Raw genomic sequence first — 125,943 nt, forward strand, 5'->3', positions numbered from 1 at the left:
AGAATGCTGTCTGGCTGCCATTGTCAGTATTGCAAGGCCACTGCTATAAGTGCCACATGTGCCTCTCACTCACAATAGGCTGTGCTTTGAGAGCAGCAACTGGGTAATGTGAGCAGTCCCTTAAGAATTTGAATCTACGATTTTCTGTACCTTGAATTCCTGCCGGAATAGGGTTGATGCAGGCAAACTGGATCCACAGACGTAGATAAAGGTAGCATTTCAAAAAGCAATGAGAGATTGCTGGCTTCAGTTGAATAAAAGCAGCTTTAGGGATTCGTATAGCAAAGAATTGTGATACTCCCTGATGCCTGACCTTCTGAAACTGTGTCTAGAGACATGGACCTAGTTTACAAATTTGGCAAATCACTTACACGACTTTAAGTTGATTTTACGCTTATGACATATATCTAGATGAACTTGCCATTCAATAATGGAATCGACACAAGATAATATCACCAAGGCAACTATCGGTAAACAAACAATAAATGTCCATAAAAATGGCAAAAGTAGTTTCTGTCCCAAATAGGTTTTATCTTAAACAATAGCAAGCACTGTAAATAAAGAGTTCACTTTTAATATATCAGCGGTTCAGTGCTCATTCTGGTAAACTGATGTTTCATTGCTAAAGAGCTTAGTCATCAATAGTAGTACATAATAAACAAGAGAAGACAGTATGTAAATGACTTAAAGCAGGGGTATATCTGACCCCATCTGCCTGTTTTCCATCAGGAGGAACACAGAAAGAGGACAATGTCTCGGTTTTTTGAGCTTTACAAATGACATGATGGGGCACCACCACACACCTGACCTCCAGTCAGTCATGTTGCTGTTGCTTGCCAGGAGGCAGGGGCACTGGGGAGGTTGTTGTGATGCAAATACGCCAGCAGAAGTGTTGGATAGGCTCTGCCAGTGCATTTGCACTGCACTGAAGTTGCCGCCACCTCCCCCTCTACTTCCCAGTATGCATAGGAGCCACCTCCTAGGGTCTGAGGAGTCTTCAGCTCCCAAAAAGAATATTTGAGGAGGCTGAGGGCCCAAAAGTTGATGGGAATTGCCATTCAAGTGGTGTGCTTGCACCACATCATGTGATCGATTATGCAGGGCGGGGCTTACCTGTTCCCCTGCCCCCAATATTTTATTTAAGTTGGCACCCCTGCCAGTAAGCAGTAGGAAAACGCCCAACTGGAGGTCACACGTCTACCACTGGTATGGCACATTACACAGAGGCTGTTTTAAAGTAGCAGCTGATACCACATGGCCAGATTGTTTGCATGATTGTGGCTCATCCTGCTGACTGGATGATAGTCACCCTGCCATCTCAGACCTTTCATGCTGGGCGTTTGCAATCCAGTTTTGTTAGATGACTCTGGGTTTTAGAATTATGAGAGAGGGAAAGAAATATCTCTGCATCTCCTTTCTCCAAGCCAAGCATACTTTTTGCACCACCATACAGCCCCTGGGAATTACAGGTGACTTTTCCGTGTGCGGCTCTGGCTCGCCAGAGCAGCGATGTCACGCTGGCCACGTGACCCGGAAGTGTCTCCGGACAGCGCTGGCCCCTGGCCTCTTAAGTGAGATGGGCGCACAACCCCAGAGTCTGTCAAGACTGGCCCGTACGGGCAGGGGTACCTTTACCTTTACCTTTTGGGCCATTATTCCAAGGAAGTGAGCCCAACATTTTAAGCCCAATTTCAGATCTATGTCACTTTAGAGTCCACTAATTCCAAGCACAAGGATCTTTTTACTATTTAAAGTTTTATCCCTAGCCCTAGTTACTTGTGGGGAAAGCCCCATTGAATTCAGTAGGACTTCAATCTGTATCTGTATCTCTTTCCTGCAGAATGGGACTGTCACAAGTGGTACAAAATAATAAAACCCATTTTCTGTAGAGTGTACAAGAACCTCCAGGGGAAAAGACCACCCCTTTTTATGGCAAAAAAATTTTTAGACAAATACAGTGCTTGTCAGAGACAATGATGTCAATATATATTTTTAGCACAATTAAATTTAATATTATACTCTCTTTCCATCTTCTTCATTTCATTTTTTAAAATCTTTCTCGCTGAAGGGAAAAGCAGGATATTCCTTAAGTAAATCTCAGTATATATGGAATACCTGTTTCCAGCAAAGTATAAGAGTGGTTTTTGATTTGTTTTGTTTTCTATGCTGGCAAAAATGTGCTTTTCAAGATGTCATAGGCTACATAATTTTAATGGAAGTGAAATGTTTGGGCTTACTTCTACATCTAAAAATAAGCTATTGAGCTGATGACTAAGCTTCCTTGCTCATTTAAGAGCTCTCTTTAAATACAATAATGGTTCAATCACCTGGGATACATATTCCTAATTTTGGAGGAAATTATTGATTGAATGAAACTGAAGGCAGTGTCCTTGTCTGTCTTCTTTTCAATACAAACTATGGAGAACAAAAAGTCATTTGGCACCTCAAAGACTAACAAACCTGTTATGGGGCAAGCTTTCATGGACTGCAGTCCACTTCACCAGATGAATGATGTAATCCTAAATTGGCAAGCACCTGTCCATAGGAGGTGGAAATGCAGAGGAGTGAGGTCAGGGGGCATGAAGGGCAAAAACAGAAGAGTACAGCAGTTAGCAGGAAACAGACTAGTGACAGTGGAAAATACAGCATTGGTAATAACACAAACATTTTGGCACTGGTAAGCCAATTAGCACCAGTTGATGAAAAAATACATTCACACTTCCACCGCTAACAGTTTCAAAGTTGACAGGAACAGCATCTTCCAACCATCAACTGCCTGTTCTCAGCATCTGTTACTCCAAGATAAACTGTTCAAGAGACTGTTGATATATCACATCAATGGAAAGAGAAGCTGATGAGACTTTCTTTTGGTCACTTGGATGAAAGGGTAATGAAGCAAAAATGTTAGCCAATAGGAATTGATGCGTCTTCTGTGGCCTTAAAATGTCACAGGGAGCTGAATGGATGATTAGCTATAATATGTGCTCTGTTACCCTTTCAATATCCATGGCCTATCATAGAGAAGAAATATGCTAACTTCATCTACATAAATTCATTTCAATTTGCTGGATTACACTTGTTACAACTGCGTTATAAGCCAGACATTTTATTCTCTGTTGATGACAGTTATAGATTGGGTCTGGAAACACTATGAAACTTCTTTTTTTAAGACCCCCCCCCCCACCAGTCTTTAATTTTCACAAGTCAAATGTTGAAATTCAGCAGAAATTGATGGATTTCAATTACAAGCTGGATATTAATCAACAAAAGAATCTACTGCCAGCCATAAGAGTCAAAGATCTGAGCTGCCCATGTGTTTGACTTTGAGGAATGTACCTCAAGAAAAGAACTGAAATCTATGTGGTAGTGGTAAGGGACCATTTCCCCATGATGTTGGGTTTCTTTAATATTGTGCTGGTCCTTCTGCAATGCAGTACAAGGCAGTACAAAGAAACAGCTGGGCTGAATTATCTTTGCAGCTGGTGTGACAGACAAGAGCCACAGTGTCCTCTAGTGGTTGTGAGTTCCAATTAACACATGAGACTGACTTCTACCAGGCCAGCCCATTGGTCAGCCACATATTAGCTACTCTGACCAGCTGCAAGGCTGCTTGGAAGATGTCATTCTACCTGCAGAACATGTACTCTACCGCTGAGCTCTCTGCTACCTTTCCCAGCATCTCACAGGAGAGTTTACAAAGATGGTTGAACATTCAGGAATAGTTCCTTATCTGTTTTTGGAAAGGGCTAGGGGTAATGACAAGAGTTTTCTTGGGTTTGCTTTAACTGTTCAACACTGAATTTGTGCTGTTTGTGAGCAGCGGTTCACTCTATGTGACATATTAGGGCATGCCATTTTAGGGGGTGAAACATAGTTTTTGCCATTTACTTCAATGAGGAGTCTTTAAAACATGTTTTTGGTGTGAGGAATTCAAATATGCTATAAGTTTTGTGGTCAGACAACACTCAGCTTTGTCAAGGTTTGATGAAGGAGCACATAAACTGCTTTCAGAAACCCAAGAAATTTAATTTCACCTTCTGAAAATGTCAGGGAATGCTAAATAATAGTAATAAGAAATAATATTGACATATAATATAACTGCAAGTGCTAGGCAATCATTTTTAATGATTTCTATGAAATTTTACGTATGCTTTACTTACCAAGCAAAACTAAATTATATTAATTTAACCAGAATAACTTTTGAGTTCCCAAGTCACGTTACAACTTTTTAGCACCGCTCATTTTTAAATTTGAAGGTCGAAAAATTCAGTCAAAATGCCCTAATGTTATGTGCAGGAGATGTGGTAGGGCTGAGTCTCAGCTTCATGCATGCCTCTGACCTGGGTTGTATACCCTAACCACACAACCAGCTCATCTGTTATCATTTATTTTCTTTATACAAGTTACATACCAGTTATTATAAAAAAAAGCTCCCTCTGCTATCCTCATGTGACCCCCTGCACCTCAACCCCATCTGCCTCAAGGGGTTAGAGAAATAGATTTGGATGGTGACATAGGCTCACACCTGATTATCTTGCAATGTTCTACCACGGTTTACTGTTATATTCAAACAGGACTGCTAAACTACTTAACGTCTGCAGCATAGTTATACTCTTAGATTAATGTGCAAACCTGAATGTTCTGTTTAATTGAAAGAAGCAAGGGATAAATCACTAAGAGGAGGCAAAGGGTATCAAAAGGCCACATCCATCTAGGTTCAGAATTAGGTTAGTGCAAAAAAAATCTTATGCAACCTACATGCAGAACTCTGCTGTTCTAGTGATGCCCAGTTGCAATGCCAGCATCGCTATGTGCAGTGCATGGGAACCAACTCCCTGGACCCTGCAAAGTTGATGGGCATTCCCATTCAAAGGATGTGTGTGGACTGTGTCATGTGATCAGTTATGTGGGGCAGGGCTTTCCTGGGCCCTCACAATACTTTATTCAAGTTGGCATCCTTGGTGCAGTACTGGGTTTCCCAATAAGCAGACTAAGCACTTCCTTAGGTCACCTACAAAGTGGGGGCACCAAAAAAGGAGATTTTTAAAAATAGAATTTAACATCTGATATTTCAAAAACAACAACATTGAAGTAGTCATCGAAAACAGAACTTTGTGAGACTTCTTTACACCCCATTCCCTCTTCTTTCCCTGCTGCTCTGTTTTAATTACTTTTAATTACTTATCCTTACCTAAACCAGCAGGCACCCTGAGAGGCGCTGCCATTGAAAGGTGTCTAAGCCTTGCTGCTAACAATGTTAAAGTATACATAATATACAAATACAATATTTTTTAATGTACTATAGGAGTAGGAAGATAATTTGAGCAGCCAAATTTGGAGTCCAGTGCTGCTTGATAATGTTTTGTTTCTTTTGAAATGTTCACAGCAGCGGCAGAAAAGGGCAGATGAAATTACCAATGGAAATTCTTCGATGTAAATTGATGCCACCCCAGGAAAGTCTGCTTTGACGGTGTTGCCAGTTCTTCTTCAAACATAGTTTCTAACAGTCCTTGGCAGTAGATACCTGCAGCTCTCAGTGTGCGAGTTCTGTTTATTTGTTTGCTTGCTTGCTTGCAAAGAATCAGCCTCCTAACAATGGACGAGCAAGGCAGTGACAGACCTGCTAATCCTGAAGATGAATTAAGTGTAAGTAAGTAAACTTTAAATGCACTGCAATGTTGTGCCTGGTTGAAATAACAATGTGTTCTGTTTATCATATACTTGCTGAGCCCATGAATTATGAAAGTGATATCTGGGAACTAACTGGGGCTGTCAATGCTGTAGCTGATTTTAACTGGGTTTTTTGGTGAAATATGAGGTGCATTTATTTACATGCAGTTGATAGGGCACGAGATCAGCCCTTGAGAGCTGATGGCAGGAGATCTGCATCAGGAGGCGGAGTGAAGTTCTGTTAAAACTTATTTCATTCCTGGGTGCAATTTTTGAAAAACAAATCAATTAATTATGCAGCATATCTAAATATAGTTCGCATTCAGCTAGTTGGCATAGTAACTGTTATCCTGGACTGCTGACAGGTGGTTAAAAGGAAGAGGAGGACTTAAATAATTCAGTGTTCTGTGATACTTAAATTGCTTTATTAATGGGAATGAATTCTACAATGCATAATCAGAGCTGGCACAAGCGAGGAGGCGGGGAGACACATTGTTCTTTAACCGATTAAAGGAATAATTTGAGATACTTAAATTGTAGCAGTCAACTATGAAATTTGCTGCTCTGGATGAAGTAACCATGCTGAAAATGCACTGTTCTGCTGTTGGTGTCTGACCAAATAGTATGATGGAAGGAAAAGCAAGAAGTTCAAAAGAGTTTATAGTCCCTGTGAAATATTTAAAGGGAGAAAGTGTTGACCAGGAAAAATGTGAAACCCTGTTAATATGATTTGATTTATATCCTGCCCTTCTTCACAAAGAAGCACAGGACACTTTGGATATGGGAGATGGCCCTTTTTGAACTGAGTGTTTCAATAGCAAAAGGTACTTCTTTGATGGCTACTGATAGCTGGAAAATTGAACAGCAATGACAGTTGACGTCTGGTGGCTGCTATGTACTGACTCCACCTCACCTGCAAGTAAAGGGAGGGGGAAGCAGATGTGGCATTATTTGCACGGATTTATAAAATTATTATTATTAGTAGTAGTAGTATTTACAAATTGTAAGTAGCAACCTTAGTGCCGCATATGTAGCGTGCTTCAAGACTATCACTTCACCAGATTCCAGATTGTCACCTCTGCTGATTGTGTTGACATTCTTTGCTGCTGGTATGTTATTTTATATAGTGCATCAAGGACACAGTAGTAAAATAATAAACAGACCACGAGAAACAGTTTTAGGAGTGTATGGTGGTCCTAACTGAAAAGTAAGACTCATTGAGATTTACATTTGTGTAAGCATACCGGGATTGTGTGGGATATCACAACTGCAGTGGCATTTTGATGTAGCAATAGAGCACTGAAGAGTCACTCATGACCACACCAACAGCAGAAATGGCAGGCAAGGCATGCCGTTCAAGTGTGAAATGAATATGTCTGCCTTTGGGAAATGCTGAATTGAGAGATACTGGACATTTATCTATGTGATTCTTTCCCCCTCTTTGATTAAGGTATCAAATGTATCAGTACAAATGGCAGATTCAGAAGAAAAGTGGGAAAGAATTGCAAGGAAACTCAATAGGTCAGCAAAGTCAAAGAGGAAAGCCAAAAGAAACAAGTCTCTCTGGAATTTTCAAAATAAAATCATCCTGTTTACAGTGGTCCTCTTCATTGTAGGTGTTATAACTTGGACGTTATTGTGGCTCTTTATTGGTGAGTTTCTGTATCTCCATTGTAGGCAATGCTTTATGAGGCCTTTCCCCATATTTACATTTAAAGAACACTCATAGAGGTATAAACAATGCTCTAGAAAATCGTTTTCTATTATGTTGTTTTTTATTGGCTCTAGAAAAAGGTTTTCTATTTACAATTGAGGCTGTTTTTATCCTTCAGAAGATGTGTATGCCGGAATGTCAGTTAAAAGAGAATCCTAGCAGCATCTTGGAAAACCTGTTCCTCAGAGCCCAACATTTAACTAGATATAGGATAGTAGTCTGGATGAGAATTTGGTTCTATAAGGTGTGCACCCACAGCTCAAAAGTGAAAGGAAGGTCTCCATTAGCTATTTTCTTCTTAATGAATTGTCCTCCACCATAACCAACCAAAACCCAAGTTTGTGTGTGTGCTTTATGTGATTTTCTATAAATGCATTTCTTCCTTGTTTTGCTTCATGATTGAGACTGGGCTATTGCATTATTTTTCTGGCTCTATAGTGAAAAACTTTTTAAAGGGCAAAATGCTAATATATTATTATGTAGTGAAGTTCCAACATACTAAGGAAAACCTGGTTATCATGTGGGGGTCTATTGGCTAGTGTCTGTGCCCTTGACAAGATACTTTTCCCAAAGCAGTTTACTCGTTTTTAAAATAAGTCTTCATTATATGTAAGGATGGACAGACACATGAATAGATATATGCTGGTTTAATATTTTTAAAGTAATACTTTGTCCACTGTGTGCTATCTGGTTGGTGTTGACCCATATCAGAACCTTCTTGGGAGCAGTTCTCCATTTGTGAGATGTCTTCCCTGGTGAGGTGTATCTGTCTCCCTCATTATTAACATTAAGGAAAGTTTGAAAAACATTCATCCAAATATTTGATGGCTGAAAGATTCTATTCCTGGCAACCTTGACATTATTATTATTAGCTATTAGGATATGTTACTATTTTAAACATTTAAAATTGCATTGTTTTGATATTTTGTTGTGTTCTTTTTATTGTTTTACAGTTCAGGCAGAAAACAAAGATGCACTGTATTTTGTTGGATTATTTCGTGTTGCCAACATTGAGTTTCTCCCAGAGTATCGGCAGAAGGAATCCAGGGAGTTTCTCTCTGTTGCACAGAATGTGCAGCAAGTGGTAAGGAAAAAACGCCAACCCTTGTGTTCCACATTATCACCAAAGCATATGCAATAATCAGCTGGTTGTGTGGACCCAGCAAGCCTTGCCTTTTGTAGTGTGTCAATAAAGGGAGATAACACATTCTGGAATTTTCTCTCCGTGTCGTATTTGTAGTACCATAGAAAGATTACTGCTGGATCAGGATGAAGGCTCACCTAGTCCAGCATCCTGTTCTCACAGTGGCCTGAAACAGAACTCTCCCGGCTGGCGTTTCCTAGCAACTGGTATTCAGAGTAATACTGTCTCTGGCTGTGGAGGTAGAACATAGTCATCATGGCTTGTAGACACTGTTTGCCTTATCCTCCATAGCCAAGTTGATGGCCATCACTACAATGCCACAATGTCATGTAGTCTTCCCAGGGAAAACAGAGACAGAGAGAGAGAGGGGGGGGGGAGAGGGAGGGAGGGAGGGAGGGAGGGAATAATAGAATCATAGAAGTGAAGAGTGGACCCTGAGGGTCACCAATCCAACCCCTTGCTATGCAGGAATCTCAACTAAAGAATCCAGGACAGATGTCCCTCCAACCTCTGCTTTAAAACCTCTGAGGAAGGAGACTCTAAAAAGTTTCAAGTGAATCCATTCCACTGTCAAACAGATCTTACCATCAGAAAGATCTTCCTCATGTTGAGTCAGAATCTCCTTTCTTGTAACGTGAATCCATTGGTTTGGGTCTTCATCTCCAGAGAAGGAGATAACAAGCTTCTTCCATCCCCCATGTGACAGTCCTTTAGATATTTGAAGATGGCTATCCTCTCTCCTCTCAGTCTCTTAGCCAGGCTAAACGTACCCAGCTCCCTCAACCGTTCTTCATAAGGCTTGGTTTCCAAACCTTTGATTGTCTTAGTCACCCTCCTCTGTGAATGTCAAGGATTGTCAATAGCCTTCTTAAACTGTGGTACTCTGAACTGGACACTACTCCAGGTGTGGTTGACCAACACACACGCAGAGAATGAATCCCCCTTATACTGAGTCAGTCCATTGGTCCATCCAGCTCAGTATTGTCTACACAGATTAGTGGCAGCTGTCCAGGATTTCAGGCAGGAGTCTCTGCTAACCCTCCCTGGAGATGCCAAGGATTGAACTTTGGACCTTCTGCATGCAAAGCAGATGCCCAACCACTGAGCTGCAGCCCTAATGTGGCTTCTTGAAGGAGTACGCAGCTTTCAAAGAACTAATTTCAATAGAAAGAGGGAAGTGGAAGGGCACTGCTTATGGGTGGGGGTTCAATAGTTGTTGGAATTTGGTACATTCTCTCCAATAATGAGTGCTTGAAATGGTGCAAAGGAGAGCAAAAGCATGAGTCTCAGTCTTTAATTAATATGCTTAAAATACAAGATGTGTCTGTGTGCATGAGTTATGCTGCACAGTCACTATCCAGTAGGTCCCATGCAACTTGTACAGCCACATCCCCAAAATAAATGGGTCTTGGTGGACTGGATGGCTCAAAACTAACTGACCAAACTTTCAGCACTGTTTGCTGGTCTTCATTGTATTTCCCCTTTCTCTTAACCCACTGTCTCTGTTATTTACTGATTATTCACTGTGCACTGGAAAACCAGCCAAGAGCTGGAAGAAAAACATGATTCCCAGGGAAGCACCACTTCCCAAGGATTCCTTATGCTTTACATTGAAGATGCACCTTTTTATATAGGCATTCCCTCAATCTCTCAGTCTGAGTCTTCTGATTTACCGTAATCATGGTGCTTTCTTGATAGAATTGTTTTACTGCATATTTTATAGATGTGCATATTTTAATTTTTAATTATATTGATTTATTGCATTGTTTAAATATGGATGCTTATATTTAAATGTTTGCATAACTGGGTGGGATTTTTTGTGTGTAATCTTGCTTAGACGTCTATAGTGGCATTAATATGAATAATGCAGTCAACAACTTAAATAACTTATCATAAAGGTTCCATAAATCTCCAGTACTCCCACCTTCAAAGCTGAGAATGATATCCTTGTTATAAACAAACAGGGCTGCTGAATCTGCTGTACTGCATATCAGGCAACTCTCAGGGTGCTTCCAGACTTTTGCTATTTTGGGGCAGGATTCAATCATCACATACAGACAAATTCAAGTTGCACAATTAAAGTTGATTTGAAGGTCTTGCATGACCTATTTCCTTCACCTAAAGATCAACTCTTTTGTGATAAGAAAAGGAATGGGGGAATGTACCAGAAACTGTGGGGGTAACACCTCCTCAACACAGCATTGTCTAACCTCCCCACAAAGAAATCAGAATAAATGCTCATTAAACAGCCAACATTGTCTAATTGCCCTGCAAAGAAATCAGGATGAATACTCAATAAACCAGTGATCTGGAAGTGCCCTCAGCAAGATTAATTTTAATTTAGTCTGTGTGGGATTGCCCAACCATTCTGTGCATCTTCTCTTTCAGATGAACTTGGTATATACCAAATCTGCTTTCTCCAAATTCTATAAGCAATCCATTGTCTCAGATGTCAGGTGGGACATATTTTCCATTTCATTTGTGGCTGGGGGTCTTAGCGAGAAATAATGTTGTGTTGCAGCATTTACTATCCATGTACTGTCTCTTGTTGCAAACCAAAAGCCTCATCATATGTGACCAAATCCAAACACAGAAAGCACTCCCATGTCCCATAAAGTATCTTACATTTTAAAAATGTTGGTACATTAAAAACAACAACAGCAACAACAACGATGATGAGAAAAGCTATAGATTTTCAAGCACCGGAGTCTCAGAAACACCGTGATGTAATTTGGTTTTTCATTTGATTTCAGTAACAACAACAATGGGGGTCTTCTTGTCCATTTCTGGATTGTGTTTGTGGTGCCACAGGCTAAAGGCCAAGTGTTTTGTGAAGATTGTGTAGCTGCTATTTTAAAGGACTCAATTCAGACAAGCATCATCAATCGAACCTCAGTAGGGAGTCTTCAAGGCCTTGCTGTTGATATGGACTCCATTGTGCTTAGCGGTTGGTATCCCTTGGCAGTTGCTATTTTTCCTCTGAATAAAGTGAACCTTCTGACACAATTAATAGCTTGCTGTACTGAAAAAAACTAGAATCCATAACTTTTGCCTCTGAAATAATCACCTCATGGAACTGGAAAAGCAGAAATGCTATGTGGAGATCTGAACTGGGCCTAATGGTGCTAATCCAATTTTTGCTCAACAGGGTGATGGTGATAATTGGATTTATGTCCCTTTGTGTTTATCATCAGTTGATGCCATGTGTCATTGGAACATCCTCCCTCCTAATGACTTTCCTATAGAATTCAATCCATTCATATAGGAATGTGCTCACGTGTGTGCTTTGATATATATGGTGTCAGAGCTAGCCATACATTAAGTAGAGTGAGGTGTCTACTTCAGACAGCTAGTTTTTGATAGGGTTGTGCACAGCGCCCCTGCCTGGCCTAATTTGGGCCTCCAGGATCAATCCAAACCAGGGAAACCTGCCCTGGATTCAGCCCCAAATAAATTAAAATACCCTCATTAAACATACGGCCAGGAGAAGCACTGGGGAAGGAGATGCTGTATCTCCACCCACTTAAACCAAGAGCATGGGGGTTCCCACCTGCAGGGTGCTGCTTTGCAAGTGGCTCTGCTAAGGGGAAGGAGCTTGTGAAGAAGCACCCTGAACCCCACAGGCTGGAATCCTCAACTCTACAGAGTGGAGAATTAATGTATTATTTTTACCACCAGGGAGAAGTGAGAGGCGCTCCTGGGATTTTCAAGCTCAGGTGGTTGGCCTTGGGACTGTTACCTTACCTTGCTGTGTGGGGGTGGGTGGGTGGGTGCTTGAAGCAATAAGAAATGTTTTTGGCCAACCCTATGTGGAGTTCCACAGTGAAACCAGCTGGCAGGATCCTGTATCCCTCTCCCTGCAAGTTCATTGCAATGCATTTTAAGTCTTTAAGTCTGAATAAAATCCTGGAAAACATCCTTTCGTGGTGGCTTCACAAATTCACATGAATTATTGTCATATCAGTAGGTCCCTATTCTCAAGTTCCAAATTAACACTGCAATGCAGTGTGGTTACATTCCGGAGATGGTGCTTATATGCAAAAATGTGTATACTTCAACTAGCCCTTTGGAGCTACCCAGTGTGAGCATCCTTACCTTTTCAGAGTTGTACACCATATGGGCCTTGCCTGTCCCCCCAAGCAAGGCAGAGAGCTTTTACCAAGCTCTGGGATGCTCTCACAATATCTCGTGGGACTGTTCAAGCTCCAGCAAGATATCACAAGTGCATCCCAGAGCACAGAAAGTCTGAGAGCTTAAATGCTCTGAGGAATAGTTCAGTCAGTAGAGCATGGGACTCTAAACCCATGAGGCTTGTGGACTGAAGCCTCATATTGAGTGAAAGATCCCTGCGTTGCAGGGATTTGGACTTGATGATCCTTCTGATCCCCTCCAACTATGCTTCTATGATTCTTTCTGCACTGAGAAAACCCTGCACAGAAAGAACATTTAAGCTCTCTGCCTTCTCTGCATGTCATTTGTGTGATTACTACTGGCCAGACTTCAGCCACTTCATGTTGAAATTGCACATGTAAAATGCACATAGGTTGTGATAATACTGTATTACATTCATATGTTGCCTGCTGGTCTGTTTGTTTAAATATGTACAGAGTCATTTGTATTTTCTTCTTCCATGCAGTTGGGCTTCGATCAGATTACTCTTCAACAACAGGAACAGGTACATGACTGAGTTTTTTTTAAAACACATTTTCCCATTTAACACATTTCAAAATGGGAAATGTATATTATGTGGCGAAAATTGAATCCTGCCTGTATCTATATCACCTTCTATAATGTAAGCTTTGTGCAGGGCTAAACATGGGATCTGTTGGGTAATTTAGCATTTAGATCATGCTTTTGAGTGTTCAAAGATGTCATTCTTACAACAACCTGAAAGGGAAATCAGAATTGGCAAATGCTCCCTGTTTCCCTGGGAGATAATGAGTTTCAGAAGGAGACACTACCAGGGTTTGGGCTTCTTTAGAGGAGGGGTTGTGATATTTCAAAAATATTTTGTTTGCAACTGTAGAAGTAGAGAATCAGTAGGGACAATCAGTGTGTACACTGATATCAGACAGCAGAAGTGCAGCCCTCACATCAGATCTCCCAAAACCCCAAGATGCTCCTGATTTCACAGCTAGAGATGAGGGGAAAATTCACCTTCAAACCGTTATGCAAGCCTAAGCACAGTAATTATTCAAAATTCACATTGCACATCTTTGATGTGGTTCTTCAAGCAAATAATGTGTACAGAAATGTGTTTATTAACAGGAAGTATAGATAAAATGCATATATTCATGAGAATATATATAATATGCATTATATCAGGACAATTGTTTGCAAAAAGGGAGACATCTGCACTAAAATGTTGCCACATTTTAATGAAAGGTGTTGTTTTTTAAGTAAATTGATGCAGAAATATGGAGAATTAAACTTAAGACTGGAAAAATGAGAAACTGAAATCGATAGATTTGGCCATTCCTGCTAGCAACTGCTTCTTCTAGGTCTGCTTCTTTCAATCTGAACATAGCTTTTATACATACATTCATACCACACATCTCTCTTTCTGTCTTTCCCTCTCCTCCTGTCTCATTGTTTCCAGATGACCTGTTTACTGAATATTCATTCTGATTGTTTGCACAACTTTGTGGGAACGCCAGCTCTTTACTGAGTGCTCGTTCAGTTTGTGGGGAGCACAGCAGGCCCACAAGTGAGGCAAGGTGAAGCAACTGCTTTGGGTGGCAGGATCCTCAGGTGACAAAATTTCTCGTAATTTTAGACTCGTAATCTGGTGAACTGGGTTCGCGTCTCCACTCCTCTACATGCAGCTGCTGGGTGACCTTGGGCTAGTCACACTTCTCTGAAGTCTCTCAGCCCCACTCACCTCACAGAGTGCTTGTTGTGGGGGAAGAAGGGAAAGGAGAATGTTAGCCGCTTTGAGACTCCTTCGGGTAGTGATAAAGTGGGATATCAAATCCAAATTCCTCCTCCTCCTCCTCCTCTTCTTCTTCTTCTTCTTCTTCTTCTTCTTCTTCTTCTTCTTCTCTCTCTCTCTCTCTCTCTCTCTCTCACACACACACACACACGCACACACACACACACACACAGAGCTCCTTTGGTGTCTTCCCCTCCAATGCATCTCCTGACTATTGAAGTAAGAGGCAGTTGCCAACCTGGTTAGCTTTTTGGAATGGGGAGATAGGGAATATATTTGCTGCCTCAGGCAGCAAAATGTCTTGGGTGGTTTCTGTGGGAAGGTTATATGGTGTCACATCAAGCACTTATTATCTCACACTTTTCAGCACATTTTTTCCTGTCACTTTTCAAAAGTCCATTTTTTAGAAAAGTGGCTGCAGCATCATTAGGTGGGGTAAAGCCATTGCCTCAGGTGACTGAATTCCCATAGGGGGCATCCATGTGGACACCTCACCTGCTCTGCAACCTCTGCCACTAATTTCTGGTGATATCTCTCTGAAATCACATGAAACTTGGTTTTAACATCTGGGTTTTTTTGGCATTTTAAATCTATATGATGTATTGATTTTTGCAAACTGCTTAGACTGAGCGGCATTTAAATCCAGTTAATGTTTGTTGTTTTTTTAATACAGTGGTACCTTGGTTCCCGAACTGCCTAGTTAACGAACAAATTGGCTCCTGAATGCCGCAAACCTGGAAGTAAGTGTTCCGGTTTTGCGAACATTTTTTGGAAGCGAATGTCTGTTTTGGTTGTCGGCATTGTTTCTGGGGCCAATCAGCCAATCGGAAGCCGTGTCTTGGTTTTTGAACGTTTTGGAAGTCAAACAGACTTCCAGAATGGATTGAGTTTGAGAACCAAGTACCACTGTACATAAATACTTTGGGGGGGGGGGTGAACAGAAAATTAAATGGGCAAATCTGGTTCTAAATGTCAGTCGGATCAATTGATATTTTATTAGTGACATGTGAAAAATATTATCTTGTCTCTCCGTAAAGCTTAAGCATTGTCTTTTACCAAGCATTGTAATCTCCATGATACTAATCGCCGTTTACTGTAGGTTCAAGTTGCATATATGATCTGCATGCAGACCAGCTACACCAGCACTTTCCACTGGACATTTCAACAGCATCTGGAAGGATGATCTGCTATTTCAAACTGATTGCATTGGTCGGCTACTTAATCCGCCTCTCCGTAGCATCCATTCAGATTGAAGCAGACAACTGCATCACTGATTCGTTGACCATTTATGACTCCCTGATGCCAATCAAAAGTAAGATACTGTATCGGTAGGTATGCCTTTTCAGTACAATTTATTTGGTTTCTGCAAGCAGAAAAGAAGTTCATTTTTTAAAAAACAAAACAAAACAAAAAACGTGTATATTAAACTTGTCCATTAGCAGCCACTGTAGATTCCTTAGCAAGGTATTGCTTGCTAGCAATATGTTGCTCCTAACAGCAGTTTGCAGACCAAACTTTATGGGAAGACCCACAAAAGGGTGTGTTGCTATAATCCCCCCTCAATGTTATCAGTCCACCTGGGAGTCGTTTGGAAGGAAGGGCAGGATAGATTGGGGCAGGGGTCCCAAAGGCATGCGATTGGCAAACATCTTGTCCACGTTATTGAATTGCATTAACTGATTGAAGCAGATGGGGTTTTGAACACCCCTATAGGATCTGCTGAGACAACAGTATCAAAGTCTAACATGAGTTTACCATCACAGTTACTGTGGCGTCCTTAAACTATTGGCTAGCCTAAGGGCCAAATCTAGTAATGAGGCTAATGATGCATTGTAATTCCCATACTTTCTACACATGAAGAAAAATCAATTTATTTTCAGAATTTGTGAACCAACCAATTCATTCCTGTCTTTCGTTTCTACAAATAATTTGATGCTGGTTACTCTGAAGTCCACGCAAGTGAGGAAAGTGAAGGAATTTCATGGGTACTTTGAGGTCATCCCACAAGAAAGTAAGTGTTCTCATTTGTTAAATGTGGAAACTCTATAGCTGTAGACTCATCCTTGGTTAAGTTTTTTCCCCTACCATCAAAAACAGTACACATCCTACATCAGATAAGTGAGAAATACCTGTCTGAATGTGTTTTCTGTCACCTTAATAGCATTTCTCTCTTTCATCTTTCCCATGACCTGCCTAACTTCAGCTCTTTCTACAACCAGTTGTTTGTTTGCTTGCTTCTCAATGTCTTCAGTCTCCAGGGCTGACCCAGCTGTATAAGTAATTCAAGTAATTGCATGGAAGGGCAGTTTATTCAGGTGCCATTGCAACAGCATGTAATCTAAGAACTGCACCTCAGCATCTTCTGTGACCCTGCAAGGGATTCTGGGGTCTCAAATCCTGCAGTGTATCTCTGCAGCATGGAAAATGCCTTGCTGCCCCAACCATTTGCAGATACCACAACGTGAAACATCAGTTGCATTTTCATTGTAGAAATAACCAGTATCCCTTTTACTCCATTATGCCAGCAGATGGAGTAGTTGTCAAATACACATATGACATGAGATTGTTGTTAGTTTCTCTGTAACAAAGGAATATAGGAGGCTGCCTTGAATGAAGTCAAACCTCTGATTCATCTAGTTCAGTATTGTCTTCACTGACTGACAGTGGCTCTCCAGGGTTTCAGACAGGGGACCTTCCTAGCCCTACCACAAACTGAATCTGGGATCTTCTGCATGTGAAGCAGGGGCTCTGAGTGATGGCCCTTCCCAAACAATTAGGGGCGTTTCAAAATAACAAAGGTCATTATGTCACTGGAACCAGGTATATGTTTTTCTTGTTGACATGCTTCCCCATTATGGGTCCTTGTGGTCCATTTCACCCTTTTTTCTTTATCTGTCACATCTTTTCCAATAGGGACAAACAGGGACAGTTGTTGGGTCAGTGGGGCAGACTGGGAGTGCTGTTAGTTAACCACCCACCCAGTTGCCCAATGACCACCTTAACCAAGCTGTTGGAGGTGGTCTCCATGATTATAGTTCTGCATGACTTCAGTATTCATGCCAAGGCTGCTATCTTTAGTTCAGCTTGGGACTTCATAGCCTCCATGACAATCAGGGGGCAGAACAACACAAAAGGCAGGGTGTGCACTAAACTTAGTCTTCACTTTAGGGCAAGTGCTGGAGTAGATGTTGGAGGGATGGAATTGATCTTTTTGTCATGGTTAGATCCCTAGTAAAGTTTGGGCTTGCAGCATCAGTATACCCCCAAAGGGGTGGAGGACCAATTCAGATGGTCTCAGAGACTTACAGAATCTGATCTGGGGGATTTTCCAGTAGCCATATCTGGTTATTCTTTTGAGGACCTAACTTCACTGTGGAATACTGAGATGGGGAAGGACAATTAACACTAAATCCACAGTGCCCCGTCTGACACTGCAAAGTTCCTTGGTTTCCCCCAGAACTACAAGCAATGAAGCAGGAGGATGATGGCCAGAGCAGAAGTGGTGCAACTTCTGGTGTGAAGCCAACCACACAGTGGTTAGGAAGCACAGCCACATGCACCATGAAGCGAAGCGACGATGGTAGCAAAAAAGACCTACGTCTCCATCATGTCCTCAAGTAGTCCTCCATGTGATGGAAAAGTTGATATTGCTTACCCTGGTTAATTATTATGCACCTTGTTTTGTGTCTGCTGTTTACTATGTTTTGCCTTGTTTTCATTGTTCACCACCCTGAAACATATATAAAAAGGCAGGACAGAAATCCTAAAACAAACAAAGTATTACTTAAAAAGAAGAAAGCCGTACTGGAAGGAATGACTTCTTCTTTTGGCTGATTCTTGGTTTCCAGATTGTGCAATAATATGGAAATGCATCTTTCTTTTCTCAGAATGCGGCAAAGCTATACTGGCATTGGGAAGTCCTCGATTTGAAGGGAGAATCATGAGTCCTTATTACCCAAGTTACTACCCTCCAAAATGCATTTGTACATGGAGTTTCCAGGTAATTTTGAAACCCCATTGTGCAGGTGTTTCGCAACTGCCCTTTGGTGTGTTTCATGTCAGTTGGAAACAGGGCTCTCTGTCTGTCAGTCTCACTTTGCAAGATTCTGAGCCCTTTGATCTCAGCACAAAGCTTGGATCTCTCTCTCTCTCTTTGTGGGTCAAGTAGCTGTAGTGGGAGATGAAAGGTTCCCTTGTGAGGGGATGGAAAGCTGCACTTCCTCTTGGCCACTGCCAGTGTGACCTCTTTCCCAAGGCTCTGGGGAGTTGGCATCTGAGCTGCGGCAAGTGCTGTTGCTCCCTGTAGCCTGGCACAGGGAAAACAAAAGTGCTACTGCTGTGATGAGGACCCTGTGGTCAGTTTTGAACCAGCAGAATGTTAGTGCTTAAACTTGGATGTCACTGCTCAGATCTGGAAGCCCTTATTCACAGCTGTATCAGACCTTGATGTAGCTAATCAGTGGGGAGAACGAAGTTACAGGGAACCAGGCAGAGGGCCTTCTCGGTAGTGGCACCCTCCCTGTGGAACACCCTCCCATCAGATGTCAAATAAATAAAAAACTATCTGACATTTAGAAGGCATCTGAAGGCAGCCCTGTTTAGGGAAGTTTTAAATGACTGATGTTTATTCAGTGTATTTATAATCTTTTGTTGGAAGCCGCCCAGAGTGTCTAGGGAAACCCAGCCCGATGATGATGATGATGATGATGATGATGATGATATAAAATCATAAGCAGGCTCCTGCTGGATCAGGATAATGACCCATCCAGTCCAGCATCCTATTCTCACAGTGGCCAACCAAGTGTATACAGGAAACCTACAAGCCAACAGTGGAGGCCACACATGCCAGCATCTGAGCGAGAATGGTGGCACAGTGTGTGATGCCACATGCATGACATCCTGACATTGTATGTGAGATAAAACAACAACAAACCTCTGGTTACGTGAAACATATTCAATAGACACACAAGACGTAACCGGTTGTACGTTTGAAAAAAATATGACATACTATTCATTGTATTGAATTGTAGATTTCAACAGAAGTACCGGTAGCTCATAAAGTCCAACAAAAAATGTAGAAGACCCAGTGGATCAGTTCACTCTCTAATCAATTTATGCATAAGGTCCATATATGTGAAAGTGTCTGTTCCACCTGTCTGTTCATAAAGTCCAACCATCCACACAAAAGGTTGTTACAGTTCCACAGAATCCTTTCACAGAGTCTAAGACAAGGATTTCCAGAATATTAGCCAGGACAGTGGATCTTATAGCACAGTAGTAGTGATATCATATATGAGTTTGTACTACTGATGAAGCCCAGGACGTCAAAACAAGGCTAAACAAGGCATAAATTGATTAGAGAATGAACTGATCCACTGGGTCTTCTACTTTTTTCATTGAACTTTATGAGCTACTTCTGTTGAAATCTACAATTCAATACATTGAATAGTATATCTTATTTTTTCAAACGTACAGCCGGTTACGTCTTGTGTGTTTATTGTACGTGTGATGTCATGACATCAGAGGAAGTGAAGCCTAGCACAGCAGCAGCGCATTAGCAGCACAGCTTCAATGGCCATGGCTTCTCCTGCTCCTGCTGGAGCTGCTTCCAAACTCCTTCCCGTCCGCAGCAGCAGGAGGAGGAGGAGAAGGAGGAGCCAGAGCACTGAGGCTGCCCCATGTGTGGCTCTGTGCTCAGCCTCATTGGGAGGCCTTTTGGAGGGCTCGGTCCCCTCCCCCAAAATATTTCAGGGCCCAAAAGGGCTCAGCCCCCTGGTGGAGGTAGAACATTATTCCCCATGAACTTGTTTAATTTTATTTTAAAGCCATCCAAGTTGGGAGCCGATCATACATATTGAGGGAGAAAATTCCTTAGTAGACATTCGGTGCCTAGTTTGTCAGAGCCTCCACCCAAAGCATACTGCAGGAATAGCCGGGTGATTTTTGTCGACTTAGCAAACGTTAGCACACATTTAACCTACTGCAGAATGTGACTCTCATCAGATGTGTTTCCATTTTATATTGTAACTGGTATATGCATGAATCTTGATGAGCTCTGGGACAAGTGAAACCCTTGCATGTATCTTATAGTAGGAGTAGGAGTAGTAGGAGTAATGTCAAGCTGAATTGTCCACAGTTGTTAAAAATATTTTTAAAATGTATCCCTTATTTCCTTAAAACAGACTCCCCTGAAAAATCTTGGCATAGCGCTGAAATTTCATAATTATACTATCAGTGAAAAAAGCATTAAAGGCTGTGAGCACGGATGGTGGAAAATTAACGAACACATGTAAGTATATGAATATAGGCTATATATTCTCGAGGAGGTAGGCAGCAGATTAAGGAAGTTGTCATAGCAAGTAGTCATGTGATCTTTACATTATCCTGATGGCCTTTATTTTAATGCGCACGGCAAGATACAAACTGTGGCTTGTGTCAATTGTAGAATGGAGAAGGCTTTCGAGCCCAAGGCAGTAGCTGATGGTGTAGTGAGACAACAGTGCTTACCTGACCTCCCAGCAGTGGGGTCGCTGCTGCTTACTGGGAGGGAGAGTGGGAGAATTAAATGGTGGAGAGGTTGGTGCTGAGCGGATACACCGGCAGGAGCTCCGTATTGACTTAGCTGATGTGTTTGCTCAGCTTGGGCCTCCACAACATCTTGCTCCTCCTGCTCTCTCTTGGCTTCCAGTAAGTTGGAGCTACTCTACTGCCATAAGGTAACATAAATGATGACGCCCTGCCACACTGCCTGCTACTGACCGACCCAAGGGCCACAATCCTTTCTGGGTAACGTTCTGAGGGCCACATGCCACTGATGAGTTGGGCAAAGGCAAAAGCTGGAAGGATATCATTCTCCATTCCAGTTGACATTAAGCCCAGCTATTTATAGGAGCAAATACAGAACATGCTGGTGTATGTGTCTGCGTAGAAATGTACAGCAGCACCCTAAATTATTTGACCTCAGAAACTTGTGAACATGGGAAATATACCTAATGATGTTATTTGTCCATTGGCCCAGTACTGTCTACTCTGAGTGATAGCAACTTTCCAGGTCAGGTGTGTGGAGAGAGATGCTTTCCATTATCTACTGCCCAGCTTAACTGTGGAGACAATTAGAAATTTAACCTGCAACCTTTTGAATGCAAAGCACATCCGTCACTGTCACTGAGCAAATTCCCTACTCGAAGCATACAACAAACATACAACCTCATATTAAAATACTGAGATCCCATAAAAAAGCTTTACAGAGAAGGCATCAACCTATGAACCACTTTGCTTTGCCATGTGCTGTTTCCTCTATGTTCTGTTCTGGCAGTTCTCTTGACCCCCCAAAGTGGATTTGGGGGAAGTCATAGGGGTGCACATAGAGGGAGGAGAGGATGGGGAAAGCCCAGTTGTGCTAGCAGGAGTTGAACCCTACTCTTACTCTTTTGTACCAGGTGATGATTTTAGCATGCAGTTGTTAAAAACGTTGAGGAATTCAAATATACTACAACTACGACTGTTTTTGTCTTTTGGTGATGAAAGATGTTCCATGCCCCACAAGTTAACATACATTCATCCCACAGGTACTGCGGTTATTACATTGATCATCAAACAATATTCCGAGTTGCAAGCTTTGCAGTTAACGTTGAGTTTCAATGTAGTTCCAAAATTTCAGAGCAGCCACTGCTTGTAGAATATGGAAGCTACAATATCAGCCAACGTAAGACTGATTTTAACTTTCCTTTATAGCTTTTGGAACACCACCTGAATGCATCTTTACTAAAAAATACTGGAAGCCATCTTTGGCATGCAGGATAATGCTGAGTTTTTGCATGTGAAGGTTTTTTCTTTCTTTCTGTTTTCTACTTTCTATCCAACAGTTATAATCCACATTTCAGCTATATAAGCTTGATGTGACATGGTTTTAAGAACATGTGTATAAGATGGCAGCCGCTCCTATTTTTTTTTTAAAAAAAGCATGACTTGCTAATGCATGCTAAGCAACATGACTTGCTAAATATGCTGAAATATGAAATTATAACAGACTTCCCAAACCTGGTGTCTTCCAGATGTTTTGGACCACAACTCCAATCACCCCCCCCCCCCAATCTACAGAGTTGACCTGGCTGGGGTTGATGGAAGTTGTAGTCCAAAATATATTCAGATCACCAGATTAGGGAAAGCTGAAACAGATTACACCTATAAATGATTTGGCAAATCAGCTATTGAGTTAACCCTTCCTAGTAGAGCACGGCATGAGACTGAGATGTGTCCTTGTATGCTATCTTTCTTAGACTATATGCCTCAGCTTTGACCAGTATCTTCTTTTCCTGATAAATTGGTAGTTTTAAATTTTATCTCAGGTTTATGAGTAACTCACAAAATAATATTTCATTGAGTTTTATTAAAAGGCAGTACCTTCCAAGTAGCATTCCCGCCCCCTTTGTAATAAATAAGAGTGATGCAAAAGCACCTATGAAGCACATTTCATTTTGGGAGAACCAACTGTGTCATTAACTGGTGTTATGCCATTAATTTCTCCAATTTTTCTTCTTCTTCTTTTTTACAATTTCCCATCATTATAAGAAAAGGCATTGCATTTGAAATATATCAGATAGTGAAATATTTAATGAAATATTCATGACTGCAGTGCGGAATTTGTGTTGCTCTTACCTTACTTTGGAGGTGTCCAATCACTCAACAGATCATCTCACCAGAGGTCTGCACTCTGCGGCCTTCCCAGGTCCCCGTGCTTTGGTTAAAGCCCAGGGGAAGACATCATGAAGTAATTCCTTCCAAGAGATTTTAAAGACTGTGAAGTTCAGGCAGCCAGGAATGCAGCAGAGTTACTGGGCAAATGTTTACTGGAAAGAGACATGCACACATACCACACTTGGAGACCTCACAATGCTCAGGTAGGCTCAAAGCCACCACACCTACAAACATTCCACAGAAATTCTCAAGTGCCCTGAGCGTACGGCAGGAAAAGAAAACTTTTGAGATAGTTGAGAACAGGCTTCAGCACAGTATAAGTGTAAGAGCCAAAATTACTTTGAAAGCTAGAGGTCCTAACTGTTTTCCCTCTTGCCTTCAGCTTGTCCACTTGGAACTTTTGAATGCCACACAGGTTTATGTGTTCAACAAACTCGGCGCTGTGATGGGATCAATGACTGCTTTGATGAAAGCGATGAGCTCTTTTGTGGTTAAGTATCCGTAGCAGATGAACCCTGAAATATTATGACCACTCTTTAAAGTTACCTTTCTTAGTGACTTGCTGCCTTTCTTCTCATTTTAGGCGTTCCCAAACAAAACTGTAACACCAGTTTCCTAACACAGCACCATTCCCTTTTCTGTGATGGAATAAATGACTGTGAAGATGGTCAAGATGAACGACACTGCACTGAAAGTGAGTCCCACCCCATAAAAGTTGTTAAGTGCAACAGTTTCACCTTACAAATTGCTCGTTCTAGTTATTGGAGTGATCCACAGTACTTTGGGCTTGATACCAATTCAAGACCGTTATTTTTGGTTCTGGTTTTCCTAATCAGGAGAGGAGAAAGATCTGTTGAACGGGCTGCTTTCCATTCATGCAACCATTGGATGCAACCCTTTGCCTCTGGCTTAAAAAAGACATACCAAGTACTGGTGTCAAAAGTGAGCTGGTAGCACCTCGTCTGGATGTGAGCCTTTTGTGAAACTGAACGTTGGGAGATTCAGGGCAGATGAAAAGAAGTCCTTCTTCACAGAGCACAATAAAAATCCAGAATTCACTACCACAAAATGAAGTAATGGCCATCGGCATGGATGGCTTTAAAAAAAGGACTGGGCAAATTTATGAATGATAAGGCTATCAAAGTCTACTAGCCTTGAGGGCTATGTTCTACCTCCACAGCTGAAGGCAATAGGCCTCAGCATACTAGTTTCTGGGGAACACAAGTGGGGATAAGGCTATTGAGCATCAATAGCCTACTGGTGAGATTCTGATAGGCATCTGTTTGGCATCTGTGACAATTCCCCTCACAGATCTACAATTCTCAGAGTTCCCACTTTGTGCTCCAGGCCCAACCATCCCTGGCACATGTCTCTTGGAAGTTTGCTCAGGCAGGTGTGCTCAGGCAGAATAGGGATTGACCATTAAACATTTTTGAGAATTGTAGCTCAGTGAGGGGAACTGGGGGTCACATAACAGCTCTCAACACACTTAACAAACTACAGTTCCAAATTTTCAGTGTCTGAGCCAGTGCTGAATCATTTTGATGAAAAAAATGAATAAAACAGAAACTGCTGAAGCATGTCTTTTGTCACTGGTTCTTTTTCAGGCATTCCATGTACCAACAATACATTTAAGTGCAGCAATAATATTTGCTTCAGGAAGCAGAATGCAAGATGTGACGGAATTGTAGACTGCCTCGATCGAAGTGACGAAAAAAATTGCAGTAAGTCTGTTCAAGGATGCAATCCTTAAAAATGCTTACTAGGACAGCCCTTCCTAATCTGGCATCCTCCAGATGCTGTTGGACTACAGATCCCATCAGTCTACAGCATGGTCAGTGATGATGGCAGTTACAGTCCAAAATAACTGTAGACGACCAGTTTGTAGAAAGCTGTGCTACAGTATTATGGTGCATCAAATACTTCATTGCATTCAATGGTCTTCTGCTGCACTCTACCTCCAATCTGTTTCAGATTTTGAGGGTGGATGGGACAGGAGAGGGAGAGGAAGTTCCATTGCATGCATGGAAGTCCCTTGCACAGGGGTGTAGTGTGGGTTGCCGGTGCCCAGGGTGGGGCAAGTGTTGTGCCATCCTGTTGGCCTGGGCAGCGTTCAGTCCCTTCACCAGCCAGAGCCTAATCAAGGGAGTCTCTCCTTGCAAACTAGCCCCAGCCTGGGAGCAGAGATAAGGCAGAGAATCTCGAAGCCATTGTTTCATTGATTCAGATTGACTAGCTATCAGTTGTTGGGTAATATTCTGAGAATATTTTAAAAGGATCACAAGTGGCTTCAATAACAATGTGGGCAGAAATTCTAGTCAAAGCTGATGGGAACATGACTCATAAGAAACACTCAGCTGGGATGTCCACATCTGAATGGGGAAGTCACATCTCCATTTAAAAACAGAAACAAAAACAGCTTTCCGGTTCACGTGAGTTATTGGCTTCATTTTTCAAAGCTGCACATGCTTCTCCCAGCCCATGCACACTGCTCTGTACAACACAGTAGGTATTCATTAGCATATTTTAGTCCATAGACACTGAAAGATACTTTATGCCAGGTCAAACTGCTCATTTAGCTCATGATAGTCAACTCTGCCAGTGGTTTTCGAGGGTCTGAGGCAGAGGTCTTTCACATCCTTTGCTTCCAGATGCTTTTATTTAGAGATGTCAGGGACTGAACCTAGGAAGCAAACTGAAGCTATGGGAACTCTTCTTCCAGCTGAATGTAAATAGCTTATGGTGCTTGATCCACGACAGAAAATTACTAGGCCTAACTAACAGCTGCATGAATTAATCTGCAAATCCTCAATCCCTAATAATAGATGAAGATCTTAACTCAGTATAGAATCGGAGATAATGACATCTACCATTTGCATTAATTACCAGTGGTCTCTGTAAGGCAATCAAAATGTCACTGGGTCTCCACCCATCTAAGCCATGCAGCTTCTCCTGCAGGAAACAGGACTTTGCTTATCTCAGTCTTGCCCCACCCCCCACAATGTGTTAAAGGCCAATGAATGATGTGCTACATGGATTCCCATCCCTAACTAGGCTCTCATTGCATCAGCCACAGGTTTGCATAACAAATTCAGAGGATATTGTGTTGGTCTCTATGCAGACAGTGGGACTTCCGACTTTTTTCCTAATGGCAATTGTACACAGTGTTTGAAACTTGGGGAGAGTTTTTTAAAAGTTGTGTGCCCCCATGCAAGGGCCTTGTTTAAAACAAAAACATAAGTCAGAAACCCTCCTGTGCATAAATAAAGCCTTAATTTGGACCTGAATCAAGACCACTGTCATGTATTTCCTGGCACTCCAAATAGGCAGACCTCAGTTTGCACATGAACTAGTTATATTTAGAGTGCTCAAGTTCAAAAAGTTTAGTTAACAGATCATCCAGTTGGAAAATCAGTATTCCGCCATGACTGCTACTGCAAGGGAAATGTTGAACTGTTAACCCTCTTCCAAAGGCTGTGGCAGCACTAAATACCGCAACATGCCCCACCGGATTGTGGGAGGGTTGGATGCCCACGAAGGTGAATGGCCTTGGCAAGTCAGCCTCCATTTTGCTGGAGTTGCTTACTGTGGAGCCTCTGTGATATCAAAAGAGTGGCTTCTCTCTGCTGCCCATTGTTTTCAAGGGAACAGGTGAGTAATTAGAAATCCCTTCATCCATAGCTTCTCCTTTCTCATAACTCCAAAGTAGTGGCATGTATGGGATAGACATGGAGTACAATGCGCTCCTTCTTCTCCTGTTAATTTGTAACAGTCAACCATGCAGCACAATTATGAGATTTCCAATATGCAGCTTGAAAAATAGCCTGGCCTCCCTTTGCATAGGCGAAGGGTCAGTGAACAAGGCTGCCTAGTGCTTGGCTTTTCCAATATTCACCCATTTCCATCTGTCCATGGCAGATCCCTGCTCAGAGCCCACTTTGTGCTTCAGGCCCAACCACCCCTGGCACGTGTCTCTTGGAAGTTTGCTCAGGCAGGTGTGGTCCTTGGCTGAACAAAATTCCCTGCTCCCATCTTAGTCCCACAACCCTTGTTTTAGATTCCTCAGTTGCACACCCTCCAACATCCCCCTGAAGAAAACGGGGGCATAAGGGCGTGGTACCAAAAGACACACAACTTTTGGTGCTGTGTCCTCGCCCGAGTCAGTTGACTCACACAACAGTGTGGCATCACTGCCAGTTCATCCCTGGGACATTCTGGGCAGTGGTGAGTGGTCAGTAGACTAGGGGGACTAGTCTAGTCCCTAATTTTTCCCCTGGCACCTTCTTACCAAAGCCCAGAGCTTCTGTCTGGCTTAGGAAAAGAGATGTGATGCTCTAACAGTTCACAATTGAGGTGTGTGTGTGTGTGTGTGTGTGTGTGTGTGTGCACTCCAGAGTTTTCATACCTTGTTCTAGAAGTCTGGTTACTGATGCTTGCATGATAATCTGCTTTCCTTAAGGTTATCTGATCCTAGAATCTGGACAGCTCATTTGGGAATGCGCACTCAAGGAAAAGCCAAATTTGTCTCTACTGTGAGAAGGATTATTGTGCATGAGTACTACAACAGCAGGAATTATGACTACGACATTGCCCTGCTCCAATTAAGCACACCATGGCTGGACACAATGAGGTGGCTAATTCAGCCAATCTGCCTGCCTCCCATCACACACAGAGTTCACACTGGGGAGAAGTGCTGGGTAACAGGATGGGGGCAAAAGCAAGAAACAGGTGAGCTTCCTGCTCCTTTTTGCCAACATGCCGGGAATTGCAATGAGAGATTTTTTGTTTCACTTTTTTATGTTTAGCACAGAGTTTGTATCTGTAACATCAATGCATAATCATATTTCATCAAAACAGATAATGGATTAGGTGACAAAGCAGAAGCAAAGAGAGTCCATGTGGTGTCGTGGTTACGAGTGCCAGACTCGGACCTTGGAGACCAGGGTTCAAATCCACACTCAGTCATGAAACTCACGGGGCAGCCAGTGCCTAGAGCCACAGCCACAGGGTTTTTGTGGGGATTAAATGAGGAGGGGTGAGAACCATATATGCCACCTTGAGCATCCTGGAGAGAAAAATGGGACATAAATGCAGCAAATAAATAAAAAGTGACTTGTTTTGCTCATTTTAAGCAGCATCTGAACTCTGACAAGCAAGGTAGAACTTTTTGAAGGAAGCATCAGCATTGTGCCATCCATGCCAGGGATGAGGAGGAGCCTATAATACTTGGACTCCAACTCCCATCAGTTCCAGCCAGCATGGGCAAGGGTCAGGGATGATGGGAGTTGTAGTCCAACAATACCTGGAGAGCCACACATTCCCTGTCACTGACATGCTTTCTGTAATGGTTCTACTGGTGATGATGAATCATGAGGGCACCAGTGTAAAAGAAAGCCCTTTTTGTCAGCCTCAGTTGGCCACTTGCAATATGTATTTTTCATCTTTGTTGGAAGCCGCCCAGAGTGGCTGGGGAAACCCAGCCAGATGGGCGGGGTACAAATAATTAATAATAATAATAATAATAATAATAATAATAATAATAATAATATGAGGATGGTAATATTCACTTACCTCACAGGATTATTGTAAAGATCATTGAAACAACAAGCGCTGATTTGATCTCTCTAAACTCATAAATAATAATAGTAACAACAATAAGAGCTAGGACAGAAGCCAACATCTCCTTTCCTTGGAAGAGAACCCCATTTCAGTATAACTTACTTTCTATACATAAGATATATAAATAAAGACGTTGCTGGTTTTCTTAGATTTGATAACAGCCAGGTTTAGTGTAGTTGCTATAAGGGTTGCTATCTGGATCTGGAGTGAGAGATCAGGTTCTCGAGAATTATCATCTTGCCTAAATTATTAAACTTTTCCAGATGATGAAACCTCGGCAGTTTTGCAAAAAGCAGAGGTAGAGATTGTTGATCAAACACTGTGTCATTCAACGTATGGGCTTATTACAGCCCGCATGCTGTGTGCTGGGATGCTGTCTGGGAAAAGGGATAGCTGCAAAGTAAGTACCTTGCTCTCTCACATACTTGCCCCACTTATACTTGCTCACCACCGCTGCTTACTATTCCTCACCCCCACCCCCCAAAATATCACCACTGACTTTTGACTGCATTCCAGTTCAGGTCTGTGCTAGGAAACTTAATGACACTGGTTTCAACTGGATCTTATATACCAGGGGTCAGCAAACTTCTTCAGCAGGGGGCCGGTCCACTGTCCCTCAGACCTTGTAGGGGGGCCAGACTATATATTTTTTGGGGAGGGGAATGAATGAATTCCTATGCCCTACAAATAACCCAGAGATGCATTTTAAATAAAAGAACACATTATACTCATGTAAAAACACTCTGATTCCTGGACCGTCCGCAGGCCAGATTGAGAAGGCGATGAGGCCGGATCTGGCCCCCGGGCCTTGGTTTGCCTACCCATGTTATATACCCTCCCCTGACTGGTTGCGCTCCTGCTGCCTGAGACTTCTTCTGCATTAAAGGTGCCACTGCTCTACCCAATTCATACACCTTCTGGTTCTGGGAGATGGGTGGGGGGGAGAGAAGGTAGTGTGTCTACTGACCCATCTATTGGCTGAACAGCCTTTTCTTCTCCTGCCACATCTGGTGTACCTTTCTCTATCTCAGACTGCCTTGACTCTTCCTCCCCCCCCCCCCGGATCCCAGCTTGTGGGTGGTGCCAAACCCCATAAATCACACGTCTCCTCTCCTGGGTCATTCCCCATGCCTCCACCACATACTCTTCAGAGCCCTGCCTGTCCCTGACACCTGGGGAAAGCTTTTATCCACATTGGTAGATAATTGATGCTATCAACAGAAATTATCTAAAATGGCAAAATGTGTTGACTTTTGAAAACAATGTCTTTTTTTTTAGGGAGATTCTGGAGGACCCCTATCATGTCGAAGCAAAAATGATGGAAAGTGGTTCTTGATGGGAATCGTTAGCTGGGGCTATGGCTGTGGAAGACCCAATTTCCCTGGAGTATACACAAGGGTGTCAAATTTTGCTACATGGATACACAAATATGTGCCTTCAGTTTTTTAATTTAGCAGCAATTACACTTGAAACAGAGTCAGCTCTGAAATGTGCTCATTAAAACCACATTTACTAAATGATTAGCGGTGTTTTCAGTTTGTCATTGTGTCTGCTACACCCATGGCCTCGGAATGAATGGCTCGACCACATGCTCAATAAGCAGAATTGTACAGAGGTCTTGAAAAGACTAGGTTCCTACCTTTCTCACTCTCAAGTGATGCCACAAAAACTTAATTTTTGGTATATTTTTAATGATTATTTGCATCAAATGTAGGGGAAAAGATATTTTATAAGACTGCAACACTAGGCATGTGTCAGGATGTTGTCAGTGGCTCCCGGCTGGCTGCCCAAGAAAGTATAAAAACAAGAAAAAATTTCTTACCATCCTTTTAATTTCAATATTTACAGAGAGAGGATATAGAACCCAGCCTCTTGGATAATGGCATTGTCCTGAATGAATCTCCACCCCAGTCTCTTCCACTTCCTCATTTGCCACTTATACAGGTGCTGCTACATGCCCTCTGTCTCTGAGCTCTTTGCTCTCCTACTTTTAAGGCTCGCTGGGTTCTGGGAGATGGAGGGTCTGGGATGCTTTCTAATGACACCGTGTCAGCCAGCTGATGCTCTGGCTCTGCCTGCTTCTCCTCTCCTATTATTTCTCAACTTTTCCCCTCATCTGCCTCTGAGCTGTGACCTCCCACAAACCTCTGTTGTAAATCTATACCCTTTTCCTCTTCCTCCTCTCTGGAAGGGTCAGGATGGGGAGGCGGTCTCCACCATTCCTTCTCTGCCCAGTCCCTGGCAGCATGACACAGGTTGCCTGTGACTATTATATTTCCAGCATTCAACCACAGGGGCTGTAAAATATGGGGAGGGAGATATCATCTTTGAATATTGCTTGAGGAAGGCAATGCTGATTGGAGGAAAAAATACTCTATGGGGAAAAATTTAAGTATCTCTTTCCCTTAAACCACCTCCTCTTCACACTGCCATCTGGCTTCATTTCAGCTAGGAGATTAATCACTGGGTTCTCAAATTGCATGTAGTTGGGTCATTTCCCCCAGACAAAACTTGAAAGTGGAACCTTATTCAGGGATGCAACATGGAAAAGGACATAACTCATTTCAGAATGCTTAGGACAAACCAGTTGTGTTTCTTATAGTTTATACTTCTTGTTGACATCCATCTGTCTCAGGAGACAATGAAAGAGTGCCTTCAGGGATGAAGTCAAACTGCTGGAGAATTACAGCGCCTGCTGTGGCTGAAGAAACATACAGGAGAGATATGTTTTATTGTAGCTGGAGCAGATGAAGGCGTCCAGTTTTGCTGCTACAGGTGTACCATAGTGTTTCATCTCTAAGCGCTCCTCCCATCAGTCATTTCTCCTCTGGCCACTGCTGCAGATACAAAACCTGACTGCCTATTTCCAGTTTTTACTAGGGGTGGGAAACTTCAAACCCATGGAAATAATTCAGCTCTCCAAGCTTCTCCGTCTGGCTCTCAGGACTTGCTCCAGGCCACACTTCTCCCCAGCGACACACCTCACCTGACCTGCTTCACAACCTCCCCAGGTGTTTTTACCGGGCTGGAATTTGTCCTTGAACTCTGATCATGCTTCTGGTTTGCCTGGACAGAGGATAGAGATGGTTATGTGTAGAAACTAGCTTACTATACAAAGTTTGTTGTTTAGTCGTTTAGTCGTGTCCGACTCTTCGTGACCCCATGGACCAGAGCACGCCAGGCACTCCTGTCTTCCACTGTCTCCTGCAGTTTGGTCAAACTCATGTTTGTAGCTTTGAGAGCACTGTCCAACCATCTCCTCCTCTGTCGTCCCATTCTCCTCATGCCCTCAATCTTTCCCAACATCAGGGTCTTTTCCAGGGAGTCTTCTCTTCTCATGAGGTGGCCAAAGTATTGTAGAATCAGCTTCAAGATCTGTCCTTCCAGTGAGCACTCAGGGCTGATTTCCTTCAGAATGGAGAGGTTTGATCTTCTTACAAAGTTAGAATTTACAATTCTTGCTCCCCTCCCTGGTTTATACCCGCATGAATGCAACTTCAATGGATGACTTGCAGATGTGAAAGATTACTCACAAGTTGAAACACATCATCTGATCTCACCTCAAGTGCAATACTCTTCAGTGGAAAGGTCTGCCAGATTCAGGTGCCAGTGTCATAGTGCTGAGAAAGCAAATAATAGTTCATACATAAGTGCAAGTCTAAAACACCGTAATGAATGCTCTGCAAGGGATAGACGTCAGTGGCAATTTAGAACATGCTCATTTCATGATATGATTGGAGGCCAGAAATGTTCTCTAGGACTTCTTTCCTCCTCATGTCACTATTCTGAGGGTTTATCCACACCTCTGCTTGCCCAGACCACATTCCCCATGGGAAACCTGCTGTTTATCTCTGAATTGGAGTGAACATCAATCAGGTTTTCTATGGACTGATGTTCAGTATGATTTAGCACTGAAGAGTGGATTTTCTGAGGGAAAGTGTTGAGGCAAAGGCAAAACAGCCCAGATCCATGCCTAGAAAGCATGGGGCAAGTGGGAAACAGTATGGACATGTGCTTTCTAGGCATGGGACAAGCAGAAGTGTGGATGAGCTGCAGTTCAGGATAAATGAAGTATCACTTCTGCAGAAAGTGACCTCAGCTCAGAGGGCTGCCAGGATTTGCAAACAACAAAGAGCTGCTGGGAAAGAAGAAAATAGAAGCATGCTTGGGGGAATACCAAGTTCTACAGAAATACACAAAAAAAGGAAAAAACATAAAACATCAGCCAGCAAAAATCAAACAAATGGCCCAGCAATAACGGAGCATATTCAATAGCCACATAATGTAGATTGTTAGTTGGAAAAGAAAGTGGGGAGATGGGAAGTAGAGTACTCTGTTTGAAAAGAATTACTGGCTGGAGAAGGCACCAACATTTTGTTGCAGGTCCCACTTGCTGGCGTTTCATTTATGCCATTTTTTGGACTAGTTACAGTGATTGGTGTTAATAGAATCTGAGCCATCCTAAAATAGGGCAGAGAAGAAGTATGACCACATGGATCCTAATACAGTGGTACCTCGGGTTACATACGCTTCAGGTTACATACGCTTCAGGTTACATACTCCGCTAACCCAGAAATAGTACCTTGGGTTAAGAACTTTGCTTCAGGATGAGAACAGAAATTGTGCTCTGGCGGCGTGGCGGCAGCAGGAGGCCCCATCAGCTAAAATGGTCTTCAGGTTAAGAACAGTTTCAGGTTAAGAATGGACCTCTGGAATGAATTGTTCTTAACCCGAGGTACCACTTTATGTGGTTGTTTTACACATTTATGAACCACATTCCCGCTACAGCAGGACACAAGACAAAGTACACCTATTACTCTGGTGTAAAGTAAAATGAGTTAACTTGGGCTACACACATACATCATATATTTACAGCACATGACTTCCCCCAAAGAATATTGGGAGCTGTAGTTTGCGATGGTTGCTGGGAACTGTAGCTGTGTGAGGGGTAAACTACAAATCCCAAGAGAAGCAATATGCTTTAAACATGTTTCAAATTTATGGTGTGTATTATTACCCTTCACTACCTTCAGGGGGAATTCCCTGCTATTAAACCGTCAAGAGAGGAACCGCTTTACTACCTCTCCTGCTTGAAAGTCCACAACACAGCACAGTGAAGAATACCGACAAATGCCAGTAAAATGTTGCGATTCTGATCTCATCATACCATCAAAGCATGCTAGCATGCCAAAGATGCACAGGGCAACTATGCTATATATTCGATAACCTTGGGTTTTAGTATGTTCATAATAGGCTTTTAATTTAACTAAATTGTTGATAGATTTTCTTTTTCTATTTGGGGTGGGGCGAGGTTAAAAATAACATCATTCCAGAAGCAGATTTTTTTTATTTTTTAAAAAACCCTATATCATTTAAATACCCCTCCCCACTGTCCTGTAAACAAAGAAGCCAAGAAGTTCTACTCAAAAGGGTAAAGTGTGCGCAAGGTTTTCAGACTTTTAAATACGTCCCTCAATCATAACCATGCTGTAACAAAATCCCTCTGTGTTCTTAATTACTGTTCTCGGTTCACTTGGTTTTGTTGCAAGGATGTAAGCATTTTAAAAGGGTCAGTAAGTTCCTTTGATTTCACTCAGGCTATTTCAGTCATTGTCCAAGTTGCTCATTACAGCCGATATTCTTTTCCCTCCCTTTGTTTTAAGAAATGCTGGTGCGCATTCTGTAAAGCGCTGCTATCAAACTTTTTGCATGAATAGCATTGGGGTTTGTCTCATTTGTCCATTTTCAAAGGAGATGCTATCTCACCCGAGATTCCTTTTGTGTAAACCTGATCCCATCTGCCCCATTTGGAAAAGAAAGAGTTACAGTCAGGGTGGCTTATTTTCCTTCCCACCTACTACCTGAACCACAGGTGCTTAGCCGGGAGGCTGTTTAGTCATATAGCAAAGGAGAACCAAGGACAACAATAAGAGGGAAAGGCATTGTTTCCCCTGAGGTTCCAAATACAAAAGCCCTAGTTGCTTCAAGGATTTTGATATGTAGAACGGCAGAACAAACCAGGGAAGCATCATCATGAGGTCTTTCCCATCCAGGCGCCTCTCTGTTATATACAGCATACCTACTCCTTGTGACTCACAGTTTCTCTCTGGACTGGTAAGAAATTGCAATTCGGTTTCCTAACACGCTTGTAAATTGCTCATGAATAATGCAACGATTAATTCGCTTGTCAGCTGAGCAAAGGCAGAATCATTTTCCTCGATTTGCTTGCCGATTTCTTCCTTCCTTCCTTCTTGAACAGGGTCTGCCTTTTCATCACAGCCAGGCTTCACAAGAAGATATTGCGAGTCGAAAGCATTCTTTTGGCCAAAAAGTGCATTTTCATTTCTGGAAAAGATGTCTTTTACAAACGTTACCTGTGATTTCCTTGACTGTCACTGTGATTCTGCTGGTGCTGTACTATACGTTATGTAAGTGTCACTATTGCAAGCTTTTAATTTCTATAAGCATGTAAAGGTTGCCTTCATTGCTTTTCAAGCAGGTTAATGTCAAAACTATTTTTAATGGGCTTTTATTTAGTTCTGGGTTGCCAATGATGTATCATGTTTATGACAAATATTCATAACCAACTAGTTTTGGCACACTATGAGAATCTTGTGTTTTTTGTGTTTTTGCCCTAAACTCATTAGATAGTGGTCCCAATACAACAAAAAGGAATCTATGAGCTGAAATTATTATTATTATTATTATTATTATTATTAATTGTAGCCCCATCCATCTGACTGGATTGCCCCAGCCACTCTGGGTGGCTTTTCTTTAACAAATCTGCTTTCCACCAATGCAAAAAGTTGATGCATTGGGGGAACACTCTGTACTCAGGATCTATGGTTTGCAAATATTGCTAATTCTACACTATCTGCAAAGCCAAATAATTTAAAAGTGTTGCCCCTTGGGTATGAATTTAGCTTGAACCTTTTAAAAAAATGGTTAGAAAACATACAGATAAAAATCAATAACATTTCAAAGTTAAGCATTTGCATAGTGTGTGTAAGAAAGTCCTACATACACCTTCTTAATCACTTGAGAATATTATGAGCAGGCACTGACAAAAGTCAGAGTCATCCAATAGTTGTGTCTTCAATTGAATCCAGTGAAAGTGGATTTCCATTTGAATACGGAAGATCATCTGATAGTATTTTTTGAATAAAATTTTGTAGTTGACTTTGATTTGATGTTGTGTATTAAAAGGAAGGGTCTTCCTATTAATACAGAAGTTATGCCTTTTTAAGCAACCTCCCCCCCCCCCAGCACGAACTAACCTGTTTTTGTTTTGCTAATATTTCCCCTCCCTTCTTTTCAGCTCCTGCATTCTCTTTCATCTACATTGGTGGAAGTCTAGAAATTCCTAACTTGACCTACACAAGTGACCTAATGCACCCCAAATCGCATACGTTTATATTGCAAGCTGAAGCTGTCCAGAATTGTGTGAGTTTGCCTATGGAAAATATAAAGGACTACATTTTGGTTCAAATTTCATTTGATAGGTTTTGTACTTGGGATATGCTGCTGATGAAACTAGACCTGCTGAGGCACGGTTAAGGGACATGCGCCTATCTTTTTTTGAGTTGCCTTAAAGGGAGGGTTGTGGTGGCTTGATCAAAACTGAAGACCATTACCAATGTCAGTCTTCCCACTAAGCATGCCGAGACAACCTGGTATGGGCAGCACTTTTCACATCCACCCAAAAAGTGGTCAATTTGTATTTTTGCTGTTGAACAAGGGTGCCACTTTGACGTTATGCTTCAGGAACTGAACTATCTTAAGCTTTCTAGAATTAGAAAAACACACTCTCTGGTCCATTTCCTGTAAGCAGAGTTGTGTCTTCCTTGGCTTTGCACAGTAGATATTTCATATATATCCTCTGCCTACTCAGAAATAATCCCCACTGAGTTAAATACAACTTAGCCCCTAGTAAGCTTGTATATGATTGCCACCTTAGTGCATTTCTTTGTGGAGATTTTTGGACAATTAGTTTATATTTAAAGCAAACCCCTTTTCAAATTCCCTCTTCCAGCACAATACTTGCTTTCTTGCACTTCTTTCCCAAGTTTACTCTATTTGCGAGATCAATACACTTTTCTAGCTCCGTGCTAACAGAAGGCTTGAAAATACAAAGCATCTCTCTGTTAGCCTGCATTTCCCAACTGAATTCACCAGGTACCTCAAAGCTGCTTTGTGCATGGGTTGCATGAGTGGCCCATGACCTGATTAGAAGCCAGAAATGACAGAGATCTTAAATAGTCTAAATCAATACTGATTTTTGTCATTCAATAACTACTATTTCATGAAGAATCAGTATCATGCTGCCTTGTAAAAATGAATCGACCAGTGCTGGCTACCTACTTATTTGTGCTAGACATAAAACAATGGCAAGAAAATGTTTTTGTTACTTGGAACACTTTTAAAAAACTGTATATTTTACAGACTTTTTCTTGTTCTTTATATGTAGTTTTCTAATCATTTAACTCTCAGTTTCCAGAATTGTATGGATCTTCTGCCTTAGGGAATTATTACTTGACATCTGTTATTACTGCTTTTAGGTAAGTACCAGAATTTCAAAAACCCTTTTTCAGACTGTAGGCATTTGTTGTCTTTTCTATTCATGTTTTCAAGAATCAGAAGATAATAATATTAAGTAGAGGATCTCATTAGGCATTTAGTCTTATTCCAGTTCAGATTAGACTTTGGCTGGAATTCTAAATAAACTTCCCATTCCATCTCAGATGAATCATGAGCCTTTTTGAAATAGTCTAAGCAGGGGAAGTGAATGTGAAGGTCAGTGGATGGTTAGCACTGGTCTAAGACTATTTGCTGCCCAAGTCAAAGAACATATACAAAAGCAATGAAACTTAGTTCATTGCAGCTCATTTCTGCCATTGCTGCATACACAATACACCTTTTAAACACATTCAAAAGACATTTCCCACCTCAATACGAGCATTATGCCTCATGAGATGAATGAGGCTGAGAGACAGTGACTTGGGCTGGGTACACATTACCAGCTTAAAGTGAAGCTAGGTTGCGCTTTTTCTCTGTTTGGATCAAAGCTGATTTTGTTTGTTTGTTTGTTTGAGGGGGAAGATGGATATCAGAGAATAGTATTTCATAAGAAATTGCAGGATACCTAAGGATTGTGGCTAAAATGGTGTTTATACAGCTTCCCAAACCAATGGTGGGAGCACGCTAGATGCAGAATAGACAGGAACTGGTCTACAGTCATGTATAATGTCACATAAATATTGTGCAACTGAGGTTAAATGTGAACCAAGGACTTCCCAGTTCACCAGCTCTTTGCAGATGTACATAGCCACATTGTTAGTGGTTGCATTTCACTCTTAGTTTATGGTGAAGTGCAGGATCTGAATAGTAAACAACCATCTTCACGTGAGCAGGAATCTCCCTAGGGAGGAAAAAAGGAAAAAAAGAAGTCTGTGAGCATGGATTGATTGGTGCTCGTAGTTTGAATGTGTGACCCCATTTAACTCACAAACTTCTCCCTATGTGCTGCAAATCTGCCCTGATACCATTGAGCACAGGCAGAGAGGAACAAGACTCCCTCTCCAAGCCGATGCTCTTCTTCAATCTTATTTTGTCATCTTCCTCCAGTGAAGGAAAGAGTGGCCTTCGAGCTTATTACTGGAGTACATTTTGGGCCCCTCAAGATATGGTTCTTTCTATTCAAAATCTGTCTTCGACGAAGCAAAAGCAAATACTCAGTAAACGGGCACCTGCAACTGAAAACAGCACGGCTGAAGTATATTCTTTGGAGGAGGAGTTTGATGTTATTACCATGGAGCTCTTTGGTAACATTATTTTTTTATATTCTTTAGAAGTTCCAATAATTCATAGGAATGCATATGCCACTAATTTTGAGGATTCTTCATCATTTTTAGTTTCAGATTCTATGGACTATGATGTGACATGGAAAGCAGGTAAGAGCTATGTTTGTCCCCATTGTCCAGTGGCACACCATTTCAAATGTTGCTCTAGCACAACTTTCTTTTGTTTCATCAGTGCTTGCTCTTAAGTTGAACCTAAAGGATTCAGTGAATAAGAGGAACATCTCCAGCTCAAGAGTCATGGAAATGAACAGGGTTGCTCAAGACCACCTTTGCACTCCTATGCAACTCATTTTCATTCCAAGGCTGCTTCTGCAGAAAAAAAGTATTGCACTCTGAGTCAGTTGCAACTATTGTCTGCAAAGATGGATGGACCTATTCGTTTCAGCTCTCCACATTTCTGCAGCAATCTGCCACTTTAAAAAATCTTTGTGAAATCTTCATGAAAATTCACCAGCCCTTTAGCATGACATGAATTTATCCTAATAAACACATTTTTGCATCCAGTGTTGACTAGCATACATATTTATGCAAGCAATTTTCCCTTACAAAACCCTTTTTTGTATGTTACGTTCACTAATAAAGATATTTTGCATAGATGCTCCCCTAACAGATGCCAGAGAGAGAGAGAGTTCAGATGGAGAACTGGACTGCAAAATTTTGAAAAGTGAGAATGTTGAAGGATAGTTGTGTTTTGGTTCACCCTGCGGTTTGAGAAATGCAAATTATGTAGTTCCTTGTTAAAATGCAAACAAAGTCAAATTACTTCCGCCTCCCTATTTTCAGCTTATAAAAATGAATCCAGACTATTTAAGCATTTCCAAAGGGCCTTCTCCTAATCTTCTAAATCTGGGACTGTAATCCATTCAAAGTTTCTCAGTAGATGGTGTTATAACAGTGGCAAACTGAAGTCTGTGTATGGATGCCTATGTTGCCAAAATAGCACTATCCATGCATAAGAGGGAGGGATAATAATCATACAACAGGCAGAGAAGGGACATAAGGAGAACTGAACCCCAAAATGAGCACTGAGCTGATTGACAGTTATGTGTACTTGTGACTGAAAACTGAGGAAAAGGGGGAATGGAATGGACTATCTTAGAAGAGGACATGGCTGGCTGGAGAGCTCCACACTGCGGCATTTTTCTTCCAGGCCCCACTTGTCAGTTGCATAATTGGCCAATTTAAATCAATGTTGCACTCTCTCAAAATGTGAGGTATGTGGAGTTATTTGCTTATTTTATAAAGGCTGTATAAGAACTTGCTAGAGACATGTGGAAGAGAGTGGTGGTGGTGGCGGCAGCAGTAGATTATCAGGAGTGCACCTGCTGGCCAGCTCCTGTATCTTGAAGTAGTAAACAGAGCACACATAGGCTTTGTCCACAGCTTTAGGTGAACAAGCAGATGGGGAAAATGAGGGCAGCAAGACCAGTACTGTTCCCTCCATCCATGTATTGCTACCCCCACAGATGTCATCTGAGTAGGATCTCTGGAAGGGGCCAGAAGCCTTGATCTCTGCTCCAGCCCTTCACCAAAGATAAGAACAAAAATCTCCCTCTCTTTTGGGAATTGCTTCTGTGCCTTGAAGCATGCTGCTCAAAGATTATGGCATGATAACAGCAGATCAGTTCTGAGCTGTTTTGTCCCTACAATATGACTGTAATTAATGAGATGATATGTGAGAAGAACCATAATTGTTTAGTCCTGCTGGCTGGGCCACAATATGGTCTTAACCTCTGGATAAAGTAAAAAGAAGAAGACCAATATGCTGACATGGTTTATGGATCTGAGAAATTTTGAGCTGGCTTGACTTAGTGGACTAGCAATTAAACTGTTCGCCTCAACAGCTGTGGACAAGTCAGTCATGATTCCTCATCCGCACAATGGGTATGGTGAAGCTCATAATGATCTTTTTAATGCCGGAAGAGTTAGATATTATACAAATGATGTTTGCTGCATTTACCTTAAGGATACAGCTGTAGTCGGGAGTAAGCCCCATAGACCTCAGTAAGATTTCTGAACAATTGTGCTTAAGATAGTGCTGTAAGAAAGAGGAATTGTCTCCAACTGTGTGCTCTACTTAAGCTGATGTGTTTCACCTGCTTTTTCCAATAGTTGATGCACTTAGAGCTGCTTTGCATTCATTTATCTGGTGAAAGGTGCTGGCTTGGTACAGAGAAATTCAAGTCTTCTAGCCACTAATCAGGTGCCCAGTGTAGATCCTTTTTCATCTCCTTTGTGCCTCCGCCTTGTCCCAAAGGAGGACAACTTCATGGGGTGAGAGCATAGCACAGAGCTGTCTCATAATGTCTTCAGTCCTTGTCTGATGTGATGGACAAGCCTGCCTTTTGTGGCGTAGACAACTGGTTCCTGGGATCTGGGCCGACAGGGTCTGGATTCATTTCTCTGCTTTTCTGCTTTTCAGCCACTGATCTATTTTGGTTTTGTCTACCAGTGGCCTTTGACCTCTATGCAAAGCCTGGTAATAATAGGACCTTAACACTGATGAATCCTAAGAGACCTTTTTATCAGTGGAGGCTGCGAGTTCCATCGGACCACGTTGTGAGACTAGTGGTTGTTCCCTTGCACAGCGTGACTCCTGGGAGCTGTGCATCTCACAGGCTATCCGCATATGACTTCCTTCTCCCTCTGCAAAACAAGATCATTACAAGGTAAGAGCATTTTAAAAGTTGGCTCCATGCTGGAGATCTAATGAGGTTGAGGGTACGTTTTATCATATGTGGTGGACTTGTAAAAGAGTTTTGGAAAATGATATATAATGAACTGGGGGGAAATGTTTAAAAGTACCTTTCAAAAAACAAAAACAAAACAGAGTCCTTTTTGTTGGGGATAAATTCCCAGGTGTCAAAAAAGACTATTTATGTATGCTAGCCTCAAAATGGAAAATGAGTGAGGTCCCAACCAAAGAAGAATGCCAATTTAAACTGATGGAATACGCACAGCTTGCAGTTTTAACATATAGAAAACAAGAAGAATGTATGTTTAAAGAAGACCGGAAAATGTTTACAGTATACATGGATGAAAACTGTGTTCATTTAAAAATGCTGGTGGCTTTAAGATAAATCCAACAGTGTAAATAAGTTTTGATGGATGTAGCAATGGATTACAGAATGGTTTAGTTTATGTAAAATATGCAGGGATGCAAGGTATACTGCCAACCTAGCAGTTCGAAAGCACCTCCGGGTGCAAGTAGATAAATAGGGACCGCTTACCAGCGGGAAGGTAAACAGCGTTTCCGTGTGCGACTCTGGCTCGCCAGAGCAGCGATGTCACGCTGGCCACGTGACCCGGAAGTGTCTCTGGACAGCGCTGGCCCCTGGCCTCTTAAGTGAGATGGGCGCACAACCCCAGAGTCTGTCAAGACTGGCCCGTATGGGCAGGGGTACCTTTACCTTTACCTTTAAGGTATGCGAAAAGACGTGGGTGGCGCTGTGGGTTAAACCACAGAGCCTAGGAGTTGCTGATCAGAAGGTTGCAGTTTGAATCCCCGCAATGGGGTGAGCTCCTGTTGCTCGGTCCCTGCTCCTGCCAACCTAGCAGTTCGAAAGCACGTCAAAGTGCAAGTAGATAAATAGGTACTGCTCCGGCGGGAAGGTAAACGGCGTTTCTGTGCGCTGCTCTGGTTCGCCAGAAGCGGCTTAGTCATGCGGGCCACATGACCCAAAAGCTGTACGCCGGCTCCCTCAGCCAATAAAGCGAGATGAGCGCCGCAACCCCAGAGTCGGCCACGACTGGACCTAATGGTCAGGGGCTCCTTTACCTTTAAGGTATGTGTAATGAACCGTGGAAAGAGAAGAATGGAAGTCATTGGTTTAAGGTTGTTTAAATGAATATTTTGAAATGTAAATTAGAAAATGTAATAAAAATTATATAAATAAAAATTAAAAGTTTGCTCCATAGACACAAAGCAGTGCGCTCTCTCTCGCTCGCTCTCTCATTACATGGGATAGAGCACCCTGTGTCCCAAGGCCCCTTGGGTGGTATGTATAGTAGTGGAAGAGACTTTCTGCTCTCCAAATCAGCTTTGTAATCTGCCTGGATGTATTTCAGATGGTGTGGGTCGTCCGGGGCCTGGACGTCCCCAGTTATACGTTTAACTTCATCGAGTAATGTCATGTTGGTCACATTCTCATTGGACCGAAGAAAAGAGAGCAATATATTGAATGCATATTTTCAAGCAGTTCCTAAAATTGGTATGTAGTTGCCAGATGCCAAGCATTGTTTGTGAACAACTTTTGATGGCTCACATGTAGTTGTGTTATATTTGAAATATTTATGTGGATTTAAAATGGGGAATAAGACATGGATTCAAGGATTATTTTGACCTGACTCTATAATAATATTAGGGTTCTCTAAGACTGACATGGGTTGCATGAAACGATCCACTTTTTGGCTGTATTGAATGACTCGTGATTCAAGTGACTTGGGACAGTAGCTCTGTCAAGTTCACAATGGCATTGAGAAGAGTGAGCCAAGTGATGAAAGATGTTTTGATGGGAATACTAATTCTGTCACCCTTCTTATTACAAAGGTATACAAATCTGTTGCAAATTTTCCTCAAAGCGGATAGTGGCGAACTGAGCTGCCTCCGCATATCATCACTGTGAAAGCATATTCTCTGAGCAGCAAAACAACCAGCTTCTGAAAGTCAGTGAAGGGGGTTCCAAATGCCATTTGTTTTATGATGCATAGGGGGAAATAAGTGAATCATGGTACTTTGTATGTGTTTTCCCTTCCACAATGAGAAAGGAAGAACCCCTTTGGCCTAGCAGAGTGCAGAGAGTTATTTCTATGCAGTTCTTTCTTTCCTGAGGGAAAAGCCAGATGATCTATTAGCTCCACAACTATGCACTTAAATGCAGGTTTTTAAAATCAGGTTGCCCACGCAGCACACCTGATCTATATTTTGACAATAATGTGTGTTTGTGTGGGGTGTGTGAATGTAATGCTATCCACCTATAATAATTCTTTTTTGCTCCACCACCTCATACCAGCTACTTGCATATGAAAAAGAACCTCCCACTCACTTCAACAAGAGCTTTTCCCATGCTTTCCATAACAATAGATGAGCAGTTCTTCAGAATAATAATGTTTTGTTTTATTTTCTCCTTAGTATGTGGCGGTCGATACATCTCTTGGAATGGGACTGTAATTTCTCCATACTACCCAAGTTACTATCCACCGAATATTGACTGCCACTGGATTATTAGAGTATGTACTCTTAGAAGTAACCGGGAACTTTTTAATGAAAATCTTTTTAAAACTTGATTCCCCCCCCCCAAAAAAAGAATAAGCTCTTCTAAAACAAGGAGACCAGAAAAACAGAAGGAAATAAGAATTTTAAATGAAATGACAGATCTTACATATATGTGATTATCATTTGTGAGGTGAGGAGAAATAGGCATTATATTAGCCTAACATGGATTTTGGGTTGTAATAACATTGTGTCCTAATCTTCCTCGGAGAGACCATGGTAGCATTCATGAGCCTACTGCACTCTCTATTGCAGTCAACTCATGTCTTGCCACATGTACCGTGTGTGATCACAGCTTTATGCGCTTGGCAGCTGGCCAGCTGCAACTGGACAAATGAAACACATGCAAGGTGGAGAGCTGAAAAGCTCTCAGATTTTCTTACCAGGCTCAGGGAAGGTCTCACACAGGCTCTGGAGGCCCTTGTGGGATCTCTCTGGGCCATCTGAGATATCACTACATTTTGCAAAGCCCCACAGAGCCCATGTAAGATTTTCCCAGAGCCTGGTAAGCAAGGCAGAGTGCTTAAAAGTACCATATTGGCCTGAATATAAGCCTCACTTTTCCCTCCCCCCAAATTCCGACCATGAAAAGTTAAAGTGTGGCTTATATTCGTGATCTTACAGTATGCAGCCAGGAGCGCGGCAAAGCGGCACCCACCCCGCACGTAGTCCCCTGTCCTCTCCCCCAAGGCCGGGAAGGGAGAGAGCGAGGAAGGGGAAAGGCCGCCAGCAATACAGCAGAGTTCCCACCTTCCTGCCCATTATGCAGCCAGGAGCAGCGAGGAATGGAGCAGCTTATATCCGGGTATTTTTTCTTTCCCCCCTACAATTTTAAAGGTGTGGCTTATATTCAGGTGCTGCTTATATTTAGGCCAATATGGTACTTTCGGCAGTGGGAAAACTGGGACACATAAACACCTTGCAATCTCATGCTCATTCAAAGAAGGGGGTTTGTTTCCCTTATCATCCAGCCTATGTTCAGTTGGGAGTGGGGATGTAGGAATCTCCGCTACGACTGGGCTACTCCTCCGGTCGAGCCCTCTGGAATCTCCTCCGGTGATGATTAACGACCTGAGCCTTTGATTAGGCTCCAGGCACGTTCCCCATTCAGCAGAGTATCCAAAACAGCAGAAAGGATGAGAAATATGAGCTACATTGCTAGGCTTTATTTCTCACTACGCAGACAGAAAAGAAATATACATGCTCTCTCTGTGAAAGCAGAGAGCAACTGAACAACAAAGGAACAGGAAACCAGTAACATCACATCCGTCTCCTATCTTCCGTGAGACTTTCAACAGCCTGGAATCTCTGGAATGCAAAACAGAGTCTTGTGACTCCAAGCACTGCACAGTGGCACAAACAGAAACCAACAGGGGAGAGGGTATGTTCCAGGTATGTGTGTAATGGATCCCATTCTATAATCTAGGGTAGGGAACCTGTGGTCCCCTGGATGTTGGTAGACTCCAATTTCCATCAGTCCCAGCCAACTTGAGCAGTGCTCAGGAATGATGGGAACTGTAGTCCAACAATATCTGGATGGGCACACAAGTTTCCCATACCTTCTATGCTCACTTCCCTGGGTGTACCACTGAACTTGCTAGGACTTACATCTCAGTAGACCGGACAGGATCACACTGTTCCATGTGTTTAGGATCAATAGACAGGTTGTTTTTAAGTATAAAAAGTACAATAAATGTTCTTCCCCATGCTTTTATTTTTAAAATGCTTTTTTATATCTTAGGCACCACTGCCTGGCTATAGATTGCTGCTAAAAATTCTTGTAATACATGTTCAGGAGCCATCCCTTGGATCCAATAGATGTGATAAAGATTGGTTGGAAATTGATGGAATTAGGTGAGCTACAACCTTTTCTGCTACTTTTCTTGAAACAACTCTGTTGACATCCATAGGTGAAGAGTCATTTATGGTTATAGATAATTAAAAAAAGGAAAGGGTTGTAAGTAAAATTAGAATAATAAAATTTGAAAAACTGATCACATTTTGCCACAATGTAGGGTTGCCATATTTTTAAGAGCAAAAAAGAGGACGCTATAATGACTCTCATTTTTAAATACCCCTACCATATGTAGGCTATAGAAGCTCTGATATATTGCTGAGCGGGGCAGGAGAAGAGAAGACCATTCATTATGTCTATGTCATATCCAGCAAGTATAGCTGGAGACATTTTGGCAAATTAAAAAAATCTATCTGGACAGAAATGATGTCCCTGAAAAAGAGGATGTGTATTGGAAAATGAGGACACATGGCAACCCTACCACAATGGGACCAAATTTCAACTGACTCTGAGTGGTTTAACAGCCACCCCCTCTTCCTTCTGAATAATGGAGCTCTGTGAGGGGAACAGGGGTCCCCTAACAACTCTCAGGACCCTTAACAAAGTACAGTTCCTAAAATACTTTGGGGGAAGCCATGACTGTTAAAAGTGGAATAATAATAATAATAATAATAATAATAATAATAATAATAATTTGTACCCCGCCCATCTGCCTGGGCTTCCCCAGCCACCCTGGGCGGCCTTAAACAAAAGACCAAAATACTGTAATGTATCAAACATTAAAAGCTTCCCTAAACAGGGCTGCCTTCAGATGTCTTCTAAAAATCTGGTTGTTGTTCTCTTTGCCATCTGGTGGGAGGGCGTTCCACAGGGCGGGTGCCACTACTGAGAAGGCCCTCTGCCTGGTTCCCTGTAATTTGGCTTCTCACAGTGAGGGAACCGCCAGAAGTGCCTTGGCGCTGGACTTGTGTCTGGGTAGAACAATGGGGGTGGAGACGCTCCTTCAGATATACTGGACCGAGGCTGTTTAGGGCTTTAAAGGTCAGCACCAATACTTTGAATTGTGCTCGGAAACGTACTGGGAGCCAATGTAGGTCTTTAAATGTTACTGCTTTAAATGTATAGCACAGATGAGTCCTTAATCTGGACTGGAACTCTGAAAATGACAACTGTAACACAATCTAAGTCATGAGAAGTTGTCAAAATGACAAGTTATGATGAATGCAATAAAAGAGGACCAGTCCTGTGCTGCCTGTGATGGAGGCTGAGAGACCATAGGATGCTATGGACACCCCTTTCCATAGAAAGCTCCACTGTTATTACTCTTCCACTGTCAGTGAGCTGAAGGCATGGGAAGAAAAAGGGATGCCTGCCTTGGGTCCAAAGACCTCCTTGGTTTCTCCACCACCTTCCCACTGCGTCACCAAACCAAGCAAAGAACTATGCCAGCCTTGGTGATGGGGTACTTATTTTCCCTTCCACTGACCCTTATTCTACACTGTCCACCATATAATCTCTTCACCATCATCTTATGGTTGCTTTGCTTGGTTACAATCCTATACTTACTGACCTAGGAGTCCCATCGAATTCCATGAGGCTTACGTCTGAGTAAGCATGCACTGTAGAATTGCACTGTAAATACACTCTTTCTATTATATACTCATTCTATTATAGTGATTTATTATATATCTGTAATTTTGTTGTCTTTTATTCTTATCAGATATTGTAAACCTATTGGGGAAGGTAGCAGGGTCAAGGAATATGGCTATTCAGTGGCCATCCATTTCCATTCAGATGAACTGGTCACACACAGGGGTTTTTATATTGAATTCAGAGCTTTCAGCCGCGCAGACCGTAAGTGGACACAGATGCACTTAGTATTAATAGCATTATCATGGTAATTTACTGATTGAGCATGAGCACATTTCTTCTTTGTTGTTTAGTCGTTTAGTCGTGTCCGACTCTTCGTGACCCCATGGACCAGAGCACGCCAGGCACTTCTGTCTTCCACTGCCTCCCGCAGTTTGGTCAAACTCATGCTGGTAGCTTCAAGAACACTATCCAACCATCTCGTCCTCTGTCGTCCCCTTCTCCTTGTGCCCTCCATCTTTCCCAACATCAGGGTCTTTTCCAGGGAGTCTTCTCTTCTCATGAGGTGGCCAAAGTATTGGAGCCTCAGCTTCACGATCTGAGCTTCCAGTGAGCACTCAGAGCTGATTCGCTTAAGAATGGATAGGTTTGTTCTTCTTGCAGTCCGTGGGACTCTCAAGAGTCTCCTCCAGCACCATAATTCAAAAGCATCAATTCTTCGGCGATCAGCCTTCTTTATGGTCCAGCTCTCACTTCCATACATCACTACTGGGAAAACCATAGCTTTTACTATATGGACCTTTGTCGACATTTCTTCTAGTTTGTCCCAAATGTGCCTCCTTCAAACCTATGTCTATCCCTATTACGAAGCAGGAGGAGTCAGCAGATTTGACGCTACAATTAAAAGTTCAACAAATGTTTGATTTTTCGGTTTGCTAGAAAAATGCTTACCCCTAATGATGGGTATACATGTGGGTTGAGGGCTTGTGAATAAACAAATAGTCAAGGTCACCCAAGATCATCCAGTGAGCTTCATGGCTGTGTGGGGATTTGAACCCTGGTTGCCCAGGTCCTACAGGTCCAACACCCTAACCACTATACCACACTGGATCTCAATGGCTTGGTATCTCTGTGGGTGATGAAGGACTGTTTGGCTGCCTATAGAAAGTCATGGGCAGTGTGATGAGTGACTTAAAAAGGGCTGTTATCAACAAGACACTATTCCATTCCCAACCAAGCTCCCTCTCTCCTAGCGGCAGACTGAAAGTCTGTATTGGGTTACTAACCTGTTAGAAAATATAGTGTAGTCATTAGGGCAACACTCATCCATCCCATGTAAGAAATTGCACTGAAACTCTGTCTCCAATGACTGTTATGTTTCTTGTGCTGATTCATATCCTTCAGGGAAGGATGAATAATAAATGCTTGGCCAGCCATACCAATAAGTTCAGTGAAGTGCTCTGCATTCACCAACAAAGGTGTCTGAACTAGGGACCTCACCAGCATTCATAACCTTTCTGTGACTCCATGTCAGTGGTCATGCCACCAAACGTTGTCTAGCTGGTACATATTTTAGGTGGAGAAACAAAGGTGGAACACTCTATAGCTAAGATCTTTGCTGTCTTCTGCTTGGGTTAAGAGATGGATGGTGTCAGAGAAGTCTCACTTGAAGATATGGGATTCCTACCTGGATCTATCAATGTGTATGCCCTGTATCTAGTTGCAGCAGTGGAAATGGGATTCATGAAATCTGTCACCATCCCTGACCACTGGTGATGTTAGCTGGGCTTATGGGAACTGTAGTCCAACAATAGGCACCACACGATCCCTTGTCTCAGATTCTGAGATACTGTAAGATCGCAGTTACCTTGTTAGTGCTTATATGCTTCTGGTAGAGTGCTGCTATTGGCTGCAAAATTAGCCAGAACTTCTAGCCTCTGCTGAGTATAGGAGCATGGTGGGAAGAGATGGGGAAAGTCTAAGGGGTATGTCCATTGCCATTTGACTTTGGTCCTCTGGTACAAGGTGATAGCTATTCTAATATGTTTTCCCTTGTCACCAAAGTGGGTTTGGGAGAAATCTTATCCTACTCAGCAGTCATAACTCAGTACAGAATTTTACTCTGTGACTCAGTGTCATCATGATTATCTATGGTAGTCTGATATTTTTCAATTCTTTCAGCTTGTCCTAGGCAATTTAAATGTTCCGACAAAACATGTGTCTCTTTAAACAGTAGATGTGATGGGTGGAAAGACTGCGCTGATGGAAGTGATGAGGTAAACTGTGGTGAGTTCATCATGAGCTAATTAGAATATTGTAAATATAACTTGGTAAGGCATTGGCTGGAAAGAAAACAGCTTGCAGGGTTGATTGGTTGGTTGGTTGGTTTTAAGCAATCAAACAGTTTATGAATTTTATGACATAAATAAAATCAGAGCCATTAAGCATATAAAGCTTGAATATCATTACAGGTCATCAGACCCTTCAGTAACCCATTCATTTATTAAAAATACCTTTCATTTTGTGAAGTGTTTTAACACCTCAGTCAAGAATTGAGATTCGTTTCATTTAAAGAACTTTGAATAGCAAAATAAGCAGTGGTGATGCTAAAGAAAGTAAATTTTCCTGGTCTACTGCATGAGAAGACCATGTTTTATTGGGACATATTCTCATTTCATATTGGTTTAATAGTACTTCCTAGTTTTCAGTCCAGGGTTTGGACTTGTTGCAGGTGGGACTAGGTCTCTCTAACTGAATTCTAAGGTCAATTCCCAGGGTTCATTTTAAAGGAAGCAACGGCAGTAGATATGTGCTCTCTGGGACATTTGCTGTTGAATGAAATGCCACAGTCTTGATGATAAAATTCTTCCCTAGGTTGCAATCCCGTGAAGTCTAATTGTGGTAATGGAAAGTGTAAACACCATTCCAGGCCTTGCAAAGGAGATGGCAGCTGTGAAAGCGAGAGTGATGAGGAGGAAGACAATTGCGGTAAGAACAACATAAACAAATTTTAGACTGGGAATTACGAAAATGCCAGCAACGTAGGGTGTTCTTTCTCATGGTTATGTTGATATGCACCATGCTCTTATTTATTGCAGGCAGGGAGGGATGCTGCCACCCATCTGGTCTACCATCAGTGGTCTCACTAGTGTTTATGGGAGGAAGAGGGGGAGGAGCAAGGCAGGGGTGAGGTTGGTAGCTCAGGCACACTAGCAGAGCTAATCCAGTGCTCTCACTGGTGCATCTGCACAATGTTGACCTCTCTGCTGCTGCACCCCTCCCTCTCTCAGTAAGCACTAAGAATGCCACTGATAGGATGCCAGGTGTAGTGCACTGCCCCTTCCTGACAGCTCAAGAAGCTTATGTAAGGGCAAACAATTCCCAAGCAGAAAATTCTTGCCAAAACCTTTTTAAAAAGAAGACCAGTTCCCCTGTGCACTTTAGCCACACAACAGATTGCGCGCGCACAGAAGAGGTGTGCATTCTTTACTGGGCACAAGGTTTCAGAATCAGATCTGAATATCTTTACATTAAACAGCTTTTCCAGTGGCAAAACGGAACTTTTGGCATGTGCAAGTCAAGGATAGAAAACAGATGTTCTTAGACCAACTTCCGACAGCCTCAGACAGCATAGCCAATGCTAATAGATAATGGAAGTTGAAGTTCCAACAACATCTGGAGAGCACCATGTTGGATAGCCCTGGTCTAGGTTATCTAACATATTGCCAAGACACCTATGAAATGATACATTTAGCTCAGTCAGTAGAGCCTGAGACTCTTAATCTCAGGAACGTGTGTTTCAGTCCCACGTTGGGCAAAAGATTCCAGCATTGCAGGGAGTTGGACTAGATGACTATCATTGTCCCTTCCAACTCTACAGCTCTGTGATTCTATGTATTTTTAGAAAATGCATTGCTTCAATTATGCTGCATGACCTATGAGGCAGCACCATGAAATGCATCATTGCTATGTTTCTCATCTGTCACTCTATTCTTTCAGCCTATAGAAGCTGCTCACAGCATGCATATAAATGTCTAAATGGAAAGTGTCCAATAAAGCAAAACCCAGAGTGTGATGGAATAAGAGACTGTGCAGATGGATCTGATGAAATGAACTGTGGTAAGTCAAGAATGAGTGAACGACAAAGTGAGCTGAAATGTGTCTGTGTATTTCAGCAACTAGATCAGAACTATGTACACACTAATGTGCACATGGAGCTCCTAGGTTACCCATTATCTAGGAATATGGTACTTTTCCTCAGTGACATAGTTGCTATATTATCTCTTTGCTCTATGCTCTGTCCTGATGGCCCAGGCCTACAATGGAGCTCAAAATCTGTCCAGTGCAGTAAGGAGAAGAGGTTCTCATATAGTAATTCCTAAGGGTTGTAGTTTAGGGGGATTGAGAAGAAGAAAGGGTGCCATTACCATGTCTCACTCCAGTTGCTATCAATCTCTTCTACAGGCCACAAGCTCTCCCACAACGTGTGTACTTCCCCACTTCTCCTCCCTGATTCCCTGACCATTATACTGAGGTTCTCGTCATTCATAGAGGCCTTACATCAGAGTTAGCCAACACAGGAGCTCTAGGAGTTGTCAGAACATTTCACATCATTTAACTGGAAGGAGTAGCTCTATGTGTTCAAAGGGATATGTTGACATGTGTGATTTCTCTGCTGAAGAAAGAATCAGCAAAGTGTTAGAGCGTTGCATCCACTGCAAGACACACATGGCTCTGAATTAGGGTTTATCCTTAAAGACCTACATTGACCCCCAGTATTTTTCCGAACACAATTCAAAGTGTTGGTGCTGACCATTACAGCCCAGTATACCTGAAGGAGCATCTCTACACCCTTCATTCAGCCCAAACACTGAGGTCCAGTGCCAAGGGCCTTCAGGCGGTTCCCTCCCTGCGAGAAGTGAGGTTACAGGCAACCAGGCACAGGACCTTCTCAGTAGTGGCGCCCACCCCATGGAACGCCCTCCCATCAGATGTAAAGGAAATAAACAACTATCAGACTTTTAGAAGACATCTGAAGGCAGCCCTGTTTAGGGAAGTTTTTAATGTTTGAAGTTTTATTCTGTTTTTAGTCCTCTGTTGGGAGCCACCCAGGGTGGCTGGGGAAAGTGTTCAGGATTGCAGTGCATGACTGGTAGAGTGTTTTGTTTTTACATACATAACCTCCATATGTATTTCATTTTTTTTATTAGCATGTGGAAGGAGTCAGGTAAAAAGACCCAGAATTGTTGGTGGTGAAGATGCAAAGTATGGAAAGTGGCCTTGGCAAGCCAGCTTGCAGCTAAAAACATATGGCCATATATGTGGTGCATCTATTATTTCAAATAGTTGGCTGGTATCTGCTGCCCATTGCTTTCAGGACTCCGATTCGATAAGGTACACATTATATAATGTGAAGCATTCATTACTGATAAATAATCACTGGGGGCGTACAGTAACCACAAGTTTGCCTTCTATGTCTCTAGCACTTGGAGGCAGCCCAGTCTGTTTCAGATCCTCTCTGTTTGTTCTGATTAGAATCATTATTTCCAGATTTAATTTTTGCAATGTGCTCTACGTGGGGATACCCTTGAAGAGGGTTTGAAAACTGTGACCTGGTCCAGAATGCAGCAGAGCACAGTTGCTGGTGGTTGTTCATGGCTCGACACCATACAATTTAACCACCCTGATTTAAGGAGGAATTACAGAAATCACAGAAACCAGCTTCTTATTGGATCCTGGAATGTCCACTTTTTTGCTCCGGTGCTCTGGCACTTGTCAGCTGGCTCTTGCAAGAGCTCAGGACCACCCCCACCCCCAAGCATTACAATTTGGATCACCTGGATGTTGGAGGCTATGCAACACCCATTTCATCAGTCTTGAAAGTTTCAATGCAGTATGGAGCCCAGTTAAACGTGGTAACACCGACATATACACAACTTGGGTCCCAAATATTTGAATGAGTGCCTTTTCTGCATCAAGCTGCCTGGGTGTTAAAATCAACAGGAGAGGCCATGTTGACAGTATCGCTGCATTCCCTGGACCAAGAGATGAAGATACAGAAGAGGGTCTTCTCTGTGGTGACCTAGGTTGTAGAATGACCCCTCCCAAAGGTGTATTTTGTGATAGGGTTTTTTTAAAAAATGATTGATCAAGATCTAGGCTTTGGGCTGAATGGAGTTTTCCTTCCTGCTGGATTGCTGAACTTTGCTGTTGCCCGCTTTGGTTATTTTCTTAGTTTTGTTGTTTTATTTTATGATTATATTAGAACTTGTATTTGTTTTAATTATGTGGAATTTTGGGGGGTGGTTTTTTTTGTTTTTTTGTTTTTTAGTAACCTGTCTTTTGAACAATTTGGTAAAGGCTGAGCTAGAAATACAAATAATAAAATGAATAATTTATGCAATTCCCATTCAAATGAATGAGACCTGTATAAGAAGAGCACATGGAAAACTGCACGTTTTGTTGTTTTTCAGATACTCTATAGCATCTGGCTGGACAGCATATATGGGTATAAAGGTCATTAACAGAAACAATGATAATCACGTAGCGATGAGATCGATCAAAAGGATTATTGTTCACCCACATTATGACCAATATATCTCAGACTATGACATTGCCCTGTTGGAAATGGAGTCACCAGTATTCTTCAATGAGCTGGTACAGCCCATATGTTTACCAAGCAGTCGTAGACTATTAATTTATGGAACTGTCTGCTATGTAACTGGCTGGGGAGCCGTAAAAGAAAATAGTATGTTCATTTCTGGATATGTTTATTGCAAATGCCAAGCATCCTAATATATTGTACCTTTTTGTGGATTGTGAATGTGAGCCACTTTGGGATCCATCCTCGGCTAAAAAGTGGAGTATAATGAATGTAATAAATAATAACATTAATAGAACTTAAGGTATATGGCCTAGCTCAATTGGATATCACTTGTGGCAATTCTAAATACATATCCTTAGTGACAAATGATGGAACTCTTTAATTTCAGTTTATTCTAGAGGATGGTAAATTTAAGAAGCCACTAGGAAGGTACTATGCTTAGATTTGGAAATGTTCAGTTAGATTAACCTTTATTCAGTTTAATTCACCATGTGCTGTGCCAATCGTTTTTTATTCTGGGAACATATAGTCAAGAAAAAGTTAAAAGATCTAAGGCAGATCTTGATTATTATTTTTTTCACCTCTCACTTTGAAATCAGAACCATCATACTCAACCCATACAATGTTTCTGTTGTTGTAGGTGAACTTGCCAAAACACTGCAAGAAGCGAAGGTGAAAATAATTGATCAGAGTGTTTGCAACAAGCTTTATGACGATCTGATTACTTCTCGGATGCTGTGTGCTGGGAACCTTAATGGTGGCATTGACGCATGTCAGGTAAAGTGGAAAATGATTTTGAAAAGTGACACTGATTTGTACATCAGTCCTTTCAAAATTATTTTTTCCAGGAATGTTTTCTTATTCCCATAGAAAAAAGAAATTAGACATACAGTGGTGCCTCGCAAGATGAAAAGAATCCGTTCCGCGAGTCTCTTCGTCTTGCGTTTTTTTCGTCTTGCGAAGCAACCCTATTAGCAGCTTTGCGGATTAGCGCTATTAGCGGCTTAGCGGCTATTAGCGGCTTAGCGGCTATTAGCGGCTTAGCGGCAAAGCGGCTAAGCGGCTATTAGCAGCTTAGCGGCTTAGAAAAAAGGGGGGGAGTGAAAAAAAATGCAAGACTCGCAAGACGTTTTCATCTTGCGAAGCAAGCCCATAGAGAAATTCGTCTTGCGAAGCGCCTCGAAAAACAGAAAACCCTTTCGTCTAGCGGGTTTTTCATCTTGCGAGGCATTCGTCTTGCGGGGCACCACTGTATCTGGGTTGGATCCAGACTTAGTCAGAGTAGACCCACTGAGTTTATTTTGAAAATTAGGTAGGATAGAAGTTTTTAAAATAAACGTAACCACAATAATATCAATGGGAGCTATTGCTAATTGAAAACTTAAGTCCCAACTAACTTAAGTCCCATTGATTTCAATGGGCCTACTCCAAGCATGACTAGAAAATTATCTGAGGTGTCCATTAATTCTTTAAATATTATTTTCTTAACTTTTAATTTCAAGAATATTTGCATTTGAATCCTAAATGAGTACCAATTTGTACTGACATACTCCTTCTTGAGCCATATCAATCTTGACCTCATTCCTTTCTGCCTTTGATGTTGGAGTAAAATAAAATAATATCTGAGGCACATGCATCATACACCTACATATTAACTGAATCTCCTGGATCTCTGAGGCTATGTGGAAGCAGGCTTCCTCATGGTGACTCTCTTCCCAATCCTGGCTCAAGTCGTGTACCTGTAAAAGCATGTTGTCTTGACTGCCGTAGTATGTTAGTTGGGAATCCGACACATTGTGCCAAACAGTGTTAACAACAACACTAATCACAGGAGTTCAAGCATTCATTTAACCAGTCACACCCATCAGGGAACAAGTATCATCTAATACCATGTGAACCTGATAGACAATATATCGTCAGACCACAATTGCACATGGTGACTTACGGGTGTTGGGAATGACCGTATAAATGTGAAAGTGTGTATCATATCACAATCCTAACTGCAAATATGCATTAGTTATGCAATGAAGCAAAAAGTGAGGCTTCTGTCCTTCCTTTTAGGGTGACTCTGGGGGTCCGTTAGCCTGTTTAGGAAGAGGGAACAGATGGTACCTTACAGGCATTGTCAGCTGGGGTGAAGGATGTGCTCGACGGAATCGGCCTGGCGTTTACACCAAGATCACAACACTTTATGACTGGATTCGTCAATACACAAAATGACAGATGAGTTCTGGAGAAAGCCAAAAGTATGCACACATTCTTATTGATGAACCAAACAGGATTTATACTATGATAAAGGAGAGACATTACAGATATATTTTGTATGGGCATATGGAATATATATAAAATTTAAGCAGGCAAAAATCAGTGAATGTTTCCCACTGCAAAAAGCAATATGAACACAGGTTTATTTTACTGTCTTTGTTGATTTTCTTGGTGTTCCATCAACAGGGATGGGTAAATGGAGTAGCACATTTGATCACTATTTGCCTGCAAGTATTTTGATGCAGCTTCTGCTTTGCATTAGCTTTGATCTTGCTTTTGATGATTTGCTGTTAAGAGGCATGCAGGCTTTCTTCTTCCCTGACAACAAAAATTGTCCATTTCTGAGATGTATGAAGACCTTTGGAAGATACCAAATATGCTGAAAATAAAGGATGCTTAAATTTTTGGGATGGGAGTTAGAGACTGATGAAGCTTCAATTTCCCTTCTCTGTCAGTTTCCAGAAGGTGGCTGTGTTGGTTGGCTGCAGCAAAAATGTCAAAAACTGTTGCAGCATTTTAAAGGCTAGCAAGTATAAAGTTTCACAGACAATATCCCACTTCATCAAATATATGAAGTGTTATCCTGAGTTACAAGTCTATAGATACTAATTGTTGGAAGAAGAAGAAGATTATAAACAGTCAGGCCAAAGGTAAATGAAATGCAGAAATGCAGTGGTGAGTTATTTTAACAAGTTACCACTGTCTGTTCTTCCTACGTTTCATTTTCTTCTGAAGCCATTGTGGATTTACACCTGTTACCTAGGCTAACATTTTGATACAGTGAAGAAGTGGGCTGTTAGCCTACAAATGTTTATGCCATAGTAAAATGGTTGGTCTTCAAGGTGCCATAAGATTCTTCATTCTTTCAGAATTCCTAGTTTTATTTTCAGTGGACTTTTTAACCATCTATTCACCCACCCATCATCAACTCCTGGTAATATGAGTGTTAGGTTAGATAATGAATTGTACAGGACCTTTAGCTAACTGTGTAACAAGCTAAGCCAAAGAGATTGTTCCATCAGTTTGAGTGAAAAGTCTGTTCAACATCCTTGTTTTGTCAAGTTCCTTATGTACTATCAAACTATGTCCTTCCTGCTAGCATTTAGAGCCACTTTCGTTTCACTGAGACTATTCACATGACACCTTGTATTTAAGTTCCCTCTTTTTAATTTTGTTTGTAAAGCACAGCTTCTGGCCTGGCAAATGTAATCTAAATCACCAGTAGCTCTTAGAATGCCAGTGATATGTTCCATGATTTGAAGGCATAGGAGGCAGCAAGCTTGTTGAAGATAAGTAGGTCTGAATGTGGTCAGTTCCTGGAGAGGAAATGACCTGGGAGCCTTATACACAAAAGCAAGGGAGATTGAGAAGCAAAGCAAGAGAAAATAAAAGCAAAAGGACTTCACCAGAGGACTGTGGCTGTAAATGTTTGTTTATAACCTGCCTTTCTTTCACCACAGAATGCAAAGCAATGTACACACACTTCAGAACATAAGTGCCTTGCTGGAGCAGGACAAAGGCCCATCTAGTTCAGCATATGGTTCTCACAGTGACCAACTGAAGGACTGTGGGAAACCTTGAAGCAGGATTTGAGTACAAGAGCACTCTCCTGCCTGGTGCTTTCCAGCAACTTATATTTAGAAGTATACTGTCTCTGATGGTGGAGGCAGAGAATAGCCATCATGGCTAGTCGTCCTGTCCTTTTCTTTAATGGTGGGTAGTTCTTCAGGTTGTGTGTGCTTTGAATGATACTGAATATGCCAAGAGGCAACTGCCCCTTCTTACACCTCAGTAACTTTGCAAGCAGAGGTGGATTTAAGACATGGAACCTAGGGGGCACCGTAACTATGTTGGAGAGTGGAAGGTGAGAGGTAGGGTGGGGCAAATTTTGCATTGCATAGGGAGCCGCTGAAATTTGAGACCCCCAAGGTCTGCCACTGTTGGAAGACTATAGAAAGAGAAGAGTGCCGCCTCTTTTGCATTTCAGATATAGAGGAACTTGTGGGATGTTGACATGGGCAGACATTCCTTAAACAAAAAGGAGCATATTGGTGTGAATAGAATAGTGAAAGAAGAATATCAGATCAGTGACCAAACATACCGGTATCTAAGATTATGACTAAGATTATGGTATCCTCCCAAGTAAACATAAAGGATACCATGGGCAAATTTGCATCGAGAGAAACTAAGATGTAATGTTCAGTAGATAGTGATGATTCAGAAGAAATTATATGCCACCTTTCATTTCAAGAAGATTCCCATTGCTTTTACAAACAAATAAAAGCCAACAGCAAAATAATGAGTATAAATACAGCTAGTCAAGATCAAAATACACAATAAAACAACTTCATCAAAACATCCATTAATTAAAATGTGCAGCAAACAAACCCATTAAAACATTGTAACAGTTACACTAGTTAAAAGAACAATCAAAAAAAGAGGTTCTTTTTTTATGATAATTTTTATTATTATACATTTTATAAAATTCCCTCCAATTCTTCGTTCAATCCCGCATACAACAAATCATAGTTATTTTTTTGACTTCCTTCAACGTCTCTGACAATCATCCGTGGTTACACCTTTAATACACATTCCCTTCTTTCGTATTGCCATTTTTCCTCCTTACTCCTATTATTTCTCATAAACAATACTTATTTTCTTTTTTTACAGTGCCTCTTTAAATCCCGCTAGCGTTGTATTCACACCACATATATTTTTCAGATAATCCACAAAATTCCCCCAGTCTTCGATGAACTTTTGATCTTTAGTATATCTAATTTTCCCAGTTAATTTGTCCAGTTCTGCATAGTCTGTCATTTTTAGTCTCCATTCTTCTATCGTCGGTATTTCCTCTTGTTTCCACTTCTGAGCCAACAGGATTCTGGCTGCCGTTACCGCATACTGGAAAAGCTTACAGTCCTTTCTTCTGATGTCCTTTCCTACCATACCTAAAAGAAAAGCTTCGGGTTTTTTCACAAAAGTATATCTTAACATTTTTTTCAACTCATTATATATCATTTCCCAAAAACTTTTCACTTTCTTACATTCCCACCACTGATGAAAGAATGTCCCTTCCTTGTCTTTACACTTCCAACATTTGTTATCAACCTTATACATCTTTGCTAATTTTACAGGTGTCATATACCATCTATAAAACATTTTCATCACATTCTCCTTCAGTGTGATACATGCTGTAAATTTTAAATGCTCTTTCCACAGTTTTTCCCAATCTTCAAATTGAATATTGTACCCAAAATCCTTTGCCCACTGTATCATTACCGATTTGACCTCTTCATCTTTCGTATTCCATTCCAGCAATATCTTATACATTTTTGACAGAATTTTATACTCATTATTTATAATGTCCTTTTGGAAATTTGATTCCCTTTCTACATAACCCTTTTCCTTCAGATCTTTTTTAAATATTTCATTAACTTGGTAATGGTGCAACCAATCATAAACTAAATCTTTAACTTGTTCATATGGCTTCAGTTTCCATTTTCCTCCCTCATTAACTATCAGTTCCCCATAAGTGGCCCATTTATTTCTCATATTGATCTTCTTCACAGTTATTACCTCTAACGGGGACAGCCAGTGTGGAACTTTTGGTTCCAGTATATTCTTGTATCTCTCCCAAACCTCTATTAGTGAACCCCTGAAGATGTGGTTTCCAAATCCTTTATGAACCCTTTTTTTGTCACACCAAAGATACGCGTGCCACCCAAATCTGTTATCAAATCCTTCAAGATCTAATAATTCATTATTTTCTAACTTTATCCATTCTTTTAACCAGCATAGACAGGCTGCTTCATAATATAGTCTCATATCTGGCAGGGCGAAGCCTCCTCTTTCTTTTACATCCGTCAGTAATTTAAATTTTATTCTAGGCTTCTTCCCCTGCCAGATATACCTTGAAATCACTTTTTGCCATTCTTTAAAAATTCTTGTACCCTTTAATATGGGTAAGGTCTGAAATAGGAATAACATCTTTGGTACAAAAGAAGAGGTTCTATTTAGGAGATCTGGGGAATATTTGCTTAAGCAGGTATGACTTTGAGAGTCAGTGGAATGGTAATATTTCAGGAGGAAGAGAAATCCACAACACTGGTATCACCAGTGAAAAAGCCCACTACCATGTTACCATGAGCCAAAATCATTAGGTCATGGCAAATATAATCAGGTTTCATTTGTTGATCTAAACGTCTTTGCTGGTCTTTCGGGTAACCCTGTTGCAAAGTTGCTTTAAATGCAAGTAACAGGATTTTTAAAGTGGTTTGGTTTTAATAGGCAGCCAGTGGAGATCCTTCAGCAATGGTGTGTGACATGTACCACCTGGGCTTCATTATTCTGCACCAGCCACAGTCTGCCCCAGGCAAAAGGGAAGCCCCACATAGAACACATTGCAATAGACTAAACATAAAGACACCAACACATGTGCCACACATGTGACTGCATTATTCCTGACTGGGAAATGACACAGTTGGCACACCGGCCGAAGCTTCTCCATGGAGGCCACCGGAACCCCCATGGACAGCGGTGATTTCAAAAGCACCTCTAAACAGTTGAACAGTCAATGTTTCCAAATGAACGCATGACCTACCTATCTTCCAAGGCTGGTGTTGGGGGGAAAAAACAGTTTTTCAGTTGGTGATAGGGCTAATGTAAGTGAAACAGTCTGATTTTTTTTTTTTTTTTTGAGATGGAAGTTACTCTGGGGAATTCAAAGGGCTTATACAATAAGTACTTATACAATAAGTATGGCTAATCTGTAGTCTTCCATATACTGTTGGACTCACATCAGTTCTAGCTTTCGGAGGGTCAAAGGTTACCTGACCTTGTTATACAGGCTGCCTAAGTATCTGCTTGTTCCTCTACATTCAACTTGTTAAAATAAAATAAAATCAAGCATTACGGGAGCACTACATGACTTGTCAACATTAACCTTGTAAACACCTGCCACTGTGACTTCCTTCTGCTCAGGAAGTGGTGAGTACGAAAAATGTAGAGCCGTAACATAGCAATAAACAACAGATGAGCGATATACTAAATTATACTGAAGCTAAAGAACCGTGAATGAACTCTGGACATCCGGGTTATGTGGAAAAGTGAAGCAACACATTAGCACAGTTAATGATTCATCTGCAGTTTCACCTCCTGAGTGATAACAGAGAATATTCCCACATTCTCCCCTGTCTGGTTAAGAAAGAGCCAATGGAGAGTGAAAGGGACTAAACATTAAAAGAAAACAAGAGAAAATTCCGTTGGAAAGATAATGGGTTCCAGGCACACATTAAAAGATTGCAGCTTCATAGTGAATTCAGAATTTCAGGCTACTGGACTGCATAAACTTAAGGTATGCATTTAGATTCTTCCTTTACATGTATACTCAAATAAATGTGATGACAAATGCTTTTTTTATTTTTAAAAATATCCCTGTGTTTTGTCAATTTTCCCTTTTGCTTAACTTGACCTATTTTGTCTAATTCAATATAGTACAGCTTTGATGCCCTAGGTAGTATTACATCTGCACAGCTCATTACTATAAACTCACATGTACACTCACACAGTGTTGTAGCCAAAGTCAGTGATACTCAGAGTGGGCCCACTGAAAGAAACAGGAATTTCAATGAACCTAGTCTGAATAGAACTTAGTTGGATACAACCCACCCACACAATATTGTGTGTTGTGAACTTGGGTAATTAACCTGAGTCATGGAAGGTGCTTTCCATGTGAAAATACCACTGTATCAGAATCTAGATTTGTCTGACAAAGCCTGAGAATCTTCTGGGAAGAGATGCAAGACATTTCTTGTTTAGATGAAAGCCAAAGATGCAGAAAAGTGACTTAAGTGTACTATGCAAAAAAGGACCAACAATGTAATCCTACTCACATTTACTCAGAAGTAAATCCCATTGAGTTCAATGGAACATACTCTTGGATAAGTGTGAATAGGGCTACAGCTTAAACTGTGTGCATTTTTAGTTAATATACACATTTCTACAAAGCATATTTCCCCGATACAATGCCTTTGTGTGTGTGTGTGTGTGTGTGTTAGTCCAATCCATTCTGAAAACACCCAGAGTTGGTAACGGTTTCTGGAGGAAACAGCATGAACATCCACATCAACAGCAACTATGTCATAGTTCTATTTGTTTTCTATACACACCATTCCTTCTGAGTCTGAACCTCAGAGAATAGCATCAGTCAGGAATCTAAAAGAAATAAATTATGTAATGAGTAAAATGTTATCCAGCTCTTTCAAATTCCAAAGTCTGCATTTGCTCCACAGGTACTTGGTGGTACTGGTTGTTGTTGTTTTGAAACTACAAATGTATCCCCAAAGATCTCCACAGGGCTTTTAAAGCTGTAAAACTTTAAGCCCTTTGGAGGAATTGAAATTAAAACTAATTTTGGTAAAAATCAAAAACAAAACAGAAACCTGTTGTATATGACATTTCTTACTGGGTTTATTTTAAATGGCTCTGACAGAATTTAAACTCCATGTTTCCTATTCAGCTTAAAGAGTAGTGTTGTCATTTTCAAACTGGGGCTTCTGTGGGAACAGAAAACTATTTACCATGAGTGGTGTAAATAAAATGTGCTCAGCTGGATGGCAATATAAAATGAATTGAGCAAAAAGTGACTCATATTCATTACATGAAAGGACTGGTTAACATCACTGTTCATTTTGGGATGGTCCACCATGTCCATGGTGAGAACAAACACAAATGCACTTAGGTCAATACTACACCTGCCATGGGATATCTAATGTTTCTCAGAAAGATGGTTGCAAATTCACCAGTGATCTGATTGAGCGGTGATCGTATTCATTCTCACAGGACCCCTGGAAAAGACCACCTGAAATGATCAAGATAACAGGAAGGGTATAGTGCAATCACATACATATTTGTGATTGCAGTATTGTAATTATACATAACATAATTGTTATATAATCAGTGCAACAGTGCACCCCAACTCTTGACAAAGAAGAAAAAGGTAGACTGACCACAAAAATTGCATTTCTCTTGGCCAGAAGGATAACTTCCTATTGCAAACCACCTTTACCCTGATGAAACCGTGCATGGGGCAGGACTTTCAAACCATTGCAATAATGAGGGTGAGGAAATCATAGAATTGTGGAGTTGGAAGGGATCCTCAGGAACATCTAGTCCAACCCTTTGCAATGCGGGAACACTTCCCTCAGCCGTACCTGAGTGGGCTTAAACCACCAAACTTCTGGTTAACAGCCAGACACACTGACCCATTGTGACCCATAGTTGTCCATGCTTCCTCCTGGTCTGCTGCTCTGAAATCATGTATCAGTAACAGGGCTACATGTTTGTATTTTGGTTGTAGGAACCGTCTAGTGGAGTCATGTGTGCAGCTGCACCCATTTGTATTTAGAATTCTTCATACACCCTTGTTCCCTGGCTGGTAGACTGGCCATGTAAGATTTATCGAAAAGAAAAGAAAAAGGAGGAATAAATGCATTATTAGAAGAGAGGAGGAAAGGTTTGTATTAGTGTGTGCTGATTTATATGTCTGAAATGATGCAAATTAAGAAATAATTCCTATAATTTAAACAGAAACGTGTCTCACTGTAGTATGGAAGACAAAGAACAGGTGACCCACATGGCTTTGGTGGTACCCAAAACTGACTGTTGGATAATTTCAAGTCATCCTCTGTTTCTTCATATCTTTAAAACTGGCTTAGGCTGGACAGAACTTTGGCTAGAGGACTGCTTGAAACATAGGCTTCTTCCCTGATAGCCTCACCGGCAGGTCAGGGCACTTTATGTTCAAACATACATTTAATATTGAGCTCAGTGGCATTTCTGATTACAATTCAAGGTGTTGGTGTTGACCTTTAAAGCCCTAAATGCCCTCGGCCCAGTATACCTGAAGGAGTGTCTCCACCCCCATCGTTCTGCCCAGACACAGGGGTCCAGCGCCAAGGGCCTTCTGGCAGTTCCCTCACTGCGAGAAGCAAAGCTACAGGGAACCAGGCAAAGGGCCTTCTCGGTAGTGGTGCCCGCCCTGTGGAACGCCCTCCCATCAGATGTCAAAGAGATAAACAACTACTTGACATTTAGAAGACATCTGAAGGCAGTCCTGTTCAGGGAAGTTTTTAATATGTGACATTTTAATGTATTTTTAATCTTTGTTGGAAGCCGCCCAGAGTGGCTGGGGAAGCCCAGCCAGATGGGTGGGGTACAAATAATAAATTACTTACTTACTTACTTACTTACTTACTTACTTACTTACTTATTTACTTACTTACTGCTGGGTGGACATACATTAAGTTTAGCTTGAACTAGTCACTGTGAAGATGTATAACTATAGTCTCAGATGACGTACCTTTACAGCCATAGAAACCAAGTGTGATATCTCAATAGTAATAAACAGACTCTAAAGTTGCAATAATAAACTCACTTACCCAGGAATAAATCCCACTGAAGTCAATGGGGCTTACTTCTAAGTAGACATGCAGAATATTGTGCTATGAACCCTTGCAACTGTACTCTAATTTTACAATTCTGCATTTGTTTATTCAGAGGTACTGTAAGTGCCATCATGTTTGATGTGACTCAAATAAGTCTGCATAGGAGTTCAGCCTTAATATTATATTTCATTCTTTCCCAGTTGGCTTAGTAGGTCCAAGTCTATATTTACAAAATTCCTTCAAAGAATTAATGATCAAATGTTCTTTGAAAATGCCAGGGTTCTCCTGGGCTCCTTCAGCCAAGACTCTTATCTAGATATATGTAGTTATTAGTCTAGCAATTAGCCACCGTCAGACAAAAGAAGCTTTGTATATAATTTGAATTTTTCCAGCTCTCACCTACAATCACGGTTTTTTGTGCTAGCGTTCTTTGATATCTAATAAGGCCATAACTGTCAAGGATCTAGTTTCATTCTTGTACAAGCATGAGCTTTTATTTGTCACTCCAGCAAGGGCTGGGCTGCCTCAGGTTATATTACCTGCTTGTGTCTGCAGAAGGCAGGCTTACCAAACTGGAAAATCCAGCCTTTCTTTGCACAACCCTCGAACGAGACTTTGCATTTCCCGAACGCTGATAAAACTGGGACTTCTCAACTTTTACGTATTGATTTTTCCAAGAGCTCACTTGAAATCTATTTTTTGTTTTTGTTTTGAAGCATTCCAGTCTATCGTCCTGTTTCAGGGGCACAGGATATGGGACACGGGAACAATAGAAACTTTTCGGCTCTGGCATGTTATCATCAGAAACATACCCAGGGCTGAAAATGCAGAGGAAGTTAGTTTTTCCTGCTCACATGTCCTGTGTTGAAAAGTTCTTCACAGGGAATAAGAAGCAATGAATGGCCATGAGACCATTGATTTACCAGCATTAAGCAATGAAGAACGGGAACATGAACCTCTTAATCCTGAAGCCCATAATGAGGTAAGCCACTGAATTATTCACTTTCTGTTTGGTAAAAGTGTGTTACTACAATTAACCTGCATTGTTTCAGAATAATAAAGAATTCTCTTGGGACAGGCTTTGACTTTAACAGTTTTAAAGGTGTGTGTGTGTGTGTGTGTGTGTGTGTGTGTGTGTGTTTCACACAGAGAAATTGGAAAATTCAGTGTGAAACACCCCCGTTTAACAGATACAACACCTGTTTCTCACTAAGAATACCAACTTATCAGTTTCAGGGGCGCAGCGATGCATGAATCAGCCAGTTTCAGTTTCTCTCACTTCCTCATTTTTCTAATCTTAATCTTGCCACATTTCCACATCAGTTTGCAACTTTTTAAAAAGTTGTCGTGAAAATTCACCAGCATTTGCGCATGTGTTCTCTTAATATACACATCCATGCGTTCAGTTTTATCTAATGTACACATTTTGGCAAGCGGTTTCTCAAAATATAATAGATTTTTGTGTGCTGTTTAACTTTGTTCCCCAATCCACAAAGTTGGCACATGTGTCACAATCTAGCTTCAATGAATTCCTGGCTTACTGAAGACCTTTGATTCAGTTGCATCCATTTCCCATTGACCTAACAAACAGTTAATCAGTAGATTTTAGCTTTTTGAGTGTGCAGTTTTGAGTACTCTACATATACTTTCCTGGACTGGAACCTTAAATGATTCACTCACAAACGACTGTGTTCTTACAATAATCATGTTGCCATGGTCATTTTTTAAACCCTTCATTACCAAAAAGTATTACATTTATGTATGTTATGTATATATGGTTTTCGACTAGTAAAACCAAGGTGGGTTGTGATTAGTTTACAATTAAGCCCTATGTATGTCTGCTCAGAAGCAAGAGCCAACAAGTTCAATGGGACAGGTAAATGTCTCTAAGGTTGCTGCCTTAAAAGGGTTATCACTCTCCCCCAGTCATTAACAGTTCTTGGGAGGGGGGGGGAGAATCTGCACATATATAAAAGATATATACTTTTACAAGTTCAGATATTAAAATTCAACATGCTAACAACAATCTCAGTTCTCAAAGTGTTGCTTCTTATAAAGCAAACAATAATACACAAACAAGATGTTGCTATCAGCAGGTTGAGGTGATCCCCAAGGCTTGCTGAAGTACAAACAAATCTGGGGGGGGGGGACACCTAACATGTTGGGAAGGCGGGAATCTGGTGAGAAGAGGGATGGAATGGAGTATTGTGGGGGAAGCAAACAATACGGTCAACAGTACAATGTGTGAACAGTGCACTCAGGCACTCAACACTGCAACATTTTATTGCAGGTCTCAGTTGTTAAAATAAAATGTTTAAATCTGCATGTGATTTATTCCTAGGTAGTCATGCAACATGTTGCAACTCTAATTTTAATGTGATGTGCTCACTATCATATTTATGGCGCAAGAACATGGATTTCAAAGGCTACAGCTATTGACACCTGAAACTGTTGTAACCCTATCGCTCTTTATTCTCAACAAAGAAGGTGCTGGTTTAAGCATGTATGCATATGATAGCAAACATCCTGCTTAGCAAACACAGATGTTTACTAAAGGTGTAACAGTTAGCTCTTCAAGCTAGGAACTTAGTATGACAGCTTCTACTTGTTGAGTTCCGAGCTCCAACATCTCCTTTTGGGGTTTCCAATATTGTTATAGACTTGGGGGTAAGAAGAATGATGCTCTTGAGATGTTGTTGGACTCCAACTCTTGTCAGTCCATCCAGCATGAGCAATGGCCAGGGATCATGGAAGCTGCAGTTCATCAACATCTAGAGGCATTGGTTACCTTGATCTACAAGGTCAAATCTAATACATGTGTGTTAGAATAATTCAATTAGAGATTGCTTTCAGTCTTTCACATAACTTATTAATGTATTCCCCCCCCTTTTACTCTTTTATTGTGACAGACGCCAGCCTACTTCAAGTCATGTTTTGAAACTGTTTTTTGGAAATGCAAGCTGTGGATGATTTTAACTTCCGCTTTTCTGGTGTTGATTCTTGTGACTATTCTAAGTTTAGTTTTCTATTCAGGTATGTACCCTTCTTCCAATATGAAATGACATCAAAGTTATGTAGGGAGAGCTACTCCCCACCATGGTCTCAAGTTACTTGTGACTAACAGGGCAGTCCTTATATGATGCCTACACCAAAGTAAGTCCTACTGAGTTCAATGGGCTTTACTTCCGGGTAAGTGGGTATAGGATTGAATCTGAATTCCCACGGAAAAGCAATAGGACTTAATGTAATCATCTAGATTGGGACTTCTATGGCAGCATACACACCATACCTTTTAAGGACACACATACCCAAGAATCCTGGGACTTATAGTTTATCCCCACAGAGCTACAATTTCCAGAACCCTTCGCAGGATTATTGGGGGGGGGGTGCTTTAAATGTAGAGTGTGTATACCGACAGTGTTTCTATGATAGTTCTGTGTGAGGAGGGGGTACTCCTGTGGATTAGAAATGGCACAGAATTTAAAACCAGCATTGCCCCTGCAGTTAGACATTTATCTGAAGACTTGGAATCAAGGCTCACCTCTGCCTTGAACTTCTTATGTGATCTTGGGCAATGTCTCCCACCTTTCTCCATCTATGAAAGAAAAATTAGGGTTCCTCCTCACAAAGCTGTTTTGACAGGCATAGGCAAACTCGCCCTCCAGATGTTTTGGGACTACAGATGTTTCAGCCTTCCAGATGTTTGGGACTACAGATGTTTTGACCCTCCAGATGTTTTGGGACTACACTGGTCCTGTTAGCTAGGGATGATGGGAGTCGTAGTCCCAAAACATCTGGAAGGCCGAGTTTGCCTATGCCTGTGTTTTGACTATGAGGCAAAACTGACAGAACATTCAAAATTTAACATGTTATAGTTGGTTTAGAAATGGTTTTCAGACTTATTCAGTTTTCAACACACTTTTATTTCTTTGTGGGTTATAGATCAACACTGAGAGTGAAACATGTTTATTACACATAAAACGGATAAGTGTTAAATTCCCCTCCTGAGCACTGTGATTCCAATCTGAACTTTCACCACAGCCGCTTTATTTATACAGAGCACATGATACTATTCATCCTATGCACTGTGTCTAGTTAGGTCCCAAGAGATAGCTGTGTCTGTATGCTTTGAAAGAGAGGCACAACCAGTGTCTGGGTATGCTAGCATTACTTCTGCTTTGAATTTGGCCCTGGGAGTAAATGTAAGCATGTCATCTGCATGTGTATTGAACATTCACTGAACTTTCAATTAAAAATGTAAAAGGGGGAGAGCGTGAAAGAGCCTAAATGTGTACAGACTGTACATATACTTAGAAAACTTTTCAAAGACAAGGTCACTGGTTTTATTTAGTTGCTTCACAGTTTTTCCATGCCTCTTTTTCAAGAATCTTGATCATGTGAATTGAATTTTCCATGTCCAGTTTGTATGCACATAGACTCATCTGTGCTTGAATGCAGGTATATGGCTGGGCATAAAGCCATTATTCTACTCTCTGCCCACCCACTGCTGTCCACAGGTACATGGGATGGAATGGGCTGTATTTGCAAGGTTCCTGCACTGAGCAGGAAGTTTGTCTAGATGTCCTCCAACTCTAATCTCCTATGATTTTGCAACAGCCCACAGCCCAAACCACAAACCACTGATCTTGGTTTAATGAAATTGAAATATAGACATGGGTTTCATCTCATTGAGAGGAAGGTGTTGTTGTTGTTGTTGTTGTTGTTGTTGTTTAGAATCACTATATGATGAAAAATATATTGGCTAGCTTGTGAGAGTTACTACAAATACTTTTTTTTTATTATTCTAGCAGTTTACATAGATGAAGATGACTACTGGGACCCAGAATCAGTAGCAAATGGCAGTCTTCATAATTTCACAGGGATATTAAAAATTCACTGTAATAATCCTGACCTGGAGCTCTCAGAATCAGCATTTAAGTTGATTTTGGAAAATCTGAGTAAGAGGGTAAGTTTTCCAGCTAAAGTCCCATGGTGGTATCCAGTGACATCATTGCACAAACTGAACAGTTTCTGGTGGTGCAACAGAACTCCCTTTACGTCTCTTCCTGTATTTATTCATTCTGCCACTTCATCCTGCATTGAGCAGTATATTGGACTGGATGACCTTCAAGGTCCTTTCTAACTCAAATGATCACATGATCTCACACATGAGCATATTTTCTGTCCCATTCTTATAAGGCACAAGAGCCTCATCCTTAGGAGATGGGTCATAGGTCAGTAACAGAGCATCTGTCATGCATGTGGAGAGTCCCAGGTTCAATCCCAGGCATCTCCAGATAGGGAAGAGAATTTCCCTCTGTCTGAAAGCCTGGTGAGTTACTGCCAGTCAATATAAGGAGGGAAAGATGGGAAAGTCATCTCCTCCACCCCATACAATCTCCAGGTAGGAAATTATCATGTGCAGTCATTCCTTGGAAGATTGTTTACACACACACACACACACACACACACACACACACTGTGCAGCCACAAAGCTGCTCTAAACAAACCAAAATATTTAAAAGGTTGAAGAAATAAGGAGGCAGCCCTAGGAGCAATCCCTAAGCACCTCCCTCCCTCTTGGTGAAAGTGGGTGGATTTGTCCACCCGTCAACAAACAAACATGGAGCCAGTTCTGGGGGAAATGAAATCTGTTCAGAATGGCTCTGTGGTGAGCCATCCATCCTTACTGCTGCTTGGGGTGGCAACAATCAGCCAAACAAGGTATCCCTCTCCATTTTGAATAGAATATTCCAATGACATCATTCTTATGTCATGATGTGTTGTCCAGGGGCACCAGCTCTATGGGGCCAAGGTATTGTGCCCCCCCAATATCTGCTAGGAGCCCCTCAGTGTTGAGGGGATGGAGGAGGCCCAGTGCTGAGCTGAGCATGGCACAGCTTCAGTGGCTGGCTCCTGAGTGCAAGAGAGGAGGAGCCACCAGCCATTGAAGCTGTGTCATGCTGGGACCCACACTCAGCCTCCTCCCAACGATGCTTGTTGTGCACATGAGCGCCGTGCACTAGCACCCCTCAATCTTGGGTGCAAGTCAGTGCCTCTGGTGTTGTCATTCCCAGGATCATTCTTGGGGGAAGAAAATGACTCCTCTCATTGCCCAAACAGGTCAGCTGCATCCCTTTCAGGAATGTCCCTGAGAATAATATGATGCAGTGACAATTGCACTAGGGCCTTCTAAGCTACACGAAGCCTGGTCTAACTGATGGTGGTATTTGCATTGTGCATATCGGTAATCCCTTGGGTAACCTAGTCAGAATGTTAAGACAACATTTCCCCCCTTAGAAAAGCAGGAAGGATTGCTACTTGGGAACTAGTTGGGAAACATAAGTGATAGGAAGGTGTACTTTTGCCTTCAAGGAAGGAAGGCAGGGTGTAATTTAGGCAAGCAAAATGTCAGAAGGAGACTTACTATTTATCTAAAGTAATTTGTAACTCTGTAGCTGACATTTCTGAAATGTTATAACCCATAATGTCACGGAGTGTCATGGAGAATAGCTAAACAATATCAATGCAATGTGCAATACAGGAACCAGTGTGGTGCAGTGGTTAGTGTGTTGGTCTAGGACCTGGAAGAGACCTGGGTTCATAGCCTTTGTTTGTTTGTTTGTTAAATTTTCATACCACCCTTCATCCAAAGATCACAGGACAGTTCACATCATAAAAATACAAAATGAAAAAACATGAAACCCAATGGTTGACCTTGGGCCAGTCACTGTCTCCCAACCTAACTTACTTTACAAGGTTGATGTGGGGAATAAACTAAGAGGATAAGAACCATGTACACCACACGGAGCTCCTTAGAAAGACATGAATGCAATAAATAAATAAATAAATAAATAAATAACATGTGTCAGTAATTAATGTCTTCTCTCTCAAGCTTACAGATGTATACAGTCATTCACCTGCACTTGGACGGTATTTCGTCATGGCTGAAGTTGTTTCCTTCAGGTAGGAAAGGGGAGTCAGCTTCAAGGATTCAGTTATGTGATTTAGAGCACCTGAAACTGAATGGGGGGGAAGTGTGTTGAGAAAATTTTAACACAGTCCATATTCGATTTCTTAAAATGTTCAGTCCACTTTTTTTTTAAATTGTTTCTTGGTGGCCCTGTTTTGGCTCTACTTTGTTCAGCACTCACCAACGTTGTAGGGTTACCATTTCCCCCAAAGTGAAAATCCGGACGGAGGCTTTTTTTTGTTGAAGTTGTTGAGCTTTTTTGGGAAACACCCCCTCATTTTTTTGTTAGCCCAACTTGCCATTTCAGCAAAAATCTGCCAGGATGCCATTTTTCTCAGTGATTCCTGTACGTCTCTGAGAAAACCCGGATGTATGACAGCCCTAACCTGTTGCTATTAAAGTACAGTGGTACCTCAGGTTACATACACTTCACGTTATGTACACTTCAGGTTACAGACTCCGCTAACCCAGAAATAGTACCTCAGGTTAAGAACTTTGCTTCAGGATGAGAACAGAAATCATGCTCCGGCAGCGCAGCAGCAGTAGGAGGCCCCATTAGCTAAAGTGGTGCTTCAGGTTAAGAACAGTTTCAGGTTAAGAACGGACCTCCAGAACGAATTAAGTACGGTACTTTACCCGAGGTACCACTGTATTAAGAATGGCCGATGCAATATCAGTCTACCCAGCAAGCTACATTCATTCCTCTCCACAATGATTAAGGGTGCAGGAGCCCTACAATATAGCTTTGGGGCTTTAAGAAGTTGTTGGTACACACTCCCAGTGAGATTTTTTTTTTAAAAAAGCCACTCCAACATGAAACAGCTTTGGCCCAGTATACCTGAAGGAGTGTCTACACCCGCATCATTCAGCCCAGACACTGAGGTCCAGCGCTGAGGACCTTCTGGTGGTTCCTTCACTGTGAGAAGTGAGGTTACAGGGAACCAGGCAGAGGGCCTTTTCGGTGGTGGCACCCGCCCTGTGGAACACCTTCCCATCAGATGTCAAGGAAATAAACAACTACCAGACTTTTAAAAGACACCTGAAGGAACCCTGTTCAGTGAAGCTTTTAATGTTTGGGCAGGGTTTAAATTCTTCTTCTTCTTCTTCTTCTTCTTCTTCTTCTTCTTCTTCTTCTTCTTCTTCTTCTTTTTCTTATACTGCCAGCTTACATTCCTTTGATGCAGAGGAGAACACCCCAGTCTTTCTTTGTTTTTTGCTCCCAAATGTGCATTTATCACATTGCCTCATGAAGTGTATCAAAAGTAGGGGGAAGAATAGCTGTATAACCCAATGACTTCTCATCCCCACAATGTTTCTTTCCTTCTTACAGTAAAGAAAACAACTCAGCATCCTACCTTTTATGGTTCACAGTGCCGCCTGAGACTGAAGAGTTTATGAAGTCTAGAATGAGTGAAGGGTTTGTGATGAATATTTTAAGGCAAAATATTTATGACAAGGAAGAAATGGATGGGCTGAATATACCTGATTGCACAAACATGACGCTTGATCCAACTTCCCTTTCAGTAACGCGTAAGTACCTCATGCAATGAAGAACTGTACTCTTTATTTTTAAAAGTGTGAATTTTCTAGAAAGGGTATTTAGTGAATGAACCTCTCTGTAATATTTCACTCCCGTAGCATACACCCAGGGAAGTTATCTGATTAGCACAATAACTTACACCCTTTCCTCATGTGCCTCCTCCAACCCTAATCTGTTCTGGGGTGTCTTCCAAGCTTCTGGAGAAAATTTGAAGGTGGGGATGCAGGGAAAGGAAGATCTGTTGTGCTGGCATGCATTCTTGTGCCAATGGAACAACTTTGCTCTATGCAACCTTATATGCAGATTCTGTGAATATTCTGATTCCCTTACTGTTGTATAATTCCCAGAGTATAAAACAACAGTACAGTCACACCTTGGTTTTCGAATAGCTTAGTTCTCGAATGTTTTGGCTCCTGAACACTGCAAACCCGGAAGTGACTGTTTTGGTTTGCAAACTATTTTTGGAAGCCGAATGCCCAATGGGGCTTCCACGGCTTACGATTGGCTGCAGGAAGCTGCACTTTGGTTTCCGAACATTTTGGAAGTCGAACGGACTTCCGGAACGGGTTCCATTTGACTTCCAAGGTACGACTGTATTGTCATTGGTTTTACATAGTGGAGTTAATAACCACTTGCTTAACCTGCTCAAACAAGCGCAGCCCCTAAGATTCTTTTGAGGGAAGGCATGGCTGTTTACGTGGTATAACAGTGCTTTAAATGTACAGTGTGGATGTGGCCTTTATGTCTGATCAAATATTGCATAGATAATAACTTTATGATCCAGAAATAGGCTGTGTGTGTATGTGTTGTGTGTGTGTGTGTGTGTGTGTGTGTGTGTGTGTGTGTATGGCACATATATAACAGTTGATTATATGTTTGTATATTTGTGGGTGGGTGTAAATTAGAGAAGATAAATTAGGGGAGATGTGCCAATCAGTTATTAGTTTTAGCAATTGTATTCTTTCTTCTTCTCAAAAGTAATAATATTATTGTTTCTAAAGAAATACAGACTGGCGAATAGTACGAGGAAGTGTGAATAGTAAGCGGTGGAGCTCCAAAATGTCATCAGAGGAAGCGTCATATATAGAAACAAGGACATCTTGTTCAATGAACTATGGATCATTTCCAGCATGTCCTCAGTACTTTTACTGAAATCAAGAACGTCAGGAGAATATGACTGCATCAGTCAAGTGGATAAGATGGTGGCCCCTGGCAATGTTACAGATGCCTGTTTAGAAGAACATATGAGTTTGTTGGACTATCTGACCACAACCAAATCTGGTTGTTTGAAGCTTGATGAAAGGAGAGTTCCAGAACATAGACACATAAGGCTTCATTCAAGCTTGAGCTGCTCCTTAGTATCATGAACCCAAAGTTAGTAAGGGATCATTCTGAAAGCCATTTTGGTTTCTCAGATATGAAAGTCTTTCCAAGTTTCTCAGCAGACTGCTGAACTGTGCGTATTAAGATGTCCAGACTCATGTTTTATGGTGGGTGTGTTATGACACTATAAGAGTGTTTTAGTGGTGGATATATTCTGATTTGTTAGTTGCTCTGTTATTCTTGCATCCACATTACTGCTGCCTGGAGGGGTCTATAATGTGACAAAATCTGGACAAAAAACCCCAAACATTTGTGTGGTATGAAAAGTTACAGGATAAACTCTGGTTGACAATGAAGTAGTATGACCACCCCAAAACATGTGCAGGCATAAATAGTATGGTAAGCAGGATCATGTGTGATCCAATAGCATCAGAGGCATAAATCATCATGAATGTGCAATGAAAGGGACATCTAGAGGGACACAAATAGAAACAAAAGCTCAGTTGTTGTATAATAAAATGATTGTGCTAAAATGCCTTAAATGTTAAGCAACAAAGTTCTATTTTTTTAATTAACCAATTTTTTTTTATGTCGGTTGCTTCATTTCCCTCTTATGGTGGATGAAATGTGCCATCAGTACAGTATGCTTGTTTCAAAACCCTGGAGTGAGAATCTGTGTGTTTAGTGAATGGACAAAGCAAACCATATAGGCCCTACAAGGATAGTTTTGTTTTCTGAAATCTGAATTCTCCTCCGTTGCATCTAATGGCAAGAAGTTGCAAACCCTGGGAGCTGACGCTGAGAAGGTCCACTCAAATTCCCACCAAACATGCTTGAGAAGTTGAAATGTATAATATCTTTAAGATATTAAGATGCAAGGAAACTCATATCAGGGAATAGTTAGTCAGATATATTAATTTTGATAGATCGTAATCAGCACTTTGAATTGTGCCTGTAAACAGGTTGGTGGTCACTGAAGCTGCTACAACATGACATGAGAGGTATATGCTTCCTATCACTGGCCTTGGTCAATAGTCTGAGTGTAATATTCTGATACAGCTGGAGTTCCTGAACACTCTTGAATGGCAAGCCCAGAGATGTAACTAAGGCAGGTCTCACTGAATCCAGATCTGACATTTTGAGGAACAGAAGCAGTGGCAGATACCTGTATAAAATCACTCCAGACACTGGAGGAGGAACAGGGTTGGGGTGGGGGGAGTGCACCATCCCTGGCACCATCGGGGAGGGGGTTACCATTGCGGCCACCCTCCAGACATGCACCATGCACCCCCACTGCACCGGGTACCACGCCCCCACAGGTGACGTACCATGCCCCCAGGACGCATGTCACGCTCCTCACGGGCGACGTGCTGTGCCACCGTGCCACCGTGCCATGCGCCCCTCCCCACAGGGTGGTGTGCCACGCCCCCAGGATGCGCATCACACCCCCAGGATATGCACCAGCCATTCCCTTGCCTGCTCTCCGCCCCCGGTGCCGGAGCATACAGCTTTGCCACTGACTCCAGGCAACTTCTGATACCTGGGTAGCCAGTTTCAGGGCTGAATCCAGGAGTGCGCCCAAACTACAAACCTGAGTCTTCAGAGGAAGTGCAACCCTATTCAAGATAGGCTGAGCCCCTCTTCTCTGGTCTGCCTTATTACTGACCAGAAGCACCTCTAACTCTCCTAGATAAAGCTTCAGTTTGTTCATTCACATCCATAAGATCAGACACTGAGGACTTCACATGACACTAAATACATGTTTGTATTTACTGTGCTGGCTTTTTCAAAATGCAAATTATATCAGTGGTGCTGATAATTAATGGTATCAGAGCTTTCATGTGGGGAAGGATTTAACTCTTTCCTCCTGAGGAAAACCCCTCTTCTGGTGTCAGTAATGCTTTGGTAGGAAAAGCCCCATTAGCTCCAATGGGGGATTTCCTACCAATACAAATGTTTGCTTCAGTGGAGGGTTTTTCCTCAGAACTGCAACAGGTGGCTAAGGAGTTAAATCACTCTTCTCTACCTGCTTTATGGCGATAATTATGCTATTTGCATTATTTTTTTTAAGAAACCTCTACATTTTCAATGCAAAGCCATATTTAATGTCATGCATAGCTGGAGTTTGATTCAGAACTTGAACAGCTCCCTTGGATTTAGATGGAAAGAGAAGGAGATGGTTCTGGGTTGCATCCAACATAGTGTGTTTGGTGTTCTACTCATGGAACAGGGCTTACCCTTCCTCTCCTTTCCTGCCTCCCCCCAATCTGCTCTGGGGCAGATTATGAGGGTGTACAAGGAACTGTAGGGATAGACAGCAGAATGAACCCTCATTGTGCAAGTGGGATGGCTGTGTTGGAGCCAACCCAATGAACTTCAAACCTCCAATGACCTCACCTAGAAATATCATGTATGTGTTAAATATCATGAGGGACAAGATGGATCATAGGCAACAGGAGTTTCCCCAGTATTCCTGTCTGAAACTACCCTTCTGAGAATGACTAGAGCCACCTTAACAGGGATATGTTCATAATTAACAAATCACAGTATTAAAGAAAACCAACAAGGAATTCTTATGAAGGGATCCCAGGAGAGGAATCAGTAGGTGTTAGTTTCTTTATTCAATAGATTTGTAGCTCATTGTTCAATGTGAATAATTTCCAGGGTGGTTTACAGTGACAGCTCAAGGCCCATCACAATCATCAGTCACCACACTGTGACATTTAAAGAGAGAAAACACCTTTTTTTTATTTCTTCAAAGTTTATTTCAGATGAGGAAGTACCCCAAATTAGGAGAAGCCCAGGAGACAGACCCTCACGGCCAAGCAAACTCTTAGATAGGTTTCCATGATTCTGTGGAACTTCCTCCCAGTTAAGATTAAGCAGGGGCCCTCACCATTCAACTTCAGGAGCCTGACAAATACCTTTCTTTTTCAGCAGGCATTTTTCTGGGAGCTTTCTGCTTTTATGATTACTTTTGATTGCTTTCATCCAATGTATAAATTTTAATAATTTTGGTGCACACTACTAGATACTTAGGTAATTGAGCAGCAGATAAATATGTCAAATAAAATAAAACTTGGCTACTTCTCTCCCATGCATTAAAACTCTGCTGTGTCCACTGAAGCCAACCAAATCCCAGACTGACCTAAATCAGCCCAATTCCATTTGGGATCTGGGATGTGATCAGATCCAGCCTTTGACTGACAGACCGTGGCAGTGGACACCAGCCACGCTGACCAAAGCTTTCTTTCCTTTCCACTCATCACCTTGAGCTTTATTGCTGCTGCTGCTGCTGCTGTTATTGTTGATGACCTACATTCACCATAACTGCCAGATAACAATATAAAAATGCAACAAGAAAACCAGGTAAAACAATTTAGAATCAAAAGAGCAGGAAAAATCCTAACCCAATATATATACCGTATTTTTCGCCCCATAGGGCGCACCGGCCCATAGGGCGCACCTAGTTTTTTTTTGGGGGGGGAATAAACCAGGTTGGGGAATCCAAACCAGGTCGGGGAGCAGCGGGATGGCGGTGCTCCGCCTCCGCGCTGTCCCACGAGCATGTGGGGCTGCCCGATATCTGCATGAAGCCCGGGGCGCGCTGTGCAGTGCGCCCCAGGCTTCGGGATGCAGGCTGCTATCCGTAAGCCTTGGGAGCCCAACGGGAACTCCTGCGGAGTTCCCAAGGCTTGTGGAGAGCTTCCTGAAGCCTGGAGAGCGAAAGGGGTCGGTGCGCACCGACCCCTCTCGCTCTCCAGGCTTCAGCGAAAGCCTGCATTCGCCCCATAGGACGCACACACATTTCCCCTTCATTTTTGGAGGGGGGAAAGTGCATCCTATAGGGCGAAAAATATGGTATATATCTTTTGAAGGCATTGATTTAGATTCTCTCCCTATTCCCTATGAACCTTTCTCTGATGCCTCTGGATCTGTGTGGATGTCATTATACAGTGGTACCTCAGTTTATGAACTTAATCCATTCCGGACATCCGTTCTTAAACCAAAGCCGTTCTTAAACCGAGGCACACTTTCCCTAATGGGGCCTCCCACTGCCGGTGCCCTTCCACCATTCGGCTTCCATTCGTAGACCAAGGTAAAGTTTGCTAACCAGAACACTACTTCTGGTTTTGCGGAGTTTGTAAACCAAATAGTTCATAAACAGGGCTGTTCTTAAACCAAGGTACCACTGTACTGCACTATGAAGGTCTTAAGGTCTTAATGACTACAACAGCAGTGCTTGGATGAGAGGGATGTTTATTGTTATCTATTTTGTAAAATTTATACACCACTTTATTATTATTTTTAAAAAACCTCAATTATCACTAACTACAATAATAATTGTGGGACGCAGGTGGCGCTGTGGGTTAAAGCCTCAGCACCTAGGGCTTGCCGATCGAAAGGTCGGCGGTTCGAATCCCTGCGGCGGGGTGCGCTCCCGCTGCTCGGTCCCAGCGCCTGCCAACCTAGCAGTTCGAAAGCACCTCCGGGTGCAAGTAGATAAATAGGGACCGCTTACCAGCGGGAAGGTAAACGGCGTTTCCGTGTGTGGCTCTGGCTCGCCAGAGCAGCGATGTCACGCTGGCCACGTGACCCGGAAGTGTCTCCGGACAGCGCTGGCCCTTGGCCTCTTAAGTGAGATGGGCACACAACCCCAGAGTCTGTCAAGACTGGCCCGTACGGGCAGGGGTACCTTTACCTTTACCTTACAATAATAATTAGTGATAAATAAATTGCTAAAATAAAATTATCACTAACACAGTAAACAGTAGATTTATCACAACAAAACTAACAACAATCATTTAAGATACTGGAAAAGTTAAAATAACAATAGACCAAAATTCGATTAAAACCCACCCCAGCTTTCTAAACATCTGGGTAGGCTGGTCTGGACAAAAATGCTCTTAGCAGGTGCAAAAAGGAGTACAATGAAGGGGTCCTTCCTGATATCAACAGACAGGGAGTTCCAAAGTGGAGGTGCTGCCACATGAAAAGATCGAGTTCTTACAAATGCAGAACAAGTATCATTTGACACCTGCAGCCATGTCAGTTCCACTGCAGTTGAGTGGTCATATATGAGGGGAGGAAATCTCATAGGTAAACTGAAGTTGTTAAGGGCTTTATATACTAATAGCAACACCTTGAACTTGGCCCAGTAGCAAACTGGCAACCAGTGCAGATCTCTGAGCACAGGTGCTTATGCAATGCATGTGTCACCACCACCCAAAATAACTTGAGGCACTATAGCTGATGTAGTAGGAAATATTTATGGCAATGAAATTTTCGTCATTATGCTACAAAATGTAATGTTTTCTTATCCCAAAGAGGAGAACTAATCTTTCACAACATCATCATAGTCACTGTTGTACTGGAAGCTGGAAGAGCTCACTCTTTTCGGAATAATGATGACATCTTCATAGATGGTGGTAGTGCTTGTTTTGTGTCCTTTAATGTCATTTCCTCTAATAATATGGTCAAGGGTAGCGTAGCATATTTCAGAGGGCTCTGCAGAGACTTTGTCATCAGTGTTCTCCTGGGAAGAAAGAAATCAACTTTAACAAAAAAAAATGCAGCTTTCAATTGTGTGTGGAGTCTGTAAATGAAATTATTCTGCCTAATACTGTTACCAATCATTGGTAGTGCAGCTAGAAACTGGATAATCTGTCAATTTTGGTCCCCCCCCCCAGTTTATCATTTTATCTATCTTAACTTCAGTTTTCCAGGTTTCCACACTTAGTCATGTTTGTTTGTTTTTAATGCAAAATAATTTGGCTTCGCCCTCCCTTGAAGAGTTTACTCCTCTACCCCAGTCACAAAATTGTTTGATGGGAGGGGTGCCATTAATTATTTACTCCCAACTTCATTTAGCCACTCTTTTTGAGGTATTATTGGACTCCCAGCAACTGTATACATGACCAGTAGCCAGGGGTGACTGGCTGGAGTTGGAGTCCTGTAACATCTGGAGTCCCTGTAAGTATTTAACTCCACACTTCAGTATCATGGATTTCAGCAGGGCTCAGTCACAAATATATTTTGTTGGTTTGTGCTTGGCATTCACCTGAGCATAATGAGATATGAGTCTCCCAGAATAACTCAGCCATTCCTATAACAACAAAAAATTCTCTCAGTGGTTACCTCTGCCGAACATTGTAAATTTTCCCAGTTCGTATGAGGCCATCAAGTTCACACAGAATTTATGACTCATCCTTTTGCAAAACCCAAACTTCTCTTTACACGCCTTTGCCTCAGAGCATGATACCAGAATAGGAACCAAATGGGACAAGAGAGTTCAGAACGCAAGTAAATAAATAATCCCTTGTTAGTGTAACACAATTATGCTCTAGCAGGGCCTCTTTTTCATTTATCAGCTTGACCTTAGGTATTACAATCTGCCAGTTTTCATATATGACTGAAAAGATATTGAAGCAACATTTTGTAAACCTAAAGAATTTGTTGTTTTTTAAAAAATATGATTTTTAATTATTTAACTCATGCATTTATATCTTGCCTTCTAGAGTAAACAGCAAAAGAGGCAGCTTTTACCAATTAATAAATACAATACGGCCTTGACCTGTGCTATGTTTAAAGCAGCATTGCTCCACTTTAAACAATCATGGCTTCCCCCAAGGCATCCTGTGGTTCATTAAGGGTAATGAGAGTTGCTAGGAGACCCCATTCCCTTTACAAAGCTACAATACTCAGGTTTCCTGCAAAGAGGGGTTTGCTTACTAGGAACGTAAAATGGGAAGGGTAATAACTATTGCCACTTTGAGCTCCTCAGAGGAAAAACAGGATATAAATATAAATAATAAACACAATCATGAAGAGGACAGGAAAAATATTTCAGTACCTCATCATGAACTGATGAAACGTCCTCAGCTTGTACTGGAAGAAGCAGCAGAAATAAGATTTGAGTGTAAAAATAACGATGACGACATTGAGGTAGGCATGAGAAACTACAGATATCATAGATCCTGCTCTGCTCAGCTGCATGGAAACATCAAGCATCTTCAAACTATTCACTTGATCAAATCCCTACTGCAGGAGTGTGCAGAAGGTAGATCAGGATCAAGTGGACAAGGCTTCCTGATTTTCAATAGCAACAACAAAATTACCTTTCCCCACCTAAATTAGGCAGCAGAAATAAGAAAAGCTTATGGTAGCTAGGAGTGGGCTTTTTTGAGAAAGATCACCTCATTTCTAATACTGAAAAAAACCCAAAGCCCTTTGCTCAGAGGCACCCTGTCCTTTAATTTGATCAGTTATGGTACACTCTAGTTTGTAGATCTTGGGGTTCTGGTAGATCTGAAAAGCCCGAAGTTCTGCTGCAGTGCTGTCATTTTCTGGAGACGGAGGTCACTTCTACACAGCCTGTTTATCAATATTTCATTCTGGTTTCCTTCGTTGCGTCAAGCGAATTGTGATCCGCACTTTCCTGTGCAATTTCCCATCATGTGGGGAAAGGCCAGTCTTTGGGGGAAAATGGGTTTGTTGTGCAAGACCTCCAAACCAAATTTAATTGCACAACCTGCCTTTGCCAGTGTGCGATTGAATGCCGCCCCAAACTAGCGATGCTCCAGAAGCCCCCCTAGCCAGGCTCTGCAATAGGCTTAAAGACGTAACTACTCACTCACTTCTGATGTGAAAGCATTTCTTTCTCCTCAGGCAGGGCAAAGGCTTTCTGCTGCAACATAAAAACCAGAGAAGCTGTTTGAGAATGGAGTTCAGCCACAGTGTACAAGTACTGTAAATGCTTTCCCCTTCTGAATATCTGTTCCCTACCTGAGATGGGAAGACCTCTCCCAGATCAGGGCAATAGCTGAGTGGTAGAGCATCTGCTTTGCATGCAGAAGGTTTCAGGTTCAATCCCAAACATCTCCAATAAGGGCTGGGAGAGTACTCTGCCTAAAACTCTTGGAAGGCCGCTGCTATTCATTGTAGGTAATTCTGAGCTAGATGGTCCGTATCAGTACAAAGCAGCTTCCTATTTCCCTTAGCACCCATTTCTCCAACTCCTTGTTTCATCTGGGTGTCTTACTAAGGCAGAGGCATGTCAAAAAGAGATAAACTGATCTTACATACAGAAACTCTTACATGAATGGGTGTGTGAAGTGATTCGCGGCACAGTAGCAAACATAAGATATTGGAATTGTCTTTCTTTCTTTGCATTGGTGTCCATTTTTATATGAAATAATACCCACACCCCATCTGGATATGAAATGGTCCTGCTAATAGGGAAAAGGGAAAGTTTCAGTATAATGAGGAGAGCCCACAACTCAACATAGGAAGCTACCTTATGATAATGAATTAATAGAAATAACGAATTAATAGAAAAATGCATAGAGTTCATGAAAGCCAAATTGGATGGCATCATCTAGTGGATGGAGGGCTTATCCCCAACACCTCAGCCTCATCCCAAGGAAGTCCAGCCTTAAGATGGTAGAACATCACAATCCTTCAGGTTTAGGATCCCTCTTCTGTACATCTAGCTTTGAGATCCTCAAGCATTATTTAACCCAGCCTTTTTCCCTGGCAGGGACTCAAGGTGGCTTACAGATAAAATAAGAACAGTTAAAACATAGAAAAAGAATAATTAAAAAAAACATTTAAACATTAATAGAATTAAAACTATATCTACATATCTATAGCTATATATTATAGATTAAAAGCATGTAGACATAGGATGCCAAGTATACAAGAAGCCTTGTCTCCTGACATCATTTTATAAGTACAGCTTTTATTAAACCATTGAAGAAGTTTGGTCCATTATCTGCTTGAACTGGGAAAGTCCAAGGTTAAATCTGGAACTGGGATAACCTGACTCCCCTCCCACTTGAAGTAACACTAGACATACCTTTCTTTGGTTCCTTTATTCCCCATCTCTTCTGTGAGAGTTTTCAACTTCCCCTTCCTTCCTTTTTTGAGTGTGTTATAGTAATTGCTCTGCCAATAACGTTAGAAGAGTGAAATCCCGTCAGAAGGTATAAACATTCTTTCACATGGTTTCCATAACAAAAACCAATAGAGTAAAATGACACAGCAAAGAAATTCCCCTTTTACATGACAGGTAGGTGTGCAGCTGCCAAAGAGATAAATGATGTCACTTCTTCAAAGTGATATGTCAGAACAGGCTAATTGTGGCTTTCTAGTAATGAGAGAGGAAAGACCCAGGTGATATGGCTGGGATTCTTTTTGGGGGTTCATCATGATTCATCATCTGACTTTCAATGTGCATCACCTTATCTCCAACTGAACATTTTGCCCACGTGATAAAATAGCATAAGAGAAGTTTGCTCATAAAACGTACCACACAATGTTGTTCCTCTTTCGTTTGCAAAGCAGCCTGATGTCCACCTCCTCATTTTTCATCCAGTGTCCCCAAGCACAAAAATAGAAATAAATCCTGGAAGAAGGTTTAAACAATCATCTTACAAAAACTGTGTTTTAAGGAAATAAATAAGAAGAAGTTGGTTTCTTGGGGATAAAGAACTGTGTGTACGGTAAACTTTTTGCTATCTTTTATAGCACATATCGTAAACTGACAACATGTGGTTTTGAAGTATGATGAATTATGCAGCCAAAGTGATTAGTAAAATGTTTCTTCTTTAGAATGCTGTGTCATGGATGTAACACTATTGACAGGGTTGCCATACGTTTAGGAATTCCAGGACATGTCTTCTTTTTGGAGTCCTACATGCCCACCCAGAGAGAATTTTACATTTTAAAGCAAATGTTCAGGATTTTTGGTTTTTAATTTTTTGGGGTGTGTGCAAGGGCAGCTCTGGTTCAGGTTCTGGCTCTGGCTTGGCTCTAAAAAAGTTCAGCAACTTTTTGTGTCCGGATTTTTACCCCTTGAAATATGGCAACCCTACCATTGACCTTGTCTGCTATGTATGAGACATCTTGGGTCTGTAGAACCAGCTGAGCATTGGAGTCCATAGAAGCTCAGGGTAAAACATGATTAAATTCAGTGCAATAAACAGTATTTGGTCTTACTAGTCTTTTGGTGTCTGGCCTACGAGGAGCTTATGCTGTTGTAGGAACATAGGAAGCTCCCTTATACAGAGTCAGAACATTGGTCTATATAGCTCAGTACTGTCTACACTGGAAGCTGCTCTTCAGGCAAGGTTTTCTTCCAGCCCTACCTGGAAATGTTGGAGTTGAACCTGAGCAGCATACAAAGCAGGTGCTCTACCTGAGATATGGCCCTTCCCTGGTAGAATCTCACACTAACTTGGGCGTATAAAGGCTAAGAAAGTGCAAGGCTAATTGGCTGGTCATCTGTCCCCACAATTAAATATGTGAGCACTCATGGTGAAAGGGGCCAAGCAGGGGTAGCCAACACAGTGCCCTCCAGATGCTGCTGAACTACAGTTCCCATCACCCCTGGCCATTGGCCATGCAAGCTGCGGTTGATGGGTGCTGGAGTCCAAGAACATCGAGAGAGCATCACCTGGCTATCCTTGGGCTAAAGTCTTGAGCCAATGCATTGCCCGAGGATAGCATTAAAAGATTTTAGTTGGTATTTTAAAAAATGATTTTTAGATGTCCTTTATTCTTTTTGAAGGTTTTAAATAGGTTTTTTATTTTTAATTATCCTATTTCTACTACTTTGTTGTTTGCTGCCTTATGCTCTTTTGGGAAGATAAAAAGGTAAAGGTAAAGGTACCCCTGCCCATACGGGCCAGTCTTGACAGACTCTGGGGTTGTGCGCCCATCTCACTTAAGAGGCCAGGGGCCAACGCTGTCCGGAGACACTTCCGGGTCACGTGGCCAGCGTGACATCGCTGCTCTGGCGAGCCAGAGCCGCACACGGAAACGCCGTTTACCTTCCCGCTGGTAAGCGGTCCCTATTTATCTACTTGCACCCGGAGGTGCTTTCGAACTGCTAGGTTGGCAGGCGCTGGGACCGAGCAGCGGGAGCGCACCCCGCCGCAGGGATTCGAACCGCCGACCTTTCGATCGGCAAGCCCTAGGCGCTGAGGCTTTAACCCACAGCGCCACCTGCGTCCCTTTGGGAAGATAAACAGACTAGAAATTTGACTCCTTTACCATTTCACCCCTCCGTCTCTCCTTCTTGGTTACAGACAGTGGGGAAGTCAGGTAAGCAGCACTGCCCTGCTGCCTATTGGAGAAGAGGTGAAAGAAATAGGTGCATATAGGCACATGTGGCGGCCTTGCCTGAGAGCGCAAAATTTGGGGGGAAAGAAGATTTAGAGAAATAAGTGTTGTCATGGGTCAAAGAGTTGTAGTGTGCTCAGTGGTTTTATTTACTGTCTTAAGTGTGAGGAATCTCAGACCCAAAGGCCGATTATGGCACTCCAGGCCTCTCTATTTGGTACTTAAGACTCTCTCTCTAGGCCATGCCCTTTTTGAGTGCTTTTGCCTGGCTAGAATGTGTCCCACATTCAAAACAGGGACAATAATATTCAGGAATGCAAAGCTTCCTTTAGCTTTAATATGGAAATGTTTCTCTTCTCACTATCCAAAGCCCTGAGATATGAAAATATCAGAGACTCTTTTGAAATGGAAAAAGATAAGACCGATTAATTTAATTTGTTTATAGTTAAAATGGGCCGGTGTGTGTGTGTGTGTGTGTGTGTGTGTTCAATTACCATCAAAGTGTAGCTGTTATGAAAGCACGTTCCCCTGGGAGTATCCAAAGCAGAAGTAGCTATATTTCTGAATACACAGTGCAGAACTGATCAGTTGACAATGGACTACAGAGGCAAGATGTACTCTGTGTTTCGGCTCACCTTCGTATTCTGCATGATGGTGCTATCTGGTGAGTACTGCACCATGGCAAGCTAGTTTAATTCAGGCCCTGGGATGTCAGTGCCTGGGGTGGCAGGGCAACTGTTGGTCCCACTAGGTCTGATGCTACCACCCCCTTTTACATTTTTTGGTCAGGACTCCAAGTGAAAACTTGTGGTTTTGCTGCTATACAGCAGCTGTCCATTACTCCAGGAGGTATTTTAAGGTAATATAGCGGTTGCTGCAACAGCAGCTGTTTTCAAAGTGCAGCTAGCCCTTCTCCACTGCTGCTCATTAGCTTATGCAGGAAGTGGTTGCAGGAATGGGTGGTGGTGCTCAGCCCAGAAACATCAGCTGAAGTGCCTGCAGCAGCCACTGCTGTCTTTGTTTATCGAGAGCAGTGCAGTGCAGTGGGGTGGAAGGTAGCTCAGTCCTGCTTTTACCCTTACTGGGGATGGAAGAGTTCACATTTAAGTTCTAGTTCACATTAAAAGTTGGACCTACTATATTCGCCCTTACCAAAACAGGACATGAACAGCAATGGAAATCAGTTTAATTTTGCAGTGCAGTTTTGCAGCCAAGTAGTGTGTACAAAAATGCATATACTAGGGTAAAGTGTGTGTACATATGCATATATTAGTGAAAAGAAAATATAAAAATGGATTTGGGGAAATTATTTTGCAAAAAATTGTGTATTAGGCAAAATCTGCATGGAAACAGGTACATTATGTGAACTTTGCACAGAAATGTAGGTGCTATTCTTGAGGACTATAAAAAAACAGCGGTGGAAATTTGAAGAACTGAGCTTAAGATAGGAGAAATGAGAATCTGAGATTGCCGAATTTGACCATCCCTATTTATGAAAATACCGTAGGCGTCTGGTTGGCCATTGTGAGAACAGGATGTTGTGAGAACAGATGGACCATGCCGAATTTTTCTTATGTTCTAAGCATTTGTTGAGCTCCCAAGAATTTAAGCAGTCTTGGCTTCTTTTGTAGGTGCAACACAGGTGATTCACGAGCGGTTTCGGAACATCACAGCAGGAGAAAATGTCACTTTGCAATGTCGTCTGGCCAAAAAGCACGATGTTGTTCAGATCACCTGGCAGCAGGAGCAGGGGGAACAAGAGACCAACATGGCTACTTACAGTGAGGCTGGTGGCACTACAATACTGAGTAAATTCAAAAGAAATGTCCACATGTCCCAAAGTGGACTGATGGTTTCTGCTATCACCTTCCATGCTGTTACACTCAAGGATGAAGGCTGTTACAAGTGCATCTTCAATGTATTTCCCATAGGACCCATCACAGGCAGGACATGTCTCAAGGTCTATGGTAAGAGTCATATGATCTTAGAGGAAGCCTCCGATCTTACTGGAAGGCCAACAATGCCATGTCATTCCTTTTGAGCAAGAACATTTGTACTTGAAAGGGCAACGTTTTCTACATCAACCCTTCCCATGCTCTCAGATCAGCAGAGGGGGCTCTCTCTTTCTTACATCCAATGGCAATGACAGGTACAGCCTTCCCTTGGTGGTGCCTTGAACTTATGAGTACACCAAGACCTCTTGCCATTCCAGCACCAAGTGGAAGATGTACCTGCTTTCTCAGGCTTCTTAGTTTTTAATTAGCAGTTACAAAGACATTTTAACTAGCTTCTTTTGTTTTAAAGCTCTAACACAACCCCAAGTGATGGTGAGGAGTGTATTGGATCCAGGCAATTTTGAAGAAGAAGTGGTGGAGATAAGCTGCTCAGCAACAGGGAGACCAGCTCCAGAGATCACCTGGAAGGTCACCAAACCTCTTCTGGTGGAGCCAAAGCAGTATGTCACCCAGCACCTAAACCAGACAGTGACTGTTGTCAGCAATTTTTCTTATGTCTTCCTCAAAGATGTCTGGGACAACACAATAAGCTGTGTCGTTCATCATCCATCTTTAAACACTGAACAAGAGGTGACTTTACCTGGGATTATACCTGGGATTATACATGGTGAGTTTGAATTTAGATGATTCTGGGTTTAATTTACTTACTCTTTTTTAAAAAAAGCTGATTGCATAGAACATTAAAAAAGAAGAAGACAACTTGATTGCAGGGTGTGCCCATCACCTCTAGTCTTTTAGCCACTTTTCTTCAGGGTGCTTGAAATTTTGTGGCTCGTTGTGATCCGCATTGTTGGGCACAGGTTTCCCCATGAGTGGAGGGTCCTGCTTTTGGCCAAATCAGTAGTTCTATAACATTACTTTTACTTGGCACTCCCAATATTTTTTAGCACTCTGTAGAATATGCATCTTCTAAATGCACCACCAATGCCACAATCTGAACAAAACATGGATTTTTTTGGAGGTGGGGTATACGAAAGAGATTTTGAAGACCATACTACACTTTTGGAATAGCTAAAAATGAGACATTGTTTTCTGGTTGGTTGAAAGAAAGGCAGCTTCACAAATCATTATCTTACATGTGTTAAAATCCAGGACAGAAGATGGGGAGTGAAAATAAAATGATGTCCTTGGATGTTGACTGTGATTCTGGCTGTGTTGTTTATATAATGTGATGAATCTTTCCATGATAAAATACATACAGTGATACCTCGGGTTACATACGCTTCAGGTTACATACGCTTCAGGATACAGACTCTGCTAACCCAGAAATAGTGCTTCAGGTTAAGAACAGTTTCAGGTTAAGAACAGACTTCCAGAATGAATTAAGTACTTAACCCGAGATACCACTGTACGTTTATAAAGAAATGACATGTTAGGAAACAAGATGGTACTTATGCCATGGCACTTCCTCAGATACTGTGCATATGCCAGTGGTAACAACAACAACAACAACAACAACAACAACAACAACAACAACAACAACAACAACTTGTATGACCAGCATCCACACCTGCCTACAGCACAGATGTTATAGTGCTGCCAAAATGCACACCTTTCATGACACACAGTGTAGATCTTGGGGATCAGTTAAAGAAATGGAGGGACAAATCTATCAGTTTCAGTTTCTCTCAGTTTCTCATTTTCCCAGTCTGAGATACATTTTTCTACATCAGTTTTTAAGTCCTCGTGACATTTCAACAGCATTTTAGTGCTAATGTCTCATAATGTACACATGCCTGTATGCACATTTGCATGATATACACATTTTACAAGGCAGGTTTCCCTAAAATAATGTGTTTTAGTATCCTATTTTCACTTATATATGCATTTTTATGCACACATTTCCCCAACATCTGTACCTTTGCACATGCTAGTTGGCTGGAGAACGACATTGCAAAATTCAGATAAGTGTAATTTTTGAAGGATGGCTGTGTTTGGGTTCATGTATTGTTTTTAAACTACTAAGTGAATTGAAATTCCTCCCTATTGGTATATAAGCTGAGCTTATTATGTATAGACATAAAGCCATTTTCCACTACTTTTTCTGATGCTGTTTCAGTAGCAATTCTTATTCATTTATTTTTGCAGTTCAAAATGAAGATCTGCTGCCAGGAACTTCTGCCACTATTGCAATTTGCATTTTGGTGGCCATCTTTTCCCTTGGTCTATTGCTCTTTTTTATCTGGTACCGCTGGAGGAGGCTACACCCAGCCAATGAGAAGCAAGACCTTCTATGCATGGTAAATATATTGATTGATTGATTGATTGATTGATTGATTGATTCAGAAAGAAAGAAAGAAAGAAAGAAAGAAAGAAAGAAAGAAAGAATCTGACAAAGTTGTACAAAAAAGTTTTTTTAAAAAAATTATCCACAAGACTTAAGATTTCAGGCTTCTAGAAAACTGAATTTCAAAAACAAGATTCAAAAGTTGAATTTGAATTCTAAAATATTGCTGCATTTTGTTTTTTGTTTGTTTTGTTTAAAAAAACCTCCAAACTTCTTTATGCCTTCTTAAGTAGCAAAAGTTTACCATCCAGCCTCTTTTATGTTCTAGATATTGAGGCAATTGATTTTGCTGTCCTACAGAGCATCCTTAGGTGACAACCATCATAAAGTTCACTAGTAACTTGGCACCTCGGAATGTTTGTAATGCTTCAACATTCTGTAGAAGTGACAGAGAAGGAAGAGAAAAATTGGTACAAGCTTTACAGCAGGAAAGGTTCATAAACTTCCCAGCCTAAGCTGCAATACTAGAAGGTGCCCTTTCTCCATTCTGTGTACAGAAGTCTACTGGACTAGCAGTTGAATCTGATTTCAGAACTGGTGATGGAACAGCAGACTAGCTTAGGGGATGATGGGTAGACCATGTAGTACATGCAACTCCAGTAAAGGGGACCATTGAAGCAGGCCACCAGTTCTTACCAGCACCTGCTCTCTGAGGTCCTCTGCGTAACAGTAGGGATGGCCCTGCTGCAAAAACTAAACTCCTTTGCATCTTTAGAAGTCATCATTCTTGCCAATGGTTTGAAGCCAATATATATGGTCAATGTGAGAAGATATTTCCCTGCTGCAGTTTCTGAAGAGAACACATTTACATGCAAAAGTCAGCGTTCTTGAACTGCCCATCTATTTCACCATCTTTAAAGTAAAATCTCTCTCTGTTGATAGGTTCTTTCTGTATGTCCTGGATGCACGACGGGTGCAAGCTATTCCTATACTCAGGAACAAGTTGTAGTGGAACCATTTCCTGAAGAAAGCCCTCTGAACAGATGAAATATATTTTGGACCAACAACACCAGACTTTTTAGAATGTGAACTCAGAATGTTTCTGTGTGAACAGAGAATTGCCTGCTGGATTCTATATTACGTTCATATAAAATCTTCAGTAGGATCTTCAGGAATTAAGCTACGTTGCCCAATATTATGATTATTTATTTGAAAAATCTGTTTATATAGACTAGAATAATAAAAACAGAACATATTTATTTGCTACATATTTTATGCATTGTGGCCACTGGAATTCTGAAACTGTGAACTCCAAGGGCCAGTTTGCTGTTGTGACACTTAAAAATGCAGTGGAAATTCAAATGAAAAATGACTCAGTCCATCTGATAAAAGTGAGACAGACATGACTGGCTTGAAGATAAAGTTCTGATTCTGTTGCTGGGTTAAGGGAGGTGACATGTATGGAAAACACATATCAAAATACTTCAAGACCATTAAGGGAAAAAGGAAACTCATTGAACCTTTTTACATCATGAGTATATATGTGAGGCAGTCACAATAAACAGCTCACTAAATATTGAGAAAGCTTGGGTGTATATGTTATATTGGTGAATCATAATAAGAAAAGAAAAAAAGATGACTCTCATTCACTCCCACCTTTGCTAGTGACCAGGGCTGCTCCCTATTTTCTGGTATCTAAACCTGGTAGAACACTTCTGGTTTGCCTTTTGGAAAGATGTTAGGATGCTTTTAAAAATACACCAAAGGGTGGTTCTAAGCTGGAGTTGACCTTAAAAGCTCTAAACCATTTGAGACCAGCCACTTTCTCCCATGTATACCTACCTAAGTCTTGAAATCCTCTTCAGAGGTGCTTCTTCAGATGCTTCTGGCAAGTGAAATGAGACAGGTGACTACCGGGAAGAAGATGCTCTTGGTGGTAGCAGTCGGTTGTGGAATATTGTAGAATTGTAGAGTTGGAAGAGATGTAGGGTCATCTAGTCCAACCCCCTGTGATGTAGGGATTTCAACTGGCTGTTATAATTAAACAACATGAGGAATCACAGTTCTCATAAAGGTGTCTCAGAGGGTGACCTCCGAATGAGATTGTTATAATGGTTGCTGTTTTATTTAATTTATTTGTCGGTGGTTTATATGAGAAAAAGTCTCAAAGCAACTTTCTAAAAACTTTTAGAATCCATAGTTTTAATGGTGTTAGCAATGTCCCAGTAAGCCAGAGGAGTGAGAGTTAATCATAAAAGGAAAAGGAGACAAAATCATTATTAGCCTAAGCTTCCCCGCGACGGGGTGAGCTCCCGTTGCTCGGTCCCTGCTCTTGCCAACTTAGCAGTTCAAAAGCACGTCAAAGTGCAAGTAGATAAATAGGTACCGCTCCGGCGGGAAGGTAAACGGCGTTTCCGCGCGCTGCTCTGGTTCGCCAGAAGCGGCTTAGTCATGCCGGCCACATGACCCGGAAGCTGTCTGCGGACAAATGCCGGCTCCCTAATGGTCAGGGGTCCCTTTACCTTTACCTTAATATCTCCAGGTGGGGGCAACAGCTCATTCATAAAAGAAAAGGAAAAATGCCAGTGGGGAAAAGTTGCGTCATCATTCAACATACCTTTTCACAGGATAGTCTTGTGAGGGGACCTCAAACTCCCAATTCTTGCAATGTTCTTTTTTATCAGACCCAATGCATAAAACTGTGGCTCCTATTTAACTGAAGTCATTGGCTATATAATATTTTATTATGCAGTCACATCATATTCCATTCTACACAAATCATACCAAGAAGAGGGTTGTATTCTCTTGGGCTTGAGTATAGTTGTCATTTTCAGCTAAATGACTCATCGTTGGATGGGAAGAGTGTCTGATGCCATCTGGTGGTGCTTCTGCGATCAACGGCAATGCAAGCTGAAGTCACTTCTGAGCTTCTTAGAGAAACACCACAGACTTCACCTCTTGCATTTTTGGTCTTCCTCCCTCCTCCACTATTTACACCCCCCCCCCATACTTATAAATGTGTGTGAACTGAGCATGCCTTATGCCTCTGGAGAAGGTGGCGGTGGTGTGGTTTTGTCCGTGAAAATCCATGCAGCAATATTAATGCACCACCACCTTCTCCAGAGGCATAAGTCATCTGCCTTTAAGGTGCTATACTTTGTGTGCTTGCTGAAGCATATACAATGCAGAGTCCTTTCTACAGACATATCTGCCAATGTGCAAGGGCACAGTGTAGGGGGGGCAGTGGAGCAGTGGTCCAGGGTGCATATTTTTGAGGGGGTGCAATGCAGGCACCCCTGGAGCAGTGTTCCCTCCCAGTGTCAGTGGAACCAACAGAGAGGTTACCGATGGACTATATTGTCTAAATTTGTTCATGCAATAGTGATAGACTTTTATTTTCTGCAAATCTATTACATATTCTCTGTTCAAGAATTGCTACGCTTGGAGTTTCTATTATCGCATGATTACAGGATTGGGACTATTGAAAGGCTTGTTTGCCTCTGTGATATTGATTGATTACCTTCCGTATTTTGTTCATACAATATTGATTTATTTTATTATTTGTATCTCCATCATATATTCTCTGTTTAAGAATTGTGAAATAATACAGGTTATATATATATATTTTTAGAACATTATTAGCCTCAAAATATATAATGAGTTTAAAAAAATGTTCAGATACAACTTTCCAAAGAGACCTGAAGTATTTATATTAGGAATGATTGGAGTGGAAATACCAAAAATAGATCAAAAACTGTTTATGTATGCTACAACGGCAGCAAGAATTTTACGAACCCAAAAATGGAAAAAGCAGGAGCTACCAACGATAGAAGAATGGCAGGCGAAAGTAATGGAGTATGTGGAAACGGCAAAGCTGACCGGACACATCTGAAACCAGAGTGAGAAAGTGTTTCAGAACGAATGGACTAAATTTATATTATACTTAGAGACTCACTCTACACATATAAAGACACTAGCAGGACTGAGATAGTGCTCACTTCATGAGAAGAATCAACATTCTATTTCAGACAAGTAATGTTAAATATAGGATGGAGATGTTATAAATGTGCAAAATAAAATGTAACAGAAGGAAACCAGAAAAAGGACGGAGGTAAGTTGAAAGCTCGGCAGAGCAAATGATATAATGGTTGTTATGGTATTATATAATTGTTAAAAGTTGAAAATTAATAAAAATTATATACACAAGAACATTATGTTCGTGTTGCCTGTTATTGCTTAAATAACAATATTGCTTAGGAGAGACAGGACTGAGATGTGGAGATATGCTTCAGAGGTCCAGACTATGGGGAGCTCCAAAAAATTAATAATTATAATTTGGATTATAATTTGGTCTTCTTTATTTTAGTTTTTTATTTTAATTGGATTATGATTGAATATATTAATTGGATGGTTTTTTTATTGGAAAATTAATAAAAGTGATTTTTTATTAAAAAAATAATACAGTGGTACCTCTGGATACGAACAGGATCCATTCCAGAACCCTGTTCGCATCCTGAAGCAACCGCAACCCGCATCCGTGCGCGATTCGCCGCTTCCGTGCATGACATCATTTTGACCATCTGCGCATGCGCGAGTGGCGAAACCTGGAAGTAACATGTTCCGTTACTTCCGGGTCGCTGCGGAGCGCAACCCGAAAGCGCTCAACCTGAAGCAACTTCAACCCGAGGTATGACTGTATTGCTTAATATTGTCTGTTTTTGCAACACAGGGGATTTCCTTTGTCACATACCTCTCCCAGAGTCAGCGGAACCAACAGAGAGGAGCACCGTGTCAGGCCATGCTGGGGGCACTGCTGTGGGTGTGCCTCATTCATGCCTGCCAAGTACTGTGTTGAGTGCTCCTCCTGTGTGGGTGGGCAGGCAACACAGTGTGGCTCTTCTTGTGTGGGGGTCGCTCTGGCGGTGTCAGTGGTGAGGGCTGGGGGGCTGGGGTGAGATCCTCCACCCTTTGTGACCCATTCCCTGGCACACACACATGCTCCCCCCAGCACGCATGCCCGCCCCGGGTACTGGGAGCTCATGGTACGCGGCTGCCTATGTGTGAACACCAGGATGGGGTTGAGCTGTTATACCATGATGGAATGGAAAGGGAAATAAGTGTAGACCCACTCTTGACCTTCACATGGTTACAATGGCTTGGAAGACAGGACCTCAAGAGGGCCAAAGAAACAGCCTGCACATGAAAACATATTTGGGTTAAGGATATTGTCTGTTTCTTCAGGACACAGCAGTTTCAATAATCTATGTAAGAGCCTAAAATGTTTTAAAAGAAATTGAACAAAGTTGGTGCTAGAAGACCAGTATATTATATCGCCTATTAAGGCCTTCAGACAATGTCGTTACTCTTCCAAAGTCACTAGAGTGGCACTATCTGTTTAATGAGAACTAATTCAGTGCAATTGTGTTTTGTTTACTGCTGTTTCTGCCAATTTCGTCCGAGGCCTTATCTGATCTCAGAACTGGGCGCCCCTTTAAGATCTATGAATTGAATACCTCTTAAAATAGTCTGTTACCTCTTGACTTTTTCATTGTTAAACAGGCAGGCAGAAAACAATGCTCTATACAAGAGTATCCTTTTCAAAAACCTGCTTTCCCCTTTATATCAGTTTCATGAATCTGTGACAATAAAGAAGATGGCTCTTGTACAAATTCAGCAGGAACGCTTAAAAAGCTGACTGGTTTGACTGCTAAGCTTTTTCCTTAACACTGGAACAAAAATTATAGATTCATTTCATTGCTTAAGGAAACAGATGTGCTTAATTTTTGTTTATTTTCAAAACGGGGTAGTGCAAATTCATCCGGTAATTAAGAAAGAAAGAAAGAAAGAAAGAAAGAAAGAAAGAAAGAAAGAAAGAAAGAAAGAATATATATATTCCTCTGGAGCTGTTAAAGAGTAGACACCATCATTTTGATGACGTAATTATGGCTGCTGATAACAATAACAGTAATTTGGAACTGTTAAAGAAGAGGCCATATTATTATAATAATTTATTGGGGGGGGGGGATTCAAGGCAACTTACATGTTACAGTAATATATATTTTAAAAAACCAAAAGAAGTAGTAATTAACATATAAAAAGTAATCAGGACCCTTCCCAAAGGGCACCTGGTGGTAGAGGAGAGAGTTCAGTTATAGAATTAAAGAGTTGAAAGGGACCACAAGAATCATCTAGTCCAACCACCTTCAGTGCAAGACTATTTTGCCCAAATCTTTGCCCAAAGATTAAGAGTCTCATGCTCTACCAACTGAGCTACAGTCTTTACAGAATCTTTTTAATTTGTCAACTTCTCAACCCAAGCCTTTCAAAGCTGAACAGATTTATTGGGGAATTGAGATCCCAGAAATGTCTTTCTTTTTCTTTTTTTGTTAAACATGATAGCGTCCTATTCCTCATTTGGCATCTCTTGAGATTTGCTATACACAAGAGCCCAAAAAATGAGCAGTTGAGAGATTCAGAAGCAAAAATAATACTATGATATTAGCTGGAATAATTTTTTGCATTTTATTTTTTTACGTTTTTCTTAATTTTTGACATTAACATAACAATAACAAAGAAATAAACAAGGGAAGAGACCAAGGCTGGGCAATACATTTTTGCACCTGAGTCGAACCAGAAAATGGCTGAGTTTGGTTTGAGCCAGGGGTCAATTTCTCTTGCAAAACCTATTTCCAAACTGTGAAAAGTGTGGAATGAATGGATGAGAGAAATATCTTGTGAACAATTCAGAAATGAAGATGGGATCAGCGCCCGGTTTAGGGTATCATAGGATGATTTCACCGCAAGGGGCACCAAGCCGAGGGCACACAAAATTATAATAAATAAAAAAGGAATTATTGTGTAAATAATAAATATTTAAGTGGAGGACACCAAATTTTGTCCTTGCCATAGGAAATGTCCAGGGGTTTGGGGGGTATTTATTGGGGGGGGGTTGGCTCAGGTGTGGACAGCTTGGGTGCAGGCTGCTCTGCATGCCATCGCTGCTGCCAGCCTGAGCCAGCAAAAGAGGCCTGCATGAGAGCCAGTGTGGTGTAGTGGTTAAGAGCGATAGACTCACAATCTAGGGAACCGGGTTTGCGACTCCACTCCTCCACATGCAGCTGCTGGGTGACCTTGGGCTAGTCACACTTCTTTGAAGTCTCTCAGCCCCACTCACCTCACAGAGTGTTTGTTGTGGGGGAGGAAGGGAAAGGAGAATGTTAGCCGCTTTGAGACTCCTTCGGGTAGTGATAAAGTGGGATATCAAATCCAAACTCTTCTTCTTCTTCTTCCTCCTCCTCCTCCTCCTCCTCCTCTTCTTCTTCTTCTTCTTCTTCTTCTTCTTCTTCTTCTTCTTCTTCTTCTTCTTCTCTTTCTCCCATTTGGTCTATTAGCGTCTCAGGCTGTCCTCTTTTTGTTCTTCAAGATATGGCAACTATATATATCCTGTATGTAAACTTCGTGCAAGTAAATCAGGAAGAAAGCTCGATAAACCAGTCATCTAGGAGCTCTAAGAGCAGCAATCAAATTTGTGTTCCTTAGGAAGTGGCAGCTGGATGACTCAAAGAGCTATTATGACTCAAAGAGCTATTCTGCAAGAATGCAACCCAGACCATTCTTCCAGACTGCCTTGCTCACTCACTGGCTGCACACATGAGAGGAGGAGGCTGAGGTTGGTTAGAAGATGGGTTGCCATATTTTAAAAAGTAAAGTAAAATAAAATTCCTGACGCCTGCAAAATTGTGATTTCCCCATTTTTACACCCCAAAACCAGGACATGTCCGGAATTACCATGATTTATGGCAATCCTAGTGACAAATTTTCAGTTCCTTTTTTCCCATGAATATTCAAAACAGAATCTAAAATGTAGTTCCTTATTGGGGATGCTCATTCAGCATTGTATAAAAGGCAGGACAAACAAATTGGGAACGAGTAACCAACTCCAGTCAGGTCCTAAAGGGCATCTGTTAAGACAAAAATGCAGAAACACGGAAAGCTGCCTTAAATTGAGCCAGATCATTGGCCTATCTACCTGGAGATGACAGGATTTGAAAGCTGAGGTGTTCCGCATGCAACACAGAAGCTCTACCAGTAGCTGAGGCTCCTGAACACCTGAGGCTGTTGTTGGTGTTTTATTTTAGATCTTGTTGTGATTTATGTGGAAATTGTTGTTTGACTGTGTATTTTTTAATGTTTTGTTTATTGTTTACGACTACTTTTGCTATGTTGTAGTTAATGTATTGAACTGTTGTATTTTTTCCCCATGATGTAGGCCATCATGGTTTAAATGGTATGGATGTATGTATGTATATATGTCTGTATGTCTGTATGTACCACTGAGTTAATGCCCTCCCCCGATGAAAGCTGCTATGGAGATTTTCTCCTTCATAATACTAGACTAGAGCTCCAAGCATCAGCCAATCAAGATGCAGGGAACTGAGGAGCACAGGAAGCTTCCTTATCCCAATTTGGACAATTGGTTCATCTAGCTCAATAGTATCAACACCGGGGATGGGGTACATAAAGGCCACCCCCACTTCTGAGCAAACCTCTAAGGTCCAAATGCCTGCGGTGATGGAGGCAGGCAAACATGGGCACAGCATTGAGTATACATTTCTTCTTGGCATAGTAGGGACATCTCCTCATTGCTTGTAGTTTCTCTTACTCCTTCTATGTGTGCCAGCTATGCCTCTGTGTACCAACTGCCTTGCATTTACAATATTAAGAAACAATATTTAATACTCCGGCTCTGTAGACTATATAGGGTGGTATTCAAACATGTTTTACTCTTAGCAGATCCACTGAAATGAATGAACGTGCCAAAGTTAGAGCCATTACAGTAATTTCAATAGGGCTACTCCTGAGTAAAACTTACTTGACTACAACCCATAGGTCATTTCTTACTTTAGAATATTCTATGGTCTCAGGACTTTGGGATTTGTTTAAAGCACAGTCATAAAATAGAACAGGAACAGTAGTAAAGACCTCAGATTTTTATTTAAAGCATTTCCCTAGTAAAGGGCATCATTAGTTAGGGCCCCCGATAATCCCACAAACATTTTATACAAATATCCTTTCCTTTCTTTAACTATATGCTCCCCACCATAGTCACACATCTAGCAGAAGCATCATTTTTCAAAACAGACGCTAATAAGGTAATGGCCAATTTGTGCTCTCAGTTACTGCTCTATAATCTCTGTTGAGCTCTAACAGCATGCTTTAGACTTCTGTCTCTCAGAGTTCACTGCCCACCCCCCAACCATTAGGGAGGGAGGAGACGGGAGATTAGACATTCCCAATGCATTTTCCTGCTTTCCTTTTCCACACTGTGGCTTTTCCAGCCTTCACTGGAGGCAGCAACTGTCCTCGTGTGCACTCTTCTTCATACCAGAGCATGCGTCCCAAGGTAAGATGCTTGCTGTGATGCAAGTCCAAGGCACAAGCTTGGGGATTTGTCTCCGAACATAGGGAGAAAGTAAAGAGAAAGTGCCTGCATGTTCTCAAATGAGGCTGAAATTGGTGTTTGCTTAAATCGGTCCAAAGCCATACTGCCTGAATTCAATTTGCCTCCGGCATTCAATTAGCTCAAGAGTAGTGGCGCAATTAGTTTTAGCCTCTGGATTCAAATAGGCTTACGAGGGGCACATCTCACTTTAGATAGTCATGCCTGGTGTGCTCACTTCAAAATGTGGTAATCCAAGATTGCTGCATTTGGAAGCCCTTCTGCTCAGCTGCCTAGAGTGCGGCCCAGCCCAGCCCTGGTGATGCCATTGCTCAGGAGCAGGGCCAGGTTAAGGTTTGATGAGGCCCTAAGCTACTGAAGGTAATGGGGCCCTTTATATGTCCAGCTGTCCTTTGTCAACAATAAATTGTCGCTGTTTTTTTGGGTTGAATATATGCTATATGGTAACTGATGGACCTAACAGATATCTAAAGCCATTTGCACATAACGAAATAGGTATTTTATCAAAGTAATTGTTGAACTAAAATACAATTAAGAAGTATATTAATAGTGAAATAATTACTAAGCTCTAACTTAAAATGATTTTTTATTCATAACAAACTTAACAATGCAAACACATTGTCATTTGGCAATAACAAACGTTCCTTTAGAAACACAATTTACACATTTTTTTTCCTTTAAATTTTTTTTGGGGGGGGCCAAGAGAGTGGGGGCCTAAGCTATAGTTTGTTTAGCTTATACATAAATTTGGCACTGCTCAGGAGAAGCACAAAGGTGCTTTTATGACTGCAATGTTCCACATGCTTAACTGAAAGGGAAACCTTACTGAACTGCGTGAGATTCAGGGTGCTTCTAGGTGGGGACCTAGTAATGCAAACAGGTATTTGACTACTGGGTTTCCCACCCCCACCCCCCAAAAAGACTGAATATGGATTAAAACTGAGGGGCAGATATGGGGAGAGGGGAATATGACAAAGATGTTGTGTGGTTGCAGCAAAAACAATGGCACACATGAGAATCGCCAATCCCACACTCTTGCTTATAAGTAAGATCATGTTTATGTATAGGATTATTTTCACACTTTGGCAAGAAAAAAAAAGAAAAGAAAAGAAAAGCCGTCACCCTTGTCTTCTAGTGAATGTAATAGGAATATTTGAAGCATGAACATGAGAAATGCAGAACAGGATTTGAGTTCCATGGAGCCTGATCCTATTCTTTCTTATGCAGAAGCAAATCCTACTGTGTTCAATGGGGATAGGTCACAGATAAATGTGCAACAGAGTTGCAACCTTTTTGTTTTTGAATCCTTTTGGTGCTATCTGTGTGTATGTGTGAATACTGTTAATGTGGGGTAGAAACTAATGAAGACCACAAATTTTAGACAGGTTATACCCTTGGGGGTGATGTTGTAATATTAGTAAGTCTGCGTGACTCATGTAGTGGTTTCCTAGGTTGAACAGGCTCTGTGCAGTTTAGATTTCAAGCATGACTGTTTATGGTACTAAAATCCATCAACCCCAACTTCTCATCATTTCCAAGGGTTATATCATTACTGTATTATTCTGGGTGCTATTTCCATAACGTCACTAACTTAGTTACTGGCAGGAGATTTCACATATAAATCTCCTGGGTCTGCACTCAAAATCACTGCTGTGGTCTGTAATTCTTATCCCATTCATTAATATGCACTGCATGGTTTTAATTCTGATCTATTATTGTGGTTTCAATTGCTTTTTATGTAAATTCTTGACTTTATGATTGGGTTTGGAGTGAGATGGTTCTATATTTTTTATTGTTGTGACATTTCAATTTGTTAGTCACATTGGGTTTCTTTGAAAATTAAGCAGCACATACATTTTATTTTAAAAATACATGAACTGCAAGCTGTGTAAATAAATTGCTGTTTTTATCTACTATTTAACTGACCCAAGTATGACAAAAAAATGTGATTAAAGTGTGTTATCTGGTAAGTAATCTGCATGCAGGTATGGTTTCAAATGTGCACCTACAGAGGAAAGTTTTAAAAGCTTAGAGGACTCACGGAAATAGACACTCTCTCCAAATCTAGGTTCAAAAGCTGATGTTGGGAAGTCAAATAAAACTATCTTTAAGTAAGGAAATGGCTGGACATTTATAATATAAACACTGAAGTGTCTTGTAGCACCTAAAAGATACATCCATTTATCTCCGGTACACTTCCAAACACCAGGAACCACTCCATAGGATGCATTTGCATTTATTTGTGGACTCTGATCCACAAAAGCTCATGCCATAATAAATTTGGCAGTCTTTAAGATGTCACAAGGGTATTTTGTTTTGCTTTTTGTTTTGTTTTGTTTCCTTGCTGCAGCATACCTACTTAGAGATTGGGTTGGCGTGCAACAACGCTCTCCTAAATTATTTGCATTGCACATTTGACCGTAATGTGTATGGTTCACTTTCTTACAATGTTTAAAAAGATTTGGAAAACATGGGCAAAAGGAAATAATGGTATTATTTGGTTTTCATTTTTTCCTTGCCAAGACATTTTAAATACTGTATGTAAGTTAATCTTATTTAAATCAGTGTAGGTTATTTACTTGCAGCTTGTTCAGTATGAGAAGGTGGGCTTTGTTCCTAGAAGGCGGTGTAGAGGGTTCGAGTTTACAACACTTTCAATGTGTTATACTTTAATATATATTTTTTGACTGGTCCTACCAATAAACATCATTAGAACCATGCTGCAGATGTGCTTTAAGTTCCACTGTCATTAACAAGTCATTTTCTGCAATCACAGGGCAATAAATCCCTCTGGAATCAGTGGTGATTGTAAACGCATTTTAGTGGGACAAGCCAATGAATGGAAAGAAACTGCTTAGCATGATGCAGTTTACAACCCCCTCTCCAAATAAATCTGTTGGAGGGTCAGTTATGGTGCTTAATCTGTGCCTTCATCTATGCTGAAGGGGAAAGGTTGCAGTGCAGTCCCAGATTCAATCTCTGGGATCTCCAAGATGGGCTGACCTGACAAGAGATCCCAGCCTCAAAGCCTGGAGAGCTGACAACACTGGATCACCACTGCATTAGCAGGCAGCTTCCGGTGTCCTTTGTTCAACCTTAATATGTGTAAATAAGCACAGATGTAAAGATCTAATAATTTTCTTCTGAGGGGAACCTAACCTGGGTGTTGCAGCCAGGAGTTTTGCACTGCTTGGAGAAAGGGATTGATCATGTTTTGACACTGAGCCAATCCAAAAGTTCTATAGGTGGGGATTAATCTATTAGTGCTCATTCACACATGCGCATCACCGCTTGGTGCAAAAGATAGTCAATGTGTCAAGCACTGTGTGTGTGTGTGCGCACGTGTGCTTGTCATATGAAGGAGAACAAAATGCGTTAGGGTTTTGAGATTCTAGAAATACATTTTGCAATAACACAAATCTCTTTCTCACTTCTGACATCCTGTTAATCCCTCTCTCTTTATTGTGCCAGCTCTCTTGAGGGAACGTCTTGCCACTGAGATACTGACTAGATTTAGTTTCCATTGACCTTAAAGGCATTAACTACCCACTGCTCATTTTGTTTTTCTTTTGAGAAGTAATTAGCTTGCCCCATTGTTCCTTGTTATTCTTCTCCCAGATGCTTCCTTCCTTGATGCTGTAGCTGAAATGCCTATCTTCCTTTAAGTTTCCACCCACAACACATCCTTTTCTTAACAATTATCTCATTTCCTTTTGATAATAAGTCTGTTCCTTAATCATATTTAATCCTTGTTAGTAGCTGGCATAACATAATGATTAAGAGACTGAATTACAGATTGAGATACACCAAGTTTCACCACTGCCATGTGCTCACTTGGTGATCTTAAACCAGCCTGTAGGGCTGTGGGGGAGTTTTAATACTGGTTTACCATAGATAGCTGCTGTAAGGACTACAACTAGAACATGAACACGAAGAGCTCGGAATGTATGAAAGCGCTACACATTTTGTGCAGTGTTTTGTGATTTAGAATACAGGGCTTAATTGGAGCCCAGGGGTTTTCTGAGTCTCATCACCAGAACAACTTCTTCCAATGCTAGGGCTTGGAGTTGAACATGAGAAGTAACAATGTGAAAAAATACTTTCCCTGATAAAATTGACAGTCTCCAACTGCCGACTCAATCCCAAAATTTACAATCTCAATCTGCTGACTCAGTTCATATATCTACCAACTCCATCTTCTGACTTAGGCTGAATAAACATCATACATGTAAAGCACATTATTATTATTATTATTATTATTATTATTATTATTATTTGTATGCCACCTTCATCCAAAGATAAGAGGGCAGTTCACAACATAAAAAATACAAAATGAGAACTCAAAATTCAAAATACATAATAACAACGAGATCAAAAGCAAACCAATAACCCTTAGAATGCTAATCAGCCAAAGGCCTGGTTCTGGAGAAACGTTTCCGCCTGGTGCCTAAAGATATGTAATGAAGGCACCAGACAAGATTCCCTAGGGAGAGCATTCCACAAACAGGGAGCCCTGCAGAAAGGCTTGTACTTGTGTTGCCACCCTCCGGACCAATCATGAAGGAGGTCCTCAGATGATTATTGCAGAGTCCAAGTTGATTCATATGGAGAGAGGCTGTCCTTGAGGCACATGACTTCAAAGCACATGACTTTCCCCAAAGAACCATGGGAACTGTAGTTTACACCAGAGAGCTATAACTACCAGCACCCTGAACATGCTACAATTCCCGGGATTCTTTGTGGAAATTGATACGCTTCCGATGCATATTAAATGCATGGTATGTATGCAGCATAGTTCCAGTCACTTAGCTAAATCATGGCTCTCTGTGGTGTGTTCTAAAAACAGTGGTTTAGAAAGCTTCCACACAAGGTTAGCAGGCTGGACTGCCACTGACCCTCCTGAAATTTAAGAATCAAAACCCACTACATTAGGGATAACCAATGTTGTGCCCTACAGATGTTGTAGGACTGCAACTCCCTTCATCCCTGACCACTGGCCGTGCTTACTGAGGCTGATGGGAGTTGGAAGTCCAACAACATTTGGGTAGCACCACATTGCCAGCTCCTGCATTTCATGATAAGCTCCTCTACCAAATTTCTACTCTATGCAAGGAGAAGAAGTTTAATAAAAAACAACAACAACACGGCCCTGTTTCCTCTTTATCTGTTGATGGGGCATTCTCAGATTTTACAGTCTTCATTTCATAAAGAGAAAACACTTCTGCTAGGAAATCCCATGAAACCAATGAAGATCACATGTAATCATTTTGAATGTTTGTACATCACGGCACAGAAATATACATGCACTGGGAAACTAAAGCCTGTCATAGCTTCCCAGGTTGTACATGCTGCAAAACACCAATGAGGTCAAGTCTCATTAGTGACAGTCCATAGGTGGATTTCAACTTCCCCACTATTTAAAGAAATGGGTAAAGTACGGTATGTACAATGTGAAGTAGCCTTCAGGCCAATGACCTGCCATTTGTTAGTTCTTAGCTAGACATGGAAAAGCTTCACTGCTTGTTTTGGGGAGTTTTGTCTGCTATGGCAACATTTTGAAAATCCCCTGATATGGTTGCAGTGGAACAACAGCCTCTTTCTTCATTATGCACCTGGGCTATACCCAAAATCCAAATAGTAGAGCATTGCAGTGGCAAAAAAGGCTATTGTGTATCTGTAACACATCTCTTTTTTCTATTCCTAGTTAAATGAAGGTCTCTGTTCCCCATGGACTTTCCAGGGCCTGACTCTGTGCATCATATGTATTGTTCTCTGTAGGATAAAGGGTAAGTCTAACATGATTAGTGCATTAGGGAAAGTGTAATGACTAGGCAAGGGTGGCTCAAGACATTTTGCCACCTGAGGCAATGGACAACATGGTACACACACACACTCTTGATATTGAGTAGCCAGCTGGACTGACTGCTGAATGCGAATTCAGTACTAGCAATGGGGCACTGCACTGTCCTGGAGGGAGGTCAGCACCATAGTTGTAAGGCTGGAGCCCCACAGCTCTCATCTCCAACAGTATGGACAGGGATATCAGGAGGAAGAGCTAAGGGCTGCCACCACCTCCCATCTTATGGCACCTGCAGCAGTCACCTCATTCTACCTAATGGTAGAGCCAGACCTTTGGCTATGAGCCAGTAGACCAGCAAATGTGGCTGGCAGAGGGCTATGGAGAGTCTTGTGTTGCTGTGAGCAGGATGGGCTTCTATTTTGAGTCAAAGAAATGTATTTTTTTGGCATCTGTCTGTCTCAGGAAACAATGGAGGAGCACGCTTTGAGGGATGAAGTCAAACTGTTGGAAGGTTACAGCGCCTGCTGTGGAGAGATATGTTTTGTTGCAGGTCAGGCAGATGAAGGCATCTGGTTGTGCTGCTACAAATGAACCATAGCGTTTCTTTTCTCTGTGCTCCTCCCAGTGGCCTTTCATCTTCTGGTCACTGCACAGACACACACAGAGCTGCCTTGTGAGGTTAAATAAGGTATGCAGCAACCCTCCTCCCCAAATTGTTCCTACCATGAATTTCAGAAAGGCTTCCTTTTCCCTCCACCTATCCAGTGAAAGGTTTTTAAAAAATGAAAGAAAAATATTTTGGAATTAGCAGCCCAGTTCTAATCTGTTCATGGTTGCTAGAAGTGCAGAACAGGAATTTTTGCATAAATAAATATTTTCCTTGGATCTAGACTAAGGGATTTGTAAGCATAAGATACGAGAGGTGATTATTAATTATTTTGTCTTGCCGCAGGTGCCATATTGACAAGTGACAGAGACGTGGAGCTGGGCGGCAACATTACTTTGAGATGTACCCTAACAAAATCTCTTGAAACTGTTCAAGTTACATGGCAGCAAGAGGTTAATAAAAACGCTGTAAATTTGGCAGCATATGGCAACAAACAAATTCCAAATATTAATGACCGATACAAAGGTCGAGTCAATTTAACAATTTTTGAACTCAATGACACTGCCATCAGCTTCTGGAATGTTACCACCCAAGAAAATGGTTGTTACCGATGCATATTTAACAGATTTCCTCCAGGATCCACTAGCAAAAAAACTTGTCTTTCTGTTTATGGTGAGTCATTTCATATTAAAATAGCTAGAGCAGGGCATTTCTTCAAATATGCTCCTTTGATAATGAAGCAATACAACACACACCATTATCTCAGCCCCGTTCCAGGGGACGCAAGACTTGCCCAAGTTTTGTTTCCTTAGGAAGGGTGTTACAAGAGCCCTACAGCATTTCCTAATACTTGGTTTCATCCAACAATATAACTACCGATTGAGTATAATTGGAACTACAGCTTAAACCACAGGTGGTGAACCTGTGGTTCTTCAGTTGATGTTGGACTACAACTCCTACGATCCATGAGCACGCTAGCTGCAGATTATGAGAGCAAAACCTGATGGTCTAAGGTTACAATATCCACAGCAGATCGGAGGCAGTATATTTCCAGTTGCCCAGGTCCTGCCTGTGGACTTCCTGTGGGCATCTGATTGGCTACTGTGAGAGCAGAATGCTGAACTTGATAGGTCATTGATCCATTAGGTTCTTATATTCTTCTATGCTGATATGGGGAGTGGAACAGAATACTAAGAAGCTCCGGGGACCAAAAGCTCAGCTTGGTGTCTGATCTCCATCTGCCTCAAAACTGCAGGCTTCTCCTTTCGTTTCCCTGTATATACAGAGACCTGGATCACAACATTTGTTAACTGTGCAGGAGGATCTGTCCCCTTCTCTCATAATTCTTCCGATTCAGGACATTCCCAAATCTTTTGTTAGCAATGAACTAAGCAATTTGTTGCTATGGCAACATATTCCTGAACAATTAACAAGTCCAAGGTTCTGGCCTGTTATGCCACAGAGAAACTCACACTAACAAAAACCCCTTTGTAAAACTGAATAGAAATCAGCCCACTGTGTAATAATGTTACAACATATGTTTTGGTTTTCAGCCAGAATATTGCAGTGTGGGACATGTATGGTGTGTTGAATAACACACTATAGCACACTACAGTTGAAGGATGATTGCTCAAAGTTAACATAAGTTTCCTACCATATAGTAGGAAAGTAGTAGTAAAGGGACCCCTGACCATTAGGTCCAGTCATGGCTGACTCTGGGGTTGCGGCGCTCATCTCGCTTTATTGGCTAAGGGAACCGGCGTACAACTTCCGGGTCATGTGGCCAGCATGACTAAGCCACTTCTGGGAAACCAGAGCAGTGCATGGAAACGCCGTTTACCTTCCTGCCGGAGTGGTACCTATTTATCTACTTGCACTTTGACGTGCTTTCAAACTGCTAGGTTGGCAGGAGCAGGGACCGAGCAACGGGAGTTCACCCCGTCGCAGGGATTCGAACCACTGACCTTCTGATCGGCAAGTCCTAGGCTCTGTGGTTTAACCCACAGCGCCACCCGCGTTCCTACCATATAGTCTGCCTCTAATTCAACAGTTTGCAGTTTGCCCTGCTGAGTCCCTCACTGATAAAGTAGCATCTTTTCATCTTCTTTTATTGCCACCTTATGGTGAAGCATTTTGTGCCGTCATTTATGTCACAGGCCGCCTCAACACATTTTTACACTACAGCATCTCTGATGGGCGCTTGAATGCCACCTGCTCAGCAACGGGCTTCCCACGTCCCAACATCACATGGGTTGCGCCAAGAGGCCTGAAGGAGGAACACGAGATCACAAATCCCAATGGAACAGTATCGGTCATAAGCAATATCCTTGTAAATGCCTCAGATAGCCATTCTGGACAAGAGATGATCTGCAAAGTTACACACAGGGGGAAAGAGATGGATCTCAAGGTACCAAGAAAAGGTAAGTGAGCAAAGCACTCGGTGCCTGTCATCTTCCTAAAAGGTAGCAAAACTTTCATCTTAAAAATCTTGTATTTTCTTTTCTTCCATTCTACAAGGGATGGCGAACCTGCAGCCCTCCATATGTTACTGACCTACAGTCTTCCACCATCCCTGATCATTGTCCATGATACCTGGGGGTGATGAGAACTGGAGTATAACAAATTCTGGAGGGTCACAAGTTTGCCATGCCTGATGTAAAAGAAAAAAAACAAAATTCAGACTAAAGGGAGGCTTTAGTGCAGGGATGTGGAACAGGTTCCAGGTGGCCAATTTTGGCAGTTGAGTGGGGCTACCTGTTGAATTTGCAGTGTCCAGTGCACAGCGGAATGATGAGGAGTACGTGCCACATACTCTATATTACTTTATTTACACTTCAAAGCTGGTAGATTACAGAAAAACATCTTGCCTCTGCCGGAGCAGAGAAAGCATCCTCTCTCCTCTGAAGCACGGAGAGAACACACTGTGAGAACAGTGAAAAACAGGAAACCAGTGTACGTCACATCCAGTCTCCTTTCCCGTGGGAAAACCCAACAGCACAGACTGTGGAATGTAAACACCTGTCTCGTGACAAGCACTTCGCTGCACAGTGAAGAGAGCAGAAACCAACACTACCCACCTGTCCACCCCTGGATCTTTTAATACTGTATATTTCACACTTCCCCTTATCAAGTAATAATTATCATTTTATTCTATTGTTACATGCATGCATTCTTTCTTATTTTTTCCCTCCTTCAAGAGGGATTTGGGCATGTGCTTTTAGTCTCCCTCTGAAATTCTTTACTCTTACCTCTTTCATAAACAGAAACACACTCACTGGTTTTCAGCGAATGCATTTTGAACATATTCTTAGGAGTTATTTCAACCTCTAGTCATCTCACCCACTACAGCAAATTAAGGAACTCACTTTCAATGTAGAATTGTGATTTTATTCTATGTTATATTACATTATTATATCATATTATATTATAATATAAATTTATATTATATTATATTATTATATTTTATATTATTATTGCATTTATATTTATATTACATTGACTCCTCTCCATACTGTCAGCAGTTATTTTCTTTCCTCCATATAGGCTATCCATATGCTGTGGTCGTAACTGTACTTGTCCTAATTTCTCTGACTGTGGTTATTATTGCGGTGTGCTGCTGGAAACGACACCAAAAATAATGCAGAAGTAAGTTATTTAAACCAAAAGAAGATAAATATATGTTGTTGCTATGCAGACTACATGAATGGTAGCTGATGCACATAAAAATGCTGGATATCAGCTGAATAGGGCTTGTGCTCAAGAATGGAGATATATGTCAATTTTGGTCTGTCCTGAATTCTGTTTTCTGAGCGCTCCCAGGCAGGCTCCGCCCCTTTTTGTGCTTGAAGAGCAGACTGGAGTGAAGACTACTACTTGGTCCGCTCTCCTGGCTCCACCTCCCCCGTCACGATTGGTTCATGTGAACTGAGGTTTGGTGGGAACCTCAAGGTCTGTGACCTGAGGAGGTGGACCAGGAGTGCTCTGCCAGGAGTCACGGAGGCTCAGGGGTGCTGCGCACGGGCACGCAAAGGGTGCCCTCCATTTCATGGGGAGAGCAGTTATTTTTGCACAAATTTATTGACTGGAGAACACCATCACAATTTAGAAATTACAAATTTCAAAGGTTGGCTGTGTTCCAGTTTTCATATTGTTTCATAAAGTGTGAATTAGTGATGTTTACCTTTAAATGTGAGCAAAATTGAATTTCTTATTAATCACTATTTACACTCAGTTGAAACAGGTGATTTCTGAGTACTGTGCAAACAAACATGTATGTTTATGTGGGCTATGAGATATGGCTGATTCTTGTTCAAAATAGTTTTCCTGTTATTTTGACTTGAAAATAAGGTTGTGGTGTTTGTTTTTTCAAAAATGACATGCAAATTGCTGCAGGAACATGGGGAACTGAATTTAAGATTGGAAAAATGAGAAAGTGGCAAAACCCAAAAGTGATATCCCTAGTTGTAAATAGGTGATGGGATAAGGAAGGAATAAGAAACGTTCTCTCTGTGAACTTCTTTTAAGTTAACTTTTCTTAGCATCTAAGTCCATGACAGCAAGTCAAAATCTGCTTCCCAACTTAAAACATGTTATATGTGTCTGAAACAGAGCCCAATAAATGCCACACACAGGATTTAGAGTGAATCCCTTGCACCTTGTACTGGCAGGGGTGGGGAAGCTCCCACCGAAGTGTATGGGAGCCCGTTCCACATTGGTGCAAACAGCAGGCATGGAGGGAACTGAACTGGGACCACAGTGGGAGGGTCACAGCCATCCCTCCTGCTACATCCTATGTCTACTCAGGATAAAGGGACCTGCAAATACAACATATATTTAAGAGCTTTCACATCTTTTGTAATGGTATGGAAGGTGTTGTGTCTCATTTGGTCTTAAACTGATATCGTGGGCCATCGTTTCCATGTTGTACACCCATGTCTTTTGCCCTGTACTAGAGTTGCTTGCACACTACTCCGAACACCTGTACAGTGGTTCCTCAAGTTAAGTACTTAATTCGTTCCAGAGGTCCGTTCTTAACCTGAAACTGTTCTTAACCTGAAGCACCACTTTAGCTAATGGGGTCTCCTGCTGCCGCTGCACCGCCGGAGCACGATTTCTGTTCTCATCCTGAAGAAAGTTCTTAACCCGAAGTACTATTTCTGGGTTAGCAGAGTCTGTAAACCTGAAGTGTATGTAACCTGAAGCATATGTAACCCGAGGTACCACTGTACACATGATCTCTACACATGTGCAAGTGTTTGCATGGAAGTATACACTTGTTCTACGTCCAGTCACTGTGTACACAGACTGTACACTCGTTGAACATTACACAGGAATAGCAGCAGGGTTGTGCAGCTCATCTGTTGTGTACACGGGGACCAAGATGGAACACACGATGAACGTATTATGTGAACATCTCAAGTGTTATCTCATAAAGAGGCTTTGCAAAAGTTCTGAAGCATTACCAAAACTACCATATCAGTATGCGTGTGCTTTCCCCCACAGGGCAAAAAGCATTTTGTGTGGATGGGAGAAATATTTTGACTGGGAAAATGTCATGGAAGGAAAGGCTTAAATGCCATTCACAGCTCTGTATTCCCAATCTGGTTCAGGGGCTCCCCATGCCCCATCTAGCTTGGCCCAGAGATGTTTATAGACTTGAACTCTGCATCATAGACAACATTGATGATAATATGACTTCCCAGTCATGGGAGATGGAGTTTTCATTGGTCTACAGCCTAAATTCCTTCATGTTTAAAATATGCTCCATGAATTGGCAAGGCTTGTGAACAAAGAAATTACATTCAGCGTTTAACTTTCTCCATGCAGCTTCATTTGAAACAGCTTTATTCCTGCTTAAGTCATTCACAACTTTTAAACAAAGTGAGCTACCATAACATTTTAGTGTTGAGGCAGTTAAGCTTAGTGAGAGTTTTGGGTTGATGTCAGCCACAACCCCATATGAAGCTGCAGACAGAGGCTTCTAGAACTTTCACTTCCTCTCTCTGCAACTTTCTTTCCTGCATGCACATACAAGCAGAAACTGGGCCACCAGCTGAAAGAGACTTTTCAGGGGTGGAATTGCTTCCCTTACAAATTAAGGCAAATTAACTGTGGTGATTTAAAATTAGACTTTTGTAAAAAGGCATATTATTCTATTAGGATTTTAAATCTCTCTCCCCCCCCCCCCGGGTTTAAATGAAAATTCTATGAAAAATGTATATGTATTGGAAGTGAATTTATTTTAGAAAAATGAATTTCTAACTGGAAAATTAAATGTTCATCAACATACAAACATCAACTTTAAAAATGTAGGGCAGGAGTAAAAAATTTCAGCTGACCTATCCCAAATCCTATATCTCGGCAAGCTCTCTACTTTCAAATTTTCCCCTCAGCTTTCTTATGAGCCAACAATGTTGTGCCATACCTCCACTGCCCAGTCTCTTGTCTATAACCATATCCTGCTTGAAATTCCTGGAAACGTCAGATTAAGACAGATAAGGACAGTCATAGGGAGTGTCTACCATAACTTGAAGCCAAGTATCATAAGGAGGGATTTTGTTTCCTGTGTTAAACAAAAGAAATGGACACTTATAAATTCTTATCTAATATTCAGAGATGTTTTCATAGGGTAGCCTATCAAGGTTTTTACAGCACTGAGGAAATAGGAACGAAACTAAAAATTAAGGGCATGTTGTTCTTGATGTGAGAACATATTCTTCTCTTGTTGGGCTTTATTTAGGCTGTGGCAATTTTTTCAGGAGATCATCATGGCAGCCACAGCCCCTGGAGTATCCAAAAGTGAAGGCAGTTGTGTTGCTCCATTGTGTATGTGTGTAAACATGCAATCACACACGCATGCACACACACAAGTACGCACACAAAAGCATAATATCCAATTTATTAGGGATTAGCCTGGCTGAAACATCTGCATAATTATCTGGACATAAGCTCTACTGAGGGGGACGCGGGTGGCACTGTGGGTAAAACCTCAGTGCCTAGGACTTGCCGATCAGAAGGTCGGCGGTTCGAATCCCCATGGTGGGGTGAGCTCCCGTCATTCGGTTCCAGCTCCTGCCCACCTAGCAGTTCGAAAGCACCCCTAAGTGCAAGTAGATAAATAGGTACCGCTTTATACCGGGAAGGTAAACGGCGTTTCCGTGTGCTGTGCTGGTGCAGGCTCGCCAGCCTCAGCTTCGTCACGCTGGCCACGTGACCCGGAAGTGTCTTCAGACGGCGCCGGCTCCCGGCCTCTTGAGCAAGATGAGCGCGCAACCCTAGAGTTGGTCACGACCAGCCCGTACGGGCAGGGGTACCTTTACCTTTACCTTTAAGCTCTACTGAACTCAGAAGTGCTTCCTGCTGAAGGCATATAAGATGATGTGTGTCAGAGGAGATTCATACAGTAATAAACAATAGTAATGATAATCAATAATAAGTTCAACGTCTGAAACTCAAGAGCAGGGGTAGCTAGCTATATCTTCATAAAGAAATCTGCTCTTGTGTATCTAGTACTTTCTTCTTGTAAGGAAATTGACTTGTCAAAGGATTTCTTGAAACATCTTAACATTCAGACAAGTGAGAAGCAACAGTAACACCCAAACCTGCCCTTTCAGCTCTCAAAGTCCTGTTTCCTATATAGACTGGATCCCTTCCAAACAGTAGCAGCCAAGCCCCGAACAGGATATATTGCACAAGAACCCTGACCTTTCCCTTCACCTTCATAGTTCCATATTTTCTCTTGCAGCTATGGAGTGGCTTTTTATTCTGAAACATTTTTGATTGTCACACAAGTGAGGGCTGCACACCACACACTTCCTCCTGCAATGTGGGTTTGTGGTTGTGGAGCAGGAGTAGTTCTGAGAAAAAAAGCAACGTTTCTCTCAAGAAATAAGTATTCCTCAAACACTCATGTGCAATCTATTCCTGTATTCCCCCTCCCCCTTTCTTCAGCAACCTGGGTCCTATTTAAATAGGGCTTGTTATAGAAAATGCAAGTTTAGGACTGTTTCTGCCATGACAATGTAAAGCCCATTGCCATACCCAGTTGGTGTGAAATTTTTGAAACACTTGGAGCAGTCAGCTCATTCTTTCCTCATACACTATATATATATATGAAGATTTCGGAAGAAAAGTGAGAATGGACTATAATCATCATACATAATGGGAAAAAACTGTGAAATGGCTCCCTGACAGTTGAAACACACCTGACATTGTCATTTTTTAAAATGCAAATAACCTTTTATTTACCCAGGTTTTAGGTGGGTACAGTGATGCTCATCTTTTAGTGGAGCGGGACTTGTTGGATGAGCATTTTAAGAATTTTGTATTGTACATCTTTTTCTAATTTGGCTCATAATTTTAGATTTTACTTCACTGTATATTAAGTTGTTAAGTTACCTTGTATTATGGCAACAAATATATATAATATTGATAAAATAAAATAAAATAATTAAAACTACTCTATCTATCTATCTGTTCTCTTTTAGGAATCTAAGGGAATAAACCAACATTCTGAATTTTGTTCCAGGGAACTGAAAAAACATTCTAGCAACTGTGTCTATATAACTAGAAAGTCATGAATGCAGCATCAATTTAAAGGAGAATCTGGACCAAATTTATGGCAAATACAATATCAGCTGGGACCCAGAGGTTCTCTTGTACAAGCAGAAGGCATCTCTGTGGGTACAACCCTCCTAGATTCTGTCAATTCTCCCCTCTATTTGCAGCCTTTCTTGCTACATCCCATGTTTTTCCCAGTGGTGGGAAAGAACCATTGTCTGAGCAGTGTCCTGCTTATTTGTCACTGGATCCAACCCAAAGAAAATGAATTATTAATTCTTAAATGAAAATAGAATGTGAAAAGAAGGTGGTAAACACCAGGATTGTAGTCTAGTAAAAGGCTTAGAATTGTTAAAACCAAGAAACACATGTGCAGGGTTTTGGGTCAGTTTCCACCATGAAGTATTCATTTGCTTCAAAAAGAAAAAAGCACAATGCAAAATAAACACAGATCAGCTTCTGTTAATATAACTTTGGCTTTCCTTCTTTAAACACACTATTGTTAGCTGATTTTAAAGGGAAGCTTAAAAGGAAAATGCAAAGGGACAGTGTTTTCTTTTCTTTTTTTTCTTTTAATAATATTTATTAAAAATTTTCCAGAATAAATAGGAAAGATAGCAAGAAAGAAAGAAAAAACAAATATGATTTACACTTGGTTTCAGTGGCATCTTTCCCGGACTTCCCCCCCCTCCCCCTCTTGTATTCCATTTCCCTTAAATTGATTCCACAGATTCTTACCCCAAATTTTAAAACCTTATTTGTAATTTTAAATAACCCATTTATTCCAAATTAATTTATCTTATTTATCTTAATGAACCATTTCTCCTTATATTTTATATAATTCCCTAAGATCGACCCCATTTCCCTTCCACGAATTCCCCTATTTTCAAACAACAAACATGAAAAAAGTAAAGAAAGAAATAATATATAATTTTACAGCCTTTGGATTCCAAATCTCCCCCCCCCCCCCCCATTCCCCGGTTCCAATCCCCAAAGTTCATCCATTGTCTACTGCCAGCCTGGTGTATCCACGTCTATATCTCAACTCCACTTTGCCGTCTTTTGATAGCTTTTAATTTCAGAAAGTCCAATCTTGAAAAAACTCTCAGAAAAAGTCATTGTTCTTCCATCCAGACCTCTATGTTTAAGAGTCTAACTTAAATTCTATTTCTTGGTCCTTTTAAAGTCTGGATGTTCCAAATACTCCGGCTTCAAATTTGGTCCAGCTCTTATTCCTCAGGTTGCTTTTTCCTGTTCTGCTGCAGAAACCTTCTAATTCAGAAACTTCTTGTTCTCCACAGAGGTTTTTGTTATTCAGGAACATAACTTGCGTCAAGTCCCTTCCTTTCTTCAATAGATAAATCCATTGTCTCCTTTAGTATAGAAACCTCTGTAGACAAAATAATGCTTCGTTTTTGCAGCTTTCCCAAGAGATAACAGATCCTGCTCAAATTCATAGTATTTTTCCACTTGCTGCTACTGTTGCAATGTCCCAGCCTCCCTCTAAAGGGAATATGGTAACTTAATTTCTTTCAAAATCAGACCCAAAAGTCAAATAACTTGTTGCCTTTATTTCCAATAATTTATGTCCAAATTGTAACAAATCTAACCAGCAAAGCCATCGTAACAAAGTTCTCTTTTATTTTCCTGCTTTGACAGCTACTTTGACAGCTGTCAAAGTTTCTGTGTCTCTTCACCAGTCTTTCATAGCGGATCGTTCCCGGTTCCCGGGGGGGTTGCATTTTAGTTCCCACAAATCAGTCTTCTCCTCCAGCACAATTATTGTAATTTCCCTTCGTGAAGTTAAATTTTTTTTCAGGTAAACAAGTTCATCTCTCGGTCTTAGATGTCAAATCCTTGCGTTGAGCCATCTACAACAGGGGGGGCGGACTTCCTTTTTGCACTCCCCCCGCTCGCTCCAAATTCAAAGATCAAATTTCCCTTTTAAGTCCAATCAATTTACTCATGGGTTGTTCCTTTTAGTCCAAATTCGAAATTTTCTAAGAAGAAGTCGTTGCTCTCCGCCGAATGGCATGCGGCTTTGCTGGGCAGGGGAAGCATTGGACTCACAGCACCACACCACACCCCCCGTCACCCGCTCCGCAGCCTTTAAAAAGGCTCCTTCGCAACAAGGGCTCCAGTATATAGTTTGAGACTGCGGACAGAGAGACAGTAACGGTTAAAGTTAAATAATAACCTCCACATTAAAATTTTTGTCCTGGAATGTGAATGGGCTGAATGAAAAAGTTAAAAGGAATAAAATTGAGAAGGCCTTGAAAAGTAAGAACTATGATGTGATATGCTTTCAAGAAACCCATATAGCTAAGAAACATAAGCATATTTTAGTAAATAAAAAATTGGGGGTAGAATTTATTAATTCGGAGGTAAATAAGAAAAAAGGAGTAGTGGTTTATGTTAAAGATAAGTGGGACCCTGTTTTAATCTGTAAGGATAAAGAAGGAAGAATACTGGGAATCCAATTAAACTATCGGGGGGGAAAAATTAATGTAGTGACGGTATATGCCCCGAATGCAAACAGAGCCGATTTTTTTGAGAAATTAGAACAAATCTTGCTAGAGTTGGAAGACCATAAACTAATTTTGCTCGGAGATATGAATGGTGTCCCAGTACCTGACTTGGATAGAAGTGTAAAGAAGGGGAAATCTAACCAGGGGAAATTGCCGAAATCATTTAATAATCTCGAGGAGAATTTAGACTTAATTGATATTTGGAGGCATAAAAACCCTCTTACAAAACAGTTCACTCATTTCTCGGAGCCCCACCAGATTTGGGGCAGAATTGATCAGATTTGGGTGTCAAGGGGATTATCGCCGAGGGTAGCGAGATGTGAAATTCAACCCAGGACCCTCTCTGACCACTGCCCTCTAGTCTTGGAAATAAAAAATGAAGTAAAGGGACAATATAGGTGGAGGATGAATGAACACCTATTCGAAATCGGAGAGGTGACGGAAAAGGCTAGAAGTACCCTGAAAAATTATTTTGATTTAAATTTGAATAGGGACACCCCCATAGATATAGTATGGGACGCCGGTAAAGCAGTCCTAAGGGGTTTTTTGATACAACAAAACAGTTATAGTAGGAAACTAAGGGAACAAAAGAAAGAGGATATCCTCACCCAGCTAAAAGATTGTGAGAGGAAACTGACCAAAAACCCGGGGGATGAAAGGATTAACCAAACCTCTAAAGTGCTACAGTCACAATACTCAGCCTTATTAAACCAAGAGGTAGAATGGAGAATTAAGTTTATGAAGCAAAAATACTTTGAGTCAGCTAACAAAACGGGGAAGTTACTTGCGTGGCAGTTAAGAAAAAGGAATAAACAAAAAGTAATTAACAAATTGATAATGGAGGATAAGATTATAGAAGAACCAGATGAAATAGAAAAAAGGTTTGTCCAATTCTTTGAGAAGCTGTATGAAAAAGGAGAGGAAGACAGTGTGGAAATAGGAAAGTACCTGGATCAATGTGGAAGGAAATACCTGACAGAAGAGGATAGTGCCCAATTAAATAAGAAGATTACAGTAGAGGAGATTAAGGAGGCCATTAAGAGAATGAAGCCTGGGAAAGCTCCCGGACCGGACGGTCTGTCCTCTAAATATTATAAAACATTAGGGGAATACCTAGCCCCGGTGCTTGCGGATGTTATAAATAATATTTTACAAGGAGGGAAGATCCCTGAATCTTGGAAAGAGGCATACATTACTTTAATACCAAAAATGGAAACTGAAAAAACAGATATAAGAAACTATAGACCAATTTCTTTGCTTAATAGCGATTATAAGATCTTCGCAGATATTCTGGCAAATAGACTCAAGAAGCATTTAAAGAAATATATTCATAAAGACCAAGCGGGATTCCTCCCTGGCAGGCAACAGAAAGATAACGTCCGGCACATCTTAAACACCATTGAATATTTAGACATGAGGATAGACATCCCGGCGGCCCTGATTTTTATTGATGCCGAAAAGGCCTTCGATAATGTTTCATGGAAATTTTTATTACAATGTATGAAAACGGCAGGAATAGAAGGCCCTTATATGGAAGGTATAAAGGCTATATACTCAGGGCAACGGGCCAGGTTGATTATTAATAGTAACCTCTCCAAATCCTTTATGATTATGAAAGGCACAAGACAGGGATGCCCATTGTCACCCTTGTTATTTATCATGGTGCTGGAAGTAATCGCAAATAAAATTAGGGAAACATCTAATGTAAAGGGGATAAGAATTGGAGAAAAAGAGTACAAATTAAAGGCTTATGCCGATGATTTGGTTTTATCTTTAGAGAACCCAGTGGATAGTACCAGTAGTGTAATAGATCTTTTAGAGGAATTTGGGAATTTGTCCGGATTTAAATTAAATAGGAAAAAAACTAAAATTTTAATAAAGAATCTGGATGACCATGTGAAAACTCAGCTGGAGCAAAAAATAGGCATTAAGGTCGTGAATAAGGTAAAATACCTGGGAATTTGGATATCCCCGAAAAATATAAATTTAGTGGAAGATAATTATAACAAGGTGTGGCAAGAAATTAAGAAAGATCTGGAAACCTGGAATAGGCTGAAATTAACCTGGACAGGAAGGATGGCAGCGATAAAGATGTGTATCCTTCCGAGACTGTTATTCCTATTTCAGAATATTCCTGTAATTAAAGGTACCACATGTTTTAAGAATTGGCAAAAAACCCTCGCTAAATTCATATGGCAAGGAAAAAGGGCTAGAGTCAGGTTTAAACTCCTTACAGATTCAAGAGAGAGAGGGGGCTTTGCAGTCCCGAATATAAGGCTTTACTATGAGGCAGTTTGCCTTTGTTGGATAAAGGATTGGGCCACCCTAAAAAACACAGATTTACTAGACCTAGAGGGTTTTAACATCAGGTTTGGTTGGCACGCCTATTTGTGGCAGGGGAAAGGTAAGGTCCACAGAGGCTTTTCTAACCATGTTATTAGAGGCTCGCTACTTGAAGTTTGGAATAGGAATAAAAACTTGATTGAAAAAGGCACCCCCTGGTGGCTCTCCCCAATTGATATTATTAAAATAAAAAAATTAAATATGACAGGTGAAAAGTGGACGTATGAAGACCTCCTAGTCAAAACAGAAGAGGGATGGAAGATTAGGCCATATGATGAGATGAAGGAAAAGATTAAGGAATGGATACAATTCCACCAAATCAATGCTTTGTGGAGCGAACACAAAAAATCAGGGATGAGCGAAAAAAAGTCGAAATACCAGGTAGAAATCCTAGAAAGTAACAATAAAATTCTCTCCAAAATGTATAAACAATTACTGGATTGGGATACCAAAGATGTAGAGGTGAAAGGAGTAATGGTTAAATGGGACAGAGATCTTGGCCACAATGTGGAATATAATAAATGGCAGACACTTTGGAAGAAGGGTATGAAGTTTACGGCATGTGCTGCTCTCCGAGAAAATTTAGAAAAAATGATGTACCGTTGGTACCTGACCCCGGCAAAACTGGGGAAGATGTACAAAACCGGAGACATCACATGCTGGAGGTGTAAAGCAAAGGTAGGGAATTTTTTTCATATTTGGTGGACCTGTGACGTGGTGAAAAAATTCTGGGGACAAATCTATGAGGAACTGAAAAAAATATTGAAGTATAACTTCCCTAAAATACCCGAGGCGTTTCTCTTAGGTATGATCGGTGAGGAGATAAAGAATGTGGACCAAACCTTTTTTCAGTATGCCACGGCGGTGGCTAGAATATTAATAGCGCAAAACTGGAAATCCCCCGATATGCCTACGATCAGAGACTGGCAAGTGAGACTGCATCAGTACATAGAATTAGCGAGATTGACACAAAGAATAAGGCATCACAACAATGCAAAATTAAAAAATGATTGGAATAAATTTATATGTTATATGGAGGTTAGTTTTGGAATTAATAATTTAACAGCAGACGGTACTTAATACCTACCACGTTTCAGAATGATGGTTTTGACAACTGCAGAAAGAGTATAAGATAATGTAATCCTAAACCGAGTTGGACGGAGGTCTATTGTTTGTAAGTTTGTAAGTTTGTAAGTTTGTAAGTTTTTTTTTCTTTCTTTCTTTTATGTTTATTGTCTTTTGTATGTAACTTTTAAAAATTGCTTAATAAAGATATTATGAAAAGAAAAAGGCTCCTTCGCGGGTCGGGGGGGCGCAAACGGTGCCCGCCGAGTCACCAAGTCCATGGGCATCTCCGCCCATGGTTTTTGAGGGTCCCCGCGTCGCCGGCACGGCAGGACCCGACCCCTACCCAGCCGACTCCCTCCGGAGCTCGGAGGGAGTCCGCCATTCGGCGATGGCGCCGACCCGGAAGTGCAAAGGGACAGTGTTTTCCAGCAATCTACTGAAGAGGAAGGGCACAGGTTTGATGAATAAGAGCTATTCAATAATTCTGCAACTATGGGGATTGAACAGGAAACAATTAAGTAGGCTTAAAAAAGAATTAAGGAGAAGAGGAAGTTATTGTTTAAAGGGACAGTAGCCCAAAAGACCTTAGCAGTGCTTACCAAACCACACTGAACAGGCTAGTGCTGAAATCGATTTCATTTTAAGAAAGTAATAATTAGAAACTACCAATCAGGTAAAAAAAAAAAATTAGAAACAAGGAAAAAACGGAATGCAGCAGGTAATCATGTCACTGGATTTTGTAAAACCTGAGAGAATAAAGGGATGTCAATTTCAAATTAAAAGGAACCCAAGTAAATATTTATGGGCATTAATTAGTTCCTGGTGTTAGTTATCCTAACTGTGCTTTATGGCAATTTCTTGTACATTCAATGTTACCTCTTCTGTGGCTACCTCTCTTAAAATAAATCATTGCACTGAATGTATGGAAAGACCTACTGCATTTTATGTAGAAACCAAATAAAGTAATTTCAAAGAAAAGTGATAATATGCTCCTTATTGTCAATGTCTTTGGCTTTTTCTTTTTTTTTGTCAAAATGGGACTTCAGATTAAAATAGTGCTACAATTGGATGTAGATTTGATGTGATGATAGTCTAATAGTCCTTCTTTTTACCTTTAAAAATCTTTCTGCACTGATTTCTTTAAAAGCAAAAAATGACATTTAAAAAATAGCAATGAAGCTGTATCAGACCTAGTAGACAGTTTCTCTGGCTTCCTGCAGTTTCTTGTGGTTACAAGAAAGCCCACCTGAGGTTATTACAGGGGCACTTGGGAAGGCTGAAGAATGTGGACCACCAGAGAGAGGATTTGTAGAATCAAACCAAAGACGAAAAACTTTGACACCTCTAAAGTAAGGGAAGTGCCCTTCACCCATAAGAATTTCACTGAAAAATTCTCTCTGCTTTGGTAATTTTTAATAATTTGATTATTTTTAATGCCATTTCCTTTCCTTTGCATTGATGGAGAATGGTAAACAAGCAAATAAGAACATTTTTCCTGATTATATAATTTCTAATTATGTAAGCCACCTCAAAGTTTTGTAGAGAGGTGGGATATTATATGGATAAATCAAGAAATCTGTGCTAAAGCACTGCAACCTCCCTGTCACATTTGTTTTCAAAACTTTTTTGAGACTGTATGTGCCCCATTGCAGTGTTAGGATGTTCAGCTAGTCAGATTAAGAATGACAAAACTCAGCACAACTACTAAAGCAGTCAGCTGGTAGTCTTTTTCCAACCACTTACTTCAGCTATGCTGCTAAATGAATCAATATGATGAAGGCAGAAAGATGAGAACTTTGCTGAAATCAACTTTCCATTTCCTTGCCTAGATCTGAAGATAATTGTTTGCAAATTAGATGGGTGACTTTGACAAGGAGCGTAAATGATTCATCGCAGACGGATAAATATTTTGCACCTAGATTTGCACGCTTGCAGTTACAGAGGTCTGGTGATGAACTTTTCAAACACAGGGCAACCTGCCACTCACCCACCTGCTCTAGGCCTAGGAGCCTAGCATGTCACAGAGCATTCTGGGAGGTGTTGGCTCATGAGGCTATTGGCACCATTGACATTCTGCAAGAACTGTCCATATGCACTAAAACATTACTAATGTTTTGATGTGGCTGTCACTCACTGGATAATATCGTCACCAGCAGTTGCACAATACCTTTACTAGGAGGACCAACCAAAATGTCACAAAATAGTAGCAAGCTAGGTCTGGTTAACATCCAGCCTTTGTGTTTTCAAAAATAGGGGGTGACCACTATCCCAGAATACTAGCTGTGTAACCATATACTGGGAACACCTAGTAGAGACTTACTCAGTTTGAAATATCCACTTTGTAAGAGAATCTTGTGCTTATGACTACAACATCCAGCCAATTTCTGTACTCCCACCCCTTCTTTATTTTTCCTCGTCTCCCTGCCACTTGCTTTGCGTAATTTCTTGCAGAAAGAAGCTCCCAGCCCCCTCTAAATCTTCCAGCAACTTTCCGTTTTGCTAACTATGTCTGGTTTAGCAATAGGGTAGTAGTTTAGGCTTTCCACAGGTGGATGATCACAATCATGGTGAATTCATTATCTGAAACACCACAAACTACTCACAACAAGTGGGTATCAGCAGGCTTGGGGGCACTAAAAATAAATATTCAGTGGAATGGCCCAGTGAACACTGAGTATGCTCAGCAAACACACAATGCTAGCTGACTGACACTTGTTGGAGGGGGAGGAAAATGGACTGCTCAGGAAGAGAGCATGGTTGGTTGTTTGGAATCCTGAGCAGTAAAACTCTACACTATTGCAGTTTCCCACTTGTCCTTCCTGGGCCACATTCCCAAACAGAAGTTTCTAATAACAAAACCTTTTGCCAGCAGAACAAGTGTACCACTAAGAGACTTTAACTTGGCTATACACTGAATGCTATCCAAAGATTCTAGATAACTAGGGAGCCATGTAGATGGTCCTTTGGGCTCATGTAAGCCTTGGGACGCAAGTGGCGCTGTGGGTTAAAGCCTCAGCGCCTAGGGCTTGCCGATTGAAAGGTCGACGGTTCGAATCCTTGCGGCGGGGTGCGCTCCCGCTGCTCGGTCCCAGCGCCTGCCAACCTAGCAGTTCGAAAGCACCTCCGGGTGCAAGTAGATAAATAGGGACCGCTTACCAGCGGGAAGGTAAACGGCGTTTCTGTGTGCGGCTCTGGCTCGCCAGAGCAGCGATGTCACGCTGGCCACGTGACCCGGAAGTGTCTCCGGACAGCGCTGGCCCCTGGCCTCTTAAGTGAGATGGGCGCACAACCCCAGAGTCTGTCAAGACTGGCCCGTACGGGCAGGGGTACCTTTACCTTTACCTTAAGCCTTGGATTTATAGTATTCATTCATTCATTCTCCTGTCACACAGACAGTTCTGTCATAGCACAAAGAACAACTGCATCACAGAATTGCTTCTTCCCTATTTATTTACACCCAGTCCTTTTTTTCCTTAAAAAATGCATGTGTACTCTCATTTTGACTCCAGAAAATCACCATTTTATAGCTTAAATCAGGAAGAATAAATACAGTAAATAGACATCAGGGGTAGCAGTGGAACTGACGATTCACTGTGCTAGAGAAGAAACTATTTTTTAAAATAATTTTTCAGTTTCTTCTCCTCTTAGATTCACAAAATGTTTAGGGGTATGCATCCCCCTGCATCTCCCCAGAAAAATCACTGTTTACACCTATTAAAAATTGTTCTTAAATGCTACCCTTTTGACATAACTGTTGTGCCTCTTTTGTGAGGTCATCCACTGGCTGCACAAACTTTAACAATGAAACACCAACACTCTTAATAAACCTTTTGTTCCCACATGTACTTCAAGTTTACACCCTCCAGATTGCTTTCTTCCAACTGAGAATGCAGAGTTTTCCCCAAAGTTTTTCACAGTGACTCCAGCTGTGAAAGTTCATGGGAGATTTGCTCTCGTTTTGGCTCCTTTTCAGAAGTTGCTATGTAGCTCACTCCTTCACATGTTTATTCAAAAGCAATTACCACTAAAGTTGATAAGACTTGCTCCAACTAAATAAGTCTGCATAGGGCATGGATTTGAGAAAAATAACAATGGGCTTATTATTTCGAATTAGGAGATTAAACTATAAATCGGTAATAGAAGAGTTATTTTCAAAACCCTAAAACGGGTGTTTCCAATCTTTTGGATTTATCTTCGCAAGCATTGCCATTTCCATTTTTAGAAGGCTAGGAAGTCATGGGAAAAATCCTCCCCCTTCCAGCAATGGAATGAATCAATATATCAGATTTCAGAAGGATGCCCTCCAGTTTGTGCACAGCAGTTTAAAGTTACAGCTGTCTTTTCATGGCTGACTTTTTAAACAGTTGTTTTGCACACTCCACAATACAATCCTGTACATGTCTATTCAGAAGGCATGCCCATTAAGTTCAGTGGGGATTACTCCCAGATAAGGATTGTGGCCTAACTCACAGAAATACCAAAGGTGTTGTGGGCTTTGAAGATGCTCGAACTCAGGACAAAAGGGAGTAACGTGCTAAGAGGAAGGCATGCTTGGCAAACCCTCACCGTGATCAACTCCTGCCCAGAACTCCTGCCCACTGTGGAAGGATGTGTGGATCCAGAATTGGCCTCCGCAGTCACTTACACTGTCGCTGCTAAAACCATGTTTTGGAAAACAATCTTACTCGGCTACAAGTGATCACCAAAGAAGAAGAAGTATGCATTTGTGTGTGCTTTGCCTGTGTGGAAGTATGAAGAATAAAACTGTGAGAATCTATTAGGTATTGTTAAATTTATTAACAACACATTCAAGTTCAATATAAAGCAAGCTCTCATTGGCTTTTCTGGGGGGGGGGAACCTTCTTGGATTTCTAAGTTCATTATTGCTTTTAAATGTGGAAAATATTTGATAAGTGTCAAAGGAAACGCTGATGAATAATTGTGTGGGGCTGGGCATTAAAAGTGCAGGTCCTTATAAAGTTAAAATCTCTGGGGATTTTAGCTTTGTATTTTTATTTTTTATCTGCTTGGTTGAACTTTTTTTGGTTATCTGTCATGGAAATATTGAGAGCTTTTTGGATTATGTTGGCAATGAATGTGGGAAATGTAGATTCAGCAAGTCCATTGAACAAACAAACAGACCCTTATTGCCTCAAATCTAATTGTGAACACATAATAGCTAGTTTAGAAGAGGGAAACATTTTGTCCAGCTCCAGCATGGGACTGGGGAACTTTTGGCCCTCCAGATGTTGCTAGACTACAGCTCCCAACTTTCCTGACCAATGGCCCTTCCTGGTTGGAGTTGGTGAGACTTGGAGTCCACCAACATCTGGAGGGCCACTGGTTCTCCAGCTATGCTCTAGCAGCATCATGCCCATCCTTCTTGGGTGGGTTTGGCCCCTTACCTAATAGTGCTCCTGAGTATGTACCTTTATTTGAGGACACTTGCAGCTGAGGCAAAACTTTTCCACTTCCATGACACTGGGTGCTCTTATCTCTGCTATTATGGATTCCCTGACTGGAAGGACAGTAACCAAATCCAGCCACCTTCTTTGGTTCCTCTGTTAGCAACCACATTTGATTACCAGGCAGGGCTGGATGTAGACCACAGACAGAGAACCTCAGGCCTCTCTAAATGGCCTTCTAGAGTCTTCTCAAGGCACACACCATCCTGACCCACATCCCTCACCCTCATTTGCACCCTCCTTCAGTGTTTTCGGCTGGCTGGAATATGTCTGTGAATTCGGGTAATGCTCCCTCCATGTCTGGA

The 125,943-nt window shown here is 41.4% G+C and overlaps 5 protein-coding genes and 1 long non-coding RNA gene across 14 annotated transcripts; 4 read left to right on the forward strand and 2 right to left on the reverse strand.

Annotated features, from left to right (window-relative positions):
- Positions 1-5,475: 5,475 nt before the first annotated feature.
- TMPRSS7 (transmembrane serine protease 7) lies at positions 5,476-30,225 on the forward strand (the record flags this gene model as incomplete). The annotated part of the gene is made up of 18 exons (XM_079972346.1): positions 5,476-5,646; positions 7,121-7,322; positions 8,338-8,468; positions 10,917-10,984; positions 11,282-11,475; positions 13,165-13,203; positions 15,560-15,788; positions 16,341-16,471; positions 18,348-18,460; positions 20,643-20,749; positions 22,029-22,165; positions 23,540-23,647; positions 23,741-23,851; positions 24,765-24,881; positions 26,631-26,808; positions 27,617-27,885; positions 29,040-29,176; positions 30,055-30,225. The coding sequence occupies exons 1-18, from the start codon at positions 5,596-5,598 to the stop codon at positions 30,223-30,225; spliced, it is 2,493 nt and encodes an 830-aa protein (XP_079828472.1). The 5' UTR covers positions 5,476-5,595.
- Positions 30,226-34,689: 4,464 nt separating this feature from the next.
- Positions 34,690-58,021, forward strand: LOC307215271 (suppressor of tumorigenicity 14 protein-like). Its single transcript, XM_079974376.1, has 18 exons — positions 34,690-34,890; positions 35,036-35,204; positions 36,095-36,219; positions 37,267-37,334; positions 38,401-38,597; positions 38,688-38,726; positions 41,089-41,305; positions 42,705-42,847; positions 43,768-43,865; positions 45,650-45,762; positions 47,424-47,557; positions 49,475-49,579; positions 50,168-50,281; positions 51,293-51,412; positions 52,504-52,687; positions 53,767-54,041; positions 54,538-54,674; positions 55,959-58,021. Exons 1-18 carry the CDS (start codon positions 34,810-34,812, stop codon positions 56,115-56,117), a joined length of 2,478 nt encoding a protein of 825 aa, XP_079830502.1. The 5' UTR covers positions 34,690-34,809; the 3' UTR covers positions 56,118-58,021.
- A 3,258-nt stretch (positions 58,022-61,279) lies between these two features.
- Positions 61,280-93,980, forward strand: LOC307215406 (TPA-induced transmembrane protein). Of its 2 annotated transcripts, XM_079974605.1 has the most exons (10): positions 61,280-61,515; positions 65,323-65,588; positions 67,516-67,639; positions 69,415-69,572; positions 71,502-71,572; positions 72,910-73,109; positions 87,198-87,533; positions 87,871-88,188; positions 89,670-89,821; positions 90,751-93,979. In XM_079974605.1, the coding sequence occupies exons 2-10, from the start codon at positions 65,502-65,504 to the stop codon at positions 90,853-90,855; spliced, it is 1,551 nt and encodes a 516-aa protein (XP_079830731.1). In that variant the 5' UTR covers positions 61,280-61,515; positions 65,323-65,501; the 3' UTR covers positions 90,856-93,979. The 2 variants fall into 2 exon arrangements, with proteins under 2 accessions (XP_079830731.1, XP_079830732.1); XM_079974606.1 differs by lacking the exon at positions 61,280-61,515 and having other exon boundaries at positions 64,504-65,588; positions 69,418-69,572; positions 90,751-93,980.
- On the reverse strand, positions 79,187-83,957 carry LOC307214527 (uncharacterized protein). 7 transcript variants are annotated; one of them, XM_079973156.1, is made up of 6 exons: positions 83,753-83,957; positions 83,300-83,388; positions 82,080-82,126; positions 81,296-81,330; positions 80,504-80,548; positions 79,187-79,978 (listed from the first exon to the last, which is right to left on the reverse strand). In XM_079973156.1, the coding sequence occupies exons 2-6, from the start codon at positions 83,323-83,325 to the stop codon at positions 79,778-79,780; spliced, it is 354 nt and encodes a 117-aa protein (XP_079829282.1). In that variant the 5' UTR covers positions 83,326-83,388; positions 83,753-83,957; the 3' UTR covers positions 79,187-79,777. The 7 variants fall into 7 exon arrangements, 6 of the variants coding, with proteins under 6 accessions (XP_079829282.1, XP_079829281.1, XP_079829280.1 ...); XM_079973155.1 differs by having other exon boundaries at positions 82,080-82,129; XM_079973154.1 differs by lacking the exon at positions 83,300-83,388 and having other exon boundaries at positions 82,080-82,129.
- A 5,103-nt stretch (positions 93,981-99,083) lies between the features above and the next one.
- On the forward strand, positions 99,084-114,809 carry LOC307215284 (OX-2 membrane glycoprotein-like). 2 transcript variants are annotated; one of them, XM_079974454.1, is made up of 6 exons: positions 99,084-99,211; positions 104,973-105,054; positions 106,021-106,347; positions 107,832-108,095; positions 109,219-109,320; positions 114,162-114,809. In XM_079974454.1, exons 1-5 carry the CDS (start codon positions 99,104-99,106, stop codon positions 109,311-109,313), a joined length of 876 nt encoding a protein of 291 aa, XP_079830580.1. In that variant the 5' UTR covers positions 99,084-99,103; the 3' UTR covers positions 109,314-109,320; positions 114,162-114,809. The 2 variants fall into 2 exon arrangements, with proteins under 2 accessions (XP_079830580.1, XP_079830581.1); XM_079974455.1 differs by having other exon boundaries at positions 114,203-114,809.
- LOC307215297 lies at positions 108,335-109,206 on the reverse strand. The gene is made up of 2 exons (XR_013838439.1): positions 108,749-109,206; positions 108,335-108,429 (listed from the first exon to the last, which is right to left on the reverse strand). It is a non-coding gene; the product is annotated as an uncharacterized lncRNA (long non-coding RNA).
- Positions 114,810-125,943: the final 11,134 nt, after the last annotated feature.

Source organism: Podarcis cretensis (genome assembly GCF_951804945.1).
Source record: "Podarcis cretensis genome assembly, chromosome: 4".
NCBI classification, from domain to species: Eukaryota; Metazoa; Chordata; class Lepidosauria; order Squamata; family Lacertidae; genus Podarcis; species Podarcis cretensis.

Excerpts from the sequence above, each read along its gene's own strand:
- LOC307215271 (XM_079974376.1), top strand. The coding sequence starts at position 34,810 with ATGAGGTCTTTCCCATCCAGGCGCCTCTCTGTTATATACAGCATACCT. Across the intron at positions 43,866-45,649 it reads ACTGCCACTGGATTATTAGA|GCACCACTGCCTGGCTATAG; the intron begins GTATGTACTCTT and ends TTTATATCTTAG. Across the intron at positions 50,282-51,292 it reads TGAGGAGGAAGACAATTGCG|CCTATAGAAGCTGCTCACAG; the intron begins GTAAGAACAACA and ends CTATTCTTTCAG.
- LOC307215406 (XM_079974605.1), top strand. The coding sequence starts at position 65,502 with ATGAATGGCCATGAGACCATTGATTTACCAGCATTAAGCAATGAAGAA. Across the intron at positions 65,589-67,515 it reads ATCCTGAAGCCCATAATGAG|ACGCCAGCCTACTTCAAGTC; the intron begins GTAAGCCACTGA and ends TTATTGTGACAG. Across the intron at positions 89,822-90,750 it reads AGCAAGACCTTCTATGCATG|GTTCTTTCTGTATGTCCTGG; the intron begins GTAAATATATTG and ends CTCTGTTGATAG.
- LOC307214527 (XM_079973154.1), bottom strand. The coding sequence starts at position 83,814 with ATGAAAAATGAGGAGGTGGACATCAGGCTGCTTTGCAAACGAAAGAGG. Across the intron at positions 82,130-83,752 it reads AAGAGGAACAACATTGTGTG|CAGAAAGCCTTTGCCCTGCC; the intron begins GTACGTTTTATG and ends TTTATGTTGCAG. Across the intron at positions 81,331-82,079 it reads GAAATGCTTTCACATCAGAA|TACAAGCTGAGGACGTTTCA; the intron begins GTGAGTGAGTAG and ends TGCTTCTTCCAG.
- LOC307215284 (XM_079974454.1), top strand. The coding sequence starts at position 99,104 with ATGCATTTTCCTGCTTTCCTTTTCCACACTGTGGCTTTTCCAGCCTTC. Across the intron at positions 99,212-104,972 it reads ACCAGAGCATGCGTCCCAAG|TTAAATGAAGGTCTCTGTTC; the intron begins GTAAGATGCTTG and ends TTCTATTCCTAG. Across the intron at positions 108,096-109,218 it reads TCTCAAGGTACCAAGAAAAG|GCTATCCATATGCTGTGGTC; the intron begins GTAAGTGAGCAA and ends TCCTCCATATAG.